Source organism: Choloepus didactylus, chromosome 3 (assembly GCF_015220235.1).
Source record: "Choloepus didactylus isolate mChoDid1 chromosome 3, mChoDid1.pri, whole genome shotgun sequence".
NCBI lineage: Eukaryota > Metazoa > Chordata > Mammalia > Pilosa > Megalonychidae > Choloepus > Choloepus didactylus.
Genome location: NC_051309.1, coordinates 133063357 through 133186773, shown reverse-complemented (window position 1 = coordinate 133186773; position 123417 = coordinate 133063357). Strand labels below are relative to the sequence as shown.

The 123417-nt window shown below is 37.2% G+C and overlaps 3 protein-coding genes across 7 annotated transcripts; 2 read left to right on the top strand and 1 right to left on the bottom strand.

Moving 5' to 3' along the window:
• The first annotated feature begins 2457 nt into the window (after positions 1–2457).
• On the top strand, positions 2458–93377 carry BBS7 (Bardet-Biedl syndrome 7). 5 transcript variants are annotated; one of them, XM_037830574.1, is made up of 20 exons: positions 2458–2659; positions 24536–24601; positions 25841–25903; positions 27452–27627; positions 29737–29923; positions 32067–32139; positions 32552–32668; positions 42103–42233; positions 57834–57918; positions 58684–58786; positions 62182–62374; positions 63570–63644; positions 76305–76370; positions 78026–78165; positions 79862–80026; positions 87334–87443; positions 87547–87650; positions 87784–87907; positions 89762–89907; positions 93245–93377. In XM_037830574.1, exons 1-19 carry the CDS (start codon positions 2624–2626, stop codon positions 89893–89895), a joined length of 2148 nt encoding a protein of 715 aa, XP_037686502.1. In that variant the 5' UTR covers positions 2458–2623; the 3' UTR covers positions 89896–89907; positions 93245–93377. The 5 variants fall into 5 exon arrangements, with proteins under 5 accessions (XP_037686502.1, XP_037686503.1, XP_037686501.1 ...); XM_037830575.1 differs by lacking the exon at positions 93245–93377 and adding an exon at positions 91158–91538; XM_037830573.1 differs by lacking the exon at positions 93245–93377 and adding an exon at positions 90811–91538.
• On the top strand, positions 91579–98500 carry CCNA2 (cyclin A2). Its single transcript, XM_037830579.1, is given in 10 exon segments — positions 91579–92446; positions 93245–93491; positions 94335–94447; positions 94640–94863; positions 95514–95721; positions 96118–96231; positions 96620–96731; positions 96734–96752; positions 97085–97106; positions 97108–98500. Coding segments are annotated over 10 exon segments (1302 nt in total). The 5' UTR covers positions 91579–92230; the 3' UTR covers positions 97135–98500.
• On the bottom strand, positions 97975–111551 carry EXOSC9 (exosome component 9). The gene is given in 16 exon segments (XM_037830577.1): positions 97975–98018; positions 98021–98073; positions 98510–98535; positions 98537–98554; positions 98556–98590; positions 100954–101138; positions 101744–101890; positions 102541–102629; positions 103775–103870; positions 103872–103908; positions 105289–105371; positions 108748–108885; positions 109816–109918; positions 110035–110154; positions 110984–111078; positions 111414–111551. Coding segments are annotated over 16 exon segments (1320 nt in total). The 5' UTR covers positions 111480–111551; the 3' UTR covers positions 97975–97989.
• Positions 111552–123417: the final 11866 nt, after the last annotated feature.

Here is a 123417-nt window from a genome sequence, read left to right as displayed (position 1 = left end):
TGCCCTGAGTTTTGGAAGGCATGCTTATGGAAATAAACAGGAAAGAGCCATGGCTGTGTTCCTGGAAATGCATGTCCAAGTATCATCATGTTTTATTTCCCTTTGAGGCATCTCCTGCCATCATTGCTCACAATGATTGACATCGTGTATCTTATCAAAGCATTTCAATTCCACATTATACACAAAATGGATTTTTATGTATCTGTATTTAACTTATTACATAACTGAACTGAATACTGGTAAGAACCACAACACCTCATGACTTTAATAGGAAAGGGGATACAGGCCAGTAAGTTCCATTGTCTTTTCACAGACTATAAAACACTCAAAGTGTTTTTTAAGCAGCTAGGTTTAAATTTCTCACAGAGTTATGCTTAGCATCCTGATTCCCTTTAGTCTAATTCTATTGTTTATTATTTGCAGGAATATGAATTGTGATCATAGCTCAAAGTTAGTTTTAGGTCCTAAAAACCAATTAAACATGATGCTTTAAAACCATTCCTATCATATAGGGAAGCTTTCCAGACATGACAAAAATAAACATCAAATGGAACTACCTAAAGCTCTTTAAAATTTGTTTATTTCTTAATTTCTACTTTTCATGAGTTACAGCAAATTAAGCAAAAAATTTTATACATTTTTTGCTACCATTGTATATATCATTAACATTTGTGCTATGCTAATAGTATTTTGTCTTGAGTATTTCTCTAACTTTATGTATTTTATGGTTAAATATTTTGTCATGCCTTAGCACTTAATAAAATATTGACTTTTCCCATTGTTATATGTTACTATACATTTATATTAAGAGAGCAAAGATAAGGAGTTTCTATAATAGACCATACTTAGTCTAGTTTCTCAAGGGTGTTAGTTTTTGCTTATATCTAGGGATGGAATATCTAGTAATCTTCCTCACTGTGGTTGGAAAAATGCTAAGGAAAAAGGTGACAGATTCAGCAGGGGGCATACTGCCTAAGATCCTTGGAGTCTGGAAATTAGATAAGGTACATGAAGATAAAGGTAACAGCATCTAGGCCATGCGTGAACATCCTTTTTTGGGAGAGTTCATGCCTCTTCCAACTTTGGAGCTCTTAATATAGGTTGTTTTTCATTTAGTTACTATGCTTGTATAAAACTGTCATATTCTTGATATTTTTCTTTTTCCTTCTTCATAGTTTCTAGTTAGTAGTCAAGGAAGAAGTTGTGATGACAAAGAGTAATGAATATTGTTGAAGCCCAGTACAGATCCCCTCTACTAAGCCAGTACATGCATCTTTCAGATGCTATGAGTGTTGGCTCCCTAAAAGGTCCTGCTCCAGAGAATTACTCTCAGTTAAGGAGAGCAGCAGCCTTGCCCAAGATGTTATACCTCTACCACTCCATACCCAGTAACTGACTGACTGGGATGGGGGGGCTACAAAAGCTGGCCTTTTGTCTCAACGTGAAGCTAAACTTTTGAAGCAATTTTGCTAGCTGAACTTGCTCCTCTTAGCACTGAACACTACTTTTATTTGAAAGGACATCTGCCAGAAAAATTGTGATTATTCAGACTTTACATCTTCTCATGAATTCAGTAAGGGAGCCTATCAGTTCAAGGAAAACAAACGTGTTGGCAATGCTTAAAATTCAACATATTGAGCACAAACTGGAAATTTGGAAAATTTGTATCCACCATCTGATTTTGACAGCTTTCTAATGCTGCAAGACTTTCTGATGAGATCCTTGGTGGTATCAGCAAATAAGGTTTTTTGATATTGTATAATGAAGCCACGTTCCACCCTGCAACTGACTTTTAAAAAACAACCACTTGTTGGATTTGGGTCGAATTTTCTTCCTATACTTCAACAAAAACAACTTCTAGCAATAGATTGAATGCAGAAGCAGGAGTGTGACTCCTACTGTCCTCTATCAAGGCAGACAGTAACAGATTTGCAAACAAAAGCACATTTTAAAACTTTAATTTTGGAAAATATCCTTTTCATTAAAATGTTATTAATGTAATGGGTTTTTTAAGTTTTTTTGATAAATTTATTTTTTTAAAATTTCAGTCCTAATTTCTAAAACGACAAATATCAATAGATAACTCATAAATAAAAGCTCGTTGCGGTCGTGAGTTTTGTAAAGGGGTTTTAAGGCTAAAAGCTTGAGAACTGCCTCGGTAAATTAACGCTTATAGTGGTGGAGCATAATTCTTGAAGGGATCCTTTCTAGAGTCTGAGTGAAATAGGTCAGAATCTACCTTGGCCTCACACGGGAGAGGATTAGCCTAGGCAGCAGTGAGCGTGCAGCCACACTGCGTTCCCTGTTTCCCTGGAAACCGCCTTCAAGATCTCCTGGATTTGGCCCCACGGTCCTCTGCGCCCCTGATTGGAGCAAACTAAGGCAGTGGGCGGTCCGTCGGGAGAGCGGAGGGTTGTATATTTCGTGAACGTACTGACGTCACGCCGCCGCCGCTTCCCAGAAGTGCCTTCCCTGCATTCCATACCTAGGCGTAGTGTTGGGCTTACGCCTCAGAGGGGACGCAGACGGCCCCTGTTTACAGGGCTGAAAGCTTGGGGGCAGTCTCAGGAGGCTGTCCCTCTTGCTCTGACTCTGCACTACCCGGCCTGTCGGTGCCGCGGTCATGGATCTAAATTTAAATCGAGCTGATTATTTACAGGTAATTTCGATGGGGTGGTACAGGCTCCGGTCTGGATGAGCCCCTCTGCCTGAGAATTCATTCCTTCCGCAGACGTCGGTCGGAGTCGTCTGGTGTGGAAGCAGGCAGGGCGCGAGTCCGGTGGCGAAGGAGCCCCGGTTGGGTGCCGCCCTCCCGGGACGCCCCCTTCGCAGGAGGCTCCCACTCGTCTGTGAGGGTACGCGGTGACTTGGAAAGAAGGCACAAGCTCCCGCGGTGCGGTGCTGACGCCTACCCGGAGCTGAGGATACTCCGAAATGTGCTGACGCGCTGGTGTCCCCTTGTTGCACCCTAGGGCCCTTTCCCTCCTCTTCCCCGGTGCAGCTGCCTGTGGGTCTCAGACTCCCAAATCTCAGTCTCTGTCCATCCCTTCTCCCGAAGCTAGAACTTTCTGACTGTAAGCTTGACCGTACTAACCAGAAGATAATAAATGCAATGGCAACCGTTTATTGAGCATCTAGTTTATTTTAAGAATTTAGTATACATAAATATTTAATCCTAATTAAAAAATCTTCTAAGTAGGAAATATTATATGAGAATCCAGGGGCTCAGAGAAGGTAAGTAATTTGCTTAATAGCTAAAAATAATTGAGTTCATTTTTAATTTTTTTTTAATTAGAGAAGTTGTAGTTTTACAGGAAAACCATGCAGAAAGTAGAGTTCCCATGTATCCACCCTTCACACACACAGTTTTCCCTATATACATTTTGTGTTAGTGTTACCTTTGTTTCAACTGGTGAAAAATATTGTATTCTAGTTTCTGACTATGTATTTGCATATTTTAATTATGTCATACAAGTTAGGGAAAACAGTATTTGTCTTTTTGTGCTGACTTATTTTACCCAACATTCTGTTTCAAGGTTCATCCATGTTGTAGCAGGTATCAAAACTTCATTCTTTTTTAGGACTGAATGATATTACATTGTATGTATAAACCACATTTTGAATATCCTTTCATCTGTTGAAGGATACTTGGTTTGTTTCTACCTTTTGCAGTTGTGAATAATGCCACTATAAACATCGGTATGAAATATGTTTGCGTCCCTGCTTTCAATTCTTTTGGGTATATACCTAGAAGTCGGATTGCCAGGTTATATGGTAATTCAATACTTAACTTTCTGAGGAACCACCGAACTGTGTTCCACAGCAACTACACCATTTTACATTCCCACCAATAATGTTCCTATTTCTCCACATCTTCTCCAATACTTGCTATTTTCTGGTTTTTCAGGAGTAACCTTTCTAGTGAGTGTGAAATGGTATCTGTGGTTTTGATTTGCATTTCCCAAATGGCTAGTGATGTTGAGCATCTTGCCATGTGCTTTTTGGCCATTTGTATATCTTCTTTGGGAAAACGTCTAATTGAGCCTTTGGCCCTTTTTTTTAATTGAGTTGTTTGTCTTTTGGCTGTTGCGTTGTAAGATTTCTTTATATATTCCGGGTATTAACCCTTTATGGGGTATGTTGGTTCCAAATGCTTCCTCTCATTCTGTAGGTTATCCTTTTACTTTCACGATGAAGTCCTTTGATACTTAAAAGTTTTTAATTTTGATAGGTCCATTTATGTGTTTTTTTTTTTTTCTTTTGTAGCTCATGCTTTTGGGGAAAAGTCTAAGAAACCATTTCTTAACACAAGAGCCTGAAGATGTTGCCCTCTGTTTTCTTTTAGGAGTTTTATAGTTTTGACCCATATTTATGTCTTTGATCCATTTTGAGTCAATTTTTGTGTATGGTGTGATGTAGGCAGTTCACCTTGGTTCCCTTGCATGTGGTTATCCTGTTTTCCTAGCTCCATTTGTTAATGAGACTGTTCTTTCCCTATTGAGTGGAATTGGCATCCTTGTCAAAAATCAATTTAGTGTAGATTTGAGGGTTTTATTTCTGAACTTTCAATTTGATTTCATTGGTCTATATGTCTGTGCTTGTGCTAGTACCACACTGTTTTGATCACTGTAGCTTTGTAATGAGCTTTTAAAATGGGACATATTAGTCCAACTTTGCTTTTTTTCAAAATGGTTTTGGCTGTTCAGGACTCCTTACTGTTCCATATGCATTTGATGATTAGCGTTTACAGTTTTGAAAAGAAGGTTGTTGGAATTTTGATTGGGATTGTGTTGAATCTGTAAATCTCTTTGGGTGGAATTGACGTCTTAACAATATTTGGCCATCCAATCCTTGAACATGTAATGTCCTTCCATTTACTTAGGGCTTCTTTAATTTCTTTCAGCAATATTTTGTAGTTTCCCAAGTACACATCCTTTACATCCTTGTAAATTTATTCCTAGGTATTTGATTTTTTAAGTTATTATTGTCAGTGGAATTTTTTTCTTTATTTGCTCTTCAGATTGTTCATTACTAGTGTACAGAACCGTTACTTATTTTGCGTGTTGATCTTATATCCCACCACTTTGCTAAATGCATTTATTAACTCTGGTAGCTTTGTTGTGGATTTTTCAGGATTTTCTATAGGACCATGTCATCTGCAAATAGGGAAAGTTTTACTGTTTCCTTTCCAATTTGGATGCCTTCTGTTTCTTTTTCTTACCTAATTGTTCTGTCTAGAACTTCCAGCACAATGTTGAACAACAGTGGTGTTAGTGGGCATTCTCATCTTGTTCTTGATCTTAGAAGGAAAGCTTCCAGTATTTCACCATTACATATGTGCATTTTTCAGATATGCACTTTGTCATGTTGAAGAAATTTCCCTCTATTCCTACATTTTTGAGTGCTTTTATCAAGATTGAGAGCTGGATTTTGTCGAATGCCTTTTCTGCATCAATTGAGATGCTTGTGTTTTTTTTTCCCCTTCTTTCTTTGAATATGGTGTATTACATTAATTGATTTTCTTATGTTGAACCACCCTTGCATTCTTGGTATAAATCCCACTTGATTATGGTGCATAATCCTTTGAATCCTTGTTGGAATCAGTTTGCTCATATTTAGTTGAAGACTTTTGCATCTATATTCATAAGAGGTATTATTCTTTAATATTCTTTTATTGTTGTATTTTATCTTGCTTTGGTTTTAGGGTAATACTGGACTCCTAGAATGAGATAGGAATTGAAAATTTTCCTCTTCAGTTTTTTGGAAGAGTTTGAGCAGGATTGGTGTTAATTCTTCTTGGAATGTTTGTTTAAATTCACCAGTGAAGCCATCTGGTCATGGGCTTTTCTTTGTTGGGGGTTTTTTGGTCACTGATTCAATCTCTTTACTTGTTGAGACTTTCTGTTTGGTCTCATGTCAGTGTTTGTAGTTTGTGTGTTTCTAGGAATTTGTTGGCGTGCAGTGGTTCATAGCATCCTCTTATCATCCTTTTTACATCTATGGGGACACTAGTAATGCCTCCCACCTTTGATTTCTGATTTTAGTTATTTGCAACCTCTCATTGTTTCTTTGTCATTCTAGTGAATGTTTTGTTGGTTTTAATATTTTTTTTCAAATAACCAATTTTTGGTTTTGTTGAGTCTCTATGTTGGTTTTTTATTCTCTATTTCATTTATCTCCAGTCTAATCTTTGTTATTTCCTTCTGTCTACTCACTTTGGGTTTAGTTTGCTCTTCTTATTCTAAAGCTTCCAGTTGTGAGGTTAGGTCTCTGATTTGAGATCTCTCTTCTTCTTTACTGTAAGCATTTAGAGTATAATTTTCTCCCTCAGCACTGCCTTTACTTTATCCCATAAGTTTTGGTATTTGTGTTTTTTGTTTTCATTCACCTCAAGATATTTCCTAATTTCTTGTGTTATTTCTTCTTTGACCTATTGGTTGTTTCAGGGTATGTTTTTAAATTTCTACATACTGTGAATTTTCCAGTTTTCTCTGTGTAATTGATTTCTAGCTTCATTCCATTGTTGTCTGAGAATATACATTATATGATTTCAGTATTTTTTAATTTATTGAGACTTGGTTTGTGATCTAACCTATGGTTTATCCTAGAGAATGATGCATGCACACTAGAGAATAATGTATATTCTGCTTTTGACTTGTTCAGTATACATATACTTCTGTTAGGTCTAGTTGGTTTAGAGTATCATTCATGTCTTCTATTTCCTTAATGATCTTCTGTCTAGATTTCTATCTATTATTGAAAGTGGTGATTTGAAGTCTCCTACTATAGAACTATCTTTTTCTCCCTTCAAATCTGTCAATATTTGTTTCATATAGTTTGGTATTCTTCCATTAGGTGCATAATTGTTATGTCTTCTTGCTGAATTAACCCTTTATCAGTATGTAGTGTCTTTCTTTGTCCCTTGTAAAAGCTTTTGACATAAAATCTGTCTTATCTGAGATTATTTAGCTACCCCAGCTCACTTTTGGTACTATTTGCATGGAAATTTTTTTTTCCATTTTTTCACTTTCAACCTACTTGTGTCTTTGAATTTTAGGTGAGTCTCTACAGCATATAGTTGGGTCATGCTTTTTTATCTATTTGGCTAATCTCTGCATTTTGACCATGGAGTTTAATCCATTTATATTTAAAGTAACTACTGATAATGCAGGACTTTCTTCTTCCATTTTGCTGTTTGGTCTTTGTAAATCATCTCTTTTTCCCCTCAGTTGTTCAATACTATCTACTTTTGTATTCATTTGATTTTTTTGAATGATTCCATTTTGTGTCCTTTATTCCTTCTGTATATATTTTTCATATATTTTATTTGTGATTACCATGGGGCTTTAAATTTAAATTTTTATAAATTTAATCTATAAAAATCATGTTTAATACCAACTTAACTTCAAAGAATACAGAAACATTGCCCCTATACTCCTCCATCCCCTCACCTTTTTGTTGTACTTGTTACAGATTATATCTTTATACATTGTATGTCCAAAACCATAGATTTTTCATTAACTTCTATTTATTTGCCTTTCAGAATCTATCAGAAATAAAAAGTGGAGTTATATACCAAATATATAATATAATAGTACTGGTGTTTATAATTATCCATGTGGTTACCTTTACCAGAGATCTTTATTTCTTTGTGCCCCTTTGATCAGTCTAGTGTCCTTTCCTTTCAGTCTGCTTGTGCAGCAGGTCTAGTGGTGATAAACTCCTTCAGCTTTTATTTATCTGGGAATGGTTTAGTCTCTCCCTTATTTTTGAAAGACTGTCTGGCTTTGTTCCAGTTTGCTAATGCTGCCAGAATGCAAAACACCAGAGATGGATTGGCTTTTATAAAAGGGGGTTTATTTGGTTACACAGTTACAGTCTTAAGGCCATAAAGTGTCCAAGGTAACACATCAGCAATCGGGTACCTTCACTGGAGAATGGCCAGTGGTGTCCAGAAAACCTCTGTTAGCTGGGAAGGCATGTGGCTGGCGTCTGCTCCAAAGTTCTGATTTCAAAATGGCTTTCTCCCAGGATGTTCCTCTCTAGGCTGCAGTTCCTTAAAAATGTCACTCTTAGTTGCACTTGGGGTATTTGTCCTCTATTAGCTTCTCCAGAGCAAGAGTCTGCTTTCAATGGTCGTCTTGAAACTGGCTGTCATCTGCAGCTGCTCTCTTAGCTTCTGTGCATTCTTCAAGGTGTCCCTCTTGGCTGTGGCAAGAGTCTGGGCCTGTGTGGCTCTTTTTAAAGTACTCTAGTGATCCAGTCAACACCCACCCTGAATGGGTAGGGTAACATCTCCATGGAAATTACCCAATCAAACATTTCACTCACAGTTGATTGCGTCCCATCTCCATAGAAACACTCAATCAAAGGATTCCAATTTAATAAACACTAAATACATCTGCCCACACAAGATTACATCAAAGATAATGGTGTTTTGGGGGACATAATACATTCAAACTGGCACAGTCTTGGTGTAAAATTCTTGGTTGGCAATTACTTTTTTAAGCCCTTTAAATATTTTACCCACTGCATTTTTTTTTTTTTTAAAGTAGTTTTATTGAGGTATATTCACAAATTATACAGGCCATTGAAGGTGTACAATCAGTGGCCTTTAGCACTTACTGCCTTCTTAATTCCAAGGTTTCGTATCAGAAATTGGAATTTAATCTGATTGGGACTTCTTTTTACATAACACATTACTTTTCTGTTGTAGCTTTCATATTCTCTACTTGTCCTCAGCATCCAGCAGTTTGATTATAATGTATTTGGGCATGGTTCCCTTTGAGTTTATCCTGTTTGGGGTTCAGTGGTCCTCTTAAATGTACATATTCATGTCTTTTTTTTTTTTTTTTTTCATTTTTATTGAGATTGTTCAGATACCATACAATTATCCAAAGATCCAAAGTGTACAATCACTTGCCCCTGGGTACCCTCATACAGCTGTGCATCCATCACACTTAATTTTTTGTTCAATTTTTAGAAACTTTTCATTACTCCAGACAAGAAATAAAGTAAAAGATGACAAAAGAAAAAAATGAAAGGAAACTCTAATCCTCCCCTATCCCTGACCAACCCCCCTCAATTGTTGACTCATAGTATTGGTATAGTACATTTGTTACTGTTTATGAAAAAATGTTGAAATACTACTAACTGTAGTATGTAGTTTGTAATAGGTATATAGTTCTTCCCTATATGCCCCTCTATTATTAACTTCTAATTGTATTTTCATACATTTGTTCTGGTTCATGGAAGCGGTTTCTAGTATTTGTACAGTTGATCATGGACATTGCCCATCATAGGATTCAGTTTTATACATTTCCATCTTTTGACCTCCAACTTTCCTTCTGGTGACATATATGACTTTGAGCTTCCCCTTTCCACCTCATTCACACACCATTCAGCGCTGTTAGTTATTCTCACATCTTGCTACCAACACCCCTGTTCATTTCCAAACATTTAAGTTCATCCTAATTGAACATTCTGCTCATACTAAGCAACCACTCCCCATTCTTAAGCCTCGTCCTATATCTTGGTACCTTATATTTCATGTCTATGAGTTTACATATTATAATTAGTTCCTGTCAGTGAGACCCTGCAATAATTGTCCTTATGTGTCTGGCTTATTTCACTCAGTATATTGCCCTCGAGGTTTTGTCATCAACCCTTTTTTTTTTTTTAATATGATTTTGTTCACTCACCATACATTCCATCCCAAGTAAATAATCGATGGTTCTCTGCATGGTCATACATTTATGTGTTCACCACCTTCACCACTATCTATATAAGGGCATCTACATTTTTTCCACAAGGCAGGAGGGAGAGTCAAAGAAGGTAGAGAGGCAAAAGAAAGAGGAAAAAAAATGACAGCTAGGAAGCAGCAAAAGGAAAAATAACCTTAAATCAAAGTAGAATAAAGAATCAGACAATACCACCAATGTCAAGTGTCTAACATGCCTCCCCTATCCCCCCCTCTTATCTGCATTTACCTTGGTATATCACCTTTGTTACATTAAAGGAAGCATAATACAATGATTCTGTTAGTTATGGTCTCTAGTTTATGCTGATTGCATCCCTCCCCCAATGCCTCCCCATTTTTAACACCTTGCAAGGTTGACATTTGCTTGTTCTCCCTCATAAAAGAACATATTTGTACATTTTATTACAATTGTTGAACACTCTAGATTTCACCAAGTTACACAGTCCCAGTCATTATCTTTCCTCCTTTCTTGTGGTGTCTCACATGCTCCCCACCTTCCTCTCTCAACCGTATTCATAGTTACCTTTGTTCAGTGTACTTACGTTGTTGTGCTACCATCTCCCAAAATTGTGTTCCAAACCATGCACTCCTATCTTCTATCACCCTGTAGTGCTTCCTTTAGTATTTCCTGTAGGGCAGGTGTCTTGTTCACAAAGTCTCTCATTGTCTGTTTGTCAGAAAATATTTTGAGCTCTCCCTCATATTTGAAGGACAGCTTTGCTGGATATAGGATTCTTGGTTGGCGGTTTTTCTCTTTCAGTATCTTAAATATATCACATCACTTCCTTCTTGCCTCCATGGTTTCTGCTGAGAGATCCGCACATAGTCTTATTAAGCTTCCTTTGTATGTAATGGATCGCTTTTCTTTTGCTGCTTTCAGGATTCTCTCTTTCTCTTTGACATTTGATAATCTGATTATTAAGTGTCTTGGCGTAGGCCTATTCATATCTCTTCTGTTTGGAGTACGCTGCGCTTCTTGAATCTGTAATTTTATGTCTTTCATAAGAGATGGGAAATTTTCATTAATTATTTCCTCTATTATTGCTTCTGCCCCCTTTCCCTTCTCTTATCCTTCTGAGACACCAATGATACGTACATTATTGTACTTTGTTTCATCCTTGAGTTCCCAGAGACATTGCTCATATTTTTTCATTCTTTTCTCCATCTGCTCCTTTGCATGTAGGCTTTCAGGTGTTTTGTTCTCCAGTTCCTGAGTGTTTTCTTCTGCCTCTTGAGATCTGCTGTTGTATGTTTCCATTGTGTCTTTCATCTCTTGTGTTGTGCCTTTCATTTCCATAGATTCTACCAGTTGTTTTTTTGAACTTTTGATTTCTGCTGTATATATGCCCAGTGTTTCCTTTATAGCCTCTATCTCTTTTGCAATATCTTCTCTAAACTTTTTGAATTGATTTAGCATTAGTTGTTTAAATTCCTGTATCTCAGTTGAAGTGTACGTTTGTTCCTTTGACTGGGCCATAACTCTGTTTTTCTTAGTGTAGGTTGTAATTTTCTGTTGTCTAGGCATGGTTTCCTTGGTTATCCAAATCAGGTTTTCCCAGACCAGAACAGGCTCAGGTCCCAGAGGGAAGAAATATTCAGTATCTGGTTTCCCTGCAGGTGTGTCTTAGAAAATTGCTCCACCCTTTGATGCCTCAGGTCACTGTGCTTTTCTGCCCAGCAGGTGATGCCTGTTAGCCTAGAATTCTTGACTGGTGTGAGGAGGTATGGCCGTGTTCTCCCAGGCTCTGGGGTGTGGTTCTGAATGGAAAGGGCCCCACCCCTTTCCTCCTAGAGAAGACAGACCCCCCAGGTGGAGGTCATTAGCATTTCAATGGTCTTGCTCTTTGCTTGTGCTATCTCCACCCTTCCCAGAGTCACAGCCCTGGAAACTGAAAATGACTGGGGATTTCTCCACTGAGCCAAAAAAGAAACAGATAGTTTCCTTCAGACCCAGTCCAAGGCGACCCTCTGGCTCTTCAAGGTCAGTTGTCACCCAAAGCCTCTGTCTGTTTTTTGGGGATGCATACCTGTAGTGAGCAGTTCACACTCGCTGCTTAAAACCCCAGTTGGAGCTCAGCTGAGCTGTATTCGCTTGCTGGGAGAAAGCTTCTCTCTGGCACCACGAGGCTTTGCAGCTCGGGCTATGCGGCAGGGAGTCTCGCGACTTGGATCGGCAGGTTTTACTTACAGATTTTATGCTGTGTTCTCAGGCATTCCTCCCAATTCAGGTTGGTGTGTGAGTGGATGGTCTCATTTGTCCCCCCGCAGTTTTTCTGGGTTATTTACTAGTTGTTTCTGGTTTTTTGTAGCTGTTCCAGGGGGACTACTTAGCTTCCACTCCTCTCTATGCTGCCATCTTGCCCCTGATCCATATTCATGCCTTTGTTAAGTTTGGGGAGTTTTTTGCCATTATTTCTATGAATATCCCTTCTGCTTTTTTCTCTCTTTCTGTGATTCCCTTAATGTGTATATTGGTACACTTGATGGTGTCCTACAGGTTTCTTAGGCTCTGTTCACTTTTTTCATTCTTTTCTCTTTCTGCTCATGATCCTGAATCATGTCAATTCTTTTGTCTTCAAGTTCCTGATATCCTTTAATTCTCTCTCTATGTTTTTCTTTGACTCTGAGCATACTGAAGGTCATTTCTTGAGAGTCTGTCCAGTATTTCCAAAGTCTTATCTTCTTTGTTGATTGATTCTCAAATTTTATCTTGTTGCTTTTTGGTAGGCCATCATTTTCTGATTGTTTGTCTTGTAATATTTTGTTGCACACAGTACATTTTAATTTTTTAATGTGTTAACTCTGAGATTTATTCCCTGTTCCTTAAGTTTGTATCCAGTAGTGATATTACAGAGATTTCCTTGAATGCCAGGAGCAAACAAAAACAAACAAACCAGTGTAAAAAATACCTTTCACATTCTTTGTAAACTGGCTGTCTGTTGACTGGTGCTCTCCCTCAGAGCTTAGCCCTCTTACCAAGAAAAGTAGTGAGGCAGTAGTGCAAGGTCCTCTGCATGTTTTCTGATCCTGCCTCTTGTCCTGAACATGTGCTAACTTTTATACTTAGGAATTCCACCATTTACAGAAATCTGAATGCCTCCTGTACTCCACATGAAATAGACTGCCCCCCGCCCCAGATGATTTGTTGCATGTCTTGTTGCTAATAATCCTTTGCATCAGGCCACTTTCAATTCACTGTTTCTTACACTGGTTTAGCTATGAGCAAACTGCTACTGCCTTCATAGCAAGTTCAGGGATGGTGAGCCAAAGAAGAATATCTTGGTTCAGTCCTTCAGACTGCCACCCAATAGATTGTTACCTACCTACAGGCTAACAGAAGTTAGTCTGCTCCTTCTGGAACAGGACCATGAACCCACAATGAAAGTGCAGACCAGCTCCATGCTGTGCTCTGGAGAGTATGGGGAACTAACCAGCAAGTGGGCCTCAAGTTTTTCCTACCATTTTTAAGTTTCGTTCTCTTGATTTGGCCCTTGCCCAGTTACTGTAACCATTTAACTGTTTTCTGGAGTCTGCGGAAGATGGCTCTGCCGGTTTTTTTCAAAGATTCTGTGAGGTATTGAAACCCTGAAGCCTCTTATGTCACCATCTTGTTCCACTGGAAGTCACCTCTCAAAGTGATGGAGTTGATTTTTGAAGCAGTCTCTGACTCCAGAGTTGGTGCTCTTTCTCTTACACTGTATTGCCTCTCAGGGTTTCTTTTATGTACCTCAAATAAATATATATAATTGAATTCATATAATCTCCCCCTCTTCTCCACCTCCTCCTTTTCCATTCATCCCATTTTGGCTAATGGTGTATATGTTTGCCTTGTCATTTTCCCTCAAAGTAGAAAACTAATAGTTTTGCTAGGCATTGGTCACTGCACCTTGCTGCTTTTATCTCCTGAATGTCTCTTAAAGCTGTCCCATTTTCTCCATTTCTATTACCTTCAGTCAGATTCTCCTCTTTTGTGTGGATAATTGAAGTATCCTCCTCTTTAGGCTCTTGCCTCCAGCTTCATCTCCCTCCAGTCCATCCTTCATATCACTTCCTAGAGTGATGTTACAGAACTACAAATCTGAACAGATTACTACTTTAAACTGCATTCTACTCAGTGGAATATAGAATCAAATCATACAGCTATGCTATACAAAGGTTCTTTCATAATCTTTTTTTTCCTCAATTTCCTTTCCGTTATTCCCATCCTCTTCTCTACCTATGCACCACTAGCGACAGTCCCCTGAACAAGCCATGCTGTTTTAATCTTCTGTACATTATATAAAATAACCTTCATCTTCAGTTAGATTGGATGTTATTGTCATCAACATATTTGTTATTTATTTATTTTTTTAATTTTTTAATCTTCATTTTATTGAGATATATTCACATACCACGCAGTCATACAAAACAAATCGCACTTTCGATTGTTCACAGTACCATTACATAGTTGTACATTCATCACCTAAATCAATCCCTGACACCTTCATAAGCACACACACAAAAATAACAGGAATAATAATTAGAGTGAAAAACAGCAATTGAAGTAAAAAAGAACACTGGGTACCTTTGTCTGTTTGTTTCCTTCCCCTATTTTTCTACTCATCCATCTATAAACTAGACAAAGTGGAGTGTGGTCCTTATGGCTTTCCCAATCCCAATTTCACCCCTCATAAGCTACATTTTTATACAACTGTCTTCAAGATTCATGGGTTCTGGGTTGTAGTTTGATAGTTTCAGGTATCTACCACCAGCTACCCCAATTCTTTAGAACCTAAAAAGGGTTGTCTAAAGTGTGCGTAAGAGTGCCCACCAGAGTGACCTCTCGGCTCCTTTTGGAATCTCTCAGCTACTGAAGCTTATTTCATTTCCTTTCACATCCCCCTTTTGGTCAAGAAGATGTTCTCCGTCCCACGATGCCAGGTCTACATTCCTCCCCAGGAGTCATATTCCACGTTGCCAGGGAGATTCACTCCCCTGGGTGTCTGATCCCACGTAGGGGAGAAGGCAGTGATTTCACCTTTCAAGTTGTCTTAGCTAGAGAGAGAGGGCCACATCTGAGCAACAAAGAGGCATTCGGGAGGAGGCTCTTAGGCACAATTATAGGGAGGCCTAGCCTCTCCTTTGCAGCAACCGTCTTCCCAAGGGTAAAACCTATGGTAGAGGGCTCAACCCATCAAACCACCAGTCCCCTATATCTGTGGTCATGTTAGCAACCATCGAGGTGGGGTACGCAAATACCCCTGCATTCTCCACAGGCTCCTCGAGGGGGCAATACATCTTTTTTTCCTTGTTTTTCTTTTTTTTTTTTTAACTTTCCCTTCTTTTTTAAATCAACTGTATGAAAAAAAAGTTAAAAAGAAAACAAACACACAATAAAAGAACATTTCGAAGAGACCATAACAAGGGAGTAAGAAAAAGACAACTAACCTAAGATAACTGCTTAACTTCCAACATGTTCCTACTTTACCCCAAGAAAGTTACCTAATATAGCAACATTTCTGTGAACTTGTTCCTACTATATCCATCAGAAATTAACAGACCATAGTCATTCGTGGGCATCCCCAGAACGTTAAATAGCTTATCTGTTCTTCTTGGATTATTGTTCCCCCTTCCTTAATTGCTCTCTATCGCTAGTTCCCCTACATTCTACATTATAAACCATTTGTTTTACATTTTTCAAAGTTCACATTAGTGGTAGCATATAACATTTCTCTTTTTGTGCCTGGCTTATTTCGCTCAGCATTATGTCTTCAAGGTTCATCCATGTTGTCATATGTTTCACGAGATCGTTCCCTCTTACTGCCGTGTAGTATTCCATCGTTTGTATATACCACATTTTATTTATCCACTCATCTGTTGAAGGACATTTGGGTTGTTTCCATCTCTTGGCAATTGTGAATAATGCTGCTATGAACATTGGCGTGCAGATATCTGTTCGTGTCACTGCTTTCCGACCTTCCGGGTATATACCGAGAAGTGCAATCGCTGGATCGAATGGTAGCTCTATATCTAGTTTTCTAAGGAAGTGCCAGACTGACTTCCAGAGTGGCTGAACCATTATACAGTCCCACCAACAATGAATAAGAGTTCCAATTTCTCCACATCCCCTCCAGCATTTGTAGTTTCCTGTTTGTTTAATGTCAGCCATTCTAATCGGTGTTAGATGGTATCTCATTGTGGTCTTAATTTGCATCTCTCTAATAGCTAGTGAAGCTGAACATTTTTTCATGTGTTTCTTGGCCATTTGTATTTCCTCTTCAGAGAACTGTCTTTTCATATCTTTTGCCCATTTTATAATTGGGCTGTCTGTACTATCGTCATTGAGTTGTAGGATTTCTTTATATATGCAAGGTATCAGTCTTTTGTCAGATACATGGTTTCCAAAAATTTTTTCCTATTGAGTTGGCTGCCTCTTTACCTTTTTGAGAAATTCCTTTGAGGTGCAGAAACTTCTAAGCTTGAGGAGTTCCCATTTATCTATTTTCTCTTTTGTTGCTTGTGCTTTGGGTGTAAAGTCTAGGAAGTGGCCGCCTAATACAAGGTCTTGAAGATGTTTTCCTACATTATCTTCTAGGAGTTTTATGGTACTTTCTTTTATATTGAGATCTTTGGTCCATTTTGAGTTAATTTTTTTGTAGGGGGTGAGGTAGGGGTCCTCTTTCATTCTTTTGGATATGGATATCCAACTCTCCCAGCCCCATTTGTTGAAAAGACCATTATGACTCAGTTCAGTGACTTTGGGGGCCTTATCAAAGATCAGTCGGCCATAGATCTGAGGGTCTATCTCCGAATTCTCAATTCGATTCCATTGATCTATATGTCTATCTTTGTGCCAGTACCATGCTGTTTTGGCAACTGTGGCTTTATAATAAGCTTCAAAGTCAGGGAGTGTAAGTCCTCCCACTTCGTTTTTCTTTTTTAGAGTGTCTTTAGCAATTCGAGGCATCTTCCCTTTCCAAATAAATTTGATAACTAGCTTTTCCAAGTCTGCAAAGTAGGTTGTTGGAATTTTGATTGGGATTGCATTGAATCTGTAGATGAGTTTGGGTAGAATTGACATCTTAATGACATTTAGCCTTCCTATCCATGAACATGGAATATTTTTCCATCTATTAAGATCCCCTTCTATTTCTTTTAGTAGAGTTATGTAGTTTTCTTTGTATAGGTCTTTTACATCTTTGGTTAAGTTTATTCCTAGGTACTTAATTTTTTTAGTTGCTATTGAAAATGGTATCTTTTTCTTGAGTGTCTCTTCAGTTTGTTCATTTCTAGCATATAGAAACATTACTGACTTATGTGCATTAACCTTGTATCCCGCTACTTTGCTAAATTTGTTTATTAGCTCTAGTAGCTGTATCGTCGATTTCTCAGGGTTTTCTAGATATAAGATCATATCATCTGCAAACAATGACAGTTTTACTTCTTCTTTTCCAATTTGGATGCCTTTTATTTCATTGTCTTGCTGGATTGCCCTGGCTAGCACTTCCAGCACAATGTTGAATAACAGTGCTGACAGCGAGCATCCTTGTCTTGTTCCTGATCTTAGAGGGAAGGCTTTCAGTCTCTCACCATTGAGTACTATGCTGGCTGTGGGTTTTTCATATATGCTCTTTATCATGTTGAGGAAGTTTCCTTCAATTCCTACCTTTTGAAGTGTTTTTATCATAAACGGATGTTGGATTTTGTCAAATGCTTTTTCAGCATCTATTGAGATGATCAATTGATTTTTCCCTTTTGAGTTTTTAATGTGTTGTAATACATTGATTGTTTTTCTTATGTTGAACCATCCTTGCATGCCTGGAATGAACCCCACTTAGTCATGGTGTATGATTTTTTTAATGTGTCTTTGGATTCGATTTGCAAGTATTTTGTTGAGGATTTTTGCATCTATATTCATTAGGGAGATTGGCCGGTAGTTTTCCTTTTTTGTAGCATCTTTGCCTGGTTTTGGTATTAGATTAATGTTAGCTTCATAAAATGAGTTAGGTAGTGTTCCATTTTGTTCAATGTTTTGAAAGAGTTTGAGTAAGATTGGTGTCAGTTCTTTCTGGAAAGTTTGGTAGAATTCCCCTGTGAAGCCATCTGGCCCTGGGCATTTATTTGTGGGAAGATTTTTGATGACTGATTGGATCTCTTTGCTTGTGATGGGTTGGTTGAGGTCTTCTATTTCTTCTCTGGTCAGTCTAGGTTGTTCATATGTTTCCAGGAAATTGTCCATTTCCTCTACATTATCCAGTTTGTTGCCATACAGTTGTTCATAGTATCCTCTTATAATTTTTTTAATTTCTTCAGGATCTGCAGTTATGTCACCTGTTTCATTCATTATTTTGTTTATATGGGTCTTCTCTCTTTTTGATTTTGTCAGTCTAGCTAGGGGCTTGTCAATCTTGTTGATCTTCTCAAAGAACCAACTTTTGGTGATATTTATCCTCTCTATTATTTTTTTGTTCTCTATGTCATTTGTTTCTGCTTTAATCCTTGTTATTTCTTTTCTTCTACTTGGTTTAGGATTGGTTTGCTGTTCATTTTCTAGCTTCTTCAGTTGATCCATTAGTTCTTTGATTTTGGCTCTTTCTTCCTTTTTAATATATGCGTTTAGTGCTATAAATTTCCCCCTTAGCAGTGCTTTTGCTGCATCCCATAGGTTTTGGTATGTTGTGTTCTCATTTTCATTCGTCTCTATATATTTAGCAATTTCTCTTGCTATTTCTTCTTTAACCCACTGATTGTTTAGGAATGTGTTGTTTAACCTCCAGGTATTTGTGAATTTCTAAGTCTCTGATGGTTATTGACTTCTAATTGTATTCCATTGTGGTCAGAGAATGTCCTTTGAATAATTTCAATCTTTTTAAATTTATTGAGGCTTGTTTTATGTCCCAGCATATGATCTATTCTGGAGAAAGTTCCATGAGCACTAGAAAAGTATGTGTATCCTGGTGATTTGGGATGTAATGTCCTGTATATGTCTGTTAAATCTAATTCATTTATCAGATTGTTTAGGTTTTCAGTCTCCTTATTGGTTTTCTGTCTGGTTGATCTGTCTATAGGAGAGAGTGATGTGTTGAAGTCTCCCACAATTATTGTGGAAACATCAATTGCTTCCTTTAGTTTTGCCAGTGTTTCTCTCATGTATTTTGTGGCACCTTGATTGGGTGCATAGACATTTACGATTGTTATTACTTCTTGTTGAATTTTCCCTTTTATTAGTATGTAGTGGCCTTCTTTGTCTCTCAAAACATCCCTGCATTTGAAGTCTATTTTATCTGAGATTAATATTGCTACACCTGCTTTCTTTTGGCTGTAGCTTGCATGAAATACTTTTTTCCATCCTTTCACTTTCAGTTTCTTTGTGTCCCTGTGTCTAAGATGAGTCTCTTGTATGCAACATATTGATGGTTCGTTTTTTTGATCCATTCTGCGAATCTATATCTTTTAATTGGGGAGTTTAATCCATTTACATTCAACCTTATGACCGTGAAGGCATTTCTTGAATCAGCCATCTTTTCCTTTGGTTTATGTTTGTCATATTTTTCCTCTCTCTTTATTAATATCCTTTATTGTACCCATACCGAATCTCTTTAGTACTGAACCTTTCTCCAAGTCTCTCTGTCCTTTCTTTGTTTCTCTGTCTGTAGGGCTCCCTTTAGTATCTCCAGTAGGGCAGGTCTCTTGTTAGCAAATTCTCTCAGCATTTGTTTGTCTGTGAAAAATTTAAGCTCTCCCTCAAATTTGAAGGAGAGCTTTGCTGGATAAAGTATTCTTGGCTGGAAATTTTTCTCATTCAGAATTTTAAATATATCATGCCACTGCCTTCTCACCTCCGTGGTGGCTGCTGAGTAGTCACTACTTAGTCTTATGCTGTTTTCTTTGTATGTGGTGAATTGCTTTTCTCTTGCTGCTTTCAGAACTTGCTCCTTCTCTTCTGTGTTTGACAGTGTGATCAGAATATGTCTCGGAGTGGGTTTATTTGGATTTATTCTATTTGGAGTTCACTGAGCATTTATGATTTGTGTATGTATGTTGTTTAGAAGATTTGGGAAGTTTTCCCCAACAATTTCTTTGAATACTCTTCCTAGACCTTTACCCTTTTCTTCCCCTTCTGGAACACCAATGAGTCTTATATTCGGACGTTTCATATCATCTGTCATGTCCCTGAGGTCCATTTCTATTTTTTCAATTTTTTTCCCCATTCTTCCTTTTATGCTTTCATTTTCCATTCTGTCATCTTCCAGGTCACTGATTCGTTGTTCAACTTCCTCTAGTCTTGTACTATGAGTGTCCAGAATCTTTTTAATTTTTCAACAGTTTCTTTAATTTCCATAAGATCATCCATTTTTTTATTTAGTCTTGCAATGTCTTCTTTATGCTCTTCTAGGGTCTTCTTGATCTCCTTTGTATCCCGTACTATGGTCTCATTGTTCATCTTTAGTTCTTTGAGTAGCTGCTCTAGGTGCTGTGTCTCTTCTGGTATTTTGATTTGGGTGCTTGGGCTTGGGTTATCCATATCGTCTGTTTTTTTCATATGCTTTATAATTTTCTGTTGTTTTTGGTCTCTTGGCATTTGCTGAACTTGATAGGGTTCTTTTAGGATTTGTAGACCAATTGAAGTCCTTATGTCTAATTTATCAGATCTACAGCTTCGTGGAGTACACTTTCTCTAACTAACCAGCAGGTGGTGTCCACGAGCCACCTGTTCTCCACAAGCCAGTTTTCCCCTGCTTAGCCTTTTTGGTGAGTGGGGGAGTGAGTCTTGTGGGGTCCAATTGGTGTACCAAGCTTGCGTGTGTAGTTGGTGTTGCCTGCCCTGTATATGGGGCGTGTTTCTGGGCAGTCAGGGGGGGGGTGGCTCTAACAATCAAATCTCCCTGGTGATCCTAGAGTTTTAAAGCTGCTGCAATAGTCTAATCCTTCAGTTCAGTCCTGCCACAGTTTCTCTCTGCCACTGACCCACAAGTCTTTGGTATTGGCGTATGGCTCCTGAGACTTGCAAGTGGGCCCCTCTTCCAGGCTGTGCACCCCGGGTTTTCTGTTGAGGGATGACTGTGCTATGTCACAGGTGAGTGCTGTCCCCCCAGAGCAGTTCTGGGCTGCTGGGCTGTGTAGGGAGGCTCCCAGTCTGCTCAAATGATGGCTGAATGGGGCTTTGTTAATTCACACTGCTCCACCTTCCCAACTCTGGGACAATCAACTGAGGTTGCTGGGAAGGCTAAATGTCCACACCCAGTTTTGTGGTGTGTGCCTCTTATTTGAAGCGTTTCCGTCACACTGGGTTGTCTGGGGCAGCTCTGGGCTGTGGGGCTGGTGACGGGCAGGAGTGTTTCCTGTCCAGCAGGATGATGGCTGTGAGCGGACACCCCCCTTTTCTTGGGAAGTTGTGTTTAGTGAAGTTTCTCAGCCACTGGATTATTGCCTTTTGTCTCAGAGCTCTCCTAGTTCTGCTCTTGTCTTGACCTGCCCAAATTGCAAGTCTTTGAAGCTTTCTGTATTGGGCTTCTTCGAGTAATTGTTTTAGAAAAAGAAAAAAGGATTTAAAAAAAAAAAAAAAAAAGGGCCCTCCTCAGAGATCTAATGAGCTATTGAAATGCTAAGAGACAAAGCAATTAGGGCCATTAAGGAAAGGTCCACAGGGCAGAGAGATTAGGTTTTCTTTGGGATTTGCATATGAGCCTCAGGGCCTGAGCTCTGCCCTTCCCCTTTCTATGTTCACCAGAACTGCAAAAATCCTCCACTTTTATTTTGGAGTTTTTCGTGTTGTTTTTTTCTATGCCTGTCTCCTCTCTGGTGGGCTGGCTGCTCTCAGATTCTCTGGTGTCTGGTCTCGGTCTATCTATGGTTGGAGTTTGGATCAGTAGAATGAGTTTCTGATAAGGGCTGCCACTGCAGTTCTCCCTTCTCCTTCCCGGAGCTGACAGCCCCTCCTCCCACGGGACTGAGCCTGGTAGGGAGGGGCGCGGGTCCCCTGGCCACAAAAACTTACAGATTTCGCTGATCTCGGCAGTTCCACATTTTCATGTGTGTTGTATGAAGTATGCCCAAAGTCAGATTGCTCTGTGGTGTCCAGTCCACGCAGTTCCTGGCTTTCTACCTACTTTCCTGGAGGAGTAACTAAAACATACAGCTCACCAGTCCGCCATCTTGCCCCGCCTCCAACATATTTGTTATTTTAGTAAAAATGTCTGTTCCATTTAAAATAATAACTTCATAGCAGCATTATTCACAATTGCCAAGAGATGGAAACAACCCAAATGTCCTTCAACAGATGAGTGGATAAATAAAATGTGGTATATACACACAATGGAATACTACACGGCAGTAAGAAGGAATGATGTTGTGAAACATATGACAACATGGATGAACCTTGAAGATATAATGCTGAGCGAAATAAGCCAGGCACAAAAAGAGAAGTATTATATGCTACCACTAGTGTGAACATTGGAAAATGTAAAACAAATGGTTTATAATGTAGAATGTAGGGGTAGTAGTGATAGGCAGCAATTAAGGAAGGGGGAATGATAACCCAATTAGAATAGATAAGCTATCGAGGGTAAATGACTATGGTCTGTTAATTTCTGATGGGTCTGGTAGGAACAAGTTCACAGAAATGTTGTTATATTAGGTTATTTTCTGGGGGTAGAGTATGAACATGTTGGAAGTAAAGTAGTTATCTTAGGTTAGTTGTCTTTCTTACTCCCTTGTTATGGTTTGTTTGAAATGTTTTTTTATTGTATGTTTTCTTTAGATTTTTTTTTTAACATAGTTGACTTAAAAAAAAAAAGTTAATTAAAAAAAAAGAAAACAATGAAAAAAATATGCAGAGCTCCCTTGAGGAGCTGGTGGAGAATGCAGGGGTATTGAGCTTCCCCACCTCAATGATTGCTGATGTGCTCACAGACATAGGGGACTGGTGGTTTGATGGGCTGAGCACTCTACCACAGGACTTGCCCTTGGGAAGACTGTTGCTGCAAAGGAGAAGCTAGGCCTCCCTATAATCGTGCCTAAGAGCCTTTTCCCGAATGCCTCTTTGTTGCTCAGATGTGGCCCTCTCTCTAGCTAAGCCAACTTGCCCTCCCCCCTAAGTGGGATCAGACACCCAGGGAAGTGAATCTCCCTGGCAACGTGGAATATGACTCCCAGGAAGAAATGTAGACCCAGCATCTTGGGATGTAGAACATCTTCTTGACCAAAAGGGGGATATGACAGGAAATGAAATAAGCTACACTGGCAGAGAGATTACGAAAGGAGCCGAGAGTTCACTCTGGTGGGCACTCTTATGCACAATATAGACAACCCTTTTTAGTTTCTAGTGAATTGGAGTAGCTAGCAATAAATACCTGAAACTATCCAACTACAACCCAGAACCCATGAATCTTGAAGACGATTGTATAAAAATGTAGCTTATGAGGGGTGACAATGTGATTGGGAAAGCCATATGGACCACACTCTCTTTTGTCTAGTTTATGGATGGATGAGTAGAAAAATGAGGGAAGGAAAACAAACAGCAAAGGCACCTGGTGTTCTTTTTTACTTTAATTGCTCTTTTTCGCTTTAATTTTTATTCTTGTTATTTTTGTGTGTATGGTAATGAAAGTGTCAAGATTGATTTTGGTGATGAATGCAGAACTATGTAATGGTACTGTGAACAATTGAATGTATGCTTTGTTTTGTATGACTGCATGGTATATGAATATATCTCAATAAAATGAATTAAAAAAACAAAAAACAGAAAAAAGATAAAGCAAAATGACACAAAATACAAGTCAGTCAAAGATACATAATTCAAACTAGAGAGAAAAATAATACATTTTTGAAAAAAAAAAATTGAAACAACCTAAATGTCCAAAAAACAAGAAGGATTAAGTAATAGTAGTATTACTTGATTCACTTAATCTTTAAAATGATAATTAGGAAAGTCTTAGAAACATGTTGTGGTATTTAGTTAAAAGTTGTGAATAAAAACACCTTGAATAACCCAGTAGACTTTATTCTTGATGATAATTGTATAGCTATATAACTTTTATTGTGTCAGCATGTGACAGTGAAAACCTGGTGACTGATAAGCCCTTTAACCAGTGTATGGGCAGATGAGTAATTAAATAATGGCAAAATATATATAAATAATAGTGGGGGATAAGGGTATGGGATGGTTTGGGTGTTCTTTTTATTTCTTTAATTTTTTTTTATTTTTGATATTTTTTCTTTACTTTGGAGTAATGAAAATGCTCAAAAATTGACTATGGTGATGAATGCACAACTATATGATGATACTGTGTGCCACTGTTTGTATACTTTGGATGGATTATTGGATGGATTATATGGTGTCTGAGTATATCTCAATAAAATTGCATTTTAGAAAACAAACAAAAAACAAAATACAATAAAATAATAACTAATCTGTTTCCAAAGGCTGTTAATCACTATAAAAACTTTTCAACAGGTACTATGAGGCAGTAAAAGATGGGTTCTAGAAGTATTTTTTTCATGAAGCTCCTTACCAGTGACATCACATAGTTATTTTTGACTTGACAATGTTACAGGATAAATTTAACTATTTTTTGGTTGTTTCCTGTATTCTTACCTTTTTGACATATTTTCTAAAAAAATACGTTCATCACTGATAATAATAGTAATGTCATATCACCAATTAATTGTGGTACCAAAAAAATAAGGCTCACTCACTATGATCTGAATCTGATGGTTCTTTAAATCTCTGATGTAGTAACTTCAAATTACAGTGTATAAGAAAACATTCACTAGATGTTTGGTGTGTTTTCTTAGGTGGGAGTGACTTCTCAGAAGACCATGAAGCTACTTCCTGCCTCAAGACACAGAACTACACAAAAGGTAGAATTTCTCCTTACCTTTTTTTTTTTTTTTGACATGGGAGTAAAGAATATAATGTTGTCTGATATAATTTGTTGTCATTGTTTTGATTCTTGCCAGGCTTTGGCAATTTTACCTACTAATGTTTTGCAACATGAGCACAAAAATCAATGCAGTGAAAAAAGGCAAATACAGACTTAGTTTTAAATAGAATTAAAAAAAAAAAAAAAGAGCCATGGAACTGTACTATTCAAACAGTGAACCCTAAGTTAAACCACGGACTATGATTAATAGTACAATTATAACTATGTGCTTTCATCCACTGTAACAAATGTTCCACAGCAATGCAAAGTGTTAATAATAGGGTCGTATATGGGCATCCTGTATTTTATGCATGATTGTCCTATAAACCCACAACTTCTCTAATAAACAAAAATACTTAAAAAAAGGGTTAGTTTTATTACAAAAATATTTTTCACCTTAAGGTTTCCTGTAAGGGTCTTAGTGAACATGAAGGATCAAAGGACCGTAGTTTGACAATCCCTGTAATAGATTATTGTCTTACAAATTCTTACAATATTTTCATCTCAAAATAAATCATTGCCTATATCAAAGTCCATAAATCCCCTGGAAATGTATGCATAATTATTTGTGAATGTGCATTATTCTGGGGAGAAGGTCCACAGCTTTCATCAAATATGCAAAGGAATTTGTGATCTCCCAGAAAGTTAAGAATCAGTGGACTAAGAACATGCTTAGTACAATATCAATTATTTGATATTTGAGACTTATTTTATGGCCTAATATATGGTCAATTTTTTAATGTTCCTGTGTGCTTGAAAAGAACATTTATATTCTAATTCTTGGGATGGGTGTTTTATATATTATGTTAGATATTTTTTATTAAAGACTTCTAAAAATTATCAAGTAGTTCAGCTGCAACCTTATTTTGTAATCTGTTTTGAAAGATAATCTTAGGATATTCTTAGTTTCCAGTTAAGAGAAAAAAATTAACTCCCTGTAATTACTGACCACATTTTTTTGCACTCTTCTTTGTCTTCTCTTTTGGCTCTTTCTTCTGGCTTTTTCTTCTAAGAATCTTTGGAGATTTTTGGGAGGGGGGCATGGGAGAGTATTTTCCTAGGTTTTCTGGTCTCTACTTTTAAAGTAATCATTTCTATATTGACAGTCTTATTTTCCCCATTTACAATTAATAGGGCATAGTAATAGTAATTTTAGATTCTCTTCAATCTATTGCAGGTGGTTATTGGAGATCATGATGGGGTGGTTATGTGCTTTGGCATGAAGAAAGGAGAAGCAGTGGTAAGTGTGGCTTTTTTGATGGAGAAAAAGATTTTCTAAAAGAGAAATATACTACTTATTGAATACACTTAGGTTAAAATTTCCTAAAACACAGACAATGGAAAATGAATCATGAGTATCTGTCAGCAGGCAGCGCCAAGAGTCATTTGCGAGCTAATTGGAAGGTACCTTTGGCGGTCCATGGTGATGTATTAGTTTTCCACGCTATGTAACAAATTACCTCAAGCTTAGCAGTTTGAAACAACACACATTTGTTATCTTACAGTTTTTTTGGGTCAGGAGTCTAGCACACATTAGCTATATCCTTTGTTGAAGGTCTCACATATCTGCAGTGTATGTAGGGCTGCACTCCTTTCCAAAGCTAAAGGTCCTATTGCAACGCACTCAGTTGTTGGCAGAATTCACTGTCTTCCTATTTTAAGACATAGGTGTCCTTGCTTTCTTGCTGTCTATCAGCCAGGGGCTGCTGAAGTCCCCATAATTCCTTGCCATATGGTCCTCTCACAGCATGATAACTTATTTCTTCAGGGTCAGCAGGACTCTCTCCAGTCTAAGATGGAGTCTTAAACCAGCATAGTGCAATGTAAACACGGATGTGACTATCCCGTCAACTTTGCTCTCTACTGTAATGTAATCAAGGAATTGACTCTCCCATCATATTCACAGGTCAACATTTACAAGTGGTAGGCCTGAGACATGAACTCTGATATTCACTGTACCTTATATAGACATCACAAAAAGATGAAGCATGTAAAAATTACATGAAATCCTATGTTTCCCCTGTTAACATTGATTCATATAGCCTTCCAGATATTTTATTCTCTCTGTATAAAGTCATTGGGAGATGCAAAACTGGTGCCAGTATTGAAATGGAAAATAACAAGGAAGATATGAATGATGAGAATGTTGTTTCCAGTTAAATAACGAGATATGATGATTATAGTTATTATATTATATATTAATATTTTCAGTAAATTCTGTAGTTTTAAAATTTTTGCTACCATAATTTATAAAAATTGCAAAGAAACCAGGAGAGATTAGTTTTCATGAGATGATTAAAGTTGTATAAAAAATGTACATTGGACCTAGCTAAAAAATTTACTAATTGGACTTCTCTATAGACAGGAATATTGTTTAAATCAGTGCTTCTCAAACTCTTATGTATATAGGAACTACCTGGGGAATCTTGTTAAAATGCAGATTCTCATTTGGTAGATCCTGGGGTAGGGCCTGAGATTTTGCATTTTTAGTAAGTTAAGTGATGCCAATGCTGCTGCTTCGTGAACCATACTTTGAATTGCAAGTGCTTAGACGTTAATGATATCACTGAAATATGTATGGGAATAAATACCCCAAAGTTTGAAGATATTTAGCCAAAAAAAAAAAAAAACCCACTAAGATAAATAGATTTTTATCTTAAAGGTGTTTCTACATAATAGAATTGTAATATTTTGTAAGTTTAAAATAATAGTATTTTTTATGTTAAAGGAAATGCTAACAATAAGACAATTTGTGCACCTAAATTTTTCCCCACTGATTTTTTTTCAGGCAGTGTTCAAGACTTTACCAGGGCAGAAGATTGCAAGACTGGAATTAGGAGGGGTTCTTAACACACCTCAGGAGAAAATTTTTATTGCTGCAGGATCTGAGATTAGAGGCTTCACAAAGAGAGGAAAACAGTTCCTCTCTTTTGAAACAAACCTCACTGAAAGCATTAAAGCTATGTATGTTTATTGTTCTCTTTTTTAATTTTACATACCCAATTATGGTATTTTGGGTAGATCAGTATTGTATCTTATTAGACTTATTATATCTTAATAGACTTTCTGGGAAATAAAAATTGACTAAAGAAATTAAATTTGAACTAGAATCATTGCAAAATTGATTGTTTAAATGTTTTATTCACTTTAAGAACTTTGTAGTATTTATACATTCATGTTTGACTACTTGGTTCAGTTATTATTCATGATCAAGGCATAGAGAAAAAAGTGAAAAAAAAATCTTCAGATACTTAGGTTCCTATTCCTTGGCTGTCTCTGATAATTCTGGTTCTTAGGTAGCATCATTTTGTTAAAAGGCTAGCAATCAAAGTTGGTGACTACCAATTGGGTATAATTTCAGGTAAATCAGATATATGAAAAATAACTCTTTCAAAGGCTTCTTGATATGTGAAATTTTGCAATTAAAATTTTAGTTCTTGAATCATGGGGGCTGGATTAAAGTTCATCTGATCTATTTCTTAAACTGCTAATTTGAGAATCCCCTGGAGAGATTTAAAAAAAAAAGGATTCCTTGCCCTCCCCACCCCCTATACCTACCTGCCAAATCAGAATAAACAGGAGTAGGTTAAAAAAAAAGAAAGTTCTTTATTTGAATCTCATGCAGCAAAATTGTACAAACAGCCAGACCTGGGTTTCGAAATCAGTCCAAAATTCAGTATAATGCACAGATGTCCACATGTCTCCTTAGTGCCAAGGATGGCTGGAAAACTTTGGTTTATGAGATTAAATAAGAATGGAACAGTGGCAGGTGGAAGTAATTTCAGTGGTTCAGCAGAAATGTAACATGTTTGAAATGCTTTTGTAGGTACTTATGGCCAGTAATAATTGTGAAATACTAAAATCAATGTTGGTTTTAGAATTCAAGTTGTATTGTATTTATTATTATCATACCTCTATTCAGAGAGGTATGTGAGTAGTTGTGAGGAAGATAAAGAGTTTCTCAGCTAATAAGTCTCTTAATTAGTTTCTTAAATGCTTTTGCAGAGGTTGACAGAGGTGGGATGGAAAGGTTTTTTCATTCCTTTTTTAAATGTTTATTATCTCAGTCCCCACAATGATAAGGTTTTGTTAAGGAAACAAAGGTTATAACATGAAAATATTCAATAAGGAACTTACCATTTAAAAAATTGGCCACATCATTCCCTGCTTGATGCTGCCATCTGTTCCCACTTTTGTCAACCACAGTGATTGCCAAATTGTACTTCTGCCAATATAATGCATATGTTTTCCAGATTGATTTCAAAATGTAATTGAATATCTTGAAAGAGATGTAGGCTATAAGGTTGATAAAAATGATATTAAAGAGGACTATTGGAATTATATGCAGAGTCACAAAGTGAGTCCACTTAAATAATAATTGAAGAGAAAATCAATGAGGATCACTATCAGATCAGCTCTTCAGGAATAATTTTAGTATCAGAAAATTTTGAAGATACCCAGGGATTGAGAAATGGATGAAGCCTTCAAATAAAAGCAATCTAGAAGTGAAAGATGGATTACACTAGTATATAATATTTTGTAAAAAAAATTTTTAACTCCCCCAAGTGAAAATTTGATTCAGTCTGAGAATTAGAACATACTTGTGAATTGCTTAAATGTTGTTAAATATAATTTGAAATGAACTTTCATTTTTTTTCAAGACAAAGCTCTAATCACACCATTTATCCTTCAGTTTAAAGTAGATTCACTTCAAATAGCCTATTTCAGCAATATAATCTGGTAGTAAGAAAGGTAGTAAGAAATACATGTAAATCACCTAAGACACATTCAAGAAAAGTTATTTTTGACATATTCATTGTCTTCACTTATAGAAAACTAAATTTTCATCTGTGTCCTTGTTTTCAGTTTTTCTGACCTCAGTTTTTATTGAAAAGTTTGAGGGCTTAAGATACCTCCTTTACAGCCTTCAAGTTTGAGATGGTATTATATTGAAAAGACTAGAAATTAAGTGGGAAAATGAAAAAAAAATTTATTCTTTGGTCTGTGCTAAAATGAAAGTAAACTTGTTTTTAAATATATGGATATCTTAGATTTCTATTTTAATGTTCTCAGGCACATTTCTGGCTCAGACCTCTTTCTCAGTGCAAGTTACATCTATAACCATTATTGTGACTGCAAAGATCAGCATTATTATCTTTCTGGAGACAAAATCAATGACGTCATCTGCCTTCCAGTGGAAAGTGTACCTCGTATTACACCAGTATTGGCCTGCCAGGATAGAGTGCTCAGAGTTCTACAGGTGCTGTTATTTGCATTTTTATAATTTTGCACAGTTTACATAAATAAATACTGAACGCTGTGTACTTGAGATAAATTAATAATCATTACTACTTTAAATTTTCTACATAAAATTATGTCTGGGAAATGTTTTTTTAATATTTTAATTGATAATTTTTTTTTTTGTACTATAGTCAAATGTGTTGAGATCTTTGGCCAGTTTTTGGAGAGGCATATAAGGAAGAAAAGATACTTTTCCCCCACCTACAATTTCTGAGTTGCTTCAGAATGGGGTCTCTTCTCTCCAGAGAACCTTTCTCAGCTTTTCTCTTATTGTCTTCTTCCTCTATTACTCTCCCCGCCCCCAAATCTAATTAAAGGAGGAAATTGACTTGAGAAGAGGTTGTTAGGATTAAACAAGGGATGGTTGAGATCAGAATTATATCATTTGATTTTATCCAGCATTCATGACATTTTGTGGAAAAAGATAAGCACCTAGTATTTCTGGATAGATAAATGAATGTTAGAGAAAAGGGAAAAATCACTTTGGTGTCTTTATGTTTCTTTTAAAAGCCATGATTGGTTAAAGCAACTGCTTAAGGTCATTCTTATTAGTAATAGTAATAAAATAACCTCTATCTCTACTTGAAAGAAGCTTTCAATAAAATATACACCCACGCATATACATGGGAGCACACACACACACACTATAGAACCATTAAATAAAGTGTAAATGTAAATAACATATAATAGGTTAATTGGATGAGTAACTTAGGCTCATGATAGTTGCCACAGTTGAATGAAGTTTAGCTATAGGTTGCATGTCCCCAAAGGCTGTCTCAATTTTTGGGATTTCACAGCAATATGGACATTTTTTGGCATCAGCCTTTTTGTAGAGTGAAAAATCCAGTGAGTCTATGAGTTATTTTTCTATGGAGAGTCAAAGTGATATTCAAGGATCATTCTAGAGAAATGAATGATTAGTTTGACTCCTAGCTTAAGATTTTAAATATTGTTTCAACAGTGCTTTTAACAAGAGCTGGCTAGTATTCAATTAGAAATTGATCTGGCTGAACTCTGGGATTCTGCTTTAACAAGAGATCTGTATACTTTTATATGGTTATTATTAAAAAAAAATCGCTAAGTATTTGTGGAAAGTAAGAAGTTGAAGTCTTTTCCTCTTCCCAACACTCCTTCCCAACCCCTATTTGCCTTGGTAGGCAATCCGTTACACCAAAGGTAGCTTCTGTTAACAGTTTGCTGTGTATCCTTTTGTGTTTTATGCAGTTATATGTATAAATCTTTAAAATGATATTTTAAACAAAAGATGAAGCATATCATTCTCTCATATATACATTTAATTTTTTAACAATAATAGTGTTGTACTGTATATATATAATAATCTTGCAAATGTTTTTCATTGAGTGATATATCATGGATATTATCCATGTTAGTATAAGTACTTCTACCTCATTATTTTCTGCTTAATTCTGTAAGAAGTATATTCTGCTTCACAGATACACAAATGATACACACTAAATGACAAGTATTGCAAGTAGCAAAATTGAGAAATGACAAAAGAATCTAACTTGTTTTCTTATCTAAATAGCATGTCTTTCTGCCTCTAACTGGGAGTTTTATTTTAAAATTGCATTGTTTCAGGGGTTTTTTGTTTGTTTTATTGTTTATTTTTTTTAATTAGAGAAGTTGTAGGTTTACAGAAAAATCATACATAAAACACAGAATTCCCATTACCATCCTGTTATTAATACCTTGCTTAATGTGGTACATTTGTTACAATTGATGAAAGAACATTTTTATAATTGTACTGTTAACTATAGTCCATGGTTTACATCAGGGTTTACATCACTATTTGTGTTGTACAGTCCTATGGTTTGTTGTTTTTTTAAATTTTTATTCAAGTAACATATACAACCTAAATTTTCCCCTTTTAACCACATTCAAATATATAACTCAGTACTATTAATTATATTCACAGTGTTGTGCTACCATTACCACCATCCATTACCAAAGCTTTTCCATGAAGCCAAATAGAAACACTGTATAATTTAAGCATTAACTCCCCAATCCCTACCCTCACCCTGGTCTCAGGTAACCTATATTCCAGTTTCTGTTTCAGTTTGAAAATATTTGCTCTCCCTTAGGGATCCGATGTGATGTATGAAGTTGAAGTTCCTGGCCCACCTACTGTCTTAGCACTTCACAACGGGAATGGTGGTAATCGGGATTTCATTTTTAACGATCAGATAAGGAAATGCGTTGTGTTATTTGTCTAGATATTTTAGGTTCTTAATAGCTATGTGCTTATTAAAAATATTAAGTGAAAATGGGAAATTGTAGAAAGAAAATGAACTGGAATTGCGACAATTCTCTTCTGAGAACTTGCGAGTAACTAACGGTAATGAATTATGAACTTTTAGTTTTTGGTTTCCTCATCTTAAAATTAGGTAGTCTTGTCTCCTATAGCTGTAAAATTCTATGAACATATAGCCTTCTTAAGTTTCCTGTCTTTTTATAATAAAAAGATGGTTTTTACATGAAAATCAAAATATATGAAAATACTTTATTTGAAAGAGATGTTACAAGTTTGTGGGATAAATATAATATGTTAATTTTAATTATAACTTAGGTGATTCTGGAGAAGACCTTTTGTTTGGAACATCAGACGGAAAACTTGGACTTGTTCAGATCAGTACATCCAAACCAATGCACAAGTGGGAAATTCGAAATGAGAAAAAGAGGGGAGGTATATTTTTGATGCCATTCAGATTCTGAAATCTCAGTAATTATTAAATAAAATACCCTGGTTCATGTAATTCATACTGTTTTATTAATTCATGTTATATAGCAATCATTTAGCAATGCCCAGAGCCATCTCAGAATTATTTGTTTAACAAGTTTATCATACTATTAGCACAATTTTTTTTGAAATAAGAAATGCTAATAAAGGTAGTTGGGGATAGATAGACTTTTATAGGTTAATGTCCTGCTAAAATATCATTCTATGCTAAAATCAGTTTTTAATTATCTGGGATAGAGAATTAGAATCTGGGAGTATTTGATATGAGGCAATAAAGAAATGCAGTTTGTTAGGGAGCATTCCTGTTTTCTAAGGAATTTATACCTTTCTAAGGAAGGGAAAGTTAATTTATTAATGTAGGCGGTGAGATGGCTATAGGTATAGGATGTTTATTCATATGTTCATTTATCCCTTCAAGAAATACTTGTTACGGAGACAGGATAAACAAATAAGATAGCTTCAGCTAGTCATCTAAAGAAAATACAAGGCAAGGTATTAGAGAGTATTGGTGGGAGGGGGAGGGCTACTTTTAGACTGGGTGGTCAAGGGAGGCCTTCTAGAAAAGGTGAAATTTTAACTGAGTTCTAAATAATAAGAAAAAGCCAGCAGTATGAAGGTTTGGGATCCAAGAAGAGAAAAGAAATAAGTGCTTAGGATTTGAGGCAGAAGTAAACTTGACTCGTTTGAGGACAGTGGAAAGACCGTTGTGGCTAAATGCATTAGCATGGTATGAGATGAAGGTGTAGGGTAGGGCCAACTCATGTAGGTCTTTGTAAACCTTGTAAAAGAGTTTGAATTTGAATCTAAGTGCAGTGGGAAAACAGAGAATTTTAAGTAAGGGTGTGACATGATCTGATTTATTCAAAACAAAACACTCCATGGAGAATGGATTTTGGCAAAAACAGGTCAAAAGTGGAACCATGGAGCTCAGTTAGGAAGTTATTGTTCAAGTTATTATAATTTATCCTTGTGCAGGCTAGATATATGTGTAGCCTGGCTAGACAAAAATAAGTTGGGCATGGAAAGGAAACAGTTTCAGTATATGTTTTAGAAGTAGAGTTGATAGGATTTGCTAATAGGGTTGTTTTTTTTTTTTTTTTTTTTTTTAATAATAATTTTATTGAGATATATTCACATACCACGCAGTCATACAAAACAAATCGTACTTTCGATTGTTTACAGTACCATTACATAGTTGTACATTCATCACCTAAATCAATCCCTGACACCTTCATTAGCACACACACAAAAATAACAAGAATAATAATTAGAGTGAAAAAGAGCAATTGAAGTAAAAAAGAACACTGGGTACCTTTGTCTGTTTGTTTCCTTCCCCTATTTTTCTACACATCCATCCATAAACTAGACAAAGTGGAGTGTGGTCCTTATGGCTTTCCCAATCCCATTGTCACCCCTCATAAGCTACATTTTTATACAACTGTCTTCGAGATTCATGGGTTCTGGGTTGTAGTTTGATAGTTTCAGGTATCCACCACCAGCTACCCCAATTCTTTAGAACCTAAAAAGGGTTGTCTAAAGTGTGCGTAACCAGAGTGACCTCTCGGCTCGTTTTGGAATCTCCCTGCCACTGAAGCTTATTTCATTTCCTTTCACATCCCCCTTTTGGTCAAGATGTTCTCCGTCTCACGATGCCGGGTCTACATTCCTCCCCGGGAGTCATATTCCACGTTGCCAGGGAGATTCACTCCCCTGGGTGTCTGATCCCACGTAGGGGGGAGGGCAGCGATTTCACCTTTCAAGTTGGCTTAGCCAGAGAGAGAGGGCCACATCTGAGCAACAAAGAGGCATTCGGGAGGAGACTCTTAGGCACAAATATAGGGAGGCCTAGCCTCTCCTTTGCAGCAACCGTCTTCCCAAGGGTCAAACTTATGGTAGAGGGCTCAACCCATCAAACCACCAGTCCCCTATGTCTGTGGTCATGTTAGCAACCATGGAGGTGGTGTAGGCGAATACCCCTGCACTCTCCACAGGCTCCTCAAGGGGGCACTACATCTTTTTTTTTTCCTTGTTTTTCTTTCTTTTTTTTTTTTTTTAACTTTCCCTTCTTTTTTAAATCAACTGTATGAAAAAAAAAGTTAAAAAGAAAACAAACATACAATAAAAGAACATTTCAAAGAGACCATAACAAGGGAGTAAGAAAAAGACAACTAACCTAAGATAACTGCTTAACTTCCAACATGTTCCTACTTTACCCCAAGAAAGTTACATAATATAGCAACATTTCTGTGAACTTGTTCCTACTATATCCATCAGAAATTAACAGACCATAGTCATTTCTGGGCATCCCCAGAACGTTAAATAGCTTATCTGTTCTTCTTGGATTATTGTTCCCCCTTCCTTAATTGCTCTCTACTGCTAGTTCCCCTACATTCTACATTATAAACCATTTGTTTTACATTTTCAAAGTTCACATTAGTGGTAGCATATAATATTTCTCTTTTTGTGCCTGGCTTATTTCGCTCAGCATTATGTCTTCAAGGTTCATCCATGTTGTCATATGTTTCACGAGATCGTTCCTTCTTACTGCCGCGTAGTATTCCATCGTGTGTATATACCACATTTTATTTATCCACTCATCTGTTGAAGGACATTTGGGTTGTTTCCATCTCTTGGCAATTGTGAATAATGCTGCTATGAACATTGGCGTGCAGATACCTGTTCGTGTCACTGCTTTCCGATCTTCCGGGTATATACCGAGAAGTGCAGTTGCTGGATCGAATGGTAGCTCTATATCTAGTTTTCTAAGGAACTGCCAGACTGACTTCCAGAGTGGCTGAACGATTATACAGTCCCACCAACAATGAATAAGAGTTCCAATTTCTCCACATCCCCTCCAGCATTTGTAGTTTCCTGTTTGTTTAATGGCAGCCATTCTAACTGGTGTTAGATGGTATCTCATTGTGGTCTTAATTTGCATCTCTCTAATAGCTAGTGAAGCTGAACATTTTTTCATGTGTTTCTTGGCCATTTGTATTTCCTCTTCAGAGAACTGTCTTTTCATATCTTTTGCCCATTTTATAATTGGGCTGTCTGTACTATTGTCATTGAGTTGTAGGATTTCTTTGTATATGCAAGATATCAGTCTTTTGTCAGATACATGGTTTCCAAAAATTTTTTCCTATTGAGTTGGCTGCCTCTTTACCTTTTTGAGAAATTCCTTTGAGGTGCAGAAACTTCTAAGCTTGAGGAGTTCCCATTTATCTACTTTCTCTTTTGTTGCTTGTGCTTTGGGTGTAAAGTCTAGGAAGTGGCCGCCTAATACAAGGTCTTGAAGATGTTTTCCTACATTATCTTCTAGGAGTTTTATGGTACTTTTTTTACATTGAGATCTTTGGTCCATTTTGAGTTAATTTTTGTGTAGGGGGTGAGGTAGGGGTCCTCTTTCATTCTTTTGGATATGGATATCCAACTCTCCCAGCCCCATTTGTTGAAAAGACCATTATGGCTCAGTTCAGTGACTTTGGGGGCCTTATCAAAGATCAGTCGGCCATAGATCTGAGGGTCTATCTCTGAATTCTCAGTTCGATTCCATTGATCTATATGTCTATCTTTGTGCCAGTACCATGCTGTTTTGGCAACTGTGGCTTTATAATAAGCTTCAAAGTCAGGGAGTGTAAGTCCTCCCACTTCGTTTTTCTTTTTTAGAGTGTCTTTAGCAATTCGAGGCATCTTCCCTTTCCAAATAAATTTGATAACTAGCTTTTCCAAGTCTGCAAAGTAGGTTGTTGGAATTTTGATTGGGATTGCATTGAATCTGTAGATGAGTTTGGGTAGAATTGACATCTTAATGACATTTAGTCTTCCTATCCATGAACATGGAATATTTTTCCATCTTTTAAGGTCCCCTTCTATTCTTTTAGTAGAGTTATGTAGTTTTCTTTGTATAGGTCTTTTACATCTTTGGTTAAGTTTATTCCTAGGTACTTGATTTTTTTAGTTGCTATTGAAAATGGTATCTTTTTCTTGAGTGTCTCTTCAGTTTGTTCATTTCTAGCATATAGAAACATTACTGACTTATGTGCATTAATCTTGTATCCCGCTACTTTGCTAAATTTGTTTATTAGCTCTAGAAGCTGTATCGTTGATTTCTCAGGGTTTTCTAGATATAAGATCATATCATCTGCAAACAATGACAGTTTTACTTCTTCTTTTCCAATTTGGATGCCTTTTATTTCTTTGTCTTGCCGGATTGCCCTGGCTAGCACTTCCAGCACAATGTTGAATAACAGTGGTGACAGCGAGCATCCTTGTCTTGTTCCTGATCTTAGAGGGAAGGCTTTCAGTCTCTCACCATTGAGTACTATGCTGGCTGTGGGTTTTTCATATATGCTCTTTATCATGTTGAGGAAGTTTCCTTCAATTCCTACCTTTTGAATTGTTTTTATCAAAAAGGGATGTTGGATTTTGTCAAATGCTTTTTCAGCATCTATTGAGATGATCAATTGATTTTTCCCTTTTGACTTGTTAATGTGTTGTAATACATTGATTGTTTTTCTTATGTTGAAACATCCTTGCATGCCTGGAATGAACCCCACTTGGTCATGGTGTATGATTTTTTTAATGTGTCTTTGGATTCGATTTGCAAGTATTTTGTTGAGGATTTTTGCATCTATATTCATTAGGGAGATTGGCCGGTAGTTTTCCTTTTTTGTAGCATCTTTGCCTGGTTTTGGTATTAGATTGATGTTAGCTTCATAAAATGAGTTAGGTAGTGTTCCATTTTCTTCAATGTTTTGAAAGAGTTTGAGTAAGATTGGTGTCAGTTCTTTCTGGAAAGTTTGGTAGAATTCCCCTGTGAAGCCATCTGGCCCTGGGCATTTATTTGTGGGAAGCTTTTTGATGACTGATTGGATCTCTTTGCTTGTGATGGGTTGGTTGAGGTCTTCTATTTCTTCTCTGGTCAATCTAGGTTGTTCATATGTTTCCAGGAAATTGTCCATTTCTTCTACATTATCCATTTTGTTGCCATACAGTTGTTCATAATATCCTCTTATAATTTTTTTAATTTCTTCAGGATCTGCAGTTATGTCACCTTTTTCATTCATTATTTTGTTTATATGGGTCTTCTCTCTTTTTGATTTTGTCAGTCTAGCTAGGGGCTTGTCAATCTTGTTGATCTTCTCAAAGAACCAATTTTTGGTGATATTTATCCTCTCTATTGTTTTTTTGTTCTCTATGTCATTTATTTCTGCTTTAATCCTTGTTATTTCTTTTCTTCTACTTTGTTTAGAATTGGTTTGCTGTTCATTTTCTAGCTTCTTCAGTTGATCCATTAGTTCTTTGATTTTGGCTCTTTCTTCCTTTTTAATATATGCGTTTAGTGCTATAAATTTCCCCCTTAGCACTGCTTTTGCTGCATCCCATAGGTTTTGGTATGTTGTGTTCTCATTTTCATTTGTTTCTATATATTTAGCAATTTCTCTTGCTATTTCTTCTTTAACCCACTGATTGTTTAGGAGTGTGTTGTTTAACCTCCAGGTATTTGTGAATTTTCTAAGTCTCTGATGGTTATTGACTTCTAATTGTATTCCATTGTGGTCAGAGAATGTGTTTTGAATAATTTCAATCTTTTTAAATTTATTGAGGCTTGTTTTATGTCCCAGCATATGATCTATTCTGGAGAAAGTTCCGTGAGCACTAGAAAAGTAGGTGTATCCTGGTGATTTGGGATGTAATGTCCTGTATATGTCTGTTAAATCTAATTCATTTATCAGATTGTTTAGGTTTTCAGTTTCCTTATTGGTCTTCTGTCTGGTTGATCTATCTATAGGAGAGAGTGATGTGTTGAAGTCTCCCACAATTATTGTGGAAACATCAATTGCTTCCTTTAGTTTTGCCAGTGTTTCTCTCATGTATTTTGTGGCACTTTGATTGGGTGCATAGACATTTACGATTGTTATTTCTTCTTGCTGAATTGCCCCTTTTATTAGTATGTAGTGGCCTTCTTTGTCTCTCAAAACATCCCTGCATTTGAAGTCTATTTTATCTGAGATTAATATTGCTACACCTGCTTTCTTTTGGCTGTAGCTTGCATGAAATATTTTTTTCCATCCTTTCACTTTCAGTTTCTTTGTGTCCCTGTGTCTAAGATGGGTCTCTTGTATGCAACATATTGATGGTTCATTTTTTTTTTATCCATTCTGCGAATCTATATCTTTTAATTGGGGAGTTTAATCCATTTACATTCAACGTTATAACCATGAAGGCATTTCTTGAATTGGCCATGTTACCCTTTGGTTTATGTTTGCCATATTTTTCCCTCTCTCTATTAATATCCTTTATTGTACCCATACCGAATCTCTTTAGTACTGAACCTTTCTCCAAGTCTCTCTGTCCTTTCTTTGTTTCTCTGTCTGTAGGGCTCCCTTGAGTATCTCCAGTAGGGCAGGTCTCTTGTTAGCAAATTCTCTCAGCATTTGTTTGTCTGTGAAAAATTTAAGCTCTCCCTCAAATTTGAAGGAGAGCTTTGCTGGATAAAGTATTCTTGGCTGGAAATTTTTCTCACTCTGAATTTTAAATATATCGTGCCACTGCCTTCACGCCTGCATGGTGGCTGCTGAGTAGTCACTACTTAGTCTTATGCTGTTTCCTTTGTATGTGGTGAATTGCTTTTCTCTTGCTGCTTTCAGAACTTGCTCCTTCTCTTCTGTGTTTGACAGTGTGATCAGTATATGTCTCGGAGTGGGTTTATTTGGGTTTATTCTATTTGGAGTTCACTGAGCATTTATGATTTGTGTATTTATGTTGTTTAGAAGATTTGGGAAGTTTTCCCCAACAATTCCTTTGAATACTCTTCCTAGACCTTTACCCTTTTCTTCCCCTTCTGGGACACCAATGAGTCTTATATTCGGACGTTTCATATTATCTATCATATCCCTGAGGTCCATTTCGATTTTTTCAATTTTTTTCCCCATTCTTTCTTTTATGCTTTCATTTTCATTCTGTCATCTTCCAGGTCACTGATTCGTTGTTCATCTTCCTCTAGTCTTGTACTATGAGTGCCCAGAATCTTTTTAATTTGGTCAACAGTTTCTTTAATTTCCATAAGATCATCCATTTTTTTATTTAGTCTTGTAATGTCTTCTTTATGCTCTTCTAGAGTCTTCTTGATTTCCTTTATATCCCGTCCTATGGTCTCATTGTTCATCTTTAGTTCTTTGAGTAGCTGCTCTAGGTGCTGTGTCTCTTCTGGTGTTTTGATTTGGGTGCTTGGGCTTGGGTTATCCATATCGTCTGTTTTTTTCATATGCTTTATAATTTTCTGTTGTTTTTGGCCTCGTGGTAGTTGCTGAACTTGATAGGGTTCTTTTAGGGTTTGTAGACCTATTGAAGTCCTTATCTCTAATTTATCAGATCTACAGCTTCGTGGAGTACACTTTCTCTAACTAACCAGCAGGTGGCGTCCACGAGCCACCTGTTCTCCACAAGCCAGTTCTCCCCTGCTTAGCCTTTTTGGTGAGTGGGGGAGTGAGTCTTGTGGGGCCCAATTGGTGTACCAAGCTTGCGTGTGTAGTTGGTGTTGCCTGCCCCGTATGTGGGGCGTGTTTCTGGGCAGTCGGGGAGGGGGGGTGGCCCTAACAATCAAATCTCCCTGATGATCCTAGAGTTTTAAAGCTGCTGCAGTAGTCTAATCCTTCAGTTCAGTCGTGCCACAGTTTGTCTCTGCCACTGACCCACAAGTCCTTGGTATTGGCGTATGGCTCCTGAGACTTGCAAGTGGGCCCCTCTTCCAGGCTGTGCACCCCGGGTCCTCTGTTGAGGGATGACTGTGCTATGTCACAGGTGAGTGCCGTCCCCCCAGGGCAGTTCTGGGCTGCTGGGCTGTGTAGGGAGGCTCCCAGTCTGCTGAAATGATGGCTGAATGGGGCTTTGTTAATTCACACTGCTCCACCTTCCCAACTCTGGGATAATCAGCTGAGGTTGCAGGGAAGGCTAATGTCCACGCCCAGTTTTGTGGTGTGTGCCTGTTATTTGAAGCACTTCCATCACACTGGGTTGTCTGGGGCAGCTCTGGGCTATGGGGCTGGCGATGGGCAGGAGTGTTTCCTGTCCACCAGGATGGTGGCTGTGAGCGGACACCCCCCTTTTCTTGGGAAGTTGTGGTGTTTAGTGAATTTTCTCAGCCACTGGATTATTGCCTTTTGTCTCAGAGCTCTCTTAGTTCTGCTCTTGACTTGACGTGCCCAAATTGCAATTCTTTGAAGCTTTCTGTATTGGGCTTCTTAGAGTAATTGTTTTAGAAAAAGAAAAAAAGATTAAAAAAAAAAAAAAAAAAAAAAGGGCCCTTCTCAGAGATCTAATGGGTTATTGAAATGCTAATAGACAAAGCAACCGGGGCCATTAAGGAAAGGTCCACAGGGCAGAGAGATCAGCTTTTCTTCGGGATTTGCATATGCGCCTCAAGGCCTGAGCTCCGCCCTTCCCCTTTCTGTGTTCACCAGAACTCCAAAAATCCTCTGCTTTTATTTTGGAGTTTTTCGTGTTGTTTTTTTTCTATGCCTGTCTCCTCTCTGCTGGGCTGGCTGCTCTCAGATTCTCTGGTGTCTGGTCTCAGTCTATCTATGGTTGGAGTATGGATCAGTAGAATGAGTGTCCGATAAGGGCTGCCACTGCAGTTCTCCCTTCTCCTTCCCGGAGCTGGCAGCCCCTCCTCCCACGGGACTGAGCCTGGCAGGGAGGGGCGCGGGTCCCCTGGCCACAAAAACTTATAGATTTCGCTGATCTCAGCAGTTCGACATTTTCATGAGTGTTGTATGAAGTATGCCCAAAGACAGATTGCTCTGTGGTGTCCAGTCCACGCAGTTCCTGGCTTTCTACCTACTTTCCTGGAGGAGTAACTAAAACTTACAGCTCACCAGTCTGCCATCTTGCCCCGCCTCCACGCTAATAGGTTTTATATGGGGAAAGAAAAAGAGAGGAATAAAAGAGGAAGCCTAGATTTTGGCATTGTGCAACTGGGTGGTGCCATTTACTGAGCTGGGAAAAGACTGGGGAAAGATCAGTGTTGAATGAGTGCTGGTAAAGAGGGGAATGCAGAGTTTTGTTTGGGGTATGAAAAGTTTGAAATGCCAGATAGCTGTCTAAGAGAAGATGGTGAATAAGCCCTTGGATCTATGAGTCTGAAGATCTGGGGAAAAGCAGGGCTGGGGCTGTAAACTTAAGAGCCATGGCCATATGGATTATATTTAAAGTCTTGGAAATACATGAATGTGGATGGAAAAGAGAAGTGTGTCTACACTCAAAGGTTGTTTATTTTTCCCGTTCTTATTTGGTATATACTTTTTTTCATTCTTTTGTGGTACATAGTTAACTATGATTATTAGTTTTATTAATAACTTATCACATCTTCTTTTTTAAAGGTATTTTGTGTGTTGACAGCTTTGACATTGTGGGTGATGGAGTTAAAGATTTGCTTGTTGGGAGAGATGATGGTACGGTGGAAGTGTATAGTTTTGATAATGCATATGAGCCTGCTCTACGATTTGATCAGGTACGTTCATTAAAAAAGACTGTGTGCTTTAAAAGAGTTTATTAATCATCCAGTAATTATGGAGATGACTATGATGGTTTGGATTTTATTAAATGAAGACATTAAAATCTTGTGTCTGCTTTAAAATATTGCTGCTTTTGATGTTATCAAAATCTCCTGTATTGTGTCATAGACTACTTTTGTGTTTGAATAACAGACTAATGCATTCAAGATGAACAATAGATTACTTTTTAAATTATGTTTTAAATACTATTATATATTTCCAAAGTATTGAATATTTTCCCTTAGTTTCTATAGTGCGTAATAACACACTGCAGGTGTAACATCTATATGTTTGGGTAAGTAAATGAGACTGTGCTGTTATAAATTATAAGATTCTAAGAATAAACTTCCTATTGTTAGAATGATGTTGTTTTGGTTTCTTAGCTACCAAAACAAATACCACACCACAGTTTGCCTTAAACATCAGGAATTTATTGGCTCACAGTTTTGAAACTAGAAGCCCAAAACCGAGGCGTCAGTAAGGCAGTTCTTTCTCCCTGAAGACTGTGGTGTTCTGAGCTTGCTGCAGGTGACTGTTGACAGCTTTTCTGTCACATGGCAGTGCACATAGTAGCATCTTCTTTCTTTTCCGGGTTCTGTTGACTTCCAACTTCTGGCTATCCCAGTGGTTGACTTTCACTCTGGTTATAAAGGACGCCAGTAATCTGGATTAAAGCCCAATCTGATTCAGCTGGGCCACACCTTACCAGAAGTAACTTCTTGAAGAGATCTTATTTACAGTGGGTCCACACCCGCAGGACCAGGGATCGGCACCTGAACATGTGTTTTGGGGAGGACATGATTCAATCCCCAACAAATATCAACCCTGGTAATGACGTCGCATTTCCCTCTTCTACTAGTGCTGGCACTAAGAAATCTTATCTTTCCACTATTTTTCTTATGTCTAATGACAGAGGTATAGTTTTCAGGTTATACAAAGGCTGAGAATACTCTGCCTCATCTTGAATCCATGTTGTCACTTTCTGTTGTTTTCCTAATGAGAAGACCTCTTATCTGGCACAGTCTAGACTAGTAGTTAGTTGGTTAATCAAAACAATTAGTTAAAGGGTGAATCATAAAAAGAGAATATAAGCATCTTGTTTTAGCTTAAACCTATAAATATCTATTCATTTGCCAACATTTTGGGGTATGACCAAGATCGTTTTTGGTGAGTTTGATTGCCCTGACTGGCATTCCATGTTGTTTTTTTACATAAGCATTTGCGTACTATTTTGTATACGAGTTCTGGCTTTATAATTATATGACTGATTTTTCAGATGTATAATTTGAATCTTATGGCTACAGATTTTGGCAACAATATATTTAAATTACATAAGATTAAAAACATTTCATGAAAATGTTCTATTGGCAAAAATGTATAGAAATTAGCATTTTATTATTTTCATTACTTTTTCTGAGTACATTAGGTTAATGTAATGTGAAAGTGTAAAAGTTATAATTAATACTCACTTGATAAGCCACTCACAAAATGAGAATGTGTGTGACTCTATCGACTGGGTAACATATCCTGCAAGTCAGGTGGCCTTCCAGCATTTTGCTTTCAGTAAATTAAAGGAGGACCTAATTGAATTGTCAGAAAACATTTTTGGTGGTAGGTCAGTTGGTGTTATTTGATATTTAACTGTGAAGGTATTCACACAATCAAGTGAACTTTCTATAACAAAATTTCTTTTATTCCCATTTACATCTTTAGGTGACTAAGATTGGTCAGTGCTTATAGCTATAAAAGTTAAAAATAGAAATAGAACTGATATTGAACCCAGTCTCATTCAGCAAAAAGTAACGTTTATCCAGGATACCTGAATAATAAGAAGGAAATTAAAAAATTCCATTCATCTCATGGGATTAATTTCCAATAGAATTTTGCTTTTTATAATTATTATTTAGTAAACCTTTTATATTTGTCTTAATCAATTAGATAACCCTAATAATCACAATGATAGAAATTTCTAATGCTTAGAACTTTATGATTGCAGAAGTTAAAAATTTGTTTATATTGTTTTGGTTGAAGAGAAGTATAAAAAGTATAAAAGAATTTCAAGCATATGAGTATATTATATTAAGTTAAAATTATGTGGGGAAGTGAAATAAAAATCCAAGGAGAAAAAGGAACGATGTAAAATTTCCAACTGTTAAAGAACTTGTTTTCTGCATTTTTTAAATGGATGATTGTGTGTAACAATTTGTCCAAAATTACATTCTTTGTAGCTATTTAAAGTTGTGATAAAAAAATTTCGAGTCATTCAAAAAATGTACAGGGAAATACATTTTTTGTGTTTTTTTTTTTTTTGTTTTTATGTGACCTTTTTTTTTTGTGTGGGTTTTTTTTTTAAATTGTGATTGTTCACATACCATACAATTATCCAAAGATCCAAAGTGTGCAATCAGTTGCCCCCAGTACCATCATACAGCTGTGCATCCATCACCACAATTAATTTTTTTTCAATTTTTAGAACATTTTCATTACTCCAGAAAAGAAATAAAGACAAAGAAGGAAAAAAAAAAAAAGAAAAGGAAACTCACATCCTCCCATATCCCTAACCAATCCCCCTCCATTGTTGACTTGTAGTATTGGTGTAGTACATTTGTTACTGTTTATGAAAGAACGTTGAAATACTACTAACTGTAGTATATAGCCTGAAATAGGTATATATATTTTAACTGTATACCCCTCTATTAATAACTTCTAGTTGTAGTGTCATCATTTGTTCTGGTTCATGAAAGAGATTTCTAATATTTGTACAGTTAATCTCAGACATTGCCCACCACAGGTTTACTGTTTTATACATTCCCATCTTTCAACCTCCTCCTTTCTTTCTGTTGAGAAAAATGACACTGAGCTTCCCCTTTCCACCACATTCACACACCATTCAGCACTGTTAGTTATTCTCACAACGTGCTACTATCACCTCTGTTCATTTCCAAATACTTAAGTTCATCCTAGTTGAACGATCTGCTCATACTAAGCAACCACTCCCCATTCTTTAGCCTCGTTCTATATCTTGGTAACTTATATTTCATGTCTATGAGTTTACATATTATAATTAGTACCTATCAGTGAGACCCTGCAATATTTGTCCTTATGCATCTGGCTGATTTCACTCAGTATATTGCCCTCCAGATTTCATCATCAACCCATTTTTTTTAAGATAGTTTTTTTCATGCACCATACATTCCATCCTAAGTAAATAATCGATAGTTCCCTGTATAGTCACATATTTATGTGTTCACCACCCTCACCACTATCTATAAAAGGACATCTACATTTCTTCCACAAAGCAGGAGGGAGAGTCAAAGAAGGTAGAGAGGCAAAAGAAAAGGAAAAAAGAAAGATAGAAACAAACAAACAGAAAAACATGACAGCTAGGAAGCAGCAAAAGGAAAGATAACCTTAGATCAAAGTAGAATAAAGAGTCAGACAACACCACCAACGCCAAGAGTCTCACACCCCTCCACTATGCCTCCCTCTTATCTGCATTTACCTTGGTATATTGCCTTTGTTACATTAAAGGAAGCATAATACAATGATTCTGTTAATTATAATCTCTAGTTTATGTTGATTGTATTTTTCCCCCAATACCTCTCTATTTTTAATACCTTGCAAGGATGACATTCGTTTGTTCTCCCTTGTGAAAAAACATATGTGTACATTTTATCACAATTGTTGAACACTGTAGGTTTCACTGTCTCAGTTTTTATCTTTCCTCTTTTCTTCTGGTGTCCTACAAGCTCCTCACCTTCCTCTTTCAACCATATTCATAGTTATCTTTGTTCAGTGTACTTAACATTGCTGTGCTACCATCACCCAAAATTGTGTTCCAAACCTCTCACTCCTGTCTTTTTCTATCAGTCTGTAGTGCTACCTTTAGTATTTCCTGTAGGGCAGGTATCTTGTTCACAAACACTCTCATTGTCTGTTTGTCAGAGAATGTTTTGAACTCCCCTCATATTTGAAGGACAGTTTTGCCAGATATAGGATTCTTGGTTGGCGGTTTTTCTCTTTCGGTTTCTTAAATGTGTCACACCACTTCCTTCTTGCCTTCATGGTTTCTACTGAGAAATCCACACATAGTCTTATCAAACGTCCTTCATATGTGATGGATCACTTTTCTCTTGCTGCTTTCAGGATTCTCTCTTTGTCTTTGATGTTTGATAATCTGATTATTAAGTGTCTTGGCGTAGGCCTATTCAGATCTATTCTGTTTGGAATATGCTGTGCTTCTTGGATCTGTAATTTTATGTCTTTCATAAGAGATGGGAAATTTTCATTGATTATTTCCTCTATTATTGCTTCTGCCCCTTTTCCGTTCTCCTTCTGGGACACCAATGATACATACGTTCTTATATTTCATTTCATCCTTAAGTTCCTGGAGCCGTTGCTCATACTTTTCCATTCTTTTCCCTATCTGTTCTTTTGTGTGTAGGCTTTCAGGTGCCTTGTTCTCCAGTTCCTGAGTGTTTTCTTCTGCCTCTTGAGATCTGCTTTTGTATGTTTCCATTGTGTCTTTTGTCTCTTGTGTTTTGCCTTTCATTTCTGTAGATTCTGCCGGTTGTTTTTTCAAACTTTCGATTTCTGCCTTATGTACACCCAGTATTTTTATAGCCTTTATCTCTGCTGCCATATTTTCTCTAAACTTTTTGAATTGATTTAGTATTAGTTGTTTATATTCCTGTATCTCAGTTGAAATGTAAGTTTGTTCCTTTGACTGAGCCATTAACTTCATTTTTCTTAGTGTAAGTTGTAGTTTTTTGTTGTTTAGGCATCTGGCCTCCTTGGCCACCCCAATCAGGTTTTCCCAGATGAGAACAAGCTCAGGTCCCAGAAGGAGGAAATTTTCAGTATCCGGTTTCCCTGATGCTGTGTCTTAGAGGATTGATGCACCCTGTGCTTTTCTGCCCAGCAGGTGGCGCCTCTCAGCCTATCACTCCAGACTGGTGTAAGGAGGTGTGGCCCGCGGCTTGCCTTCCCCAGGCTCTGGGGTCTGGCCCTGAACAGAAGGCGGGCAGTAGAGCTGGGCCCCACCTCTTTTCTCTTGGGAAGCTATGCCCCCTAGAGAGAGGTCATTTGCATATCAATAGATCCTTTGTTTCTCTGACTCCGCTATCTCCACCCTTGTCTGGGTCAGAGTGCTGCAAGCTTAAAATGACTGAGGCTTTCTCTACTGCAGAGCACTGCGAGCTGAAAACAGTTGAGGCTTTCACCACTGAGCCACCCCGGTTGACAGAGAGAGAAAGAAACAGAAAGCCCCTTTTCAGGGTCAGTCTTTGGTGCCCAGATTGACCCATTGGCCAGATAGCACCCAATCCTTTGGGCTCCCCAACCTGAGACAGATAACGTCCCCTGACTCTCCAAGGTCAGTCATCTCCAAAAGCCTCTGTCTACTTGTTGGGGATTCGCAGTCTATATTGAGTAGTTAGCATTAAAATCCCAGCTGGGCTGAGGTATATTCGCTTATTTAGGGAGTGCTGCTCTCTAGCACCACCAGGCTTCCATGAGGGAGGGGCTCTCAGCTCTCAGCTTGGGTCCTTAGTTTTTACTTACAGATTTTATGCTGCGATCTTGGGCATTCCTCCCAATTCAGGTTGGTATATGATAAATGGACGGTCATGTTTTCTCCCAGCTGTTATTCCAGGTTACTTACTTGTTGTTCCTGCTGTTTATTAATTGTTCCATGGGGACTAACTAGCTTCTACTCCTCTCTATGCCACCATCTTAGCTCCTCCCTTTTTATTTGTTTTTAAGAATTACTTTAGTGAAAGCATGAACAAAAAATTTTGATAATTCTAGTATATATAGGATCAATTGGGACACTTGTTAAAAATGCAGATATTACACCCCACCTGAGAACATGACTTTGTATAAGTTCGGAATCAAACCTTTGCTACTTGCATCTCTTAGGTAATTAGCCTTAGGAACAAATGATAGCGTAATTTGCACAATACCTCAGGGTTTGCCTATTATAGGGATGGTGAGTTGTTGATTCTTCCTTTGACGCTGCTGTCCATTCCCTCCACCCTCTTCTTTAAAACCAGGGTTCTCAGCTTTGCTAGGTAAGAATTACCTAATAGAGTTTTTCAGACTGCTAGCCAAAACCCATTAGTGAATTGCCAACAGCATTATTTTAATGAAATAGAATAGTTTAGAATATCAGAGTCCAACACAACCTTTTTTAAATGCAATTTTATGGAAATTTATTCACATACCATACAGTCATCCAAAGTGTACAACACTGTTTACCGTATCATCATGTAGTTGTGCATTCATCACCGTAATCAATTTTTGAACATCTTTATTACTCCAAAAAATAAAGATAAGAATAAGAATAAAAAGGAAAGTTAAAAAGAACACCCAAAACATCCCATACCCCTCAAACCCCCCTATTATTCATTTACTTTTTGTTCCCATTTTTTGTACTCATTTTTCCATACACTGGGTAAAGTGAATATGAGCCATAATCACACGATCACACCATGTAAGCTATATAGTTATACGATCGTCTTCAGGCATCAAGGATACTGGATTGCAGTTCAACAGTTTCATGTATCTCCTTCTAGCTATTCTAATAAACTAAAAACTAAAAAAGGATGTCTGTATAATGCATAAGCGTTCCCTCCAGAATGACCTCTCAACTCCATTTTAAATCTCTCAGCCACTGAAACTTTGTTTCATTTCCCTTCTCACTTTTGATCCAGAAGGCTTTCTCAATCCTTTGATGCTGGGTCCAGGCTTATCCCTGGTAGTCATGTCCCATATTGCCAGGGAGATTTACACTGCTGGGAGTCATGTCCCACGTAGGGGGAAAAGCAGTGAGTTTACCTGCTGAGTTGGCTTAGTGAGAGAGGCCACATCTGAGTAACAAAAGAGGTTCTCTGGGGGTGACTTTCAGGCACAATTAAGTAGGCTTAGCCTCTCTTTTGCAGTAACGGGCTTCATAAGGGCAAACCCAAAGATTGAGGGCTTGGCTTACTAAACTGGTAGTCCCCAGTACTTGTGAGAATATCAGGAATTCCCCAGCTGGGGAAGTTTAGTATTTCCACATATTTCCCGAGTCTCTCAAGGGGGTTTTACAAATACTTTTTATTCTTTGCCCAAATTGCTCTGGGATATATCAGGGCTTCATGCTAACCTGTACAAACCAACCAGATCTCACTCCCTAGTTGAGGTTCCCTGTAATTATGGTGTTTGAGTAAACTGATCATACAAGTTAAATTATATAGTGTGCTATAGAAAATATAGATTTTGCACCAAATAAACATCTCTGCCTTTTGTCCACACAGAAGCCGAAGTTTTAAAACAGAGGTAATATCAGCCTCTACCCTTTGGTCTTATCTACCCCATTCTCAACAAAGTCCATTTTGTTCATATCTCCAATTGAAGTCTAATCTTTTCAGCCTCTTTAACAATTGCTGCAAGGGGCAATGCCAGCACTCACAGCCACTGAACTCTGGCTCTGAATCCCAGGTGCCACACAGACCCCTAAAGCTCCAGGGACCAATCAGGTCACACACAAACAGCTCAGAATTTAGAAATGACTGTTTAAACTCATGAATAGATGTGAATACTATAAGAGCTTACAATCCAGGGACCTTTACGTAGCCTTCCCCTGATAACCCATGCTCCCAGATTCAATTCTCAGAGTTTGCACATTTTTGTTAGTCCATATTAGTGAGGCACTATAATGTTTATCTTTTCATTTCTGACTTATTTCACTCAACCTACTGTCCTCAAAGTCCATTCACCTAGTTGCATACCTCACAACTTCATTCCTTCTTGTCACCACTTAGTATTCCATTGTGTGTGTACACCACAGTTCACCATTTGGTTTATCAGTCCATGTACCCTTAGGCCACCACCATCCATTGCAAATCGTGAATACTGCCACTACAAACACCAGTGTGCAAACGTCCACTCTTGTCCCTGCTCTCAGTTCCTCAAGTATACAACCAATAACAGGGTTGCAGGACCATATGGCAACCCCATACTCAGCTTCTTGTGGAACTACCACACTGCCCTCCAGATGGGCTGCACCATTCTACTTTCCCACCAACAGTGAATAGGTACATCCCTCTCTCCACATTTTCTCCAGCAGTTGTATCCCTCTGTTTATTTTTTAAAGTTTCATTCATACACCATGAAACCCATCCTAAGTAAACAATCAGTGATTCCCAGAGTAATCAGATCGTTATGCATTTACCACCACAATCTATATGAGGACATTTCCGTTTCTTCTGCAATGAAAGAGGAAGAGGAGAGAAAAGCAGAATAAAAAAAGATAGAAGAAGCAAATAAAATAAAATACAATGAAAAGGTCATACAACACCACCACCAAGAATCTCATACCACTCCCTTATATCCCCCTCTTCTAGACATTTAGCTTTGGCATATTGCCTTTGTTACAATTAATGGAAGCATATTACAATGTTACTGCTAACTATAGACTCTAGTTTGCATTGAATGTATTTTTTTCCCTGTATCACCCAATTTTCACCACCTTGCAATGTGACATTCATTTGTTCTCCCTCATATAAAAACGTTTTTACATTAGTACACTTAATCACCATTACTGATCACTCTAGATTTCATTAAGTTATGCAGTTCCAGTCTTTATCCTCTATCTCTTTTTCTGGTATCATACATGCCCCTAGCCTTCCTCTTTCACCCATATTCACACTCATCTTTGTTCAGAGTACTTACAATATTGTTCTACCATCACACATTATTGTGCTATCTATTTCTGGATCTATACAATCAATCCTCTTAAACATTCTCCTTCAGCATCGAATGGCTGATCTCTACCTTCTTTTTATCTCCTGATAACCTGTGTTCTCAACTTTAACTTTCAAGTTTCACTCATTAATGTTAGTTCATATTAGTGAGACTATACAGTATTTGTCCTGTTGTTTCTGGCTAATTTAACTCAATATATTTGTCTACTGTCTACCATTTTGTCTTTTGGATTTTATATGCACGTCTTATTTTATTTTTATTTTATTCTCTCTCGCTTTTTACTCTTACTGGTAGTCTTCATTTCTACACTCTTCTTCAAACCTCTCTCTCCTGTCTTTTCCTATCTGCCTGTAGTGCTCCCTTTAGTATTTCTCGTAGAGGATGTATGTTGTTCAGAAACTCTCTCAGTGTCTGTTTGTCTGAAAATATTTTAAACTGTCCCTCATTTTTTTAAATTCAATTTTATTGGGATATATTCACATACCATACAGTCATCTATGGTGTACAATCAGCTGTTCACAGTACCATTATTTGATTGTGCATTTGTCACCACAATTTTTGAACATTTTCCTTACTTCACAAAAGAATAAAAATAAGAATAAAAAATAAAAGTAAAAAAGAACACCCAAATCATTCCATCCCACCCTATTTTTCATTTAGTTTTTGTTGTCCCTCATTTATTTATTTTTATTTATTTATTTATTTTTTCCTTTTTAATTTTTATTGGGGTTGTTCAGATACCATACAATTATCCAAAGATCCAAAGTGTGCAATCGGTTGCCTCTGATACCCTCATATAGCTGTGCATCCATCACCACACTTAATTTTTGTTCAATTTTTAGAACCTTTTCATTACTCCAGACAAGAAATAAAGTGAAAGATGTAAAAAGAAAAGGACACTCGAATCCTCCCATATCCCTAACCAACCCCCCTCAGTTGTTGACTCATAGTGTTGGTATAGTACCTTTGTTACTGTTTATGAAAGAATGTTGAGATACTACTAACTGTAGTATATAGTTTGCAGTAGGTATATATTTCTTCCCTATATGCCCCTCTATTATTAACTTCTAATTATATTGTCATACATTTGTTCTGGTTCATGGAAGAGACTTCTAATATTTGTACAGTTAATCATGGACATTGCCCACCATAGGATTCAGTTTTATACATTCCCATCTTTTGACCTCCAACTTTCCTTCTGGTGATATACATGACTCTGAGCTTCCCCTTTCCTCCTCATTCATGCACCATTTGGCACTGTTAGTTATTCTCACATCTTGCTACCGACACCTCTGTTCATTTCCAAACATTTAAGTTCATCCTAGTTGAACATTCTGCTCGTATTAAGCAACCGCTCCCTATTCTGAAGCCTCGTCCTATATCTTGGTACCTTATGTTTCATGTCTATGAGTTTACATATTATAATTAGTTCCTATCACTGAGACCCTGCAATAGTTGTCCTTGTGTGTCTGGCTTATTTCACTCAGTATATGGCCCTCGAGGTTTTGTCATCAACCCATTTTTTTTTTTTTTAAGATGGTTTTGTTCACACACCATACATTCCATTCTAAGTAAGCAATCGATGGTTCTCTGTATGGTCATATATTTATGTGTTCACCACCTTCACCACTATCTATATAGAGGCATCTACATTTCTTCTACAAGGCAGGAGGGAGAGTCAAAGAAGGTAGAGAGGCAAAAGCAAGAGGGAAAAAAATGACAGCTAGGAAGCAGCAAAAGGAAAAATAACCTTAAATACCCTTAAATCAAAGTAGAGTGAAGAGTCAGACAACACCACCAATGTCAAGTGTCTAACATGCCTCCCCATCCCCCCCTCTTATCTGCTTTTACCTTGGTATATTGCCTTTCTTACATTAAAGGAAGCATAATACAATGATTCTGTTAGTTACAGTCTCTAGTTTACGTTGATTGTACCCCTCCCAATGCCTCCCCATTTTTAACACCTTGCAAGGTTGACGTTTGCTTGTTCTCCCTCGTAAAAGAACATATTTGTACATTTTATCACAATTGTTGAACACTCTAGATTTCACCAAGTTACACAGACCCATTCTTTCTCTTTCCTCCTTTCTTCTGGTGTCTTGCATGCTCCCAACCTTCCTCTCTCAACCGTATTCATAGTTATCTTTGTTCAGTGTAGTTACATTGCTGTGCTACCATCTCCCAAAATTGTGTGCCAAACCGCACAATACTGTCTTCTTCTATCACTCTGTAGTGCTCCCTTTAGTATTTCCTGTAGGTTGGGTGTCTTGTTCACAAAGTCTCTCTTGTCTGTCAGAAAATATTTTGAGCTCTCCCTCATATTTGAAGGACAGCTTTACTGGATATAGGATTCTTGGTTGGCAGTTTTTCTCTTTCAGTATCTTTAATATATCACACCACTTCCTTCTTGCCTCCATGGTTTCTGCTGAGAGATCCGCACATAGTCTTATTAAGCTTCCTTTGTATGTGATGGATTGCTTTTCTCTTGCTGCTTTCAGGATTCTCTCTTTGTCTTTGATGTTTGGTAATCTGATTATTAAGTGTCTTGGTGCCTATTCATATCTCTTCTGTTTGGAGTACGCTGCACTTCTTGGATCTGTAATTTTATGTCTTTCATAAGAGATGGGAAATTTTCATTGATTATTTCCTCTATTATTGCTTCTGCCCCTTTTCCCTTCTCTTCTCCTTCTGGGACACCAATGATATGTACGTTCTTGTACTTTGTTTCATCCTTAAGTTCCTGGAGCCGTTGCTCATATTTTTTCATTCTTTTCTCCATCTGCTCCTTTGCATGTAGGCTTTCAGGTGTTTTGTTCTCCAGTTCCTGAGTGTTTTCTTCTTCCTCTTGAGATCTGCTGTTGTATGTTTCCATTGTGTCTTTCATCTCTTGTGTTGTGCCTTCCATTTCCATAGATTCTACTAGTTGTTTTTTTGTACTTTCGATTTCTGCCTTATGTATGCCCAGTGTTTCCTTTACAGCCTCTATCTCTTTTGCAATATCTTCTCTAAACTTTTTGAATTGATTTAGCATTAGTTGTTTAAATTCCTGTCTCTCAGTTGAAGTGTACGTTTGTTCCTTTGACTGGGCCATAGCTTCGTTTTTCTTAGTGTAGGTTGTAGTTTTCTGTTGTCTAGGCATGTGACCTCCTAGGCCACCCCAATCAGGTTTTCCCAGACAAGAGCAGGCTCAGGTCACAGAAGGAGGAAATATTCAGTATCCGGTTTCCCTGATGGTTTTTCTTAGAGGATTGACATACCTTTGCTTTTCTGCCCAGCAGGTGCACCTGTCAGCCTGTCACTGGCTGGTGTAAGAGGGTGTGGCCTGTGGCTCTCCTCCCCCAGTCTTTGGGGTCTGGTTCCGGTAAGGCAGGGAGTAGAGCTGGGCCCCTTCCTTTCCTCTTGGGAAGCTATGCCCCCTCCAGAGAGGTCAGCTGCATATCAATAAGTTCTTTGTTTTTCTGACCGTGCTGATCAAAGTGTTTTGATTTTAAAATGGCTGAAACGTTGTTTACTGCAAAGTGCTGCAGACTGAAAATGGCTGAGGCTTTCTCCACAGAGAGAGGAAGGGACAGAAAGCTCCCAGATTCACCCGTCAGCCAGAGATAGCACCCGATCCTCTGGGCTCCCTGTCCTGAGACAGATATATCCCCCGACTCTCCCAAGGTCAATTGTCACCAAAAGCTTCTGTCTGCTTATTGGGGATTTTCTGTCTGTATTGAGCGGTTAATATTAAAACTCCAGTTGGGGCTGGGCTGAGGTCCACTCGCTTGTTTGGAGAGTGCTGCTGTCTAGCATCTTGAGGCTTCTGTGAGGGAGGGGCTCTCAGTTCTTGGCTCTCAGCGCGGGTCCGCAGTTTTTACTTTCAGATTTTATGCTGCAACCTTGGGCATTCCTCCCAGTTCAGGTTGGCGGATGATGAGTGGACAGTCACGTTTGTCTCCCCGCAGTTATTCCAGGTTATTTACTAGTTTTTTGGTCATTTATGAATTGTTCCAGGGGAGGACTAACAGTCTTCCACGCCTCTCTATGCCGCCATCTTAGCTCCTCCCCGAGAATTCCTCGGAGGACTCGGGTTTGCAGGGTGGGGACGCAGAAAGGGCGCAGGGTCCAGGGGCTCCGGTGGGAAGCAGACCAAAACCCAATTCTGTTGTCCCTAATTTTTGAAGGCCAGTTTTGATGGAGATAGAATTCTTGGTTGGCAGATTTTCTCTTTTGAGTATCTTAAATATGTCATACCACTGCCTTCTCGCCTCCATGGTTTCCACTGGGAAATCTGCATATAGTCTTATTGAGTTTCCCATATGTAATGGATTGCTTTTCTCTTGCTACTTTCAGAATTCTCTTTGTCTTTGACATTTGATAATCTGATTATTAAGTGTCTTAGCATAGGTCTGTTTGGATCTATTCTGTTTGGGGTACACTGCACTTCTTGGATCTGTAATTTTATGTCTTTCATAAGAGATGGGAAATTTCAGTGATTATTTCCTCCTTTATTGTTTTCTGTCCCTTTTCCCTTCTCCTTCTGGGACACCCATAACATGTATACTCATGCGCTTCCTGGTGTCATTCAGTTCCCTGAGATGCTGTTCATATTTTTCCATTCTTTTCCGCATCTGTTCTTTTGTGTGTAGGATTTCAGATGTCCTGTCCTCCAGTTCATGAATCCTTTGTTCTGCCTCTTCAAATCTGCTGTTGTATGTCTCCACTGTGTTTTTCATCTCTTCTGTTGTGCCTTTTATTCTCATAAGTTCTGCCATTTGTTTTTTCAAGCTTATGAAGTCTTTTTTATGGTCACCTAGTGTCTTCTTTATATCCTTCATATCTTTTGCCACATTTTCCTTCAGCTCATTGATTTGATTTAAAAGATTTGTTTGAACATCTTTAATTAATTGTTTCAACTCCTGTATCTCATTTGAAGTATAATTTTTTTTTCCTTTGGGCTGTATTTTCATTTTTCCTAGTGTGACTCATAATTTTTTGTTGTCTAGGCATTTGGTTTCTTTGTACCCCAGTGAGATTTTCCCATACCGGACGCGCTCAGGTCTCAGGAGGAGGGTGTAGTCAGAATCAAGTTTCCCTGAGGATGAGACAAAGCAGGTTATCAGACTTTCCTGTGAGTCCTCTAGACTCTGTGGTTTTCCTTCCTGCCCAGCAGGGTGGTGCCTATCAGCCTACAGCTCCCCATGGCTTAAAGAGGTGTGGTGCTTTAATTCTCAGCAGACCCTGTCCCTGCCAGAGGCCAGTGGTGTCAGAAGCCAAGCTAAAGTTGTGTCTGGTTTTGTGTCCTCCCTCCCCCCTGGGAATTCAGGCCCTGGGATATGAATTCTCTGATGGAAGTCTGCCACTTGAGCTGGGCCCCACTTCCTTTTCTTAGGGAAGATAAGCCCTTTAGGGAATTATCTCATTCACTTGACTTCTTCCTTTGTCACTCTAACTATCTTAACTCCACCCTTGCCTGGGTCAGTGCTGACAATTGAAAATGCCTGAGGCTTTCTCTAATGAGCTACTTAGAAAGAGATAAAAAAAAAAAGAAAAAAAGAAAGAAAGCCACTTTTCAGAGCCGGTCACCAGTCCCTGAGTTTTACCAGTTCACTGGTGTTGGTACCTGGTTCTATGTGCCTCTTTTCTTGGGACACAGCCATGTTCTGGTATTCTGAGCTCAACCACCTCCAAAAGTCTCTATTTTTTTTTTTCTGTCAGTCCCACCTCCTCTCTGCCAAGAGAGACTTCAGGGTTCCTTTCCTGCTTGCTCTGCATTTATCTGTGCTCATAGCTTGTATTCAGTAGTCCAAATTTGTTGTTTAAAACTTCAGTTGGAGTTTGGTTGAGTTACTTCCCTTGCACCTAGCAGACTGCTTCTTTTTCTCATAGGGGAGTGTTCCAACTGAGCCTGCCATGCCAGTGGGGAAGGAGCACCAGCTCTGCAGTTTGGGGAGCTTTCCTTAAAGTTCCATGCTGCAATCTCAGCCATTCCACCCATTCTGGACTGTGTATGATGTGTGTCTGGTCATGGATTTCCCCCATCAATTTTTCCAGACTATTTACTACTTGTTTCTGGCTATTTACTAGTTGCTCTAGAGGACTAACTGAACTCCACGCCTCCCTATGCCACCGTCTTGCCCTGCCTCCCAACACAGCCTTTTAAATTATATACACTGTGTTTGTTTATGTTGAATTCATGTATACTGAATTGTGATATAAAATTTATTGCTTGCTTCCAAAATAGTTTGAAAGCTACTGACCTATAATGCTTGTTAAAAGTGAAAACTCCTATTTTATTCACTAAATAATTAATTGTTATCAGATAAGTTTGAGAAGTATCATTTTAAAGAGATGTAAACCATAAGCCAGCTAAAAAACTTGGTTCCTCTCCATATTAGCATATATCTTAAAGGTTCCATATATTCATCCAAAAAACTATTTGGAGACGACAACATGGGATGTGTACTGTGGAATTCAGATAATATACTAAACGTCTTAGGGGTTTGGCTTATGTCATTTTTTTTTAAAGCTTCCTAACTCATATAAATAAACTTTTTTTTTTGCTCAGTAGATACTGTTAGCTGACTGGTAAACACATATATGCTAGAATAATTATAAATGCTATTTTCCAAAATTTAAAAACACTGAAATTTTCTACCATTTGTGCAAGATTTTTGTCTTTCTAATCTCAGTGTCTACACATAATAAGCATTCAGTTAATATATATTGAACATCTGGTGACAAGAAAATAAGTTTTCTGGTGCATTTTAACATATCAGTGAAATTTTTAGTTATTAATGAAATACTTCATCTTCAATTTATTTTAGACCTTGTCTGAAAGCGTCACATCTATCCAGGGTGGTTGTGTAGGGAAAGATGGCTATGATGAAATCGTGGTATCCACATATTCAGGTAAAGTAAATGGTAACAGGCAATTGCAAGAAAAGTATCAGTAATATATATTTTATGAATTGCTTTTGATGACTGCTTTTTGAAAGATTCTAATAATAATCCATTCTTAGCCTACAGCATTAAAAAATTTTTTGGGTAGATATAGGGAGGGAGTTGTGGGTGGGTTGATTTATAAAATAGTCAATAAAAGAATAATACTTTTTCTAAGAGTGCCTAACATGTTTCTAGTATCCTTGAAAATTAAATATAATTCTTTGATTTAAAGAGAAGTATTTATTGAAATTTAGTTTCTGTTTTGTACTTGTGTACATTTCTTATAAAAACTTGCTGTTGAGAGGGTCATTTTTTGCATATCCACAATAGTCATGTGAGAGTTTAAATTTTCATGAAAATACATTTTCAAAGGCAATTCTAATTCAGCAGCTATTTTTAATTTGCTAGAATGTAACTTATTCTATACTTGAAACTGAAACTGTAAGTTAAGAAGCAAAAGACTTCCTTAATCATAGTATTATAGTATTTAAAGCAAAAAAATTATCATAAATTCTTAAGTAATTTCATTATGGTTTGAATATTTCTCAGCTTGATTTTTTTTTTTTTTTTTTTTTTTTTTGGTTTTTGAAAAGTGAGTAAGTCTTTGGGATAAGGTTGAGGGAGATAGGTAAAGGGGCATCTATATTGGTATTTCAGCTTCACAGTGAATAACATACCCATTGATAACACTTGCAACATTAAATGGTGCTTGATTGTAATTTGTCACCACAGGTTGGGTTACAGGTTTGACGACAGAGCCTGTTCATAAGGAAAGTGGGCCAGGAGAAGAACTAAAAATTAATCAGGAGATGCAGAATAAAATTGCTTCTTTACGGTAACTTTTTTTTAATGCAGTTTTATTGAGATATATTCACACGCCATGCAATTCATCTGAAGTATATAATCAGTGGCTCACTGTATCATCATATAGTTATGCATTCATCACCATGATTGATTTTAGAACATATTCATTACTCCAGAAAGAGAAATACAAATAGAAAAGAAAACCCAAAACATCCAATACCCCTTTATCTTCCCCTGTTGACCCCTATTATTGACCCTTAGTATTGGTGTGGTACATTTGTTACTGTTGATGAATGAATATTAGGATATTACTGTTAACTATAGTCCATAGTTTGCAATAGGTACATTTTTTTCCCATATACCCCTCTATTATTGACTCCTAGTAATAGTGTTGTACATTTGTTCTAGTTCATGAAAGAACTTTTTTATATTTGTACAGTTAACCGCAGTCATCGTCCACCACACATTCCCATGTTTTAACCTCCGGCTTTCCTTCTGATAATATACATGACTCTCAACTTCCCCTTTCCACTGCATTCACCTACAACTCAGCATGGTTAATTATACTCACAAAAACTTGCTACCACCACCTCTGTCATTTCCAAACATTAAAGTTCGGCCTAGTTAAAAATTCTGTACATATTAAGCAACCGCTCCCCATTCTCTAGCTTCATTCTATATCCTGGTACCTATATTGTAGATTTTATGTCTATGAATTTACATATTATAATTAGTTCATATTAGTGAGATCATAACAATATTTGTCCTTTTGTGTCTGACTTACTTTTCTTAATGTCCTCAAAGTTCATCCTTGTAGTCCTGTGCTTCAAGACTTCATTCCTTCTTACTGCTGAATAATATTCCATCATACACACACACACACACACACACACACACACACACACACACACCCCATTTTGTTTATCCATTCATCTATTGATGGACACTTGGGTTGTTTCTGTGTTTTGGCAATTGTGAATACTGCTGTGAATATTAGTGTTCAAATGTCTCTTCTCATCCCTGCTTTCAGATCTTCCAGGTATATACCAAGTAGGAGGCTTGCTGGGTTGTAAGGCAACTCGATGCTCAGCTTCCTGAGGAAACTTTGAGTTTTTTCTTTGCTTTTATTCCCCCTCCATTTCATGAAATGTATGGTTGTTTTTGTTTTTGTTTTTATTGGAAGAAATGGTATAATTAATTGGTAAATTGCCTTTTAAAATGAAGTTATCAGTTTAAGAAAGCTAGCAGTAAGCTCATTAATATTTTGGAGTTAGAAATATACTTTCTGAATGCTTTATTCTATACTGGCTTCTTCTTAGATCAAAGATTATATTTTTTCATTTGTTTAGCCATAGATAGTTACAGTGGGTTTTTTTGTTGTTTGTTTGTTTTTTAGAAACTAGAAAGAAATCAACACAAATGACTCTATTTCTCATTAATTCCAATGTTCACTGTTCCTTTGGAGCCTTCTGAATCTATAACTTTTGCTTTGTTTCTAGAACCGAGTAATGTTGACTCCCGTTGACATAGGGATTGTTTGCATAGTCTGCCCAGTTTGACTCCTATTAAAAGAGACCCTAGCCTCATGTAAAGTTGTTTCATAGAGTGAAGAAGTGAGAGTTGTTGAAACTTTTAATGACCGCTTTCCCACTTTGACCCTTCCTAATCTCTTGGGGGGTCTTTTTGGTGGTTGTTGAGGGCTACGGAAGCTTTCAAGGCAGCAAGATGCCACAAGTGCTAGTAACCAAAGCCATCAGGAGAGCAAGCTGTAATGTTCATGCAACAAGGATACCAGATCATACAAGGTTATACTAGTTCATGCAACAAGGATGCCAAGAAAAGCTAGTGACTAGCTCACATCCTCAGTACATTACTGTTCTAGTTTGCTAATGCTGCCAGAATGCAAAACACCAGAGATGGATTGGCTTTTATAAAAGGGGGTTTATTTTTACACAGTTACAGTCTTAAGGCCATAACGTGTCCAAGGTAACACATCAGTAATCAGGTACCTTCACTGGAGGATGGCCAATGGTGTCCAGTAAACCTGTGTTAGCTGGAAAGGCACGTGGCTGGCGTCTGCTCCAAAGTTCTGGTTTCAAAATGGCTGTCTCCCAGGATGTTCCTCTTTAGGCTGCAGTTCCTCAAAAATGTCACTCTTAGTTGCACTTGGGGTATTTGTCCTCTCTTAACTTATCCGGAGCAAGAGTCTGCTTTCAACTGCCTAGTCTTCAAACTTGCTCTCATCTGCAGGTCCTGTGCTTTCTTCAGAGTGTCCCTCTTGGCTGTAGCTCCTCTCCAAAACATCACTCACAGCTGCACTGAGTTCCTTCTGTTATGTCAGCTCATTTATATGGTTCCACTGATCAACTTAGTCCCACCCCGAATGGGCAGAGCAACACTTCCATGGAAATTATCCAATCAGAGTCATCACCCACAGCTGGGTGGGGCACATTCCAAAGAAACACTCAAAGAATTACAATCTAATCAACACAGATAACATCTGCCCACACAAGATTACATCAAAGATAATGGCATTTGGGGGACACAATATATTCAAACTGGCACAATTACCTTTTATTTATAATCAGTTTTACTCCTTCCTGATTCCACTGGAATGTAAGATCCTCAAGAATCTTAGGTCTCTTTTGTTCAGTTAACACCTGGAATACTGCTAGGTACATAGGAGGCACTCAGTAAATATGTTTTGGATTAATGAATCTTATCCTTGGTTCCTTGTACAAATCCCTTCCAAGCTCCTCCCCAGACATTTCCTCCAGAGTGGGGCTAGCTAGGCCACATATTCTACCCCAGTTACTATTTACCTCATTTGCACATGGCTTTTCCCATTGAAGGAATGCTATACCCAGCGCTACCTTAAGCAATGTGTGTATAGTTCAATCTCAGCAGAATCTTCTCCAACACTTGGTAAAACTTCAGCTAGGCACTGGCTCATATCATCTTGTGGTCCCCCAAATGCTGACATTATGTATCCTCCTCTATATTCTGTACATCTCCCGTGATGTCTTGCTGAAAGGTACATGTTTACTGGCACACATTTTGTTTCTTCTCATTAAATCTAATGTTTCTGTGCCCTGATACAGTCAGTCCCTTTACGATTAATTCTATTTGCAACTGTAACCAGATTCATGACTTAGAATTGATTATTTGCAACCTGCCTTTGTACTACAACTCTTTATTAATATTACTGATATAGGATTAAGTAGATGTTTTCATTTTTATAATGGGGTAAATAATGTGTTATTTGGTCAGTCAAAGAAACAAACATTTCATTCCTATTGATGTTATAGTTCTGGCTTATCAGTAAGAACTCATTTTTGCAGAAGTAAATGCCTCAAGTTTGTAAACATTCTAGGACCACAAATATTTGTGTTTATAGGTGACAGTATTGTGTGTATTTTCCTCTAGGGGTGAGCTGGAACATCTGCAGTATAAAGTACTGCAGGAAAGAGAGAAATACCAACAGTCTTCCCAATCAAGCAAAGCAAAATCAGCAGTACCTTCATTTAGTGTAAATGACAAATTTACATTAAATAAAGATGATGCCAGCTACAGCCTTGTCTTAGAGGTGCAGACTGCGATAGATAATGTCTTAATACAGGTAAACAGAATTTCCAATTTCTTAGGTAAAGGGCTTATAACTGATTGACTTTATGTATATGTTTTATGTCATCTATATATAGTCATGTATTTTATGACTGGATTTATTTTGCCAACCACTCATATGCAGTAATTATTAACAAACACTGTTTTAAAGAGTAATTTTAAATATTGTATCTTCTTAATCTTGCATTATATAATCAGTTTGTTCCTAGATTATTTAAATTACATCTTTACTTTTTATTTAGCCTGTATTTATTACAAAACAAAAGAGAGATGGATTTAAGTTTCAGGAAGAGTCAGAAAGGAGAAACCAGTAAGGATTTTCTTCTTTGGCTACCCTCTGGGAGAATCTTAACAGACATGTGACTTAGAGAACTCCAATGTTTAATGCTTTTATTAGAATTTCTTTAAAATCCCCAAATACTAAAATGGTAGTTTATGTTACAGCTTGCTCATTAATCCAGTACTTTCAAGGTTGGTCAGTAGGCAAAGTAGGTAAGCCTAATGGGTGAAATTTAAGGACAGTAATGTACAACTCCAGTCATCAGTGTATTTGTGTCTTTCTTCCTTTATTTTGAAAGAGATTTAGGGAGTAGAAAAGGATGATAGTAGGATGAATGGAAAAAAGCAAAAGACAGAAAAGGAAGGAGACAAGTTTTAAAAAGATTTAGGGAGAGATCAGATTATTATTATTTAAAACTTAAAGGAGAAATCTCTCTGAAGTAATACTAGCTGATGGGTGCTGCATGGAACAACTCAGAACATCACTCATGTAGAACATACTGCAGCTACCTCTCTGGAGCAGACCAAAAATGATCTCCTTTCTGTTTTACAGGTTAAAGTAAAAGTGATAAAAATGAACTGATGTCATTTCATTTGATTATGTATAGTACTTGGTAATACTTTTAGTACTAACAATAGTAGGACGGTTATAATTTTGTGTGGACAATGAGAGATGGTACTCTATGATTTCTGATCATCCACATTAAAAAAGTATAGGTGATTGCAAATAATATTTTTTCTTTATATTTATATTTTGGAGGTACCAGACTTTCAAAAATAAATTAAGAAAATTCATGCTCTCAGATTTAAAGATGAGCATAAACTAGAACTAAGTATAACTCTGAGAGAAAATATATTGTGTGAAAATTTTTAGGTTTTTCACCTTGACTTTTTTTTTTAATTGACTGTAGAGTGATGTTCCAATAGATTTACTTGATGTGGATAAAAATTCTGCTGTTGTAAGTTTTAGCAGCTGTGATTCTGAGGTGAGTTTAAAAAGAATTCTTCATACACTTTCATTTCTATTATGCCATTTTGAGTAAAGCCTATAAATGCTGCTAGGGTTTGATGTTTTTCCTTCAGTCTTTCCTTTCATAGTCTTTACCTCAGAATCTCCTTCTCTCTTTTCCTGTCCTCAGATAATGCAGAAGCCTGGATGTTGTCCTAGATTCCTTTCTCTCTCTGATCTGTTATATCCAGTTAGTCACTAGGATCTGTCAGTTCTACCTCCATGGGTCTCAGATCTCTACTCTTACTTCATTCCCTATTCTGTTAACTTAGTCCAGACCCTCATCAACTCTTGCTTGAACCACTACTGTAACCAGTGTCTCTGCCTTCAGTCTTGCTTCCCACTATACACTGCCACAGTGAGGTCTTCCTAGCACACCAAACATCACTGTGTAAATTCTTTTCTCAGAACCTTTTAAAAATTCCTTATTTCCTGCAGGATATAAATCTAGATTCCTCACTGTGGCATGACTTAGCTCTTGATTATGTTTCCACCTTATCTCGTACCAGTGTTACCTCCCTTCCTATGCACTCTATTTCTGCCAAACTGAATGTTCCAGTTTGCTAAAGCCACCAGAACTCAATATACTAGCTTTTACAGTGGGGGTTTATTCACAAATTTACAGTTCCAAGGCCATGAAAATGTCCAAATTAAGGCATCAAGAGATAGATACCTTCTCTGAGGAAAGGCCGATGGTGTCCGAGATTCCTCTGCCACATGAGAAGGCATATGGCTGGCTCTGATGAACCTTCTTTCCTGGGTTTAGCTTCTGGTTTCAGTGGCTTTCTCCAAAATGTCTCTGGGCTTCTGTTTCAGCTACTGTGGGTCCTTGCTTGCTTCTCCCAGGGGTAAACTCTGGATTACATATCATTTTCTCTGTAAAATGTCTCTCTCAGCTTCTCTCTTGGCTTTTCAGCTTGTTTCTCCCAGGGCGTTTCTGTCCAGGCATCTCCAAGCATCTGGGTCTGTGTTGGCTTTGAGCTCTTTCTCCACAAGTTCCCTTAAGGACTACAGTAAACTAATTAAGACCCACTGTTACGATTTGCTAGAGCTGCCATTATGCAAAATACTAGAAATGGATTGGGTTTTTTAAGGGGGATTTATTAGGTTATAAATTCACAGTTCTAAGGCCATAAAAGTGTCCAAACTAAGGCATCAACAAGAGGATAATGTCACTAAAGAATGGCCGATGGCATCCAGAACACCTGTGTCAGCTGGGAAGGCACTTGCTGCCATCTGCTGGTCCTTTGCTCCTGGGCTGTGTTTCAAAATGGCTTTCTCCAAAATGTCTCTGGGCTCCTGTCTTCGCTTCTCTCTCTCAGCTCCTGTGCATCCTTGCTTCTTTCTCCCAGAGCATTTCTCTCTAAGCATCTGGAGGTTCTCTCAGCTTCTCCGGGGCAAACTGTGGGCTGTGTCTCTTAGCTTAGCATCTCTAAATATCCTTCTGTTTGCATCTCCAAGCATCTCCAAGCATCAGCACCTGTGTTGGCTCTTGAGTTCTCTTAAGTATTCCAGTGAACCAATCAAGACCCACCCTAAGAGGGCAGTGTCCACACCTCCATGGAAATAATTTAATCAGAGGTATCACTCACAGTTGGGTGAGTCACATCTCCATGGAAACACTCAATCAAGAGGTTCCATCCAACAAGATTGGGTTAAAAGATTGTCACTTTTGTGGGGGACATAATATGTCCAAACTGGCACACCCACCTCAAATGGGTGGGTCACATCTCCATGGAAAACCTAATCAAAGATCCCACCGACAATAGGTCTGCCCTACAAGAGTGGATTAAAAGAACATAGTCTTGATGGCTCGGAGGCGGGGCAAGATGGCAGACTGGTGAGCTGTAAGTTTTAGTTACTCCTCCAGGAAAGTAGGTAAAAAGCCAGGAACTGCGTGGACTGGACACCACAGAGCAATCTGTCTTTGGGCATACTTCATACAACACTCATGAAAACGTCGAACTGCTGAGATCAGCGAAATCTGTAAGTTTTTGCGGCCAGGGGACCCGTGCCCCTCCCTGCCAGGCTCACTCCCGTGGGAGGAGGGGCTGCCAGCTCCGGGAAGGAGAAGGGAGAACTGCAGTGGTAGCCCTTCTCGGAAACTCATTCTACTGATCCATACTCCAACCATAGATAGACTGAGACCAGACACCAGAGAATCTGAGAGCAGCCAGCCCAGCAAACTCATTCTACTGATCCATACTCCAACCATAGATAGACTGAGACCAGACACCAGAGAATCTGAGAGCAGCCAGCCCAGCAGAGAGGAGACAGGCATAGAAAAAAAAAAATAACACGAAAAACTCCAAAATAAAAGCAGAGGATTTTTGGAGTTCTGGTGAACACAGAAAGGGGAAGGGCGGAGCTCAGGCCTTGAGGTGCATATGCAAATCCCGAAGAAAAGCTGATCTCTCTGCCCTGTGGACCTCTCCTTAATGGCCCTGGTTGCTTTGTCTATTAGCATTTCAATAACCCATTAGATCTCTGAGAAGGGCCCTTTTTTTTTTTTTTTTTTTTTTAATCCTTTTTTCTTTTTCTAAAACAATTACTCTAAGAAGCCCAATACAGAAAGCTTCAAAGACTTCAATTTGGGCACGTCAAGTCAAGAGCAGAACTAAGAGAGCTCTGAGACAAAAGGCAATAATCCAGTGGCTGAGAAAATTCACTAAACACCACAACTTCCCAAGAAAAGGGGGGTGTCCGCTCACAGCCACCATCCTGGTGGACAGGAAACACTCCTGCCCATCGCCAGCCCCATAGCCCAGAGCTGCCCCAGACAACCCAGTGTGACGGAAGTGCTTCAAATAAGAGGCACACACCACAAAACTGGGCGTGGACATTAGCCTTCCCTGCAACCTCAGCTGATTGTCCCAGAGCTGGGAAGGTGGAGCAGTGTGAATTAACAAAGCCCCATTCAGCCATCATTTGAGCAGACTGGGAGCCTCCCTACACAGCCCAGCAGCCCAGAACTGCCCTGGGGGGATGGCACTCACCTGTGACATAGCACAGTCATCCCTCAACAGAGGACCCGGGGTGCACAGCCTGGAAGAGGGGCCCACTTGCAAGTCTCAGGAGCCATACGCCAATACCAAAGACTTGTGGGTCAGTGGCAGAGACAAACTGTGGCAGGACTGAACTGAAGGATTAGACTATTGCAGCAGCTTTAAAACTCTAGGATCATTAGGGAGATATGATTGTTAGGGCCACCCCCCCTCCCCGACTGCCCAGAAACACGCCCCACATACAGGGCAGGCAACACCAACTACACACGCAAGCTTGGTACACCAATTGGGCCCCACAAGACTCACTCCCCCACTCACCAAAAAGGCTAAGCAGGGGAAAACTGGCTTGTGGAGAACAGGTGGCTCGTGGACACCACCTGCTGGTTAGTTAGAGAAAGTGTATTCCACGAAGCTGTAGATCTGATAAATTAGAGATAAGGACTTCAATAGGTCGACAGACCCTAAAAGAACCCTGTCAAGTTCAGCAAATGCCACGAGGCCAAAAACAACAGAAAATTATAAAGCATATGAAAAAACCAGACGATATGGATAACCCAAGCCCAAGCACCCAAATCAAAAGATCAGAAGAGACACAGCACCTAGAGCAACTACTCAAAGAACTAAAGATGAACAATGAGACCATAGTACGGGATATGAAGGAAATCAAGAAGACTCTAGAAGAGCATAAAGAAGACATTGCAAGACTAAATAAAAAAATGGATGATCTTATGGAAATTAAAGAAACTGTTGACCAAATTAAAAAGATTCTGGACACTCATAGTACAAGACTAGAGGAAGTTGAACAACGAATCAGTGACCTGGAAGATGACAGAAGGGAAAATGAAACCATAGAAGAAAGAATGGGGAAAAAAATTGAAAAAATCGAAATGGACCTCAGGGATATGATAGATAATATGAAACGTCCAAATATAAGACTCATTGGTGTCCCAGAAGGGGAAGAAAAGGGTAAAGGTCTAGGAAGAGTATTCAAAGAAATTGTTGGGGAAAACTTCCCAAATCTTCTAAACAACATAAATACACAAATCATAAATGCTCAGCGAACCCCAAATAGAATAAATCCAAATAAACCCACTCCGAGACATATACTGATCACACTGTCAAACACAGAAGAGAAGGAGCAAGTTCTGAAAGCAGCAAGAGAAAAGCAATTCACCACATACAAAGGAAACAGCATAAGACTAAGTAGTGACTACTCAGCAGCCACCATGGAGGCGAGAAGGCAGTGGCACGATATATTTAAAATTCTGAGTGAGAAAAATTTCCAGCCAAGAATACTTTATCCAGCAAAGCTCTCCTTCAAATTTGAGGGAGAGCTTAAATTTTTCACAGACAAACAAATGCTGAGAGAATTTGCCAACAAGAGACCTGCCCTACTGGAGATACTAAAGGGAGCCCTACAGACAGAGAAACAAAGACAGGACAGAGAGACTTGGAGAAAGGTTCAGTACTAAAGAGATTCGGTATGGGTACAATAAAGGATATTAATAGAGAGAGGGAAAAATATGGCAAACATAAACCAAAGGATAAGATGGCCAATTCAAGAAATGCCTTCACGGTTATAACGTTGAATGTAAATGGATTAAACTCCCCAATTAAAAGATATAGATTCGCAGAATGGATCAAAAAAAATGAACCATCAATATGTTGCATACAAGAGACTCATCTTAGACACAGGGACACAAAGAAACTGAAAGTGAAAGGATGGAAAAAAATATTTCATGCAAGCTACAGCCAAAAGAAAGCAGGTGTAGCAATATTAATCTCAGACAAAATAGACTTCAAATGCAGGGATGTTTTGAGAGACAAAGAAGGCCACTACATACTAATAAAAGGGGAAATTCAGCAAGAAGAAATAACAATCGTAAATGTCTATGCACCCAATCAAGGTGCCACAACATACATGAGAGAAACACTGGCAAAACTAAAGGAAGCAATTGATGTTTCCACAATAATTGTGGGAGACTTCAACACATCACTCTCTCCTATAGATAGATCAACCAGACAGAAGACCAATAAGGAAATTGAAAACCTAAACAATCTGATAAATGAATTAGATTTAACAGACATATACAGGACATTACATCCCAAATCACCAGGATACACATACTTTCCTAGTGCTCATGGAACTTTCTCCAGAATAGACCATATGCTGGGACATAAAACAAGCCTCAATAAATTTAAAAAGATTGAAATTATTCAAAGCACATTCTCTGACCACAATGGAATACAATTAGAAGTCAATAACCATCAGAGACTTAGAAAATTCACAAATACCTGGAGGTTAAACAACACACTCCTAAACAATCAGTGGGTTAAAGAAGAAATAGCAAGAGAAATTGCTAAATATCTAGAGATGAATGAAAATGAGAACACAACATACCAAAACCTATGGGATGCAGCAAAAGCAGTGCTAAGGGGGAAATTTATAGCACTAAACGCATATATTAAAAAGGAAGAAAGAGCCAAAATCAAAGAACTAATGGATCAACTGAAGAAGCTAGAAAATGAACAGCAAACCAATCCTAAACCAAGTAGAAGAAAAGAAATAACAAGGATTAAAGCAGAAATAAATGACATAGAGAACAAAAAAACAGTAGAGAGGATAAATATCACCAAAAGTTGGTTCTTTGAGAAGATCAACAAGATTGACAAGCCCCTAGCTAGACTGACAAAATCAAAAAGAGAGAAGACCCATATAAACAAAATAATGAATGAAAAAGGTGACATAACTGCAGATCCTGAAGAAATTAAAAAAATTATAATAGGATATTATGAACAACTGTATGGCAACAAACTGGATAATGTAGAAGAAATGGACAATTTCCTGGAAACATATGAACAACCTAGACCGACCAGAGAAGAAATAGAAGACCTCAACCAACCCATCACAAGCAAAGAGATCCAATCAGTCATCAAAAATCTTCCCACAAATAAATGCCCAGGGCCAGATGGCTTCACAGGGGAATTCTACCAAACTTTCCAGAAAGAACTGACACCAATCTTACTCAAACTCTTTCAAAACATTGAAAAAAATGGAACACTACCTAACTCATTTTATGAAGCTAACATCAATGTAATACCAAAACCAGGCAAAGATGCTACAAAAAAGGAAAACTACCGGCCAATCTCCCTAATGAATATAGATGCAAAAATCCTCAACAAAATACTTGCAAATCGAATCCAAAGACACATTAAAAAAATCATACACCATGACCAAGTGGGGTTCATTCCAGGCATGCAAGGATGGTTCAATATAAGAAAAACAATCAATGTATTACAACACATTAAGAAGTCAAAAGGGAAAAATCAATTGATCATCTCAATAGATGCTGAAAAAGCATTTGACAAAATCCAACATCCCTTTTTGATAAAAACAATTCAAAAGGTAGGAATTGAAGGAAACTTCCTCAACATGATAAAGAGCATATATGAAAAACCCACAGCCAGCATAGTACTCAATGGTGAGAGACTGAAAGCCTTCCCTCTAAGATCAGGAACAAGACAAGGATGACCGCTGTCACCACTGTTATTCAGCATTGTGCTGGAAGTGCTATCCAGGGCAATCCGGCAAGACAAAGAAATAAAAGGCATCCAAATTGGAAAAGAAGAAGTAAAACTCATTGTTTGCAGATGATATGATCTTATATCTAGAAAACCCTGAGAAATCAACGATACAGCTTCTAGAGCTAATAAACAAATTTAGCAAAGTAGCGGGATACAAGATTAATGCACATAAGTCAGTAATGTTTCTATATGCTAGAAATGAACAAACTGAAGAGACACTCAAGAAAAAGATACCATTTTCAATAGCAACTAAAAAAATCAAGTACCTAGGAATAAACTTAACCAAAGATGTAAAAGACCTATACAAAGAAAACTACATAACTCTACTAAAAGAAATAGAAGGGGACCTTAAAAGATGGAAAAATATTCCATGTTCATGGATAGGAAGGCTAAATGTCATTAAGATGTCAATTCTACCCAAACTCATCTACAGATTCAATGCAATCCCAATCAAAATTCCAACAACCTACTTTGCAGACTTGGAAAAGCTAGTTATCAAATTTATTTGGAAAGGGAAGATGCCTCGAATTGCTAAAGACACTCTAAAAAAGAAGAACGAAGTGGGAGGACTTACACTCCCTGACTTTGAAGCTTATTATAAAGCCACAGTTGCCAAAACAGCATGGTACTGGCACAAAGATAGACATATAGATCAATGGAATCGAATTGAGAATTCAGAGATAGACCCTCAGATCTATGGCCGACTGATCTTTGATAAGGCCCCCAAAGTCACTGAACTGAGTCATAATGGTCTTTTCAACAAATGGGGCTGGGAGAGTTGGATATCCATATCCAAAAGAATGAAAGAGGACCCCTACCTCACCCCCTACACAAAAATTAACTCAAAATGGACCAAAGATCTCAATATAAATGATAGTACCATAAAACTCCTAGAAGATAATGTAGGAAAACATCTTCAAGACCTTGTATTAGGCGGCCACTTCCTAGACTTTACACCCAAAGCACAAGCAACAAAAGAGAAAATAGATAAATGGGAACTCCTCAAGCTTAGAAGTTTCTGCACCTCAAAGGAATTTCTCAAAAAGGTAAAGAGGCAGCCAACTCAATGGGAAAAAAATTTTGGAAACCATGTATCTGACAAAAGACTGAAATCTTGCATATACAAAGAAATCCTACAACTCAATGACAATAGTACAGACAGCCCAATTATAAAATGGGCAAAAGATATGAAAAGACAGTTCTCTGAAGAGGAAATACAAATGGCCAAGAAACACATGAAAAAATGTTCAGCTTCACTAGCTATTAGAGAGATGCAAATTAAGACCACAATAAGATACCATCTAACACCGGTTAGAATGGCTGCCATTAAACAAACAGGAAACTACAAATGCTGGAGGGGATGTGGAGAAATTGGAACTCTTATTCATTGTTGGTGGGACTGTATAATGGTTCAGCCACTCTGGAAGTCAGTCTGGCAGTTCCTTAGAAAACTAGATATAGAGCTACCATTCGATCCAGCGATTGCACTTCTCGGTATATACCCGGAAGATCGGAAAGCAGTGACACGAACAGATATCTGCACGCCAATGTTCATAGCAGCATTATTCACAATTGCCAAGAGATGGAAACAACCCAAATGTCCTTCAACAGATGAGTGGATAAATAAAATGTGGTATATACACACGATGGAATACTACGCGGCAGTAAGAAGGAACGATCTCGTGAAACATATGACAACATGGATGAACCTTGAAGACATAATGCTGAGCGAAATAAGCCAGGCACAAAAAGAGAAATATTATATGCTACCACTAATGTGAACTTTGAAAAATGTAAAACAAATGGTTTATAATGTAGAATGTAGGGGAACTAGCAGTAGAGAGCAATTAAGGAAGGGGGAACAATAATCCAAGAAGAACAGATAAGCTATTTAACGTTCTGGGGATGCCCAGAAATGCCTATGGTCTGTTAAATTCTGATGGATATAGTAGGAACAAGTTCACAGAAATGTTGCTATATTATGTAACTTTCTTGGGGTAAAGTAGGAACATGTTGGAAGTTAAGCAGTTATCTTAGGTTAGATGTCTTTTTCTTACTCCCTTGTTATGGTCTCTTTGAAATGTTCTTTTATTGTATGTTTGTTTTCTTTTTAAGTTTTTTTTTTTCATACAGTTGATTTAAAAAAGAAGGGAAAGTTAAAAAAAAAAAAGAAAGAAAAACAAGGAAAAAAAAAAAGATGTAGTGCCCCCTTGAGGAGCCTGTGGAGAGTGCAGGGGTATTCGCCTAATCCACCTCCATGGTTGCTAACATGACCACAGACATAGGGGACTGGTGGTTTGATGGGTTGAGCCCTCTACCATAAGTTTTACCCTTGGGAAGACGGTTGCTTCAAAGGAGAGGCTAGGCCTCCCTATATTTGTGCCTAAGAGTCTCCTCCTGAATGCCTCTTTGTTGCTCAGATGTGGACCTCTCTATCTGGCTAAGCCAACTTGAAAGGTGAAATCACTGCCCTCCCCCCTACGTGGGATCAGACACCCAGGGGAGTGAATCTCCCTGGCAACGTGGAATATGACTCCCGGGGAGGAATGTAGACCCGGCATCGTGGGACGGAGAACATCTTCTTGACCAAAAGGGGGATGTGAAAGGAAATGAAATAAGCTTCAGTGGCAGGGAGATTCCAAAACGAGCTGAGTGGTCACTCTGGAGGGCACTCTTATGCACACTTTAGACAACCCTTTTTAGGTTCTAAAGAATTGGGGTAGCTGGTGGTGGATACCTGAAACTATCAAACTACAACCCAGAACCCATGAATCTCGAAGACAGTTGTATAAAAATGTAGCTTATGAGGGGTGACAATGGGATTGGGAAAGCCATAAGGACCACACTCCACTTTGTCTAGTTTATGGATGGATGAGTAGAAAAATAGGGGAAGGAAACAAACAGACAAAGGTACCCAGTGTTCTTTTTTACTTCAATTGCTCTTTTTCACTCTAATTATTATTCTTGTTATTTTTGTGTGTGTGCTAATGAAGGTGTCAGGGATTGATTTAGGTGATGAATGTACAACTATGTAATGGTACTGTAAACAATCGAAAGTACGATTTGTTTTGTATGACTGCGTGGTATGTGAATATATGTCAATAAAATGATGATTAAAAAAAAAAAAAGAAGAAGGGAAAGTAAAAAAAAAAAAAAGAAAAACAAGGAAAAAAAAAAAAAGATTTAGTGCCCCCTTGAGGAGTCTGTGGAGAATGCAGGGGTATTCGCCTACCCCACCTCCATGGTTGCTAACATGACCACAGACATAGGGGACTGGTGGTTTGATGGGTTGAGCCCTCTACCATAAGTTTTACCCTTGGGAAGACGGTTGCTGCAAAGGAGAGGCTAGGCCTCCCTATATTTGTGCCTAAGAGTCTCCTCCTGAATGCCTCTTTGTTGCTCAGATGTGGCCCTCTCTCTGGCTAGGCCAACTTGAAAGGTGAAATCACTGCCCTCCCCACTACGTGGGATCAGACACCCAGGGGAGTGAATCTCCCTGGCAACGTGGAATATGACTCCCAGGGAGGAATGTAGACCCGGCATCGTGGAACGGAGAACATCTTCTTGACCAAAAGGGGGATGTGAAAGGAAATGAAATAAGCTTCAGTGGCAGAGAGATTCCAAAACGAGCCGAGAGATCACTCTGGTGGGCACTCTTACGCACACTTTAGACAACCCTTTTTAGGTTCCAAAGAATTGGGGTAGCTGGTGGTGGATACCTGAAACTATCAAACTACAACCCAGAACCCATGAATCTCGAAGACAGTTGTATAAAAATGTAGCTTATGAGGGGTGACAATGGGATTGGGAAAGCCATAAGGACCAAACTCCACTTTGTCTAGTTTATGGATGGATGTGTAGAAAAGTAGGGGAAGGAAACAAACAGACAAAGGTACCCAGTGTTCTTTTTTACTTCAATTGCTCTTTTTCACTCTAATTATTATTCTTGTTATTTTTGTGTGTGTGCTAATGAAGGTGTCAGGGATTGATTTAGGTGATGAATGTACAACTATGTAATGGTGCTGTAAACAATCGAAAGTACAATTTGTTTTGTATGACTGCGTGGTATGTGAATATATCTCAATAAAATGATGATTAAAAAAAAAAAACTAAAGGAGAAATGGGGTGGGATGGGGGGATGATTTGAGTGTTTTTTTTCACTTTTATTTTTCATTCTTGTTCTGGCTCTTTCTGATGTAAGGAAAATGTTCAGAGATAGATTGTGGTGATGAACACATAACTATGTTATCATACTGTGGACAGTGGATTGTATATCATGGATGATTGTATGGTGTGTGAATGTATTTCAATAAAACTGAATTTAATAAAAAAAAAAAAAAAAAAAAAGAACATAGTCTTTTAGGGGTACATAACAGATTCAAACTAGCATACCGAAGTTCTTAAAATTTCCTGAAAATGCTATACAGTTTCACACATCCTGCATTTGAACCCAATCTTTTCCTTCTGCCTGCCCTTTCTGGTCCTCCCCACTTTTTCTGTACTTATTGAATGCCTCCTTCTGCAAAGCACCTGTGATAAAATTTGTGTCTGTGCTTTTTGGACATGGTTTACCACAATCATTTCTTTCTGCTTAGTACTAGAGGACTAGCAGTCTCAGAGCTAGTTGTGGATTGTAAAGAGAAGTTTTGGTAAAGATAAGTTCCAGATTAACTGCATTGGAGAAAACAAGCCAGAGCAAAAGGAGCTAGTGACTGAAGCTGGCATAAAACGAAGGCATGAGAAGAGTAGATAAAGGAAAAAATCAGTAATTGTATTAAAGAATGATTTTCAGTGTAATTTCATAGTTTTTCTTTTTGATGAGATTTGATAACAGATGTATTGTTACCCATATATGATTTATCATCCTGTTTGAAAACAAAATATAAGATTGGAGCCTACTTCTTTATGACTATTTTGAAAAATAAAGTTAACATGAACTTGAAATATTTCATTCCTATGTTACTATGAAAGATTAACCTATTTTATTTATGTCACTGCAGGATTCTTTGAAATGAGTATTTTATATTTATTTAAACCCTATTTTCTTGGCTGATGACTTTTTAAAAAAAATTTTATTATGGAACATTTCACGTATACCCAAAGCAGAAAGAATAGTGTATTAACTTCCATGTCCACATCACTAACTTCAACATATAGCCAATCTTATTTCATTCTCTTCACCCTTGCCCACACCCCTAAACTAGATTATTTTAAAGCTAATCTCAAACATCTCTTTTAGTCTATATCCTTTATCCATAGTTCTGTAAATATCATTTGTTCTTAATCACATAAATTTATGCTTATGTTGACCGATCCTTTGTTTTTTTTTAAATATAAATGATTTGAAATTAAAATATTTGAATTTTCTTTCTGATATTGTCATCCTTTTAATTTTTTAAATAAAAATAGGAAAATAAAACTACATGAAAATTGCATATAAAATGTCATGTTGCTTTGCCCATTTTTGTAATTCATGCACCCAGAAATAAGTTTCTCTTTAAATAGTTTAATACTCGATTTAAGAAGCTATCATATTTGAAGTATAACTTCTCCAATTTAATTCAATAACCATGTATTGAGCACCTACAGTATGTTAGACATTGTGCTATTTGTTGGGAATAGAGATGAGCTATTTCTTAGTCTCTCTATAAACATTTGTGAAAATCAAAGACATTTCAACGTAGAACATTGTTGTAAATGCCTTTATCATGTGAGTATTCGGAGTTTGAATTGTCAGTTAAATTTTTAGAAGAACTTTTAATGTCTAAACATGTTGCTGTAGAGAGGCAAGGTGGAAAGAGCATGGGCTTTAGAGTCTTAAAGATTTGGATTTAAATTCCAGCTTTACTAACTTTGGGGAAAGTTACCTAACCTCTTGCAGGCTCAGTTTCTTTATCTGTTAAAACTTATATAGTGAAACTAAAGCACTTAGCACAATGACACTTTAATAGTATATGTTTAGTAAACAGTATCCATTGTTATTATTGATGTTGTTTTTGTTGTTAAAAATGGATATATCCTGATCTTTAACTTTGAATTCTTCTCAGTCAAATGACAACTTTCTTCTCGCCACTTACCGGTGCCAGGCAAATACCACAAGGCTGGAACTCAAGGTAAATTGTTAGAAATGAACTCTACTTGAATATTTGAACTTTCTGTTTTGTCCTTGGTACATTTTATAGTATCTGATATTGTTTCTTTGCATGGAATTTCTCTTTAAAGTGAGTAATTTTGGAGTAATGACTTTTGAATGCCCTGTTTTATTTTTTTTCACTACTAGTTTTTAGTTAGATTTTAATTTAGCCCAAAACACTATCTCTGCTATTAGCACTTAACCAATCATCTTTTCTAAAATTATAGATCTTAGTTTTCTCTTAATGGAAATTTTCTTTTCTAATTTTCTATTATGGAAAGTTTCAAACTTATAAATAAGTAGTGAATCCCCATGTACTTATCCCCCAACTTCAGCAATAATCAATGCATGCCCAATCTTACTTATGCTATCACTCCCCACCCAATTATTTTGAAGCAAAGACAAGATATTTTATAATTTCATTTATAAATAAGAAAAGTTAACAATAATTCCTTAGCATCATCAAATAGTCAGTGTTCAAATTCCACCGATTTTCATTTTTATAGTTGTTTTTTCCAATCATGGTCCAAATAAGGTAATTTAGTTATTGCCCAATGGTTTCCTACTGTCTGGATTTTGTTGATGGCATTCCTGTGATGTCATTTATCATCTATTCTAGAAAAAACCTTTTAAACTTTTCTTTAGTAACTTAGTAACATAATCATTTTTTGCAATTAAATATTGAACCTAACACACAAAGCTATTTTAATTATTTACTTTGTAGTATGAGGATTTTTTAAAAATTTGTTTTTATTATCTAAGAATTAAGTCTGTAACTTGTTTCCCTGGTAATGCTGATGTTCTGAGACTCAAAGTTTGTGTTTTTCAAGAGAGATACTGTTAGATACCGTTTTTCACATCTGATTAAGGAAAGTTCCAATTAAGTGTAATTAAAAAAAAAAACAAAACTATTTTGGTCTGCATAAGTTTCCTTTCCTATATTTTGAAAGAAAATTTAAAACTGGGGTAAATTTCTTTATACTTAAGCATATTTTATAAGTAGCCTAATTAAATATCACTGAGCAAGATTATGTTGATAAATTATGAAGTAGCCTAACAATTTTTAAATAACACTGCTACTTTTGAAAAAAAAGTTGTTGCTGTGGTAGCATATACATAACACAGAATTTCCCATTTTAACCACTGTTACACATACGATTCAGTGATATTAATTATATTCACAATGTTGTATTACCATCACCACCATTCATTATCCAAACTTTTCATCACCCCAAACAGAATCTCTTTAACAAAAATGTCTACATTTTAACAATGTTTAATGTGAATCTTTATAAAATATATTCTGTTATACACCTGCGTGTTTAGATGTGACAGGGTAGTGTGTGAGAATGTATGTCCTTTAAAATGGAGTAGCATTGTTTAATGTGGACAAATCAAGTGAAAGTATGGGGTGAGGATAAATTTTATAGATTGATAAATTTTGCAATTGACTGCAAAATCTTTTTTCTTTTACTATAGTGACAAAGAATTGTTTAATAAAATGTCATTATTTCCTTTAAAATAGTACAGAAGAGATGAAGGTGTAAGTTCTTGATTACTTGTGTTGAACATTTTAGAATTATGCTAATGCTTCTAGAGTATTCTTATTTTCTTTCCTCTTTTGTGTTGATTCAGATTCGCTCAATTGAAGGCCAGTATGGTACACTTCAAGCATATGTGACTCCAAGAATTCAACCCAAAACCTGTCAGGTCCATCAGTACCAGATCAAACCCCTTTCACTCCATCAAAGAACTCACTTTATTGATCATGGAAGGTAGGACAAATGAGAGACCAATTTATTTTTACGATATTAAACAATTTAGATAAACTTGCTTCATATTTTTATAGTGTAAATTCTAGTAGCTACTTGCACATTTTCAAGATTAAATACTTGTTTTAAATGCTGTGGATTTAATGTATTTAATTATTTATTATTTATATTATTTAATAATTATGAGGCCTTGTCTTATTTTAGAGGCCTGTTTAAGATGGGCTTTCTTGTCTTCAAATATTACCATTCTGAGATTGTTAGAGGAGTAGTTTAATCTCTCAGACACCTACTCAAGCAAATACTGCTTGGCATTTAGATCATCAGATATTCTCTGTGAACAGGACCTTATTTTATTAGTCTCAAATATTACATCCCCTTTCTGTTTCACCTCAGGGAATACTGGTAGAGCAATTGGTTTTGAAAGTCCCTGTTATTTCTCACTTCTGTTCCAACTTAAAAATCCCCTTGTTTGTGGATTTTCTTTTTCTTTCCCGAAGGTCAGAGACCATAAACTTAAATGGAAAGGACAGGAAAGAAACTAACAATTATTGAATGCTTTCTGTGCCAGGCATTGTGCTGGGTACTTATGTATAATCATTTAATTCTTACAGCAAGATGAGTAATAATATCTCAATTTTATAAATGAGAAATGACAGCTTGGAAGAGTAACTTGCTAATATAAGAGAGCAATGATTTGAGGCCAAAGCTCATGTTTTTTCTGTTGTAACATAATTTAAAAGATATGTAATTTAAATAAGATGTAAGGAGGGATCTACCTAAGGAAAATTCCTGGAAAACAGTAAAGAGTGAATAGATTCTTCTTAGGGTGTCTTTCAGACTGAGCGTCAAGGTTTAGGTTATTGGAGACAGCACGGCATGCTAGAAAGAACAGCAAACTGGGAACAACAAGACTTGGATTGTAATCCTATATCTGTTGCTGTGACTTTGGAGAAATAATTTATTAACTCTCTGGACCGTAGATTTGTCATCTGCAAATGAGAGGGTTAGTTTGGACAATATCAGAAGTCCCTTCCCACTCTCAGTCTCTTTAATTCTGTATCCTATTAAATTCCTTCTGAACCTTTGATTCGATAAATTTTGCATTTTCTTAATTCTATATAATTATCCATTTGATTTGTTTTAAATATCTGTAGATCAACCTTTTGTTCTTGTTACTTTGTGTGATTTTGCAAGATAAAATTATCCCATATCCCTGTAATATAGAAGGTGCTAGTCCCTAACTTGTGCAACGGCAAGGCTTCAAGTCCATGTCTTTCTCAAAAGCCCCATTCTTTGCCGTCACATTACACTATTTCTTTCCCTAAGCAGATTCTTATGTATGTTCTATATATTTTATATAGTAGAAATCCCAGATGAACTTTTCAAAAATGAAATCTACCTGAGCAAACCAAGTTTTTTGGAAAACTAATTATAATGAAAAGAAGCATTTAAATATGCCACTTAATTGTAAAGTAAAACAACTAGCACAGTTGCAGGTATAGATAGTGGTCAAATCTTTTTTTTCCATGTGAAATTGAAATGTTCATTTATTTAATTTATGACCTGAGAAAAATTAAATGAGTAGTTTTATATTTGTTTAGTACTGTTGGAAAATTCTGATGGCTAATGTGTTTTATACATATACTCTACCTCCTTATTTTCTCACACACAAATGCGTGCTTCTACTGTTAAATTACAGACCAATGAATACACTGATTCTAACAGGCCAGTTCAGTTTTGCTGAAGTTCACTCCTGGGTGTTTTTTTGCCTGCCTGAAGTTCCTGAAAAACCACCAGCAGGAGAATGTGTGACATTTTACTTTCAGAACACCTTCCTGGATACACAACTTGAAAGTACCTACAGGTAAATCAGATTTATCACTAGTTTACAAGTGTTGTTTTTATATAAATTGAGCTTCTAACTTCTCATTAGTTTTAAGTCAGGAATAATTTGCAAATAATATGATTGAAAACCTAGACTATTCAAGAGAATCTGGAAAAACAAGTAGAATTAATAAGTTTAGAAAAGTGATTGAATAAAAATGAATATGCAAAGTTCAACACCTTTCCTAAATTCCCGATGATAACCGGTTAGAAAATATAACCTTTAAAAAGATCTCTTTCGGAGTAGTAATAATAACAAAATATCCACATAAAATGTGTAAAAATATTCTTAATTAAAAATATACAGAACTTACATGAAGAAAGTAGTAAAATGTTATTGCTTGACTAAATGGAATAATAGATTCCATAGTCATAAATATGAAGACATTGTAAAGATGGCAGTCTTTCCAAATTGAACATTCATCCTAATCCAAAAAAAAAAAAAAAATTCCAGTTGAATTTCTTTGTGCAAAAAGAAATGGCTTAATTCAAAGAATGGCTTAGAATTTTAGGGGACCATGCAGGCTTTTGATACTATCATGTTACAGTGTGGAAGATAGTACTTTCTTTTACATTATTCTTAAGCTACCAGTTGTGCTCCTTCCCCATTCCTTCATCTCCCATGTCATTCATCTCCCATGGGCTCCCATAATTTTTCTATCTCTGAATACAATAGAATCTAAACTTTTTCTTTTGTTTGGGGGGTAGCTTCTTACCCTTTTTCCACCTCTACTTCTGTCTCTTAGAGATTATTTCCCTACGCAGATTACTAAGAGTTCTACTTCCATCTGCTTCCTCGCTGAGACTTTATCATACTAAAGTCTGGAAACAGCAAAGAACACATAATTCTTTAGAATAAAGCCTTTGGGACCAAGAACTCTCCAGAAATCTAATTGATTTTAGTATCAATTCTATAGAGGTGTTTCACTGTATCCTGCAGGGGAGCTTATTTGTATCTAAACCTGTAAAAATTACTTCTGTTTTGAAGTACCACACTGTTTTGATTACTGTAGCTTTGTCATAAGTTTTTAATCCAGGATGTGTGAGTCATTCAACTTTGTTCTTGTTCAGGATTGTTTTGGCTACTCAGGGCCGTTACCTTTGAATAGCAGTGAGGAAACTGAGCACCTTTGTCTTGTTCCTGAACTTAGAGGGAAAGCTTTCAATTGTTCACCGTTGAGTATGATGTTAACTGTGGATTTTTCATATATGCTCTTGATCATTTTGAAGAAGTTTCCATCTATTCCTAGTTTACTGAGTGTTTTTATAAAGACGTGGTGCTGGATTTTGACAGATGCCTTTTCTGCATCAATTGAGATGACCATATGGGTTTTTTTCTTCATTCTATGAATTTGGTGTATTATATTAATTGATTTTCTTATACTGAACCACCCTTGTGTACCTGGAATAAAGCCTACATGATCATGGTGTATAATTATTTTAATGTGCTATTGGATTTGGTTTGCTAGTATTTTATGAAGATTTCTGCATCCATGTTCATTAGAGAGATTGGTCTGTAATTTTCTTTCCTTGTGATATCTGGCTTTGATGTGAGGGTGATGTTTGCATTATAGAATGAATTAAGGAGTGTTCCCTCCTTCAGTTTTTTTAGAAGAGTTTGAACAGGAGTGGTGTTCATCCTTCTTGGAATGATTGGTAGAATTCACCTGTGAAGCCATCTGGTCCTGGGCTTTTCTTTGTTGGGAGGTTTTTGATGACTGATTCAATCTCTTGTTACTGGTCTGTTGAGGTCTTTTGTTTCTTTTTGAGCCAGTACAGGTAGTTTGTGTGTTTCTAGGAATTTGTCCATTTCATCTAGGTTATCTAATTTCTTGGCATATATTCTTCATATTACCCTCTTACCATCCTTTTTATTTCTATGGTTTTGATAATAATGCCCCCCCTTCATATTCTCTATTTCATTTATTTCTGCTCTATTATTTGTTATTTCCTTACTTCTGCTCACTTTTGTTTTAGTTTTCTTTTCTTTTCTCGATTCTCCAGTTGTGAGGTTAGGTCTTGGTTTGAGATCTTTCCTCTCTTTTAATATAACCACTTAAAATGATAAATTTCTCTCCCAGCACTGCCTTTGCTACATCCCAAAAGTTTTGGTATGTTGTGTTTTCATTTTCATTTGCCTCAAGATATTTACAAATTTCCCTTGCGATTTCTTCTTTTATGCATTGGTTGTTTAAGGGTGTGATCTTTAACTTCCACATATTTTTGAATTTGCTAATTCTCTCTGTTATTGATTTCCCTCTCATTCCACTGTGGTAGGGTAAGATATGTTGTATGATTTCAGTGTTTTTTAATTGAGTCTTTTTGTGTGACCAACCTATGGAGAATGACCCATGTGCACTATAGAAGAGTGGGTATTCTCCTTCTTTTGGGTGAATTGTTTCATATATGTCTGTTAGTTGTAGTTGGTTTAGAGTATTATTCAAGTTTTGTTTCCTTATTTATCTTCTCTCCATTGTTGAAAGTGGTGCATTTAAGTCTCTTCTTAATGTAGAACCGTCTGTTTCTCTCCCATATTTGTCCTTATTTGTTTCGTGTATTTTGGGGCTCTGCTGTTAGGTGCACATTTATTTCTCATTGTTACATCTTCTTGTAGAATTGACCCCTTTATCAGTATGAAGTGACTCTCTTTGTCCCTTGTGACTGTTTTTGACTTAAAGTCTATTTTATCTGAAAGTAGTATAGCTTCTGCAGCTCTCATTTGTTTATTTGCATGGAATATTTTTTCCATCCTTTCATTTTACTTGTGTCTTTGAATTTAAGGTGAGTCTCTTGTAAACAGTTTATAGGATCATGCTTTTTATCCATTCTGCCTACTTCTTCCTTTTGACTGGAGAGTTCAATCCATTTAAAGTAACTACGACAGTGCAGAACTTTCTTTTGCCATTTTGCTCTCTTTTTTTTTTAAGTCTTATCCTTATTTGTCCCTCAGTTGTACAATACTGCCTACTTTCATATTTATTTGATTTTTTTGTAATGAATCATTTGAGTCACCTCTTATTTCTTTCCCTGTATATTTTTCTGATATTTTCTTTGTGATTACCATGTGGCTTAAATTTAACATCCTAAATCTATAACAAACATGTTTGATTTGATGCAAGCTTAACTTTAATAACATACACATACTAAGTTCCTTTATCACTCTGTCCCTCCCACCTCTCTTTGGTACTTATTACAAATTATACCTTTATACATTGTGTGATAAAACCATAGATTTATCATTACTTTTTATACATTTGCATTTTAGAACCTGTAAGAAATGTACAGTGGAGTTAAGATACAATACAAAAATACAATAAAAATACCAAAAATACAATACAGTGATACTGGCATTTACAGTTACTGCACATGTTTGCCTTTACCAGAGATCTTTATTTCTTTGACTACTTCAATCTAGTGTCCATCTCCTTTCAAGCTGAAGAACTCCCTTTAGTATTGCTCATAGGCAGACCTCGTGGTGATGAACTTCCTCAGCTTTTGTTTATCTGGGAAAGTCCTAATCTCGCCCTCATCTTTGAAAAACTACTCACCAAATATAAAATTCTTGGTTAGTAATTATTTTCTTTGAGCACTTTAAATATTTCATCCCATTGCCTTCTTGCCTCGCCTCTGTGGTTTCTAAGGAGAAATCCATATTAATTGTATTGGTTCTTCCTTGTACATAACCCATTGCTTTCCTCTTGCAGCTTTCAGAATTCTCCCATTGTTTTTGGCATTTGACAGCTTGATTATATTATGTCTCAGTATGGTTCTCTTCAAGTGTATCCTGTTTGAGGTCTGTTAGGCTTCTTGAATGTTGTGGCAGTTTGAATATGTACTCCAGAGAAACATGTTCTTAAACTTAATCCATTCCTGTGGGTATGAACTCACTGACTTTTTGATGAGGTTACTTCAGTTACAGTGTGGCCACCTCAGTCAGGATGGATCTTAATCCTATTACAGGAGTCCTTTATAAGCAGAATGAAGTTCAGACAGATAGGAGATAAAATTAGGGAAAGCAAGAAGCTGAAGGTCATTGGAACCTGGAAGACAAGGGAAAGGACAAGAGAGGCCACCACGTGCATTGTGGTGTGATAGAGGAGCCCAGAACCAAGGAAGACCAGTACCCAGCCCCAGAATGTCGGTCTCTAGGAAGAAAGCATTGCCTTGATTTGGACTTTTTCCTTATTCTCAAAACTGTGAGGTAATAAATTCCCATTGTTTAAGCCAACTCATTGCATGGTATTTGCTTGAGCAGCCAAAGAAACTAAAACAAATGTGTATATTCATGTCTTTAACTTTGGGAAGTTTTCTGCCATTTTATCTTTGAATGTTCCTTCTGCCCCTTCTCATTCTGGGGCTGCCATTGTGCATATATTGTTATGCTTGATTGTTTCCCACAGATCTCTTAGGTTTTGTTTGTTTTTCCTTCTTTTGCTTTTCTGCTCCTCAGCCTGAATTATTTGTTGTCTTATCTTCAAGTTCACCAATTTCTTTCTTTTGTCAGTTCATATCTGCTGTTGATGCCCGCTAAGGATTTTTTTAATTATTGTAGTCTTCAACTCCAGTATTTGTTTGTTTCCTTTTTAAATTTCTGTCACTTTTTTGAGATTTTCATGTTGTTTATTTGCTGTTTTCCTGATATCATTTAGTTCTTTCTTTGTGCTTTCCTTTAGCTCCTGGAGCATACTGAAGATCATTACAGAGATTTCCTTGAATGCCAGGAGGTAACAAAGACCTTTCATGGTCTTTGCAAATTGGCTTCCCTTTGGCTGGTACTCTCCTTCAGAGTTTAGCCTTCCTCTCAAGATCAGCTGGAGGTGAAAGCATGGGCTTCACTTTATTTTTTTTGACCATGTGTCCCATCCTGGTCATGTGTTCCTAGCCTTAGGAATTCTTCTTTACAGGAACCAGAATGCTCCTATTCCTGAGTACTCTATTTAAGTCTTGAAGCTGGTAATCTTTGCCCCAGGCTACATCTATTTGATTATTTCTTAGACTGCTTTAGCTATCAACAGTCTGTTTCTACCCATAGGGCAAGTTCTGGGAAGGTGAGCAAGAAAGGAATGTTGTGGTTTGTCTTCATGCTGCCACCTGAAAGATAGGCAAGACCTACAGACACCTCAGTATATGCATAGGGATTACTTTGCTCCCTCCAGAATGGGGCCAGGGACCCACAATGAATGTGCAGGCCGGCTTTACCCCCACACAGGAAAGGGGCTCAAGGAGGGGCCAGCAAGGGCACCAGGATTGTCTCCTGTAGGTGAGGCCCCCTAAATCTGGGTTCATCATGCAGCATGGCATAAATGTACAGACACACAAAACAGGTTGCGGAGTAAAAAAAGAGGTTTATTTACACTGGTGAGAGGACAGGGGAAACTTCCCAAATCTGTCTCCCCATAGTAATTTTTCAGTTGGCTTTTATACATGTTAGAGACAAAGAAAGATAATCTTGGGTAACAGGTAACTGGAGTCTGGAGAACTTCATAGCTCCTTGTCTTAGTTTTTTACTACTTCCTTTAGGATTTACATCCTCTGTGATACCTGGGCATGATGCCTCCAAGTCTGGGGCAATAGATGAAAGCTTATATCTGGGTGATCTGGGGTGTGATAGATGAAAGCTTATTTATATCTGGGTACAGACTTTACGTATTGCTCCTCTGTGAGACTAAGAGCTCAAATTCACAGTTTGCTTACAGTTTTAAGGTTACATTTAAAAGTCTACCACAATCCTACTATTTTTAAGCTATGTTTTCTTATTTCGGCACTCACTTCATTACTGCAACACTGTTTTCTGGAATTCTGAGGAAGGTGGTTCTGCTAGTTTTTTGCTAGTTTTTAAAATATCTGATGGGGGATTGGAACCCTAAAGCATCTTATGCCACCATCTTGGTCAACCGGAAGCCTTGTATAAGTGTTTCATAAATACCATTTGTTAAGATTAAAGACTAGCAAAAATCTCATGATTTCTAAGACATCATTGGGATCAAAATAATAAGAATACAGTATTCATCTTTCTAGAAGAAGTAATATCTTTAGCTAGTCAATATAAACTAGTTATTTGTGTGTGTGAAGTCAAATAAAAAGAAAACATTGACTATAGGAAAGAAAGTGTATATTAATGAGGAAACTTTAGGTCATTGTAAAAAGGAACCAAAGTTAGGTAACCTTAACAAAAAAAAAAAAAAAAAAAAAAGGAATTTATCAGCTCACAAAATTTAAAAGTCTAGCAGTAATCTGCCTCAGGCACAACTGGATCCCATAGGATAATTTTATAAAGACTTTACCCCTTTCCATTGATCAGCTCTGCTTCAGCCTTTCCCATGTACTGGCACAATGACCCCAGCAGCTCCATCCAGGTTTATATCTTTTCAGCTACCCTAAAGGCCTCTCTTTCTACTAGTTTCAGTACAAGTCCCAGCACTGTATATCACTGCCCAACCCTGAACCACTGTGGTCACAGGAGTAGAATATGCTACTCATTACCTCCTCATAATGTCCCAGAAATGGAGTTGAGGCCAGTGTCACTAAAACCATATGGACTAAGAAGGGAAAGAAAGAGAGAAAGAGTGGTTCCCTAAGGAAAACAAATGTCCTGTGACCATAGGAAATAACAGTGGAGGCTGGGGATGGGGACTGAAGAACAGCAGATGTTACTGTTTCAGGTTTGAAATGAGATTTTTAAGGATGATGTATATGGTCATGTCACCAAAATACAAAATTACATGCAAATAAGCATTTTATTCTAAATGCATTTTATATAGAAGAGATTAACACTGTAAATATTAGTAGAGGAAATAAAGAAAAAAAGCTATATTTTAAATGAAGAACTTGTATAAATTGTCATATCTTTAGGAGGCTTATATCTAACATCTCTTTAGTTTTATGATTATGTTCAGAACCTGAATTATAGTAGTAAACAGTTATATGTTTAAATTAGTTTATATTCATAATGAGATAGATATGAATATAAAAAAACTTAAATATGTACATGGGTTCTTAAAATATGTATTTACTGGACCACTTCCTTGTAAAGCTTTTCTTTAAAATATATTTTAAAAATATATATATTAAAAATATATATTTGACTATTTTCTAACAATCATATAGGAGAAGCTGGGGAGAAAGAAACAGGTAAAGATTGTAGCAGTTGTGAACCAGTGACAACCAGTTTATACCACAGAGTATTTCTATATTTTGTAATTTGTTTTAATATTTAATATTTTTACTTGATAAAATATAAGTAAAATTAAGAAGTGAAATACTTTAAAATATATATTAATTTTATAGAAAAGGAGAAGGAGTGTTTAAATCTGACAACATTTCTACTATATCCATCCTAAAAGATGTGCTCTCTAAGGAAGCTACAAAAAGGAAAATCAACCTCAACATATCATATGGTAAAAAAAAGAAAAAAGAAAAAAGAATCATTCTTTTTTTTAAATAAGAAAGTATTTATGTCAAAGTGACTTATATAATTGTGCCTGAATCCCCTCATTCTAGAGATAAATGAAGTATCAGTCAAACACACTTTAAAGCTAATCCACCCAAAACTGGAGTACCAATTGCTTTTGGCTAAGAAGGTGCAGTTAATTGATGCTTTAAAAGTAAGTATATGTATCATGGACTCATGATCATTATTTTATTGTGATGGAATTTTTAAAGTTGCACATACTTTCTTGTTATACTTGGATTGAATTTTGAACATTAACGTGCTTCTGTTTTTTATTTTTAAATAAGGAATTGCAGGTTCATGAGGGAAATACAAACTTTCTGATACCAGAATATCGCTGTATTCTAGAAGAAGCAGATCACCTACAAGAAGAATATAAAAAGCAACCTGCACATCTTGAAAGACTCTATGGTTAGTGGACTATTCTAGAATATCTTACTTTCTCCTCTTTTTTTTCTTCTTTTTCCCTTGTTTATTTTCATCTGGTTTTGCTAACCATCATTTAGAAGAAGCTGGGGAGAAAGAAACAGGTAAAGATTGTAGCAGTTGTAAACCAGTGACAACCAGTTTATACCACAGAATATTTCCAAATTTTTTCTTTTGTTTTGATATTTAATATTTTTACTTTATAAGATATAAGTAAAATTAAGACATGAAATACATATACAGTGATAAACTGCATATAAGAAAAAATATGGTATAAAGTGAGTATAACCTATAAAGCATTAGAATTTAGGCTGTATTTCACAAATATTTTTCAGGTTTAGTGGCTATTGTGAAAATATTCAGATACAGCATTTAATATTTTTGGACAAGATGTAATAAGGGATATATATAGAGAGATAAATATTGTGTCAGTTTACAGGTTAAAATTCATTTTGCTTTGATGGTATGAAGTTGGATATTTCAAAAATTGTATTCAAAGAAAAAGAGAGAAAGAGTGAGGAATGTGAGGCAAGGGAGGGAAGAATGGAGAAAGAAAGGAATATTAAGGAAAACAGTTTTGTTAGAGATCTTTACATAAGACCTATTGTGGATAGCACACCAATTTATTTATACCATCTTCATAATCAGTTGGGATATTTAATCCTTAAATACCTCTGCAAGGTAGATGGTGTTATCTCCTATTTTTCATATTCTGTAACTAAAATTTTTGATTAAAGAATTTATTGTCACATAGCTAATTAGGGGCAGAGTATGCATTAGAACCATCTGGCTCCAAAAATGCATGCTTTTTGCATTACGTCATCTTGCATAGTCAGTATAGAGTTAATTTGGTATCATCAGTCTATATTGATTCTTAAGCCTGTATACTCACTTTCTTATTTCATACCCAGACATGTGCTCACAACATATAACATAATAGTCATAAATATGTAATATCTTCATGCGTACTATATGGCAAGTACATCATCTTTTATCTTTAAAGAACCTTATGAGAACAGTGGTGCAAATCCATCATCTCTTGTCACCAGTTCCAAAATCCAGAAAGCTTTGAAAACGAAAACTTTTTTCATAAATCATTTGGCAACAAAATCTGACATGATCTGAATTCATTTAATGACAAACCTAAATTAAAGTTAGACTAATTATAGTCTTATTCCACTTAGTTTGAATATTCGTCCAGATATTCTGTTGCAGAAATACCACTTTTTTGTTATTAGATACTGACACTCACTCCCTTTGGAGGATTATGTCATATGCAGTATAGTCCTTTTATTAACTTCCTAAAATATGAAAACTTCTGAAACATCTGGCATCAAGTATTTTGGATAAAAGATTGACAGCTTGAATTATTCACATTTTATATGGAAAACCCAGAGGTGAAATAATTTTCCCAGATCTTTGAACACAGGACTATTTGCCTTCAAATCAAACCCCAAGAGTGGTCAACATATAGGTGGAATATTAAGCTGTTAAGAACAGAATTTACCTACATTATGTCAAAATGGTCTGCTTATAAATAAACTGCAATGTTAAAAATACTGATATCAGTTCAAAAATGGCCAGCATTTAAATGTCTGAATTAATAGCTTTTAGACAATTAAGATGGTTATTAGTCAAATGATTTATATTCTGACACCTTAAAATGTCCTCAAAATATATTTTTTTAAAAGCATCAACCCTTTTAGGTTTGTGTATGTTAAGTAATGGAGTGACATGTGCTTAGAATTCTTAGATTCTCAAGCAGTCACTCACCTTCATTAAATCTGTTTCATTAAATAGAACTGATCAGTGACAGGAAATTAACATTGTTCTTTCTAGGCATGATCACTGATCTTTTCATAGATAAGTTCAAGTTCAAAGGTACCAATGTAAAAACCAAAGTACCTCTTCTGTTGGAGATTCTGGACAGTTACGACCAAAATGCATTGATTGCTTTCTTTGATGCTGCCTGAAATATGAACAAGGTAAAGTCCCAAAGAAGTGGTCTATTTAATAGAAAAATGTTAAAACAAAATTACAAGATAACTGTACATACTTTTATTTCAAATGCTTGTTGATAACATCTAAAAATATTTGAAATATAATGACTTTTTTTAGTATTATTTTATTTTTTTGAAAGTGGAGCTTTTAAAAATTGAGGATTTTTATTTTTAAAACATGAGCAGAATGATTATAAAAGATTTTAATGAATTTTTGCAATTGGATGTTTTAATTTTTAAATTGAGAATATTCGGAAAATAAAAATATAGTCATATTTTTAGCAAACTAGAGACACATTTGTATGTGTAAACTGCTCTACAGTTTTTAAAATATATTTACATACATTACCTCATTTGATCTTCACAACAGTCCTGTTAAGTTTGTCAAAGCCCATAAGATGGTTCTCAGAGACTTTAAGTGACATGAGGTTAAGAGGACATGCCATTAATTTGTGAGTTTGGGACTAAAGCCCAGGTTCTGGTGCCTGGTTTGTGTCCTGGTTATTAGGTATGTTGGGAATAGTGGAATTAACCTACAATTATTTTTTTTCTAGCAGTTGAGATTGATTTGCACAGATAACTCTCTTGCTCAGTAATGTTTTGTGATCCATGCTGCATGTTACGAAAAGCTTGAGTTGGCTCAGTGCTGTAACTTGTGGCCAAGGAAATGAGCAGAGTTTGCACAGATGGGGGTACATCTTAATTTAATGTGCTGTAACCAATTAAGCTATACAGTTGTACTGCACTCTGCGAAAGAAGTGATGGCGGCTTATATTTTCCTGTGCTAGAATCACTAATTTTCCTTTCATCATATATGAAGGAAAATATAATTTTAAGAATACAGACTTTCTTTTTCATTAATCTTAATGCAAATTTATTCATTTTCAGGGGAAAGATATTCCCAATAGAGCAGCCTGGCAGTATCCGCAGTGCTGGCTGGGGTCATAATGCTAAATAAAAAGTAATGGGCTGAGTCGGTTTGTTTTAAATGACAAAGATTATAATGGTTAAAAAAAAACTATTCTCAATGTTTTCAAGAAGGGCAGACCCACAATAATGTTTCTTAATTATATACTTATATACCATATTTATTAGTTATGTGCAAGCCTTGTTATATATTAAATGTAAAAATTTGTTGAAGGTACATATAGCTAAGAGTTTTATTTTAATAAGGTCATTTTTTTTTACTATATTTAAACAGCCTTCATTTCTAAATGGAATGTATCTATATCTAGGTCACTAGAATTCACTCTTTTCTGTTGGCTGCCTCTATATACAAGGCCACAGCTTGGAGGAAAGTGGATAAAAATTAATGACTTTCTGGCTGATTTCTTATAGTACCTTTATTATGTTATAAATATCAAAAATAGTTCAAAGTACCCCTTAAATTAATGTATCTTCATTGGGAAAAAAATGAAACGCATAAGACACAATCTCTGCTTGCTGTGAATAAATACCTAAATGGTAAGATGACATCATGGTCTGCCATTATTACTATATAAGCATCGCGTTAAATGATTTATACACATTATTTTATTTAATCCTAACGATAAGCATATGACCTGTAGACATTATTACTCCCAGTTAACGAATTATCTTAAAAAAAAAAAAAAAAAGACAAGACTAAAGAGAGATTGAATAAGTTGAGTAAAACTACCAGGCCGAGTCTGATTTTGAACTTTGGGAAGCAAGTTAACGCTAACCGGAAGCCCCAGGACTAAAGGCTGGAGCGGCCCACTAATATTGCTAATGTTTATCTCAGTATACCCTAAAACGCTTTAGAGACAGCCCTTGCCCTGAACCTACGTACCGCCTAGTCCCCCAGTTTAAATCCACCAGAAATTCAGGCACCGCCCTCTATTCTCCGCACCCTGCGCAGGCGTTTTAAGCTCCCGCTACCGCTCGACATAGTTCCATCCCGCCCCTATTCGTTTGCCTTCGCGGCCGCCTTCACTCGCTTGCGACCGAGTCGCCTCTAGTGACGTCAAGAGCCTCGGCCTCTTTCATTGGCCCATTTCAATAGTCGCGGGATACTTGAACTGCATGAACAGCCGCCCCTGCGGCGGGCTGTTCGCTTCATCTTGGGGGAGTTCTTGGTTCTCCACGCTGGGCAGTGCCTGCCTGCGCCTTCCGCGGCCCCCCGGTTCCAACGCGATCCCTGCCGGGTGAGGGCGGGCAGACTGGCCGGGGCTGCGGCGGGCGCCTGCAGCTGGAGCGTTCTTGGGCGGGGCTGGCTCGGCCGGTCGGTGGGGCGGAGTGCACGCTGCTTGGCGCCGCAGGCTGATCCCGCCGTCCGCTCCCGGGAGCAATGATGCTGGGCAACTCAGCGCCGGGGCCTGCGGCCCGCGAGGCAGGCTCGGCCCTGCTAACGTTGCAGCAATCGGCTCTCCAAGAGGACCAGGAGAACATCAACCCCGAAGATGTGGTGCCTTCCCAGCAGCCACGGACCCGGGCAGGGCTGGTGGTGTTGAAGGCGGGGAACTCGCGAGGTCCAGCTCCGCAGCAGAGGCCCAAGACGCGACGGGTAAGGGAATGAAAGGCATCTGTGTGAGTGATCCAGACAAGTGTGGGGCATGGGCTTAGCAGGCGGAGAAGGGTGGCGAGAAAGCATCATCTGGCCTTTTTAGAGGGTGCGCGTGTCTGGAGTCCCCTCGGTCCCAGGTTTTCCGCCGCGTGGGATAACACTGACTTAGCCCATTACTTTTAGCATTAGGACCCCGGCCAGCACTGTGCGTATACTGCCAGGCTGCTCTATTGGAACATCTCTGTAATTGTTGGGGTCAAGCCGAGCCTTGCAAAACTACTATGGCTTTTGTCCGGTCCAGAGCCTTCCTCTGCTGTTTAACCCTACGCAGTGTTCACTGCCCCTGGCACCCTCCCCGCTAATCATCTTGCTATAAGAGAGTGCTTCCACTTACGAAAGAGCATAAAAATACTTGACTTTTGGCAAATTCCGCCATTTTAGCCGGATTTGCTCTGTTGCTCCACCCTGGGGCGAAAGGGGTAACCAACACATTTTTCCAACTCTTTCCTAAACTTGTCAACTTTCAGCCTGCCACTCACCCATCTGGTGGCCTTGATTGATTTGGCATAATTCCACTTAGTATCAACTTTTCTATAGTCATAGGAGGAATGTCTGTTATAAAGTGGAGCCATCTTTTGTCTTTATCACTACTCAAACTATTCCTTGCCTGGTCTTTGCCCCGTATAGTTTAATTTTCCTTAGAGTACTTGGGAATAAAAGCAAAGCCTGAGACCCATAAGGGGAAGAAGGGAAAATTCCATTTAATAGGCTCAGAGCCAGTTATTAATTTCTTTTTAGGTTGCACCTCTTAAGGATCTTCCTGTAAATGATGAGCAAGTCAAAGTCACTGTTCCTCCCTGGAAAGCAAACACTAAACAGCCTGCATTTACCATTCATGTGGATGAAGCAGAAGAAACTCAGAAGAGGCCAGCGGAATCTAAACAAACGGAATGTAAAGATGCCTTGGCTTTTAACACAGCTGTTACTTTACCTGGACCAAGAAAACCACTGGTACCCCTTGATTATCCAATGGATGGTAGTTTTGGTAAGTTTTAAAAGCTGTATCAAATCAAGTTGATTATAATTATTAAATCAGTTGGATTAATGATTTAAATGTGAAGACAGTATTGTTTTACCTGATCCTTTCTATATAACTTAGAAAGTGTGTGACATATGAAATTTCACAGCTAATACATGACCTAGTGACCTACAAAAGGACCCACCCAGTTCCTTCTAATGGGGTGCTCCTTCTGATATACTAGCAATCACATCAACTTAATTCAATCACAAATACATAATTTAATCTGTCCCTGGAAAATTTTACTTGGTTGGGAGAATAAATTATCAAAAGTTAATTCCATTTAAATGACAAAACAATCACTTGTTGATTTGTAGTTTTAATCTGTTTGAAATGCCCCTAACGTAATTTTCTCATCACACACTTATTGATGAAACCATTTAGCCCTGCTTCTAGTTATTGCCTAACTGCACTTTGAGTGTGTGTCAGACTTTGGACTAAGCAAGCTCTTTTAGGGCAAGCCTACATATTATCTAAAAACTTGGATTCTAAGTGCTCTGTTCTAATAGAACCACTTGCTGCCATTTGCTCCTATTGCTCTGGAAATTGAATGATAAATAGTTTAACATACTAGCCTCAAGCTCATTTTCCTGTTAGTGGCCTAACAATATTTCTTTTCCTCATTAATTAAAATCTTTCCAAACTTAAGTGGACAGAGATAGTAAAACCAGAGTGAAATATGTACTTGTCATGAGAAGCCCTTTGTAGTTAAATCTAATGCTGGTAGTAAGGAATTGCTGACAAGGCAGTTACTTTTAGCTATTAAATAGGGACTCAAGTAACTTAATTATATATGTTGAATTCTGCCAGAGTCACCACATACTATGGACATGTCAATTGTATTAGAAGATGAAAAACCAGTGAGTGTTAATGAAGTACCAGACTACCATGAGGACATTCACACATACCTTAGGGAAATGGAGGTAAAAGCTCTCTGAATCCAGTTTTGTATGCCGTTACTAATTAAATGTGGCTAAATAAAATTGAGAGAATAATGTTTAACTGCTAGTGAATTACTTTAATGCTATACTTATTTCTAGAATATAGCATCTTTGTTAATAGTAGAATAATCTAATTACAGTTTTAACACTATACTAAGTAACTTTTCTCAACAGGTTAAATGTAAGCCTAAATTGGGTTACATGAAGAAACAGCCAGATATCACGAACAGTATGAGGGCTATCCTCGTGGACTGGTTAGTTGAAGTAGGAGAAGAATATAAACTACAGAATGAGACCCTGTACTTGGCTGTGAACTACATTGATAGGTTCCTTTCATCGATGTCTGTGTTGAGGGGAAAACTTCAGCTTGTGGGCACTGCTGCTATGCTATTAGCTTCGTAAGTCCAACTTGGTTTGTTGAGTTTAAAGTTATCAGTACCTTTCTGATTAGGGAAGAAATTAATTTTTCACAGGATAGCATTCTAGCAAACTACACAAAGCAGAGTTACTAACTACTTTGCATCTGTGTGGGGAAGGGAAGAGGTGAAACTTTTTAAATTTAGAGGAAATTAATTTTCCCAGATCTGGATTCCAAGGTACCTTCTTAAACATGGAACCTGGTTATATTTTAGTACACTAGGACTGGATTACAAAGTTAAAAACTGTGGATCTCTCCATAATAAGAGTGCTTTCTGGCATATAAGCAATGTCTTACATAAAAACTGTATTGTAAAATACCTGTTTTCTTAAGCCTTGTATTTTCTAAATTTTCAGTTACTTTATGAACTCTAGCATTGTTCCCATCTTGGGAAATTTTATGCATCTCAGTTTTTCCCTTTGACCAATACTGGGAGAACTAAAAGTCTCTTACTGATCTGTGCCTTTTAATTAGCAATTAGCTACCCAGTGTGGTAGAGATGATAGGCAAGTATCAGTAGAAACAGGCAATTGGAGAGTGGGGTTTCATTCCAAATGGGATTGCAGAAATGGAATTAGCAAGCTTGCTTCTCTTTTAGGACTGATTACTTAAATCTTTTTCTCATCGTAGAAAGTTTGAAGAAATATACCCCCCAGAAGTAGCAGAGTTTGTATACATTACAGATGATACCTACACCAAGAAACAAGTTCTGAGAATGGAGCACCTAGTTTTGAAAGTCCTTGCTTTTGACTTAGCAGCACCAACAGTAAATCAGTTTCTTACCCAGTATTTTCTGCATCATCAGCCTGCAAACTGCAAAGTTGAAAGTTTGGCAATGGTAGGTTCTTTTCATTTTGTTGAACTCTAAGACTCAAGCCCTGGTTTCATTATACAGCTTTTGTCAAGAGATTTAGTATTCCAGGTACATATTAATGCTGTGGGATAGAAGAAAGGCTACCACTGACAAAAGGTAACATATCATGAGAAAACAGTACGGATCCTGGTATGAGGATAAAATCTTAGAAACGGTAGCTAGAAGATCTGTTTTTAAGAAGTTATTAAAAGAAGAAAAATACAGGTTGAGAAATACTCAAGTTTGAGGCTCTGGAAATTTTTCTCTGGTTGCTATTATAGAGCCAGTCTGAAAGATGAGAAAAAAATGGGTCAGAAGGCATATTTAAGGTTTAAGTTCTTGAGCTTTTGTGGTCATAAAGTATTTGCTTTTTCATTCCAGTTTTTGGGAGAGTTGAGTTTGATAGATGCTGACCCATACCTGAAGTATTTGCCGTCAGTTATTGCTGGAGCAGCCTTTCATATAGCACTCTACACAGTCACAGGGCAAAGCTGGGTATGTATTACGTTGTCTTTCTACCTTGTGACTGAAAGACTCTGCCAGTTAAATAGTTGTTCTATAGAACTGATGATTGTCTAGATGTACTGACCTGGAAAAACTGTTTAATAATATACATTGTTTAAAGTGTCTTACATGTTGAATAACATCTCTTCATTTGTTAGGTAGAAAGCTTAGTCATAACTTGGGTTTGAAAGGCATGCTTAAAGAATTGGGGCAATAGGACCTGTTGCTGACAGAGAAAACTGTACAAATGGACTAGTCAGGATAAAAGATGAAAACAGATTAGAACTGGAATTTAACATGATGGGAGCTTAACACCAATTTGTGTTTAGTGTCTGTTGACAGAAACAAAACTCATGGTTCTCTGCTCTCTTCTCTGTAGCCTGAGTCGTTAGTACAAAAGACTGGATATACCCTGGAAAATCTTAAGCCTTGTCTCATGGACCTTCACCAGACCTACCTCAGAGCACCACAACATGCACAACAATCAATAAGAGAAAGTACAAACATTCAAAGTAAGAATTGAGTAGATATAAAGAACCTTGCTTTCCAAAGTGACCCTGTGGTTCAGAGGGTCCTTAACATTTTAAAACTTTATTAGGGGACATATTTATCAGTTCCAGCCTCAAGAAGCTGTTCTCTTAACAGGCTATGTTTTAATAAGGTTGTAGGTTAATGCATAGCGAAGAGAGGGTAAGGGGTGTGTGCATACGTTCTGGGGACCAGACAATCATTAACTCAATCAGATAGAAATAGCATTTTTGATCTTCCACTATACGTGTTATTCCATGATATACTGCACCCAGTGAATTTACCAAATATAATGGATTTTTTCCCCTACTTACAGGTATCATGGTGTTTCTCTCCTCCAACCCACCAGAGACACTAAACATGTAACTGAAGACTGCCTTTGTTTTCTAAGATGTAAATCATTCAAAGTATATGGTGTACAGTTTTTTATCTTAGGTTTTAATTTTACAATCATTTCTAAATACGGAAGTTATGGTCAATAACAAATTATGATATCTATACTTTTTAATGGCTTTAATTTGTATATCTTTTGTACATGTAACTATCTTAGATATTTGGCTAATTTTAAGGTGGTTTTGTTAAACAAAGTATTAATAATGCCAGCTGTGAGGATAATAAGAATTAATAATTGATTTGGAAAATTTGATTTGCAAGTCCTTTAATTTGAGGTGAGATCTGACCTCTTCAGGATTTCATTCATAAAATCTAACTAATTATATATAATGGAAATGAGGGAGGTTTTCCCTAAAATTAAATTAGTTTTAGGAAAACAGATCCTCACGTTCTGGCATACACTTTCCTAAGCAACTGGGCCTATTTGCCTATGAACATATCTAAGCATATCTCAAATAAATCTGCTGATGATCCTACTTAGGCTCTACTTAGACCTTTCTGCATTCCTGCAGCTGCCTATGAAAAATGTTGTTTCCTTCCCCATCAATTTGACCTAAGCCAAAGCTACTTAAAACCTATTTTAAAGTTTTGAGACGAGAAAAAAAATGAACCCACAAATGTAACAGAAAGGTTGTGGTTGGGGTGGGAGATTGTTGTGCAAATTAACAGACAAGAAATACTCCACATGGTTTATTTTAAAGCATTATATTAAAAAAAAAAAAATAGAGAAGCAACTAGATTTTATAATGCATTTGTGAATAAAAAATACCCATGGTTGTTAGCACTTAATAAATATCCTTTTAATAGTATACATAACTATTGTTAGCTTTAATTAGCGGCTCTCTTCTTTTTCCTCTTTTCACTGGTTTTTTAGTTGGTGTTTTTTCTTCTGTTGCACTGATGGTCTGTGTTCTGTGAATAAACAACGCAAATTAAAGCTAACAATTGAACTAACAGTATTAGCATAAAAAGTTGATTCCAGGGGTGCGGGAACCAGAACAGCAAGACCCAATGGTTTACCAGACTCACACCATTTTGCTGACTTAAGTTTTGATCACAGAAATAGGAGGCTTTCTTTGTATTTCTCCAATAGGATAAAAACTTGCCAATGATAAGAGCAAAATACAGTAATTTTACAAGGCATCCAAACAATTTTATGATAGAATTAGGTCCTAATGTTTGTAAATCTCAAGTTGAAGAAACTATGGAAGAACAGCTGGGTTTCTAATGAAAATTAAAGCAATGTTTTTTTCATAGTAGGTAAGATGAGAGTAAAACCAGAGGGTGACAGGAAGCCTCTAAAGTTTGAATGTGTTTATACATTTGAAATAAACCAGAAATTTGTTACCTTATTTTCTTTGGATTTTTGTCTGGGTTCTAAAATGATCATTTCTTTCTTCTTCACTGTCTGAAAGTACTATAGGGGTACCTTTAAAGAAAATGTTTAAAAAAAAAAGAAAGCAAAATAATATCTTGGAAATTTTTCACATCAGTTTATATCAAGAGGTTTTTTTTAACATTTTATTCACACACCATATAATCCATCCTAAGTGTACAATCAATGACTCCTGGTATAACCACAGTTAGGCATTCCACCACCACAATCTATATGAGAACATTCCCATATCTTCCGAAAAGAAAAAAAAAAAAAATCCCATAGCTCTCCGTTATAGACCCCTCTTATTGACATTTGGCTTTGGTATATTGCCTTTGCTACAATTAATAAAATATTACAATGTTACTGTTAACTACACACCCTAGTTTCCATTAATTGTATTCCTTCTATATACCATCCCATTTTTAAACACCTTGTAAAATCATTGCCCACTCTAGTTTCACTAAGATACAGTTCCAGTTTTTATCTTCTATCTTCCCTTCTGGTGCCTTAGCCTTCCTCTTTCAACCACATTCACACTCAGCTTTGTTCATTATACTTATAATATTGTGCTAACATCACAGTATTGTGCTGTCTGTTTCTATATGAGGTTTAAAACTCCATTTCCACACAGATAAGAGAGCTCAAGCTATTCCTGGGTAGAGGCTTAGAAATCTCTGTTCTTTCTACATCTTTCCTTCTTGAAGTAGTTCCTTGGAGCCCTTGAAACCTATATAAATTCTTCCCCCTATTTTTCCTACAAATTCTTTTCCTAAATATTATATAACCATTTGATACATTGCTCATAATGGAAAAGTTTGGAAAAATCTATATAGCATCTTCTATAGAACCAATTTGGAGACAATATGAAGTCAGTAAGCCAGATGAATTGCTAGGGCTACCCTAGAAGGTATCTACAATTTATCTTAGAATTTGCTAATTTTGAAGATTTAAATTAATTTCCCTATTATATAAACAGAACCCTGGAAGGAAAATTCCTAGAAGCAGAATTGTTGGTCAGAAGGTACAACACATTCTGAAAGATTCCTGCCAAAACTGCCCTCCAGAAGTCTTCAATTTACATTTCAATAAATCAATCTCTAAGAACCCATTTTCCCATACACCTTTGCCAATACTGGTATTTCTGCTATCCTCATTTTTTTGCTTGGGTTTGAATTCCTTTTATTACTCCCAGGGTTTGACCATGAAAAAGTTGCTGGCCATTTGTTTTCCTTTGAGAATTACTTTATATCTTGCCCAAGTTTCTCCTGAGCATTAATGATAAATATAAAATGTGAATTAAACTTTTTCCAGTTTGTTGCTTGTATATCAATTCTCTATATTTTAAGTTTCCAATTAGTTTCCTTTTTAAAAGTTTCTCTTTGTTCACATGATTTAGAATGGCTTTATCTCAGGTCCACCTTCATTATTCAGTTAAACATTTACTCTTCAACCAGCCAATTGCATGTCTAGCTATTAACCTACTATTGTAAAAAAATACTACACAAACATATGGAGTCACATGCAAGGGATGATCACTATGTCTTTAACAGTTAAAAAATGGAAACCATATTAATAAGGGAATGGTTCAACCAACCGGTTACATTCAATACAGAATTCTATGCAGCATTTAGAAAGAATATGGCTGATTCTTATATATGGACTCTGTGTTCATCAGAGTCCCTGTGCTTAAGCAACTTACTTCAGGGTATGTACATATAGTAAATAAATACATGAAACAAAGTCTGGAAGAATAACACCAAATGAATGGAGATTTTTTTTTCCTTACCTATTTATTTGAATAATAATAGTAATAATAACAATGACAGCAGGCTCCCAGTATGTGCAGTACATACCTAACAATATTACCTTTGCTGTTTCCCCAACAAACCAGATTTGTTAAGTGCATCCTCTAGTTGCCTGCCATCCGGGTTCCTAGCGCCTCATATGATAATTTTCTTACATGGGGCAGTCAAGAATTCGGTCTTAAAAACATCCATAGCTAAAATCAACAATTTCTCCAGTTCCATGGCTTTCAAAATGCAAGGAACATCTAGGACTACCAGTATTCCAGGCACTTCTAGAATTTTGTATGTTTTAATACTGCACTGTACACTATGGTAGCCACTAGCCACATGTGCCTATTTAATTTTAAATATTTACACGGAAAAGAAAAAACAGAAACTTTTAAAATTAAAAATGCCATTATCATTTACAAGCCAAGGTATACCACTAATCAACAAAGATAACATAGTATTTTAGAAAAGTATTGGAATTAAGATTGCAGTTAGCCTCAAGAGTTTAGTTGAAATTTAAATCACACAATATTCAGCCCCTCCAAAAAGGAACCACTAATATAAAATAAGATTAGGGAAGCATATACCTAATATATAAGAGCCATGAAGTATATCACCTACCTTGGCTTCCAATATTGCAGACTTCTAATGCAGTGTCCTCTTTTATACTATCAAGGATGACAGCTTCATCACTGCCACCTTCACCCTCATCTTCCTCCTCAGAATCTTCAAGATCACCCCAGGAGTTTTCCATTCCCTCTCCAATTTGGGCAGTTCCAGGGGTCCATAACACAGGTTTAGAAACACTTAGTAAGTTAAGAAAACTGAATAGCAAAAATATTGCTACTGTTAAAAAGATGAAAATGAAAGTTTTCTTCTATGATTGATTCAAGTGTGCCTCAAATTCTAGGGGAAAAAAAGAATTTACTAATAGCTATACTATACATAGCTGAACAATCAGAAAGAGAATAAAACAAAGGACACATTAATGGTAAGATATCAAGAGAGACTGGCTTTCAACAGTTTAGTTGTAGTAATAAATGTGAATGAATAGAATAAATAGTATAAAGAACAATGTATAATAGTGCATAAAATGTTTGCTCATGCCATTGAGATTAAAGAACACATTTCCGAAGGAAAATGAATTCCTGAAAACTGGTTCTTAAAATATAAAATTTTCTGGTCTTTGCAAGATAGCTGAAGAGAAGCTGGATGTAATACCACTGACTCAATGGCACTCAAATCACTATGTCATCTTGTATCTTAAGTGCCTTTACACTAATTCTTAACAAAGTAAGATAAATGTAGTCTTTCAAAAACAAATTTCAGTATGTATACCCTTCATATAGTCCTAATAATGCCAAAAGTGTTATGAATCTTTTTGTTGTTACTGAAAAAACCATAAAGATACAATTCTGAAGGAGGTTCAGCTTCAGCGATGATTTCTTCTGCTTTCTCCTCTATGTCAGAGGTATCAATAGAGGCTTTTTCCATTTTAAATGCTGTGATCCTTTGATTTGCTATAGACTCTGCAAAGCCAAACTTTCCTCCTTCTTTCCTGTGTTTGGGAGTTATTTTTTGGGGACATGAGGAATAAAAAGAAGACAAGAAGGGGAAAAAAATCTCTTACTAATTTTTCCTTTGATACAAGAGAAATACTGAAATAGAGTTGGTTTATCTAACTTAACTTCACCAAAGTATTATGCCCATTAAGAGAAAGAATAAAAATAGTTACCATAATTACTATTTATTGAACCATGTGCCAGGTATGTGTTAAGTGCTTAAAGTATATTATTCTGTAAGCCTCAAGTCAACCCTACCAGGAAGTATTAACTCCCACATAACAGAAGAGGACTCCAAAGTGTTGGGTTATGTATTTTGTTTTATGTATCCTATTTAAGGTCATGCAGTAAGAAGTGGAGATGGTACTCAACCCCACTTTGGTTCTTCTCATTAATTTATGTCACTAGATTTTTTTTCCCCAAGAAAACATTAATTTTAAAAGAATGTTATTTGAATTTTCAATACAGGTCACTATATTGAAATAAAATATAATGAGCAGTGTTCAATCAACTTTAAAAAAACATATTAAGTAGTATATTCAACTGAAATCAATTTTGAAAATTAAATAATTTCCTTTGTGTAAGAAAGGGCTTTAAAAGAAAAATCTAGAAAAAGACCATTTAGTTCTGAAAAAAGTAAACTTACCTAACTTTCTGGTCATTCTCCAAAGCTTTGTGTATAAGCTCTGTAATTTCTGCTACTTTCACAACCAGCTATTTACTGCATCTCAAAACCTATTTATAAAAGTGAAGTCTATTATTTAAAGACAAATTGAATGGCTTTCTCCCATGAAACTAAAAACAAGAATCTCTTATCTAAAGGATTAGGTTTTTTACTTTTATAATTTACTTAAGCCTAACTTTTTAATTCAATTATGAAAATAATAAAATGTAAACACACACTAAGGTAAGATGTGAGAGCTGTTTTAAAATATTGGAAGGACAAACATGTTAAGGGAAGAGACCCAAAAATTTTTACTTGACAACTTAAAAGATACCATTGAAGAGGCCACAGACATACATTATATGCTCAGGGATGAACTAACTTCCTTTCTGTGTGAGTGATCTACCACCCTAGTTGAAGAAATGGCATGTACACAGTATCTTCTGGGAAGCTTTTATAAAACAAAGATTCCCATGCCTCAGGGATCTAACAGATCAGAATCTCTGGAAACACGATCTTGGTAGTGGTCACGATGCTGGCAATAATGACCATGATGTTGATGATGACAGCAACTAACATTATGGTGTACTTAGTATTTCCTGCACATTGTGTGATATTCATATATATTTATCCTTACATGTTTCTAACAACCACAAGGTATAGGTAAAACATCATTTTCTATTTTACTGATAAGGAAACCGAGGCCCAGATATTAAATCATTTACCCAAGATCAGCTGGTACAAGGCAGAGCTAGAATTCGCACTACAGCAGTCTCTGCTCTTAATCACCTACACTATATGCTGTATGGCAATCTAGTCTTTAAAAGCCCCCAGGTGAATCTGATAAGTAGTTGAGTTGAGAATGACTGCTTATTGTACCCAAATTCTAAAAGTAAAACTATCTTTTACCTAATCTCTCCTTTTTGACTTACTTATTGATATAGACATGAATTTTTGTTTTTGACTAGGAGATAAAAAAAAAGAGCTCCTCTGTCTGCAACGGTCATACTCAGGCCAGCCAGACAAAGGAGCAGCCAGGGGGGAAGAAGGATCCCTCCTAGCCACCAGCCAACAGAACATAGTGATGGTACTGACACCAGATTCTAACACAATCCTAGAACTCATCACTGAGAGTGTCCTCATTGGATTTTGTCAAAAGACAACAAAAAGCTTCTAAAGAAATTTTTTTTAATAGGACATTAATCAAAGCACTAACTTGATCTTTTAGTAGCATTATTCCACCACTGGATTGGATGGTACAAATCTCTCGATGCTTGTTCATAGCAATCACCAGCAAGCCATCCATTACACGTTTCTTCTCGTTCATTGGGATCAACCAATAAATAAGTTCTGAAATGTATGTTAAAAGGATCTGAAACAAATCTGAAAAGACTAAATGCTTGTCATTTTTTAGGACAACAGATGTTTCAAAAAGATGGCATCAAATGAGTCAACACAGTACAGGTCTCAGCCTGTGAATGTACTTATCTGAGTCACTTTAAAGAGAAAAATGACAAGGAGAATTACTGTTTCCTAGGAACACAAAATGAATGCTAAGTGGCTATCTCTGGCTATTACAGTGAAATCACATTAAGTCTGCACATTATTTAAATAACATATAATCTAAACCTAATGTTATTTCTTTGACTAAATGACTTGTGGTTCATTAATAAAACCTTAGATAATAATCTGGTTATTTTAAGGTTTCCCTAATGTCCTGTACTCTGAAATTCTTCTTTGTTCTACTATAATTAATTAAAAAATAAAATTGTCTATTTCAGTGCTATCCAATATGTTAGCCACTAGCCAGTCACATGCTTGAAATGTGGATAGTCCACATTGATATGTACTATGAGTGTAAAATATACACTAATTTCCAGGATTTAGTAAAATAAAAAGGATGTAAAAGACTCATAATAATCTTTTTAAAATATCAATTGCACATTAAAATAACACTTTGAATATATTAGGTTAAATAAAATAGATCAAAATTAATTTCATCTGCTTCACTCTTTTAATGTGTCTACTGGACAATTTTAAATTACATATATATATATGGTTTATATTATATTTCTTCTGGACAAGGGCTGGTCTTTTTCCTTCTAATGAAATTCTATACTATAATGACTAAAAATTGAAAGTTCTTCTCTAGTCCTTATTTGCAAAATTGTTAAAATATTTTATCAACACCTCCCCTTGTTTCAAAAGATTCATTTAAAGGCACCGTTCTATGTATGAGGATTTAGCAGTGAGTCGTGAAGAAACAGCTATTCAGGTAAGGAAACTACATTTTTTTTTATTCCAGTTTGTGAGTCACTTCCCTTTGTGACCTGCTCCTAGAACTACTGCAATTAGATGCTCCATTGTCCTCTGTCTTCCATCAATCCACAATAATTCTTACTCCTTTTCTAAAATTAGAGCCTGGCATACAATTCTCTTAGCAACTGTACATCCTTAGGAAAGATAAGAGACTAAAATGCCAGAGTAAATTCATAAATTTATAAGTATGCCATGAAAGGAAAAACATTGTGAAGTGTCTTCATTTTAGCAGAAGAGTTTGTCTCTATTGAGAAAGCGCTTTGCCAACTAATACCCTTAAAAAGAAAGAAAAGGAATTATAAGGCTCTTTAATATTAAAGGAGAGGTTTATTTGTTCATGAGCACCTAAGCAACGCAAAAAAACTCCTAGCTGCATTTATAATTTCAGCTCCATGACAAGGTGAGACTTACCCTTGTTGGAAGAAGGCAAAACTGACACAAATGGGCATATGATGGATACTCAGTGGTACAGGATCACGCTCTTCAGGTGTATACTGTTTCAAAATAAAAGGGTCAATAAGTACAGTCACTGAAAAGTTAATAGCAAACAAAAAATTCAACCTGCACATCAAATATTAAAATAAAAAATGAAATTTCTTTCATCTTTAGTGAGAACCTAAATACCTTCTTTTATTACATTCATGTTTCTCAAAATTTAATAGCATTTTCCAAAAAGTTTTATTGAAGTCTAATTTACATATCATAAATCCACTCACTGTAAGTACACAGTTCAATTTTTAATAAATTTAGAGTTGTGCAACTATCACAATTCAGTTTTTGAACTTTTTTTTAACATTATCCCCCAATTCCCTTGAGTCTGCTTGCAATTAATCCTCGCTCTTATCCCCAAGCAATCTCTGATTTGCTTTGTGTGTCTAAATCTGCTTCTTCTGGGCATTTCATATAAATGGAATCAATTTGTGGTTTTGGATCTGGCTTCTTTCATTTAGCATAATGTTTCATCTACCCTGCATCAATAATTGGGTCCTTTTTACTGCTAAAAGGTATTCCACTGTATGGATATAAAACACTTTGGTCCCTAGCAGGCACATTTGAGCCAGCCTTCCTGTTTAGTCCCACTCAGGGCCTGCTCCAGGCATTCACAGAGGCTGCGGGCACTGGGAAGCTGCCCTCAGGAAAGAGAGGCACTGCCCCAACAGAGCTGGAACCTGGCCTGGGCGCCTGGCCCACACCCAACACAGCACAACCTGGCTACCAGTTAGAGGCTTCTACGGCATTCAGCATTTGAGAAACCAGCAGCAGTCTTGAAGACAGCACGGGCATTCCCAGTGCGGATTCCTGATGCCTGAGGAAGAAGAGCAGACTTCTCAAAGAATTTGGTTGGTTGTTTTGACCTGTGTTGTGGCACAGTGAAGGAGTCCTGCAAACAGGCTGCTTTAATTTCACCTGACTCAGAATTCTCCCAAGATAGAGGTGACTGCCTGAGAGGCATTTTTCAAAAATATTTTAAGGCAAATGTATTAGCCACTGCCACCTGGAGCAAGGAATAACATTTGAGGAAAACAGTAGACATCAAAAAGTCTGGGAAAAAAAGGTTAGGGATTTAAAAACTTTGAAGAATGATCTAAAATCAATAACCTAACCTTCCAGCTTAATGAACTAGCAAAAGAGCAAACCCAAAGCCAGAAGGAAACAAAATTTACAGCGAAGATAAGTGAAATAGGAAAACAATAGAAACAATGAAACCAAAAATTGGTTCTTTGAAAAGATCAACAAAATTGGCAAGCTTTTAGTCAAACTGACCAAGAACAAAAGAAAATTCAAATTACTAAAATCAACAATAAAGTGGTAATATTACTACTGACGTTTACAGGGATAAAAAAGGATTGTAAGAGAATACCGTGAACATCTATATGCTAAAAAATTAGATAAGCTAGATGAAATGGATAAATTTTTAGAAACAAACTGCCAAAACTGACTCAAGAAAAATTAGAAAATGTGAATAGGCCCTTAAGAGATAATCAATAATCTTCCAACAACAAAAACTCCAGCACCAATGGCTTTGCTGGTGAATCTGTCAAATGGTTAAAAACATCAGTCTTTCTCAAACTCTGCCAAAACAATAGAGAAGGGAATACTTCCTAACTTGTTCCATAAGACCTGTATTACTCTAATACCAAAGACAGCATAAGAAAGGAAAACTATAGGCCAGTATCCCTAACAAGTCACATATAAAAACCCTCAACAAAATGCAAGGAAACTGAATCCAGCAGCATATTAAAAAGATTATTATACACTATGACTAAGTAATTCCAATCTGAAGTATGCACACAGGAGAACTGTAAAAAAAAAAAAAAAAGTCATACACAAATGTTTGTGGCAGCATTTTTCACAATAGCCAAAAAGTGGAAACAACCAAACTAGCTACAAAAGGCCACATATTGTAGGATTCCATCTATATGAGTAGTCCAGAATAGGCAAATCCATAGACACTGAAAGCAGATTAGTAGTTGTCAGAGGCTGAGGAAAAGGATATTGGGGTTCCTTTTTGTGATTATGAAAATGTTCTATAATTAGATAGTAGTGATGGTTGTACAACATTGCGAATGTGCTGGAAGTCAACGAATTACATATTTTTAAATAGTTAAAAATAGTGAATTTTATGTTATGTGAATTTTACCTTGATAAAAAGAAAATATTTCTTCTCACTAAAAAAAAAAATCAAAAACAAAAACACATAACACTTTGTTTATCCATTCGTCAGCTGATGGACATTTGGACTATTTCCAGTTTTTGGTTAATATGAATAATGCTGCTATGAACATCCACATACAAGTCTTTGAGTGAACATATACTTTAATTCCTCCTGGGTAGATAGATCCCTAGGCTTGGAATTGATGGGCTGAATGGTAAGTTTATGTTACACTTTTTTAAAAAATGCCAACTTTTCCAATGTGGCTATACCATTTTACACTCCCACCAACAATAATTTTATAGTATTTTTTAACTGCTCTCCTTTTCAAGTCCCTTAATTATTCTCTACTCTTTTTAACTTCCTTACACCAATTCCCTCTTCTAAAGGAACGTATCTCTATTGTTAATACGTCTTTTGTCCCTATGTCTAAGTCCTTAAAGATTCTGCTCCAGTCCACTGAATGACTGCTTAAGAGATACAGGCATCTGATGTTTCCTTTAGCAACTTTAAGACTCAAACTACCACTACACTGCACTTTCATTATTCTAGGGTGAAATTTATGAATCAAAACATATATACTCAACAGAAAAGAAAGACAATGTAAACAGTGTAGGTCAACAGTTTTCCAAACATGGTCCCTGGACCAGCAGCAGCATCAGTATCACCTGGGAATGCTATGTTAGAAGAACTGCTCAAAATTCCCTGCTCCTACCCACAGGCCTATTCTGGGGGTAAGGCCTAGCAATCTGTTTTAATAAGCCCTGCAGGTTTTTCTGTTGGACTTCTGCCATCTATTCCACTTAAAGCACCAAAGTCCTGAAGGGAGATTTGAATCTGCTGACTCCTCAGTCCATTTCAGTTACTGCATGCCTCTCACAAGGGAAGCATCTCATTGTACTGAGAACCATGTATTTTTCACATGTGGCCCCTAAGCATAAGCCATTACTTCATCTAATGTTCAATCCAAAAAGTAGTCATCCAGTTCTATTCTGGAAAATGTGGCTAGGCTGTGCTTCTATTGGCAAACATTTCAATACAGGAGGAGATTCAGGAGCTCTCAACGGCAGTCTTGACCATGTTAAGTTTTTGCCTCATGAACAAAGTTTAAAACTGAGATGCCATCTTGACATGACTTCACTAATAAAAGTTGCCTGCACATCCAGGACACTCATTCATTCATGTGACAGAGTCTGGCTCACATCACAGGAGCTTACCAGAGTTACTTCATCTCCTTGGACCGACACATCAGGTCTTCGAAAGTGACACAGGGCCACAATTGCAGCAATGCTGGCAGCATCAATAATATTCCCATCATGATTTAATAAATGTAGGTCCACGCGTATTTGCCAAACCTGAAAGTGAATTTATAATAAAAAATAAAAACCTTAACTCACTACAACAGGGTCCTATTTATCAGGAAAAGTAACACCATATGCAGACTTTTCTCTTGCTGTTAACATGCACTTATTCCTTCTATTTTATTAATAAAAGTATATTTGCAAAAATATTAAGCCAAACAAACATCTGATACAACAGCTTGCCTTTCTATGAGTCATTTGACAACATTAAAATAGTCTAAATAAATAGAATCCCTCTATGCTTAAGATTTTCCTAATCTGAAGACTAATTTGTATAGTATTTCTTGAGTTATAAACCTCAAATTTCTAGGTTTTACTTTTTACTATTTATGATAACTTTAAAAGTAATGTAAATAGCAGGAAATATCATATTCATGTATGGGATGAGAAAAGAGAAAAGTTAAGTGACATTTCAGGGGACAAAGAGCTGGTCAAAATACCTTAATCAAGAATAAACTGCTAAGTATCATTATGGAGCACAATTTATTGAGACTAAGATTTCCAGTGTCAGCCCTAACATTATTATTGTTTGGCCCTGTGTAAATCAATAAACCTATCCAAATGAAAGATTTAATTTGTTCTTCAATTATCTACCATAAAAAAAGGAAAACATTACCTGATTCTATCAACTCACTTAAATAACAAAAAAGTGAATGACAGAATATATGAAAAAGCTACAAGTTCTTAGAATGAAACATTTTATACAAATCCAAGTTGATATTTTCATCCTTTTAATATGACATTTTTGTCCCTTCAAAAAGAGATGACACCAGGCTCAACGGATAGCACTTAGGAGCATCTGAAGTGATGTGAACTAGTACAAAATTTTATTAACTAAAGCTCTGAGAATAAAGTTATAACTATAGGGCCCCATGAATCAACAATATTCATCCTAAAATTAAGAATTTTGGGCATATTCCCCACCTTCTCACCAGCAACAACACAGAGAGATTCAGTGTCTATACACTTCGAATTTCTTAGACATCTTTCCAAGAGTCGATTCAACTTCACCAAGAGATCTGACTGCCTATGAAAATAGGAATGGGCTATTGTCATGAAATATAACACCAGTCATTACAGCAATAGCTCACTGCTGTTAGGTTTTCCTCAGGCTAAAGCAGTGTAAGAAAAATATTTAAATACCTGCCAGGTTCAAAAGCTGGGGCAGCCATCTGAGAGAGTTCAAGGTTAAAAAAAAGAATACCTTCTGTTGCCCTATTGAGTTTTGGAGAAACGAGTTCACAGGAAACTTGTCCAAGAACTCTGCAAAGATAAAGGGTGCAAATCTGTTATTTAAATATATTTCCTTTCCAATTAAAAAAAGAGAAATAAAATCTTAAACAGATATCAGTTGAGTTTTGATTTTACTTTGAGGAATAAGACACTTGACATGACATCATAAGAGGCAGAAGTTACATATCAAATACAGCAGTAGAATATTTGCAGAAAGAAAACATTGGTATACCTAAAGAGATAACAACAACAACAAAAAAACTCTCATAACAATATTTATTATTCCAGAGATTTATTGTGTTCTGTAATCAACAGCCTTTTATTTCTCCTTTCTAAAACAAATGTTTTTTGATACAAGATGGCATGAAAACTTGAGACTCCTTCAGATGGTCATATGCCAAGGTTTGCAAACACTGTCTAACTAAATATTCTCACAACTTTCAAATTAATACAAAAACGTTAATTCTCATGCCCCTCAGGAAAAAGAGGAAAGTGGGGCCTACTTAATGACTAGATGTTCAAGATTTCTAAACTCTTCACATTAGAATGTGAAAGAGAAGAGGCCACTGCAGTACATAGCACAAATTGAGTCTATTCACAGTTGGCTGTCAATATAATTTATAGAGCTCAGGAAGAACAACTAGATACTCATGTGACCGAAAATACATTTATGATGATTAAAAAATTAAAAGTTTTGACTACAAAACCCAAAAATCTTGAGTTAAAGAAAATGTACTTATTTGAGGCCGCAAAGAAAAAGTACTGCCCGACTTCCTAGGAGCTCTGTAAACAACTGAGCCAAAGTTTTTTTTTTAACTACTGCCTATTGAACTTATATCGAATTTGAATCCTTTGTTACCTTGTTTTCCCAAGTTCCACAATACAGCACCCATAATCTGTTCCAAATGAGATTTTGATGCTCCTGTAATCATAGGTTTGCCTGCCATCCAGCCGCTGTAAACATAACATTCAATTCATTTATTCCTTCAACAAATACTTACTGAGGAACTATTACGCGCCAGGGCCTGTTCTAAACACCTGGACAATAAACGGTATTCTGACCTCCTCACCATCATAGAAAACGGAAACTAGGCTCCTGGGCACTGACAGTCTCTGTGAACACAAGAGGGCAGAATAATGCCTGCTAGTGCAGGGAACGCAACCGCGGTTCCCCCCTGGGGCTCTGCGACTTTGCGCTGGCAAGGTCTGATCTTCCTGGCGCGAAGGCAGCGGTGGACCGTGCGATCTAGGAGCCCCACGCAGCGCGAAGTTCCGTGGGGATCACTTACCTTCTTCTCTTCGATAGCGCGGAGCAAGAAGCGGCGTTCGCAGTTTGAGAGCGGCGTCTCTTTCATGGTGTGGCAGGTCGCAGACCCCAGGCCCCACAGGTACCAGAATCCGCGGGGAAAGTCAAACCTGCGTCGCCTCGCACGCGCCGCGTTCTCTCTGCCGCGCAGAAGATTTGCGTCATCAAGGCGCGGCAGCTGACAGTGGGAAAGTGCGCAGGCTCAAAGCAAGGTCCAGACCGGCCAAAAGGTGTGGAAGAAGAAAAGGTGCTTTGAGAAGAGTGTTACGAATCGGAAGATTTTTGTACCTCTTTTTCTGTAAAGTGCTGAGGAAAAGAAAGGACACACAGTAATCATCAGAGTGATAGGAACTAGCGCTCTCACAGTTGACACACTTGCGTCAATTCTAGCGGAGTAGGCTAAACAGGTATTATTGCTATTATTGCTATTTTCTTTACAGATAAGGGAGCTAAGACTTGACTACTAAAAAAGCTGCGGAGACAGAACTTGGAGTCTGATCAATAGCAGAAACACTGGAACGAGGGGGCATGTTGGTGTGGGGTAGGGAGAAAAAAGTTGAGAAGGTGAGCTGCGTATTATTGTGGACTGAAAATGATACTTCATAGGAATTGAGAAGTTGACAAGAATTCAGAATTTTGTAACTGAGGATTCCCACTTTGTAACTTATTGCGTTATAACTACTGTTGACGGATACTAAATCTTACTGTTTATTTTTCACGGTCTCTTAAGTTATTTTAAGCCGATATACTTATTTTTATGGGCCTGGAGGAATTTTAGTCGTTCTGTGCTGCTTACCACCACTCAGTTTTTGTAGAGCAAGAATAGTTCGTGGTAGTTAAAAGCAGGAAATCCAAACTGCCTGGGTTCATTCCTGGCTCTGTCATTGACTAGTTCTGTGACCCTGAGCAAGTATTTAACCTATGTGCCTCACTTTCCTCGTTTGCAAAATAGGGGTAATAAACCTATTTATTTTGAGGGATAAAAACGAGTTACTATAGGTAAAATGCTTAGAACAGTTCCTGGCATGGAGTAAGCACTTCATTTAAGTGCTTGCATGTTATTTGGTTTCCTTTTGCTTTAGAGGAGGCAGGCATTGTAACTCCTACACAGGCTTTATTCTAATTCTTTTGGCTCTTCTCCTGTGTTTTTTTTCTGCCAGTGATACATTGTAGTCTCAATTTGTATTGCATGCAATCCATCTACTAATAAGTGTTATAGATAGCCTTCTGCTTCCCAAGAATAATTCATGTGCTGGAGGAACAGGGAGTGGATAAGATCCTTGTCTTCAAGGGATTTATATTCTCTTCAGAGAAGACCATTTCAAAGACTAATAAATGCTATCTGAGGACTGGGATCCTATTTTACTAGGGATAGTTACAGGAAGAGGTCATTTTGGAGAGGTGACAGGATTAAGTAAATCTCTAGTGATGAGAAGGAGCAGGTATGATAACACTTGGGGAAAAGGAAGAGTGTTTCAAACATAAGGTGTAACATGTGCAAACACTAAGATGGGAATGAATGCAACATATTCTGAAGACAGGAATTGTGAAGAAGGAAGGTAGATGGAAATTATGCCCACATGCTCAGACAGTTGACTAATTTCTAAAATAGGAAAGGGGATAAAGGCCATTTTAAGTTCTTTAACAACATAAATTTAAGTGTATAGTACAAAGTTTCACACCAGAACTCCTGGCTGTTACAATCATCATTTAAATCCTTGAATTTTTTTGGTGGTGGTTTTTTGTTTTTTGTTTTTTGTTTTTGTTTTTGTTTTTTTGTTTTTTTGTTTTTTTTTTTTAGTGGGTGTTCTAGTTTGCTAATGCTGCAGAATGCAAAACACCAGAGATGGATTGGCTTTTATAAAAAGGGGGTTTATTTGTCTACACAGTTACAGTCTTAAGGCCATAAAGTGTCCAAGGTAACACATCAGTAATTGGGTACCTTCACTGGAGGATGGCCAATGGTGTCTGGAAAACCTCTGTTAGCTGGGAAGGCACATGGCTGGCGTCTGCTCCAAAGTTCTGGTTTCAAAATGGCTTTCTCCCAGGACATTCCTCTCTAGCAAGCTTGCTCCTCTTCAAAAAGTCACTCAGAGCTGCACTGAGTTCCTTCTCTTTGAGTCAGCTCATTTATGTGGCTCCACTGATCAAGGCCCACCCTGAATGGGTGGGGCCATGCCTCCATGGGAATATCTCATCAGAGTCATCACCCACAGCTGGGTGGGGCACATTCCAAGCAAATCTAATCAGCACCAAAATGTTTGCCCCACAAGAGTACATCAAAGATAATGGCGTTTGGGGGACACAATACATTCAAACTGGCACAGCAGGCATTTAGTAATTTCTCTTGTCCTTCCAAAACAAAATAGGGTTTTATTGAAAGAGTCCTTTTCTCGAAAGCAGCTAGTGGGAAGAGAATGGACTTTGGCTTCAGATAGACTTCAGCTCTAAAGGACTTTGAGTCAGTTAAATAATTTTTCTGAGCTTCAGTTTCTGTATCTTTGGGTTGGAAGTAATAACTATTCTGTGTTAAGTGGTATGAGTGAACGCATCTAACACAATGTTTTCAAATGTTTCTTTCCCTTTTTTGACTTAGAAAAGGCTTCCCATGAATCTACCCAAATTTGGCATCTAAAATTGCTGTTCTGAGATTGCTCTCTTGATACCTTGTCTTGGCTTTCCTCCAACTTTTACAGATTTCTTAGTGTTCTTTCTTATTGTCACTATTATACTATTGTAATTTTAAATCCCAGCCATTATATTCCATTTATTTGAGTTAATTCAGAGGTGTAGGACTCATCTCTACTCACATGTAAATATCACCATACAATGTATTTTGTTCACAAAATTGTTTTTAGTAAGAGACTCTTGAAACATGTAAGGAACTTTTGTTTCAGACTTTCAGGGGGAAAAAGTTTTTGAAGTTTGAGAAGAGCTTCAGATAATGTACATTCTGCTCCTAAAGAAAGAATCAGTCTGAGTCAGCATGTTAACTTGGATGATTTGCCTAAATTTAACCTGGTTTTCAATAAGTTATTTGAGTATGCATATCTTCTCTCCTTTTTAGTGGACATCTGTTGCCTTCTCTGACTAGCACCCTTCTATTTCTTGGAGAAATGCCCTTCTTTGACCCTATGTGATTCTTGTGTTAATGTTAATAGCAGGTGTGGGTGTGACCAGGCCCTGCTACTTGTGGAACCACATCCCTTTCTCCCCATTGACCAGTCATCCAGTTATGGCCAAGCAAAGATCTTCCATCAGTCTTGACATGTGAACTCCAGAAGAAAGAAGGTTTCTTATCTCTGGAATTATGAATTCTATGGGCCATGCAAGTTTGGAACTGTCAGGGACAACCTTAACCTGGAGAGAACCTGTCTGTAGATGAAGTCAGGGAGAGGCCAGCAGAACTGAGAAGAGAGAAAGAAGTGGAGTCCTTATGTAGAAATAGAGTTTGCATTCCTTTTGGACTTCCCAGTTAGGTGGCCCAGTAAATTCGTGTTGGTCGTTTGTTAAGTGTGCTCCAAATAATCTTGACTAACATATTTCTGTTGGAGTATGAAGATCCATGCCTCATTAACCTTTGTAGCACCACCAAGATTTGTACTGCACCTTGTGAATAAATGGATAAATGACCTATTACGAGACCTCTGGTGAAAGACTCAGTTGGTGGATGAACGAATGAATGAACAAGCGGAAGCTTGTCATCTTATTTACTGCATATATCTACCTTACAATTTGTCTATTCAGAAATTATCCTGGAAGGAAATACTATAAAATGTTAAGAGTGGTTATCTCTGGGAAATAGGATTCTGAGCAAATTTTTTTCTGTAGGAAATAGGAAACTAATACTAGTTGCCACATAAAATACAGAATAAGATTTTTAGTACAAATTTGTGCCCTATGCCCCAAATATTGCATGGGACATACTTATACAAAAAAAAAAAATTGTTTATCTGAAGTTCATTTTTAACTGGGCATCCTGTTTTGTTTTCTTTTGTTTTTACTATATCTGGCAATCCCAAACTATTATAATGTGCCTTATTTATTCATTTATGTATTAATTTCAATCTCCATTTTTATATGTTGATTTTTTCTTATAGAAGGGTGCCTGTGTCATCAATAAAATAATATATTGTTTGGGGAATCTGGTCTATAGAATTTATAAAAAGATTTTACCTTAGAATTCCTCATATATAGTTGGAATATGTAGTTGAAAATATTGGGTGTGGCAATGGGCCTATTAGTAGGAACTTATTTTTGGGGCACAAAAGGAGAATCTGGAGATGTCATCTCATAATTTTAGTGCTACCTGGGGTCTGAAAGATCATCTAGTACAGGGCTTTCAAAGTCAAGGGACTTCAGAGTCCAGGCAGGTTATAAATGAGTTAAGCTGGTCTGTAATAGGACTATAGGAAATAGTGGGGCTTGGGTGACCCAGACAGCATATGCCCTGTCTAAAGGGATTCAAAAATTAACTCTGTGGGATCAAAATAAAACACAGGCTGCTATTTTGCTTAACCCCCTCTCAAAATCTCCATCACCCCCATTTATCCAAATAAACGCTTCTTCAAAGTGAACACAGTGTTTGCCAAAAAATGCAGCTGTCCCTTTCAACCAGATTGCTAACCCAAAACTCCTATTAATTCCAGAACTTCTTCTGAGCAGAATTCATCTCATAAAAACAACCAAACTCTTGTTACTCTTAAATGTGATCCACTAGAAATTGGAACTCTTATTTATTGTTGGTGGGACTGTATAATGGTTCAGCCACTCTGGAAGTCAGTCTGGCAGTTCCTTAGAAAACTAGATATAGAGCTACCATTCGATCCAGCAATTGCACTTCTCGGTATATACCCGGAAGGTCGGAAAGCAGTGACACGAACAGATATCTGCACGCCAATGTTCATAGCAGCATTATTCACAATTGCCAAGAGATGGAAACAACCCAAATGTCCTTCAACAGATGAGTGGATAAATAAAATGTGGTATATACACACGATGGAATACTATGCGGCAGTAAGAAGGAACGATCTCGTGAAACATATGACAACATGGATGAACCTTGAAGACATAATGCTGAGCGAAATAAGCCAGGCACAAAAAGAGAAATATTATATGCTACCACTAATGTGAACTTTGAAAAATGTAAAACAAATGGTTTATAATGTAGAATGTAGGGGAACTAGCAATAGAGAGCAATTAAGGAAGGGGGAACAATAATCCAAGAAGAGCAGATAAGCTATTTAACGTTCTGGGGATGCCCAGGAATGCCTATGGTCTGTTAATTTCTGATGGATATAGTAGGAACAAGTTCACAGAAATGTTGCTATATTAGGTAACTTTCTTGGGGTAAAGTAGGAACATGTTGGAAGTTAAGCAGTTATCTTAGGTTAGTTGTCTTTTTCTTACTCCCTTGTTATGGTCTCTTTGAAATGCTCTTTTATTGTATGTTTGTTTTCTTTTTAACTTTTTTTTCATACAGTTGATTCAAAAAAGAAGGGAAAGTTAAAAAAAAAAGAAAAAAAGAAAAACAAGGAAAAAAAAAGAGGTAGTGCCCCCTTGAGGAGCCTGTGGAGAATGCAGGGGTATTCGCCTACCCCACTTCCATGGTTGCTAACATGACCACAGACATAGGGGACTGGTGGTTTGATGGGTTGAGCCCTCTATCATAAGTTTTACCCTTGGGAAGACGGTTGCTGCAAAGGAGAGGCTAGGCCTCCCTATGGTTGTGCCTAAGAGCCTCCTCCCGAATGCCTCTTTGTTGCTCAGATGTGGCCCTCTCTCTCTGGCTAAGCCAACTTGAAAGGTGAAATCACTGCCCTCCCCACTACGTGGGATCAGACACCCAGGGGAGTGAATCTCCCTGGCAACGTGGAATATGACTCCCAGGGAGGAATGTAGACCCGGCATCATGGGACGGAGAACATCTTCTTGACCAAAAGGGGGATGTGAAAGGAAATGAAATAAGCTTCAGTGGCAGAGAGATTCCAAAAGGAGCCGAGAGGTCACTCTGGTGGGCACTCTTACGCACACTTTAGACAACCCTTTTTAGGTTCCAAAGAATTGGGGTAGCTGGTGGTGGATACCTGAAACTATCAAACTACAACCCAGAACCCATGAATCTCGAAGACAGTTGTATAAAAATGTAGCTTATGAGGGGTGACAATGGGATTGGGAAAGCCATAAGGACCACACTCCACTTTGTCTAGTTTATGGAGGGATGAGTAGAAAAATAGGGGAAGGAAACAAACAGACAAAGGTACCCAGTGTTCTTTTTTACTTCAATTGCTCTTTTTCACTCTAATTATTATTCTTGTTATTTTTGTGTGTGTGCTAATGAAGGTGTCAGGGATTGATTTAGGTGATGAATGTACAACTATGTAATGGTACTGTAAACAATCGAAAGTACGATTTGTTTTGTATGACTGCGTGGTATGTGAATATATCTCAATAAAATGAAGATTAAAAAAAAAAATGTGATCCACTGACCCTCACATCACTGGGGGTGGGGCAGGGGTGGGGGCAGTTAGAAATCCAAGATTTCAGACACACCCCAGATTTGCCACCTCAGAAACTTTGGGGCGTATGGCCCAGCAATGTGTGTTTTAACAATCCCTTAGTGATTTTTATGCACATTAAAGTTAGAGAAGCTCTGATCTAAATTTAATTTCTTGGGCAAAGAAATACACCTGATCTTGTCCATAGCTCTAGGATTTCCAGTCTGCTTTGTGCAAATTCTGCTTGCAGGTGTCATTCCTCCTTCCCCAGAAGACACTGATAACTGCATGATTACAGATTTCTGGAGTGACATAGAGACAGGAACAGATTTATGGAGCTCCTACTGTGTCTTGGTCAGTGTGATGCCAGCAATACAAAGTTACGTGAGACATGCTTCCCTGCGACTTGCTGTTCATTCATTTGGCAGAAGAAGCTTAAGGCATATTTCAACAGAACAGCACGAAGTTTTTAAACAGATTCTTTTATTTGACAAACACATATACAATACTATATTTCAGGTCCTGAACTAAGCACTTATAATATTAATCCTCACAATCACCCAATAAGGTAGGTAAAATTATTATCTCTGTTTTTATTGATGGGGAAACCTAGGCACCAAGAGATTGAGTAATTTGCCCAAGATCACACAGCTAGTAAATCACAGAGCCAGTATTCACACCCAGGCAGTTTTTCTTCAGAGATTGTATTCATAACCACTATACTGTGCTGCTGCTTTTTTTTTTTTTTTTAATTTTTTTTATTATGGTACCATTTATACAATTTAACATTTTCCATTTTAAGCATTTTCAAGTATACAATTTCTTGGTGTTAGTTACATTCACAATGTTGTGTTACCATAATCACCATCCATTACCAAAACTTTTCCATCAGCTTCTTATAAATGGGAATCCATTTTGATAACAGGTATATGATTTTTACCCTGAACACTGAATCAGGTTATTTCCTATCTTTCTCTGTAAGGATCTTAACCTTCTTCACTTGATTACTTTCCCACATGACATCTATATAGAGAATAAAGCTGCTGTTATTAGGTTATCTGTGATGGTTTGAAGCTGTATGGACCCCAGAAAAGTATGTTCTTAAAGGTAATCCATTCCTGCGGGTGTAGACCTGTTGTAAGTAGGGAGTTGTGATTAGGTTACTTCAGTTAAGGCATGACCCAGGGTGGGTCTTAATCCTCTTACTGGAGTCCTTCATAAACAGGATAAATATGGAGAGAGAGAAGAAGGTGGGGTGGGGAGAGAATGTCACAGAAGCAAGAAGCTGAAAGACCAGAAACCAGAAGGGAAGGGAGAGGCCAGAAGAGGCTACCATGTGCCTTGCCATGTGACAGAGGAGTCCAGGACCACAGGCATCTGGTTTTGGGGAAGAAATCATTGCCTGGTGATGCCTTGATATGGACATTTTTCTCAGCTTCAGAACTGTAAGCTTGTAAGTTAATAAATTCCCATTGTTAAAAGCTGACTCATTTCATGGTATCTGCATTTCAGCAGCCTAGCAGACTAGAACCTAACCCAAACTCAATTTCTTATGCTTAGATGCTGCAGTTAGAAGTACAGTCATGAAATAGGGCTCATTAATGCAGAGACATGGCCAGGTTCCACTGCAGTCCCAAAGCTAGTATACAGGCAAGAGTGAGATTGGTATTAAGCTTTTCTTAGAAGCAAAAGGAAAAGTTGTACATGCAAAAGTGGTGTTTGCCTTTGATTAAGAGACTCCTGCAGAATGTGTGTCTTAGTCTTCCAGGGCTGCTATGATAAATACCACAAATTGATTGGTTTAAACAACAGGAATTTATTGCCTCAAAGTTTTGGAGACTTGAAGTCCAAAAATCAAGGTACTACCAGGTCATGTTTACTCCTGGAGTCTGTAGCATTCTGGGGCTAGTTTGATCTCTGTCTCTGTCATTTGGAGTTATCTGTCTCCTCTGGCTTCCACTTCCAGTTTCTCCTAACTCACTGTGTTTGAATTTCCCTTCTAAGGACTTCAGCCATATTGGATTAAGACCCACCCTGATTCAGTTTGGCCTTAACTTAATCGGGTCTTCAAAGGTACCACTTACAAATGAGTTCACACCCACAGGACCTGGGGTTAGGACTTGAACATATCTTTGTGGTGACATGGTTCAATCTACCAAATGTGATTTGTAAAATTTCAGACATTCTCTTTGATCCAAATCCCATGACTTAAAATTAATGACGTAAGAAGAAAAGTTTCTACCTTATTTTCTTTCTCACCCTGTTCTCCTCTTCCTAAAATTGTGTAGGAAAGAAGGCTTAGGTTGTTCCAGAAGCATCAGACTCAGAAAAAGTGGGAGAGCACCAGATGATGCCGAGTTTCCAGTGAGGAGAGCCAAGGCCATTAAAAAGCAATATGGTACTATTTTGGTATAATTTTGGTAGGCAACCTCTAAGATGGCCTCCAATGATCCTCACCTTCTGTATTCAGGGCCCTATGTAATCCACTCCTTTGAGTGAGTTACTTTTAAGTATTAGAATACCTCAGCCCTGAAGGGCTGTCACTTCTGCAGTTAAATTACAATCTACTGTAACATGCATCTTCATAACAGACTCCCTTCATTGCTGGCTTTGATGAGGCAAATTGCTACGTTGGGGAGGCCCATGTGGCAAGAAACTGAGAATGGCCTCCAGCCAACAACCAAGTAGAAACTGAGGTCCTCAATACATGGTCAAAAAGGAACTGAATCCTGCAAACAATCACCTAAGTGAGCTTGGAAACAGATCTTTCCCTAGCCAAGCTTCCAGGTAAGACCCCGTCCCTGGTTGAAATCTAGATTGTAGACTTCTGAGAGACCTCAAAGCAGAAGACCCGGATAGGTTGTGCCAAGATTCCCGACTCACAGAAACTGTGAGCTGCTAAGAAGTGATAGATAACTAATGCAATTTCGCTTCTCAGTTAAGTATTATTTCTGAATCTCATAATTCACTGGCCTGGTCTCATCTTGATGATATTTTAAAGAAAATCTCCATGAGACATTTTTTTTACAACCTCCGAGGTCATTCCCAAAATATTTTGTGAAGGAATTTGTATCAAATAAGATGCTAGATCTGTATCACTGAAGCAGTTTTTCACAGTGTGCTTTTTTTAGGGACCAGGGTGGTTTTCTGTTTTGTTTTGTTTTGTTTTGTTTTTATTAATGTGCTTTAAGAGGTTGTCTGATTTTGTGTCTCAAGAATTTTGTTATAACTGAGTACTACTGGGCAAAAACCATAATTTATAACTCTGCCAATATAAAATACAGGGAACGTGATTTCTGAACTGCAAATGGAAAAGTCTTGACCAACTTTGCTTTAATTGAAAAAACAAAAACAAAACTGAGCCTGAAAGTGTGTTTTGTTTAAAGTCACAAACAAAAATCCATTCAATAATGATTTTTATCTGATCTGATAATGCTCACTGAAAAAGCAGAGTGCATGTTAGAATCTGTGTTATGAGTACAAATCTGTAGGAAAAAATCAGTATCTGTTTATAAATAAGGACTGAAAGAGAAGATTGAAAACTAGAGATTATATATTAAGTTTGATGATGTGATTTTTCTTTAATTTTTATTTCTGGTATCATTGACATAATTTTGATTGTGCAACAAGTAAAAAATCTGTAAGAATTCAGTCATTTATATAAATGTTTTTTGGTGAAGCTACTATTTGCCAGGCTCTATTCTAAGCACTTGAGATCATGTGGTAGACAAAATAGATAAAGTTCTTTGGATCTTACATTATAGAGAGACAGGTGTACAATAAAATAAATCAGCAAATAAGCAAATAAACAATGCCAGACAATGATAAGTGAAACAAAGGAAAATAAAGCCAGGCACAGGCAATAGAGAGTGGCTGAGGTTACTATTCAGGTAGCTTAACCAGAAGAACACCTTTCTATTGAGACATTTGAGGAAACCTGAAAATGTTTAAGTGGACTTTTGTATTCAAAATGACCAAGTATGCTGTGAGGAGGGCTGCTGGAAACAAATTAGACTAACAGTTTTGAAGAGGTCAGTGACTTCTTTGAGGTTCTTGAGCAAGTACTTAGCACATCTGAATGAGGGTTCATGGGAAGGAGTTTGTTGGATAAAGAGCCCAGGCTCAGGGCCAGACTGCCTGGTGTGAATTCCACCTGGGCAATTTACTAGCTGTGTGACTTCAGGCAAGTTGTAAATCTCTCTGCAAAAAAAAAAAAAAAAAAATGGTGCCGATAATAGTACCTACATCACAAAGTGGTCATGAAGATTAAATAAGTTAATATTCATTTGAAGAGCACTTAGAGCTGTGCTGGGCTTATATTTAGCAACAATAAATACTGGCTGCTGTTCTTACTGGGTTTACTCCATGAAGATATTTATTCTTCATTAAATGAGATCAACATATTCTGCTCTCCATAGGTATTTTTAAATGGTTGGGGTGTATCCTTCAAATCTGAAAACACAATTTCCTAAGTGACTTTCATGTCCTCTAGGAAAGTTTCAGCAGAGGCCCAGAAATATGTTCCCAGACACATTGAGGAAGATTAGATGAGACACACATTATTAAAACAAGGGTATAAAGAAGTGGGTATCAAAGATTCTTTGAAATCACCCAAGAATGTCATGCATTTTAAAAACATGTAATGTTTGTAGTGGTTCAGGCCATGGGCTTTAGCATCAGACAGCCTTGGGTTTAAATCCTGGCTTAGTAAACAGGGTTGCCTTGGGCACGTTTTCCAACCTCCCTACAACGGAATTGTTATAACTGACATTCATATAGCATTTATTATATGCTAAACACTTTTCTAAATTGTTTACAAACATTAATTTATTTAACCTTCACAATCTTCTTTCAAGATACTCACTATTATTATCATGCCTATTTTACAGATGAGCAGAGACAGAGATCAAGTGACTTGCTCAGGGTCACACAGCCATTACGTAGTAGAGTCATGAATTGAAATGCAGATGTTGCTGGAATCCAAGGCTGTCTGGCTCCGTATCTGTGCTTTAGCCACACACACTCCACTGCCTCTTGGTAATAACAGTTTCTGCTACATCGGGTTGTTGTGAGGATTAAAGGAGGTAAGCCCTCGGCACAATGCAAGAGGCAAAGTACTTAATAAAGTTTGAATGATTGACTATGTAAACACAGTAAATTATATCATTGTAAATAGAATACCCAGATATTCTCTTACGGCTGAATAATTCAATTATTTTCAACTTTTTAGATTTCCTTGTTTGTATTACATCAGCTTTACAAATCCATTAGACTAATAATTCTATTTTGATAGGGCATTACATTATCCAACAGAATTTGTTTCCACTGAACCCATGCTGGCTTGCGGTCGCGGTTACTGCTTCTAGGGGGAGTGGCGGCCGGTAGCTGAGCCCTCAGCTCTCGGGGCTGCTTAAAGGGTACCGGCGGCGGGGGCTCTTTCCCGGAGGCGAGGGCGAGGCGGAGGACTTGGCCGGGTCCTCGGCGGGAGGC

Excerpts from the sequence above, each read along its gene's own strand:
- BBS7 (XM_037830574.1), top strand. The coding sequence starts at position 2,624 with ATGGATCTAAATTTAAATCGAGCTGATTATTTACAG. Across the intron at positions 2,660-24,535 it reads ATCGAGCTGATTATTTACAG|GTGGGAGTGACTTCTCAGAA; the intron begins GTAATTTCGATG and ends GTGTTTTCTTAG. Across the intron at positions 32,140-32,551 it reads ACTTCACAACGGGAATGGTG|GTGATTCTGGAGAAGACCTT; the intron begins GTAATCGGGATT and ends ATTATAACTTAG.